General features: G+C 40.9%; 3 protein-coding genes across 8 annotated transcripts; 1 reads left to right on the top strand and 2 right to left on the bottom strand.

The window, feature by feature from the left end:
• Window positions 1-12,703: 12,703 nt before the first annotated feature.
• aasdhppt (aminoadipate-semialdehyde dehydrogenase-phosphopantetheinyl transferase) lies at window positions 12,704-21,058 on the bottom strand. Its single transcript, XM_029446635.1, has 7 exons — window positions 20,915-21,058; window positions 19,654-19,767; window positions 19,254-19,383; window positions 18,258-18,379; window positions 17,327-17,488; window positions 14,147-14,206; window positions 12,704-13,366 (listed from the first exon to the last, which is right to left on the bottom strand). Exons 1-7 carry the CDS (start codon window positions 21,056-21,058, stop codon window positions 13,199-13,201), a joined length of 900 nt encoding a protein of 299 aa, XP_029302495.1. The 3' UTR covers window positions 12,704-13,198.
• Window positions 21,059-22,434: 1,376 nt separating this feature from the next.
• Window positions 22,435-27,420, top strand: msantd4 (Myb/SANT-like DNA-binding domain containing 4 with coiled-coils). The gene is made up of 5 exons (XM_029446464.1): window positions 22,435-22,450; window positions 22,711-23,084; window positions 23,698-23,793; window positions 23,880-24,179; window positions 25,614-27,420. The coding sequence occupies exons 1-5, from the start codon at window positions 22,435-22,437 to the stop codon at window positions 26,370-26,372; spliced, it is 1,545 nt and encodes a 514-aa protein (XP_029302324.1). The 3' UTR covers window positions 26,373-27,420.
• Window positions 27,421-32,747: 5,327 nt separating this feature from the next.
• gria4a (glutamate receptor, ionotropic, AMPA 4a) lies at window positions 32,748-126,546 on the bottom strand. 6 transcript variants are annotated; one of them, XM_029445765.1, is made up of 18 exons: window positions 126,181-126,546; window positions 122,782-122,940; window positions 87,371-87,610; window positions 83,788-83,840; window positions 83,406-83,537; window positions 80,718-80,771; window positions 79,870-80,028; window positions 74,935-75,102; window positions 73,913-74,017; window positions 73,021-73,131; window positions 65,759-65,965; window positions 62,991-63,206; window positions 62,156-62,316; window positions 51,542-51,740; window positions 47,172-47,419; window positions 43,919-44,033; window positions 39,900-40,037; window positions 32,748-36,092 (listed from the first exon to the last, which is right to left on the bottom strand). In XM_029445765.1, the coding sequence occupies exons 1-18, from the start codon at window positions 126,272-126,274 to the stop codon at window positions 35,928-35,930; spliced, it is 2,724 nt and encodes a 907-aa protein (XP_029301625.1). In that variant the 5' UTR covers window positions 126,275-126,546; the 3' UTR covers window positions 32,748-35,927. The 6 variants fall into 6 exon arrangements, with proteins under 6 accessions (XP_029301625.1, XP_029301626.1, XP_029301627.1 ...); XM_029445766.1 differs by lacking the exon at window positions 43,919-44,033 and adding an exon at window positions 41,818-41,932; XM_029445767.1 differs by lacking the exon at window positions 43,919-44,033 and adding an exon at window positions 41,818-41,932 and having other exon boundaries at window positions 47,178-47,419.
• Between the last annotated feature and the right edge of the window lie 16,488 nt (window positions 126,547-143,034).

The following is a 143,034-nucleotide window of genomic DNA, read 5'->3' as shown; positions in this document are numbered from 1 at the left end:
TTGAAATCTTTGCATGTTTTGTATTTTATTACTAAATATTTAATGAATTAAAGTTTTCTTTTAACCATCACAAACATTTTTGTATTTCATTTTATTTAATTTTTACGTGAAAAAAACATTTGTGTATCAGTACCCCAATAATGCGCAACATGGGTCAAAAACTATGGGAACTTTTGACTTTTTCAGAAATATATTATATATATAATATAAGGAACATGTTTTTTAGCCGGTCACTCTTTCACCTTTCTACAAGACTGACTTATCACTCCTGTCGTGACACATGAAAGTGTTATTGTACTTTTCCCCTCAGAATACATCATGTGCACATACATCACTCTATAGATGTGGTTAGAAATATGTGAGAATAGAATAATTATATGTTAATAATCCTTGAGATCTGACCTATAAATCCTCTACCCAGTAGGCCACCTTATCATGTTTTTCCTACCAGAGAGGCATCCAAGAGGGCACTCCTGCTCACAAAACACTGGACTATATGAATGTATTCATTTATAAACTCATAAATGAATACATTCATATAGTTGTGTGTTAAAAGGTTTTGAATGTCTTATGTACCAGAGTGTTAAAGATTATCACTCTTTAAAGACAAAAGAGAAAAATGCATAAACACAACGTCTGACGTCTTGGTCCTTCATCAGATTAATATGTATCTGTAGGCCATAAACATGTAGATGAAGATATATGAAGGAAGGATTGACCTTCATCTTCCTCATGGTTCTTGTTAGATAATAAACTGTCAGACACTCTGTCGAACAGGGCGTGTCCGCTCACGCCCTTTAGACTACCTTGCCAGCCTCACCGCGTGTGTGTGTGTGTGTGTGTGTGTGTGTGTGTGTGTGTGTGTGTGTGTGTGTGTGTGTGTGTGTGTGTGTGTGTGTGATTGCGAGTGTGTGTATCTTTGTGCATTTGTGTGATCCTCAATAATGAATCACTGCTTCCTTCTCACTTGTTTTCTTCTTTCTTCTGTTCTCTTCCTCCACCTTTTTCTCATCCATCACTTCTCACATTTTCTCTCTGGCTCCCTCAACTCTTACACATCACTCTCTCTCTTTCTCTTTTTTTCTAAGCCAAGTCCCTCTCTAATCAGCTTACCCGTAAATTTCTCTGTTGTTCTGCTATCTTTTTTTTTCAGCCCTTCTCCCGAATGCCAGTAAGACATTTTATTGTTTTAATGACCTCTCCTTATTTACGTCCTCAAAATCAACATTTGCACATTTGAGTTTGAATTTTGACATTATTTACAACCACATCATTTTATTTTTAATTCTACTGGGGATCCCAAAGTTTCCAAAAATACCAAATATGTTAGGCTGAACTCATGAAGCTTCAATGACTAGAACAATCTGATACAGAATATGAATATGACACTACAGTTTGGAATAAGATGACTTAAACAACACTAAAACTACACGAGGGGAAACAAAAGAATAAAACAATATGTACCAGATAAAGGACTCTCTATAAACAGTGCAAGAGACAGACAAACTGAAACCTCAGACGGCTTTATCCCAAACAAGCAGTAATCCACATGTCCTGCCTCGCTCTGATATTTTCCACCAGGGTCACTAGAGTGGAAAAGCGATGAGCAGGATTGGGGATTAGTGTTGATCCATGCAAATTAAAAGATCATAGAGGCAACCTCACAAGGCCGTGTGAGTAGGAAGCCCTATGCGTCAATCTGCATGTGTGTGTGTATTTACAGTACAAGTGTATGTGTGTGACAGTGTGTGACCATCCCTCCTGCTTCCATGTCCCTGCACATGTGCATTTTTACTCTGCTGCACGTATTTGTCTGGACATTTGGCTTCCGTTAATCCTCATACGATGACGAAAGTGATGCGTCAACTGGATTATGAATGTATATTTTGAATAGAAGTCTCTGCGGGACACCATATGTGAAATCCTGGGTAATCTCAGAGATCTGTGTATACGTATAATATCTTTGGGACATCTTTTTGTCCAGGATTATCATTGTAGAAAACACACCATTAGCACCAATGTAGCAGCAAACATAATCTCAGCTCTACGGAGCATTTTAGCATCTTTCACTTCCCATAGAAATCAAATTGTCATTTTTACACTTCTGCATTTGTACAGATTTAACAAAAGAGATAACATATTAAATAGTGAGCTGGAGTGAGTGGCTTTTGGTACATCAAGGCTAGATGTTACCATTATTATTATTATTGCTAATAATAATAATAATAATAATAATAATAATAATAATAATAATAATAATGATACATTTTATATATAGAGTGCTTTTCATAATACTCAAAGCATTTTACATTTACAAGTTAAAGTGACTTTATAGAATTCATATAGCTGTTTCACCCTGTTTCCAGTCTTTAGTCATATTTATTGACATGACATGTCGATCTTTTCATTTAACTCTGCAAGAAAGTGAGAGTTACATTTCCCAAAATGTTGAACTAGTCCTTTTATATGAAGGTCATGTTTAAAATGTAAATTTCTACTTGTCAGTTTGGATGATTGTGTGTGTGTGTGTGTGTGTGTGTGTGTGTGTGTGTGCGTGTGTGTGTGCGTGTGTGTGTGCGCGTGTGTCAGGCTTTGAAGTCAGTCGCTGTTCAAAGGAAATAGTGGGACACAGACACAGCTGATAAAACAAACTGTATGCAACTGTGTGTGTGTGTTTGTGTGTGTGTGTGTGTGTGTGTGTGTGTGTGTGTGTGTGTGTGTGTGTGTGTGTGTCTGTTGTCACGGGTGTGATTTAAGGATACGCTCTCAATACCATCCTTCTTCCTGGAACATCATGTAACTTCATTAACATGCCCTCGTTAGAAACTCATTTAGACCAATCAGATTGCTCTCTAATCTAATCATTCCGCATATATTATGAGAGACATCCATTATTACCAAACATCCAGCTAATTAGAACTGGGACGCACCACCAGCTGTGTGTTTGTGTCCTTGTTCAAGTGAGGACATTTTAGGCTGTCTGGATTATAGTATATTCATTGTTGTCCTGTTGTGTGTCTGTGTGTGTGTGTGTAAGAGTGAGTAACCCTATATATGACCATGTGTGTGGCCTCCCAATAAATAACCACCTCTTGTAAAGTGAGAGCTTTGGACGTAGAGACACTGCGGTCGCCTTGACCCGATCCTAACTCCGGTTGTGTGCTTTGATCATCGTGAGTCTGTACAGTACGTGTTCTCATTCCACTCAACTCTATGTGTGTGTGTGTGTGTGTGTGTGTGTGTGTGTGTGTGTGTGTGTGTGTGTGTGTGTGTGTATGTGTAGAAGAGTGTGTGTTTCCTGTTATTTTTTGTCTTTATTTGATAGCTGACAGGAAATTCTAACCTCCTTAATGAGAGCAGAAGAGGAAGGCAGAGGTGATTATGTGGAGCAGAAATGTGATTTGGGTATTTGGCAGATGCTTGAGGAGCAACAACAGTAAGTGAGTAAATTAATTTATGTGAAGTTTAAGAGATGAGTGCGTATGGACAAAGGAAGGAGGAAAAAAAAGAAAAGTAATGAATAGGTTAACAAAACAAAGGCGTGGAGAGAGAGATATGAAGACAGTGAAATGGAGGAACAAGAAACACACATACACTAATCTAAAAAGCTTGTCAAATCTGAACAAGACTCTCAATACACCGCCACAGTTTCACTGGTTTCTGTTGTTGGAGTGAAATAAAAACATTCTCAGACAGCTGAGAAGAGGTTTCTCAGAGATTATAACTCATCACAGAGGCAGCTGTAAATCCTACAGAGACAATAGCAAATTAATCATTTCATAATCATTTACCCATTGATCCCACTGCCATTTGCCATCTATTATCTTGACATGTTGTCAATGTAAAGTACCGAGTACCCAATGTTAGGTTAAAGGCCTGAAACATGCAAAAGCATCCTTTTTAATCCATTAAGCCATTTTTCTATCGCCAAGAAACGTATACAACAAGGTTACTGAAGTTCAGCAGGTTTGGTTTGGTGTGTGTGTGTGTGTGTGTGTGTGTGTGTGTGTGTGTGTGTGTGTGTGTGTGTGTGTTTGTGTCAAACTACGCTAAACAACCAAAAAGAAATGATATGCCGTGCCAACCCAAAGTACAGAAACTTTCACTTGTTTAGAGAACTAGTAACTTATTGAACCCGTTGAAAAGCTATTTCTGCGCCAAATGACAATTCAATGCCATGGTTGGTCACATGGGAGCGGGGCACATGTACCATCCACACAATCTAATTTACTATATTAAAGGAGTTTAATTTTCCTTTCCAACAAGAATCCAAAAACAAGGTTATTTTCGTACATAAAAAACATCCCCAAGCCTAATTACTGCTGCCAGTCTGAAGCTAACAGACTGTGAGTAAACATGGACGTACAGTCACATCTGGAACATTACCCAAAGACTTTTTCGAAGCTTAGATTTTAGACTGTCTGGCTCCCAGTTTTTGGAGCTAGAGTGTTCAAATTCAGGCAATATGGTGTCAGTGAAACTAGGTCAAAGAAGAAAACATAGCTTTAAAATCTGCTGTATGAAAACAATTAAATATATGTCGCATATTAGTATTAGACTAATTGTAGGTTACTTGTCATCAATGTATTGTTATTAACTTGTATTACCATTTAATAAAATTGTAAATAAATCATAATATAACATGTTATTGTTGAAGGAATTCTACTTCTTTCAGTAGAATATTAAATGATGAAAGTAACAGCCGGAGATGAGAGAAGTTGCATGCATCCTTTCCCTGACACTGCACTGTAAATACTGTGTACATGGATGCAATTAAAGTGTGAAGTCTGGCTGCTTTTCCTCAGGAAGCCACGTGCAAGTGTACAAAGATATTTTACTAAAGTGCCAAAATGACACATCTCTTTAGAATTCAAATCCTCTTCCAACAAGTCTAATTTATTTATTACTCAGACAACAGAGAGATGATAGTCCTGGATATTTCTCTTTTATGAATAGTTTCATTGCAGCATGCATTTACCACATAAGACACATAACTCAAGATTCATAAATCAAAATAAGGTTAAAGTGAAAACAGTGGATTTCGCTCTATATTTTCCTCCCTTCGCCCTCTTCTTCACCTCTGCTTTTTTTTTTTCAAAATTCAAAGGCGCAGGCATATACACTTTGCATAATCACATACAATACTGTATGTTGTTTTATTGGACATTTATGCTTGTGCGCCCACAAACAGCGCACAGAGTTTAGATACAGTTTAACATGTAAACATTCCCCCGGCCTGTTTGACATTTGACCGTTGTGAACTTGTTCTATTTGTCTTCCTCAGCTGCAGCAACAATCCTCACTGTGTTTGTGTGTGAGGCAACATGTGGGTGCGTGCATTTATCCGCAGAAAGAAACCGGTGGGAATTTATTGATGTTTTGATAATTTTTCAATCTTTAACCTTTCGTGGTCAAAACAAGGGGGAGGAAGGTGTGTGTGTGTGTGTGTGTGTGTGTGTGTGTGTGTGTGTGTGTGTGTGTGTTTGTGGGCTAAATATACGTTTGGAATATAATGTTATTCGAGGTTTTTAAGGCCTTTGACCTGATTAAGGAAGGTTTTTTTTGCATCTTTCTAAAATATTTATTTAAACATTTTCAAGTAAAGGTAACATATTTGGACGCTGGGATGCAGTGTGATGTGTTTTCATTTGTGAAATTTTCTTCATCCAGTAGAGGCTGAGGATAAGCAGTTTTTTTGCAAAGCTCTGCTGCACTTTTGCACAGAATTACACTTTGATCTCTGAGCCACCATATATATATCTACTGGTCGCAGGAAGATCATAACTAGGGAAATTTGATGGCAAATGCCTTGCTTAAGGGCAGCATGGTGGTAGCTGCAAAGAGATAAAAACCTTCCGTATTTTTGTCTTTAATTAACCTTAATTAAGAGTCAAACCTCAATGATGTAGAGCATTAGTCACTGTCAGAAGGTTCAGTCTGCTTTTGCTCCTGGAGGTCACAAGCTCTTATTGCTTTGTAAAGAATAAAAACATTAAAACATTTTCACGGTGGACCTGTTTGGACGAGGATAATCCATCACACTAGTGACAGTGCCTTGTAATATTGAGATTAAGCAGCCGGGGAATGATGTTTTTTTTTCTAATGTGGAGTTACAGCATAATGCTGGAGAACTGATATCGTTGTTATCTAATCATTCCATAGCATGTCATCTGCAGTGAGAATGTGTGTGTACAGTGTACACACATACACACATTCTGTATTATTAAAATGAAGCATTTTTTAAATGCAGCCTCCGCGGTATCCCTCTATACACACTGACACACACACTTTTTACATCCTCTGTTTTGGTGTGTGTGTGTTTGTGCTCAACAGTCTGTGAGGTGTGGATGTACATTTTAATGTATGTGTGTGTGTGTGTGTGTGTGTGTGTGTGTGTGATGTCAATGCCTTTTGTCTCCTACCCTCGAGGTTTTTCGGGCCGTGCATGATGGTTTACGCCCATAGGACACTCTACTGTCAAAACAAATCACTCTGCATCTGTGTGTGTGTGTAGGTGTGTGTTTGTGTTTGTGTATGTTATTAGTATGTTTTATGCATCAGCACATATTAATGCTTACAGTGTCTCAAAATGTAAACGAAAGACCTCAATCAGTTCAAGAGGCATAGTCATCATAACCACAGCCAGACTCAAACCACAAGCAATTTCCACCGTGCAATATTTTTGCTATTAAAATTGAATTCAATCCAAGTCCCTGCTATGAGAGAAGGAAGCAAGTAGTGCTGAGCCCACTGAGAAACACTACCTGACTCTGCAGCAGTGTCAGCTGTCAGATGCCATGTTTCTGTGTGCAGGTCCATATGGTTGAGTCCCAGCGGCTCTCACTGACCCCTCAGTTAAAAAAGCCGACTGTATGCTACATGCACAGTGTGAAATGGCAGACAGAATGGCAGAGTAAACAAGATTTGAACTAAGAAGCCAAAGAAAACTCATATATCTTTCACAAGACCTGAATGAATAAATAAAATGAAGTTTTAAAGAGAATATTTGTCTGTAAACACAGCATTGATCTTAACATTGAATACTCTCTTCCAACATCTCCATCACGTTTTTGTTGTAATGTGTTTGTGTGACACACAGTTACAGTAGCTTTCTTACAGAAACAACATATGCTCTGGCAGACAGGTGCCGGGGGACACAGAGGTCTAATCCACTGTTAGCGCCGTGTGTGTATGTGTGTCATTGCCTAAAGGTGAATTGATTTGGTGCAGTCATGACTATTTCCAGAGGGCTCACAGTCACTGATCAGTTCCACTGGCTTACGTACGGTCCGTGTGCGTTAATGAATCGCTTCAAAGTCCAGCTATCGATCGCTTTGATTAACTCAACTAAGGATTGGTTTCGACTACAGGTCGACTACAGGTTAAAGTGTCCTCTCTCTTCACCTCCTCTTAAGTGCTCTTTTTTTAAATTCCATTGCCTAAACATCAATTCCTCCCTTCATCTACTCTCGTCAAACCAACTATTCCTACATGACCAGGAGCTCCACATCACCAGTTTGAGAGTCTCCATCCAAGGACTGAAAATTATTTAAAAAATAATTGTCCTACTCGCGGACGACAGAACCAGTTTGGCAGCTTGAGAATGTGACCAACTCTCCTCCAAAACCTGTTCGCATGAAGCAATTATTCATGCAGATTTAACCAAGTCTCCTTAAAGATCGACTGCTTTCCACGGTTATCGTTGTTACACCACAGAAGCAGATGCTTGTTTGGAGTGATGGTCGTTCTTTCTGCATGGCTTTCAATTATTCCTTAATCTCTTTCTTTCTCGAGATCCTGACTATCTTTTTTATTTGAGTTATTTCACCTCTTATCTTCCACCCTTAATCTTTTCTGTATTTTGTTTCCTTTTGTTTCTTAGCCTCCATTTACCCTCCTGCTACTTCCCTCTTTTCCCCTTTCCTTCCCAGTTTCTCTTCAAGGAAACTGGAGTAACTCTCTTGCTGCCCCTCTCCTACCCCCTCCTCTCCATCATTCCATCATGCCCTTGTGGCTGATGCTAGAGTTTTGCCTGCAGCACTAGATTGCATTTGTGCAGATGGTTGGGAACACACACACACACACACACACACACACACACACACACACACACACACACACACACACACACACACACACACACCGGTTTGCATTATTACAGCTGGCTGGATGTAGGTGCCCCAGTTACATATGGAAAATAGGGCAGCAACGGTGGTTGTGACTAAATTGTGTAAATGTGTGTATGTGTGTTTTAAGGCCGTTTGTTCTGCACGTGTAAGAGATGGGTAAGCAAATGTCATATCCCGGGAAATAGGTGTGTGCGTGTGTGTCCGGGGATACAAAGATAAGTAAAATCTTCCTCATTGAATATTGTGTAAGCACTCACTGCTTGAATGATCTGATTTCTGGTTCGGTATTAGGTTTAGGATTAAAGTAAGAATTAGGATTATTAGGTTTAATTTGGAGTAATGCACGACATGCTGCTGTTGGGTTTAGGGTTAGGGTTAGGGTTAGGGTTAGGGTTAGGGTTAGGGTTAGGGTTAGGGGTTACTGAAGTCCTGAATATTTAAAGACTATAAACTTTATCAGAACTATAATTGTTGTATTTGCTGCGAGACAAAAACAAATTGAAATGTATCTATAATCTAATATAATCTGATGTAGGCACCTGTAGGGTTTTAGGATTCATGCAGCTGAATGGTGAGGGATACAGTAATGACATGATGTGCGCACAAATACAGGATACAGAGATTACATGGTGAGTGCATAAACACTCTGCGTCACCAATAATCAATGTGACTACATGCTACACGTACAATATATATCAAATTACTTGAATAATGGATGTCAGCCAGGAACGTGACCTTTTTTATTACATTTTGTATGGTCGTACTATACTACGGCATTATATATATATTATATTACATTTTCTTATTACATATTATGCTAGTTTTTATGACGTACATTTTTTGACATTTTCCCTCATACTATACTCTGACATTTTTTATGACGATTTTTAAATAAAAAATGTTATTATATAATATACTGATGACATTTTTTTTATGATTTCTTATGGCCTACAGTACTATGATTTATTTTTACAGTCGTAGTCTTTTTTATAGATTCCATCCTATATTTTTTATAGACATCCTGTATTATTAAATGACTTTGATACAGTGGTGCAAGGAGTAATCACAAACTAAGACCTTTTAATTATGCTATCTTACAGTCAACATTGTATAATAAATGTAAGTTAAAGTGTGTCGCTGATGTAACCGGTTTGAACTGGAAGTGATCTGGAGTGTATGGAAATCATCTTAAAAGGTATTAAATTAAAGAAATCCTGCATACCCTGAATAAGCCCATATCATAACCCACTTCAGACCTGTGTTGGACCGACATGGCTTTAATAACAATGTCATCAGAAGAAACAAAACTCATCAATAGGTCAGCGGATTAGTCTATGGAGATTATAAAGCATTCACTGAGCTGCAGGCTGACTGCAGATACAATGTGTATATCAGAGACGTTGTGACAACAATGTGAAATACTGTATGATTACCCTGAGAGTAAAGGAATGGTTGAACATAGTGCCTTAACACTATCCTGTGTGATTCCCTGTAAACCTTAATAAACACACACATACGCACACAACACTCAGCACAAGAGCTCACACAAATACTCAATTATTTAATGTTGCAGCCACAATGTTTGCATCTCTAATCAGAAACAGCCAACAAGTGTAATCATGTGCTAATGATTTATGATTTATGATTGGGTTGTAGGTATTATGTATCTGCCCTGTGTGCACGTGTGTGTTTTGATCGTGTCAAATGCGACATAACTTTGTAATTACACATTTGGGCTGCACAGAGCATGTTTCAAATGAACAAAGTGATGACTGAAGACAAACATGCACAAACGTAACAAAAACACTTCAACCTAACTCTTTCATATTTAGGTAGAACTGGTGTGGAAAAGACAGAGATGAGAGGTGATCAGAGCAGAGTGTTTCTCATGACTCACACAAAGCAGGATCTAACCGTTTTCCTGTTTTTACTACACACTCTAGGACGAACATTTGGTCTGGTTAATGAACCGGAGATGCATGACGAGGCCACGACGGGTGCTATCATGACTTTAGTGATGCCTGTCTCTTGTGTTTATCCATCTGATTCTGATTAATGACGCTCACCTTTTCCAAAATGTCATTTCATCTTAATAAACAGGGAGGATCGACTTCTTCTAAATGCTACTTATAATCACTGTGCTCTTTTCGGACTCCTTGGTTTGTTCATTTGGGGGGTGCAAAATGGGAAATTAGAACATTATAGACCGCAAAAAAATATATAAACTCTAAAGTCAAGATTGAATGATAGCTTGGACTGAAAAAGGAAAGCTTCACTCAGGGCACCGTCTACCTCCTCTTTGCTGACTCCAAGTTGCAGCTACATCAAAGTAGCATCCCACTCCAAGAGCACCAAGTGTCCGTGAGGAAAAAGAAGAAGGAAAAAAAAAAACCCTTTTGACTTTGTTTTCCAGTCGGCCAGGAAGACATAACAAAGTCTGGTCTTTGATGCCGCAGTAAATCACTTTAGGCTTCAGCTTAAAAGTTCTTCTTTAACTTTAGTAGTTCAGGAATAAATATTTCTTTAAACCTGACGACCTGGCAGATTTGACTACCTCTCTTTGGAGCCAGGCTAGCTGTTTCCCACTGTTTTCTATCTTTATGCTAAGCTAACTGTAGCCTTATATTTAAGAGGATGGATACGAGAGTGGTATCCGTCTTCTCATCTCTCAAAGACATTTCTAGTCTTTCATGTCTCTTGCATGGCATAACAGTTGTATGTATCTGAGCACATTGCTATAGTCAGGCTTTTTCCCTACATGTTTAACTCACATAATGTCAATTAAACTTTAATAGAGTCATTCAAACACAGAGCGTTTGTTATGGCTGTAATTGTCATGGTAAAAAACAAAAATCTAATTTTAAAAGTGTGCCAGTCCAAATGCGGCACAAGATATCTTACTCCGCCTCCTTCCAAAAGTAGAAACGTTGCTCTTATCCTCAACGGCAGCAACATCTCTTTCCTCAGGGTAAATTCTCTGAAGTAAAGTCTGATGCCAAAAGCGTTCTTGTCTCCCTCCCGCAAAAAGAAAAAGAGGTCTCCTCCCTGACATGCCAGTAAACCTGAAGCAACTATAAATGGCCTCTCTCTAAGGAAAGCCTGTGTGACTCCAGTCTGACCCCGCTGCCTCCTCTCTCCTTCTTCACTGCTGCAGAGAACACAAGATTTAAGATAGTGAGGAGGCAAACTAATTCACTCCAGCTGCAGGCAATGACTACACGTGTGTGTGTGTGTGTGTGTGTCTCCCATACAAACAAAAACAAAAAAACTCCATGAAGCCATCTAGACAGCAGGTTACTATATCACTTCCCATTATTACAAAAGCACAGTCAATGGCGAGAGAGAGAACGAAAGAAGGTGGAAAGAAAGAGGGATACCTGACATGAAGATGAGCATCAGGTGAACAGGCTGTCCATAACATCTCACGCCCATGTCACACATCCCTGTCAGGCTCGTGTGTGTGAAGTCAGGGCGGTGCAGACAATTTCATATTTGTCAGAAATATAATGGCCAGTAATGTGCTTTTCCTGCTCAAAAGATGTTGCATGTCTCTGTATTTGTTGTTGGTTTTAATCAGTCAAAGTCAAATTTGAAATGAGTTTGTCATTGAGATAACTCATTGCCATTTAGCAGAAGCCACTTAGTTTGTTTTTGTATTCGTTCACCTCAGGGGTGATGCAGGGAGGTGCTTAATGTCACAAACACGGTGCATACTCGACTACACATGCATATCACCTGACCTCTAGCCTGTCATTTCCTTCTGTGTGTGCAGGGGAGGAGGCTTATGATTATATGTTGCGAATAAAGAAGTGTGATGCGTTAAGCATGCAGACCGCCTGCATCTATGAGATGTCCTCAAGAGAGAGGGAGGATGAACTGAAAAGTAAAAGGGAGGGAGAACGCCATGGTCGACTAAATGTCCTTGATTAAAATAGATGCAGTGCCAGATGGAGAGACAGAGACAGAAAGAAGGAGACGACATGGAAGACATAAGAAGGAGGAAGGAGAAAATTAATGCAAGATAAAGAATAGAGTCAGATATATTTAGCTTTAGCCTCCGATATCGACTTATGTGACAATACGGCAAATTAATGCAAAATCACAATTAAAATAAAGGGATTTTTTTTGTTGCATTAATTCTTCAACTGTGCTCCACTGTAATGCTTAATGATTATTAAAAAGAAACTCTTCAAAAAAGTTTCACAAAAGCTTTCAATAACCAATTTCTTTGTTTTTAATTAGATTTGAATTTAAATCGATAAGTGGGACGGCAGAATTTAATAAAAGGCCAACACAACATGATCATGAACTGAAATACCACTGAATATTGATAAGCAATAACATTGAATTATCACCCAGCTCTGTGCACATGTACATGCCATGTGAGCCTACAAGAGCAATAGGACGCACAGAGGAGGGTGACAGCAGGACATATGGGATATGTTATGTGTCGCTCTGCATTGAACTCACAATAACTGCTGGAGAAAGAAAAGAAACGGATGCCTTGAGAGGAAAAGATCAGTCTTGAATACAGATATATAAAAAGTATACAGCAACACCCTGCACAGACATCGCCACGTCGTGAAACTCTTTATTACATCCTTGCATCTGTGATCAGGATTTGACTGAAATAAAGTTAATATGGTGCATTAATCACTGTGAATTATTACATATCTTACACTACATTATATACACAACGTGTTACCGATTATCGAGCTCAGTGCAGAATCTTGGACAACGTGCATCTTGAAATTACACAGGAAGTGAATCAAATCAATATTCAATGTCTGGATGTACTGCGCAGCATTCGTTTTCTTCTTCATCTGAAGCGAGGATGTGAAAGGTACAAGGTGTCAGATGCTGTATGGATTCTGAGGTCCTCTGAGACAAACCTGTGATCTTTGGATTTCAAAATAGACTTGACTGCAGTTGTGTTGAATGAGAAAGCAGCTTTACTGTCAGCATAAGTGTGTTACTTTTCTGGCCCTTATGAAAAGGTGTGCATGTGTGTGTGTGTGTGTGTGTGTGTGTGTGTGTATGGCAGGTGAGTGTCAGCGTGAGACGGGTGATCACTTGGATGTGTCCGTTTCTTTTTGTCTCTGTGGAGCTTCAGCCTTCATCTTGAAGCCGTCCCAGCAGGCGGGGTCTTCCTCCGTCAGAGGTGAGGCCGAGGCGATGAGGTCACTGAACGACAGCAGTGTAAATGAGGTGGTAGGAGGAAATGATGGACGAAAACGCTGAGAGGAAGAGAGAAGAAGAGAGTCTTTAATTACCGAAATAGAGTGGAGTGTCTAATAGTGCTGCAACTAATGCTTCATTTCATTTTTAAGTTATTATAGTGAATATTTTGTTATTTATCTTTATTAAGCCTTTAAAAGACTCCTACAACACATGTTTCTAGAGAAAAATGTCTCAACAAGGGTTTTATTATTATTATTATTAATAATTTATTTTATTGAATATGAGCTTGTGGTAGATCCTAATTTTGGAGAAGATTAATAATAATACATTTTATTTATCAAGCGCTTTTAAAAAAGGTACTCAAAGACGCTTTACAGGTACATATAACATTAAAAATCACATTAAGAAAAACAACATCAACATTTAAAATACATAGAAGTAATTACACATTAAGACCTACAAATGTACAAATGTTTGGCTTTCTCATTTAATAAATAGCTTAAAATGTTTTTTAAAAGTTGTAGAAGATAACCGTCTACCCATCATCAATCAGATGTTTGTGATTATAGACTATATGTGACACACGTGACTCATGTTAACCAACACTTACTTATAATACTTTGTGCATTTGGACATTCACTGTTGCGTGTGTGCAGACTTCTTTTTTAAATCAGAGAAAGCAGTGACAGTGAAATGATACTTTTCAGCCTGGTGTTAAAAGACTCTTTAAGCCCGTCTTCTGCAGGGTTTTAGAGATGAACAGAAAAGTGTGCAGTGTTACGGCTAATGAAGCATTTCAATGACCTCCCTTTATTATAATTATCATGTGTCCTTACTGCAGAGCCTGCTGGTCCGAGTGCTACGGCAACATGATGGTCAGCATCCAGCAAGCTCTCCTGCAGAAACACACACACACACACACACACACACACACACACACACACACACACACACACACACACACACACACACACACACACACACACACACAGTCAGAGCAAATACTTACAATTATAGAGAAGGTATTTTATGACAAACAATGTCTCCTTATCAGACCTTTAAACAGAAATGAACCATGCATGCGTCCGCATCTATTGAATATATGTAAACATATTTAGTATGCGTTTGCATGGTTTCTACGGTAAGCTTGCGGAGGTTCAGTCAGATGTCACGCGACGCTTCCTGAGCCATAACGGTGCCTGTGATACCAGGAAACCTCAAGCATAAATGCATTCACTGAAAAGTGAAGATATAAATCCATTCTACAGCGTGTGTATGATTAATGTGCAGCAAAATCAGATTCATATCCAATTTTCCAGCTTATGTGAATCTATGCAGATTTATTTCTCAGCGTTGACGTACTTACTTTAACATGAAATATTGTATTGATGTTGTTGCACATTGGTTTGCACTCTCTAACTTCTACAACAGATGCAGTTGCCTTTGTAGCTGGCAAAATACGCTTGGACATTAAAGGTCAAAAGCTGAGTGTGTATACGTGGGAGTAACAGGTGGTGTTGGTGTGTGTGTGTGTGTGCGTGTGTGTGTGTAGTGGGGGTTATTAACAAAAGAGAGTAAGGGAGCATAGAGAGAAGCCCAAAGGAAAAACAAAGCGAGAGGAATGTCACCAGGAACTGTATTAAAATGTGAATATTTAGTCATTGTGCTGTTTTTCTGGCTTTGTTACAGTCTGTGTTGTTCTGTCCTTCAGTTTGTGTCTGAAGGCTGAAGGAGTGATCACTAGAGGTCAGCAGGAAGTAATAAGTCATAGCTGCTCTCTGATCTAGCCAATCAGCACACAGTGAGTCAGAGGACACCAGGTCAACGGCACTGCTGCTCGCCTCATCTCTCTGTTAACACTTAGAGCTTCGACTGTGTCTATTTGTATACAAGACGAATCGGAGAAAAAAATATTCGATTCAGTTTGACCTCTTGAGTTCACTGCAATCATTCTCTGATCACAAATAATGAGGTGTGTCGCTGTTCTTGGGGACGTACCGAGGGAGGACCAGCTTCTCTTTCTTTTCAGAACTTTTTACCACAATAGGATCTATTTAAAGTCTAATATTATCTTGTCTTATTTCATCTTTAAGTACTTTATACAGTGTCATAAACGTCACTATTGTTCATTTTTTATTACCAATCATATTTAACAATGCCAGCACTCTGTAGTCAGTTCTACATTATATTCCCTCATTGTTTGGACAGCGTTAAGTTATTCCATAGATGATACGAAGAAGAATATATTATGCAGTCATGAAATAAGAAATAAGATGAAATGAAATAAGACTTGTATTTCTGAGAGATATTGGCATTAGGGTTATTTTATTATAGATTCATGTGCTGATCATTTTGTCAGTAAATGATATAAAGTACAGAAAAGCAGGAAATGCTCATATTTTAAGATTCTGGTACCAACAAATGTTCAGTAATTTTTCTTGTATGACAAATTTGATTATCAAAATACTTATAATTTTTTATTTTAACAACAAATGACTGAATTGACCAACTGTTCAAGCTCTAATTGTCAAATGCACCCTTATTTCTACATGTATTAACATGGAACTGTTGTCATGTTTGTTCACATACCTGACAAACGTCATTTAAAACTGATGTCATGTTTAATAAATATGAAATAAACCAGCTTTAAATGAGGCGGTGCAGGGGAGCTTTTTGACTTACAGCTTCTGGTTTTCTCTCCATTCCTCTTTGCTTCGCTGATTCTTGCTTTAACTCGTCTCTCTTCATCTTTTCTACATCACGTATGAGGCTGTTACTTCACTTTGCCCTACAATATACAATGTATAGTTCAAAGAGGACTCGTGCATTACCATCTACCTGCGATCGATATAAGCGAGCTGTAATTCCCCGGTGTGAAAACACAGACACTAAAACAGCATTAAGCCTCCACGACCTTCAGAGGGATGGAGAGACGAGAGGCGACGTGACATCAGGCTTTTCAAACCAACCAGTGGTAACCTTTTAGCAGTCACTTGTTAATCTCTCTGCCACTGGGCATGAAGGACAGAGGAAGAGAAAGGGGGTGGGGGGGTGAAATAAAGAGGAAAAAGACAGGGGTAGAAGTGGAGAGGACGGGGAATGAAGGTTTAGAGAGCAGAAGAGCAGCAAAGAGGAGATACAATGGGAAATAGATGGCAACAGATGATTCTTCTACTCTGACAGTGAATGAGGGTGCACTCCTCAAACTCTTGTCCTGGCGTTAGGAGGGCTGGAGGGCCACTCGAAGGACCCCTTCTCTGCAAGACCACCTGTGATTCATTTTGCAGATGCTTTCAAGGGGGGCAGCCAGCGGGGAACAGAGCATGGAGGAGCCCACAGCAGCGCTGCTTTTCAGCTAATTGACGTCCTTAAACCAGCGTCAAACTGGTTCTACACATGTCACACGAGACACACTAATAAGAACACACTCAGTGGTGTTAATCTGACTCGCTGCAGTATTCAACCTGACAATGTTTCTTTACATTTGGGAGGAAGTGCTGTTAAAAAACACTCCAAAGTGATCGTTTTAAAGAATGTCTGTCTGCACATTAGATGATACTTTACTACAGACTTGCCTCATGGCACTCCCCTCCCCCCCCCATTAAAGAAATAGTTCAACCTTTTGGGAAGAGGACTGTAAAATGTGTGTTATGTGCCGGTCTATCTCTTGGCTGGGCGCAGTCACTTCCCGGATACTTGTTGTAACCATGAGGTTGCTAGGCAACCAGCTGCGATCACACAACTGATATGTAACGTGTTAATTAGTGAGATTAGAAGCGCTGGTAGGCAGATTGTGTCTCCTTCGGACACCTGTTAAAAACCAAATAAACACATTTCCCAAAAAAAAGAGATTTGTGCTCAAAACAACATTTGTGCAATAAAAGCATCAGAAGAATCCAAATAACATAAAACTCTTTGTGCTTTATATCAAGTCATCAAGTCAGTGATCTCTCTTTTAATCTCTAATGTTTTGGGTTTTTTTTATCTGGAAATAAACCAGCCTGAGACAAACTCACTTCAAATATCCAGTCCTCTTCTTCCTCCTCATCTAGATGCATCTTGGTCTGGCGCAGTACATATTTCTGTGTGAGAGGTTCAGCGGACAGGTGAAACTCCACCCTCTGCAGGTTAAAGCCCAGACCTGTGCCGATGGCCTTGATGAAGCTCTCCTTCAAGGCCTTAGTGGAAAATGGAGAAAACTCGATTAGATGCACGAGGAAAATGATCCGCAGCACTTAAGGAAAAAGAACATTTGTATGTCTGACAAAGCTGAGAAGGACTGTGTGTGTGCTTCTTGATGTGTGAGTGTGAGTGTGTGTGTGTGTGTGTGTGTGTGTGTGATTTGGCTCAGTAGCACAATAACTTAAAACCACAACAGATGGGAATGTATACACACATGTATAACAGTGTGTATACAAAAGAGCGACTTTGTGTGTTTGTGTGAATGCGTGTGTCCCGCCAAAACCAACCCTGCTCGGCAGCCAATGAGCCACAATAACAGTATTACAAGCCTAATCACTATAGCAACCGTCGAACTCTGCCATTAGTGAACAGTGTGGTGATGATATCAGAGCTTGACGTCTTTGTGCCGCCCTCTCAATCTCACAACATCTTTACTTAGCACCATCGTTGCTGTCCATCTGTGTGTGTGTGTGTGTGTGTGTGTGTGTGTGTGTGTGTGTGTGTGTGTGTGTGTGTGTACGCATGAAAGAAATAAGAAGAACTATTGTGTATCTGTGTGGACGAAATGCAGAGATGGACAGAATGTGAGAAATAAAAAGAAATATGAGAGCATATGAATATGTGCATAATGTACACATGTGTGTGTGTCTAAAAGGACATTGTCAATGTTATTTTCTCCCTATGGTTCCCACACACACACACACACCACCACCCATGGGGCCCAGAAGCAATGCGACGACAGGGTAGGATGGTTGCCATGGTTACCCAGTGGCGGTAGAACGCGGCAAGCTGCTGGTGCTCCCAGCCGGCTGATTGGATGACGCTCCATTCGTACGCTGTAAACTGACGAGTCATGATGCGGAAAAACTCCGGCACAGAGCTGCTACCTGGAGGAAAAGAAGGAGGGAGGAGAGGAGAGCAAAAGAAGGATGAGACAAAGACAGAAGGAAAGGGAAGGAGGGAGACGATGGGAAAACAAAATGAGGTGAGTGGAAGATGGAGGGAGGCGTCAGATGCACTACAGAGATGGAAAGAACACACACACACACAACACACACACACACAGACACACAGACACACACACACACACACAAGGCAACAGTGCCCCCTTGTGGTCGTGTTGGAGAATACACTGATATCATGACCACTAGTTTTAGCTCCTCTCTGTTTTGGTTCTATTTGTTCTGAGTTTTGTTTTGTTTTTGCGTCGTGTGTGTACGATTTTGGATGCATGTCTGTTTGCATGCTTGCACAATATGTTTCTCTATTTTAAAGTGTCTTTGTGCACCTAGAAAAGCACTATATAAATTAAATGTATTATTTTTATTATGAAGAGGAAGCGATGAAAATGGCAGATTCAGTGCCGAAAAAACAGAATTAAAACAAGGCAAAACTTTTCAAAAGATTGAGAGGCTATCTGGTGTTGGCTTTCAGCGAGGTGGGGCCAACTTTGAATGTTGTGTTTAAAAACGACCAATCCTACTCCTTCAATGTAATGTCATGTAATACCATAAGCTTTCAGCTAAGTGCCATGTTTACCACTTAATTGTGTCATATATACCTTGTAACTTGTGTGGTAAATGATGAGTTACTTTTCCAATGTTTTTTCTTAAGTTGTTGTTGTTTGTCCAATTGGTTTAATGTATTTCTATTCCGCTCTTTTAAAATCAATAAACAGATGTTAAAAATGTCAATGTTTGTGCCTGTGCCAATATTTGTTGATATTGTTAAGTTGCTTCATCTGTTACGCTAAGCATTTACCTGGCATGGTGGTCTTCATGATATCCACTCCCACCTGCACCCCCTGCTCCGCAGCGAGCACAGCGTAGTCCCCCTGGTGGGACAGGTTGAAACTCCAGGCCGGGGGTTCAGCACCTGAATCTGAACTGCCCTGGAAACAGACAGCAAGATAGAAATCAAACCAGCCATCTGGGAACTACTTTAATGTCTTCTAGTCAGGAAAGGTAGGCTCTAAGCTCGAAGTCAAAATACGGAAACCTAAGTGAAGTCAGTAAGGCTGTCTCGATTTCAGATTTTTACTGCACGATTATCATGGCCAAAATAAATATCTTTAAAAAACTTTCATAAAATATAAATGCTGGGCATCCAAACTTCGTTCAAACCCACAGAACTTTACTTTATGGAAACATTTGGAATGAACCTTCAGTGGAGCTGCCAGGTAAGGTTTCCCTCTGGGAGATCGCTCCAGTCTGATCTCTGACCACAGGATCCCCATTCTCTCACACACAAACTTCCTCATCAACAACCTGCCAGCCTGATGAGGTAACAGAGAGACAGAGAGTCAGCGTATACAGAGTCAAGATTAAATACTTTATTTTCATATCAACATGATTGATTAGAATATGTCCAAGTGATCTCACTTAAAAAAGACATAAATAGTAAAGCCAATCACTTATAAAGCACACAAGATATTGAACAAAGTATAAATTAGATAGGCCAACCCATAACATAATCATAAAAGTATAAAACAAATGGTTGAAATAAAATCCACACATAAGAACAGAATAGATAAAACACTAGCACCTGCCAGGAAATTACATCAAATGACCCATTAGATAAAGTGCTTGAAGTGCAGAACCATCTGCACCCTATTGCACAATAATTTAACCTGCAGAGTGGTCAGCAGTGCTAAGTAGGTGGACAGCTTTGAGATATGTGCTGGAAGTTCTGGTTTTACTGTCTTCTTAGTTTATTGTAAGGTTGTTAGCCCTTAAAAACATTAAGGCACTTCTTTTGTAGTCTTATAGATTTCCCCAAGGGGTGGGATATCACATCCACTTATTCTTGATGCAGTATGCACCACTTTGTCCAGCTGTCTCCTGTCCTCAGCTGCATGTTGCCAAACCACACAGTTATTGTGTAGGTAAGGATTCTCTCCACTGCTGCTCTATGAAACTGGATATTCCACATTTTAAGTCTCATTCTTCTGGAATAGTAGAGGTGTTGTCCCCCCCTTTCAATGTGAAGGAGATTGTCACTCCCAGGAATTTGTAGCTGTCTACTTGTTGAATTTCGTTGTTGATGATGACCGAGGGTAGGTGATCCCCACTAAGTCTAAAGACTAAAGTCCAAATCAAATCAAATTTATTTGCATAGCCCAATATCACAAATTATACATTTGTCTCAGTGTGCTTTACAGACTGTACAGGTTACGACACCCTCTGTCCTTAGACCCTCGCATCGCACAAGGAAAAACTTCCTAAAGGAAACCCCAAAATTAAAGGGGGAAAAATGGAAGAAAGTCCACTAATAATTAATTGGTTTTGGAAAGGTAACATGATAATATTACAAATGGATATCTTGATTTTACATGTGGGAAAGGACATACATTGGATGGTTATTACGATAATAAGTCAACTCACAGAAGCTGATAGAAACTCAAAGTTTACAGTCACACTCACCATGGCTGACTTGGCATCCTTAGCAAACACAAACTGTCCGATCCTTTCTTTCTCCTCACACTGAATGCAGCGGGAAGCTAACAACCAGTCAGACCTACTCGGTGTCCACGACCCGCAGCGAAAAGCCCAGCGAACAGAGCCCATCTCCTCACCTCCGGCTGCTCATCTCTCCTCCACAACTTCAGGATTCTCACAAGTTAGCTAACAAGTTAGCATCACGCGTTAGCATCACGCGTTAGCACGTCTGACAACAACACTCTGGAAATGTAACGTTGTACCTGGTGCTTTCACAGTGGAGCACAAGCGCAGCGCACAACTGAGAGCTGCTAATACAACTACTACTCTTTGTTTACATTTTGGTTTTGACAGTGATGAACATGCCCGGAAGAGCCCGGCGAGATTTAATATCGTCATAAGTGGGCGCGGTGGAGGATTGGCCAATAGGAACGATGAAAACAGTGCGCAACTAACGATACCTTCACATGCTCTCAGGAATATTGTAAATTCGACTAAGCCGTGTTGTTGTTTCAATATATATGATAATTGTTTAATACCCGAAAGAGAAGAAATTCCCAAAAGACGGCTGACTGTAAATATGGTATATCCTAATCATCCTAGTAAAAAGAAAAATGTCTTAGCCAGGCCTCATCTTTGAAAAGCAATTAAACACCTTTCTTCGGGACCAGAAGGGCAACAGTAGCGTTGTGCTGCGTAAACAATAATAAAAACAAATGTTTTTATTGCAGGGTCCAATTTTTACTCCAAATAGTTGTATCTAACTTGCATCTATAAAGTCCTATTTCAAAATTGAATGTTAGAGTGTTTTATTTCCGAGCCACAGCTGAATGCAGCATTACAATTGTATCTCTAAGATGTTGTTTTGATTGCGGAACATCTGTGTGCGTAAGGTGAGTTCTCTTCCCAATATACAACAGATAATGTTTTTTGGAGGTCGTAGCAAGATATGCATCACACAAGACCACGTTACATGTATGTGAAATTGTGTCGTGCTCATCTGGTAAGAAACATAATGTCTCTTAGCGTATTCCTTTGAAAAACACGTTATTTTTACCTAGAAAGATTTGGGAGATACAGCAAGGTAAAACATAGGTGCACATATTTGCTTATCTGGGTATTTTGCCTATGTGTAGGCAACAGAAGAAACACACATGTCAAATATACTTACTATAAACCTCCCCATATATCCTACACACCGAATGTGTTACTATATTCGAAACATATAGGCCTATTGGATATTGTTGGCATGTTAGTCCTTAAAGACATATCTCTCCTTCATGGTTTCTCCTTTTTCTTTTTGGTTTCTGTTTCTCCTTTTCCAAAATGAGGATCGACAGAAAAAAAACACGTGATTTGCGGTTGTATGACAAATTGACTTACACTGTATATTCCAATAACATTGAATACTCTCTTGTTTACATACAGGAAGACTGCAGAGCCCTTTCAACCTGTGATGCTTCTCTACCTGTGTAAGCTCACCTGGAAGCAGTGCAGGATAGGGGATGGAAAACCCTGCAAGTCTTAATAATCCTTGCCTTTAGCTACATCAAATCTGGGCCTCATCAAGGCAAAAGCGAACTCTCCACTGGGAAAAAAGGGCTTTTGATGATTTAATAGTTCAGCCAACTGGGTGTGACCTCTGCAACTTCTTTCCACAACTTCAAGTCTCACATGCTAATACACAGGGCCATCATCGAGTGTAAGAGCTGGGATCAGTCACCCAGGTGGAAAACTTCACATGGACTGCTGGAGCCACTAAGGGTTTGCTCCTTGATGAGAACCACTGCGCGTTTGGAGGAAAGCTCCGACACGGACTAACCTTAAGAACAAACATCCCCCTTTACTCTGCCCTGTAATCAGTCTCTCTTTATATCTTTCACCCTCCTTTTTCTCACACCTTCCTCCTTCATTTTTCTATTGCTTTCTCCATACCTACACCTTCCCCTTGTCTTCTCTGTCCAGTTGTCTCTCCTCATCGCTGTTTCTCTCTCTGTGCCTCTGGGGTTTCTGTCCCCTCCTTACTGCCAAGCTGGATTTCCTGCAGGTGAAGCACCTGAAGAGGAAGAGGAAGAGCAACTACAGTGTAAAAGAAACACAGACTCTCATCAGGGAGATCCACAAAAGGACGGACGTGTTGTTCTCCAGGCAGCAGGTGTAGATTTTCTCTTCTCTTCTTCTGTTTATGTATGTATGAAATTAGTTTTTTAATGTAAGTTAACATTAGTGCATACTCACTCATAGCTGACAAAAATAAGCACTTATTTTATTACTATTACTTTTTTAAAATGTATAATAAATACAGTATATCACAGACTAACTGACATGTTCATGCAAAAAGTAAGTCACAGCTAAAAGAAACACACATTATGAGTCAGATGAGTTAACCTGGACCAATCAATCAACCGGGTCACATATAAGTGAGTGCAGAAATGCAAAAATATTTCTTTAATAATTTAAAAGCAGTATCTCAATTATCTACATTGTCCACCAGAGAGCACTGACACAGTTTATTTTTCTGCAACTGCAAGATATCCAGCTCAGTCCACATCTTAGTCACAATTGTAAAAACAAAAACATTGAAAGAATCATTGTCAAAATGTTTGTTTATCATTTGTATTTATGGAAATATCGATATTGGCCTCAAAAAAGTATCCTCTGGCTATACTTGAGAGGATAATTACATTTTCCAACAAAACATCCTTTTGGAATTGTTAGACTAAAGCATACTGAATGTTGTTTGTTTTCTTCTCTTTGTGGTTGAACAGAACACAGCCATTAATGAGCTGAAAAGACAGGCATGGGAGGAAGTGGCCCGAGGTGTTAATTCACTGGGGGAGGGAGAGCTACGCACTGCTGCTGAAGTGTGTTTATTTCTACATTCAAAACCCACTTTTATCTTTTTTTATATTCATAACCTCTTAAACACGAGTTCCTTTCTTCTGTGCAGGTGAAGCGTCGTTACCTGGACTGGCGTGCACTTGTGAAGAGAAAACAGCTTCGTGCTGAGCTCTCTCTCTCCTCCTCTTCCTCCTCGTCTGTGGCCCTGAAGACCGAGTACGATCAGTCATCCCCTGAGCATGAGGCAGCTACTCTGGGTCCTGGGTGTGACCAGCTGCTTGACCTCTCGGGCCTCTCAAAGGATTGCCACTGCGACTGGCCAGAGCTTGCAGCTCTCGGTGAACCGAGCGGGCAGGCCATGATGGCACCGATGGGTGTGAAGATGGAGGACGATGTCGGTGAATACAGAGTAAGAAACTCATCATCGACATGGTGCCACAGTAGTGCCTGTGTGCTATAGATTAGATACTCTAATTAAACCTTAGAGTTTATTAATTACATTTGCATGTAAATGAGGACAAAATGAGTATCATGCTTTTTGATACAGAGATCACATTCACACTGTTCATGTTAACACAAGGACCCTATGTATGTTAACAAGATAATGTGTTAATTAGCTCCATTAATATCCTCATCAGCAGAGGTAGTTATAGTTAACATATCACAGTGATGAGGCCTGCACATTTTGTAGCTCAAGTGGCTCTTGTAATCTGCGTTTTTGATTGGGCTTGCATAGGTTCACAGGGTAAAGATTAAATGAAATTAAATGAAATTAAAGCATGTGTTAATTAATTAGGATTTAATCAAAACCTGGCATTTAAATGTACTTTTTTGTGATTGCATTAAGATCTGTTCTCAGATAAAATCATCATCTGTTCCCACTGCAGTATTACAATCTTCCTCAATAATTCCCTTAACAATATTGCACCCTATTTCTTGAGCGTTATTAACCTGTATCCAGCCTATTACAACATGTTTCATTTTATCAGCCAGAGAATCTGCAGTAGTAATAGAGGTAATGGTTGTGTCATTGTTTTAGATTGATCTAAAATTATTGAGGAAACAAAACTCTATAAGAGCCAACCTGAGATACAGAATAGCACAGAAGAGCCACAATCGTATTCAGTAATATTAGCAACATTATTTTTTGCATCATTATTTTTCTAGATACACAAAATCGAAGCTGAAAAGATAGATATCCACATTTTTTGTTTCTAGTATGGGTCAAGCTCCAAAAATGCTGGATCCTACATTTCCAATAATGCAACTTGATTGCACCTTTCATCATCTTTCGACAGGGATATTTTCTGAGACATATTATAGAGCTGTTTTCACAGGACGAGAGTAGTGGCACCTTTCCTGACATTTGTAAAATCCAAGCGGCAACCTCCGCAACCTCCCAAAAGTGAGTCAATCCCCATAGACCCCCATGTTAGAGTGCCCGAATTTACAGCAGAAACATCCTAGTTTATAAAGTTAATTTCCCCGTTCATGACAACTGTACGGGGAGAGTTTTATATAACTCACACGTTTAAATTCAATTAAGGCTTAAACGTATGCATAATTAAGGGCGTGGTCGCTTTGAGTGACAGGTGGGTGCAGGCAGAGGTCGCTTGCTGCTTTCTGCTCTGCTGCAGGCCCGCCTCATCTCCACCGACGATCCACTGATTTGGCCATTTTTGGATCAGCGGGGAGTTAGGTGGACTCGTCACTGCCAAGATGGTGACGGCCGCATGAGCTTCACAACATATGGGTGATGTCATGGAGGCTATGTCCATGTTTTAGACGGTCTCTGGTAAAATTGGTGGAGTCCCCCATTAATGATCTCACTCTCTCCCTCTAGCTGGATGGTGATGGTGATATGGGAGATGGAGAAATAGATGAAGATGATATCAACTCCCTCCTCAGCGACATTGAGTCACGCGGTGAGGGGCATATTGGTGATGTTTACTCCCACAACGACTTGGGCATGCTCAGCTCCTCCAAGGCTCCGACCTCCACCACCAACAGAGACCTGTCACTCGCTGGTGGCCTGATGGGGATACCAGCTCACGCTCTGGGTGGACTTACGAATCATGAAAATTTGGGGGCAGGGTTTCTGGTTGCTGTTGAAAAACAGCGATTGGAGCTGGAGAAACAGCGCCTGGCTGTGGAAACTGAACGCCTGATAGTGGAGAAAGAGCGGCTGGTGGTGGAGAAGGAGAGACTCCGTCAGATGGAGGTAGAGAGGGAAAGGCTGCAGCTGGAGAGAGAGAGGTTACAGGTGGAGAGGGAGAGGCTGAGGCTTCTGCTGCTCAGCCAATCAGAGCATGTCAACTCCTCCTTTAACCAGCCGCCGCAACAAGGCCCGCCCTCGTCCTCCACGTCTTCCTTATCCTCCATTCATGATGGACAGAGGGAGAAGGAGAAAGAAAATAAATGCTGGATGCCATTGGTGGATCTGGAGACAGAAAGGCTAAAACTAGAGAAGGAGAGAGTGCAGCTGGACAAAGAGAGGCTGCAGTTTTTTAAATTTGAGGCCGGCAGACTGCAGATTGAGAGAGAACGCCTCCAAGTGGAGAAAGAGAGAATGCAGCTGCACAAAGATCATCAGGGCCACTGAGAGAAAGAGATGAATAATATATTTGATTTTCACCAGCTTCAGGGGCACTGAAAACAACCCAGAATGTGTGGATATGCATCAGCAGCGGCTCCTTTTATCAAGTTCCTCACACACACATCCTTAAGGAAGGAGTGAGACACTTATATGATCATTCCTTACTGGAATTTGGCCAGGGAGAAGACTGAGATGGAGCGCTGGCATATTTATGACCACCATGATAAAGCAGTGCCTTATGATGTCTTCATAAAATGGGTGACAGGACAGAAAATATGCCATGATGATAAAGTCTAGGATTTGTTGGACACATGGTTAACCTTGGACATATTTGATTTATATAATGTTCAGTACCTCATCCAAATAAACTAAGGCACAACATGTGCAGTATAAAACATAAAATGCTGGAACACATCCTTACAAGTGTAGAAATATTTTATAATGGCACATTTGAAGTAATGGAATTATGATGTGTTACTCTGCATTTATGCACCAAACCAGTGCCAATTTATCTACTGCATGGGTGCTGGTCTTTATAATTCAGATTCCAACATTCAAAAACAAAAGCACACAACTGTTACTTGTACAGAGACTTTTATGTTTTTTCTGTCAAGTGCTTGTGTTACAATCGTTTACATGGTAATGCTTGTGACTTTGATCATTCGTCTACTGATTTTCAACTGATATTTCACCTTTACTGTTTTAATTATTTACATCTGTGCCTTTCATACCATGACATGCCGACATGTCTGCTGTGAAATATTAACAGGTTAAGATTTTATATTTTTTGCCATTAAGATTTGTGGACTTGGAAAAGAGCCAGAACATCTGTGATGAGCAGCTACTGGAAGTTTAGTGTGCATGCTAGAAAATTATAGTGAAATATTCATTTTATGTCTATGTTTTCTTCCGTTCTGTTGTGCTATGAATATACTGTGAAGTGTTACTGACTGCTAAAAACTATATTCTGCTACTGTGTACTGAAGGTTATGTCGTCCAACACATCAAACACAATATACTATGTATTTTGGTTGTTACATCACAACTTTTTTTAACACCAATTTGTCCCTTTAAGAAACTTTATATCAGCCCAACAGCCCTATTTTATTATGTTCTTCTCTTATAAGTGTATCCCTGATATACATATATATTTCTTTTCTTTCTTTTTTTACAATTTCTTACATCTTTACTTAGTCCCTGTGGTTCTGTGTTGATACGTTTGTTGAGGAAAGAAATGTGACCTCCAGACAAAATTTGTTATGATCATAATTGAATAAAATCTGTATTACACAAATTCAAGCCCCAAAGTACTGCTTTTGACAGAAAGTCTCTGTGGTCTCTCTCATGCTTTTCTGTCCTCAGCATTGCCTTTGAAGAATAATGGCAAAAAGAGAATGAGACGATAATAAGAAAAAAAAGAAAATCTCCTTGGTATTGATGCTTCTCAGGAAGCCCATCAGGAGTTCCCTGGATCAATGAAGGCTAATAATAAGAGACAAGCGTTAAAAAGCACTTTGAGAGCATAACACTGAAGAGCTACACAAACCCTGCATCTCTAAAGAGTCAACTTTTGAGGATTCCAGTGAAACTGATGTAACCAAGTGACACGTGTGCCCTTTTTAAAAATTGTTTATCTGTGTTGTATGCATGAAAGCTTTTTACTGCAAAATGGGAGCCGCAAACTTTTAACTGAACAGAGACAATAAAGCTGGCCAGTTTGTGATGACAGTGAAACTTTTAAATCCATCAGTTAGACCTTTTTTAAACCCTAAAGTCACCTGTTCTCTTAAAGATCCTTATATATACGCACGCACGCACGCACGCACACACACATACACACACACACACACAGGAAGGGACTCAAAGCCGGCAAATCGAAACACAAAGACTAGTTTATTTTTCGGTTTAAGGGTTATTTTGTTGTCTGCCTGTGAGATGAAAGCCGTTTATAAAAGGCCCTTCTTTAGCTCTGTCTGGATTTAAAACTGGTGTGACAATCCACTGTATTGCTAGTGATGAAAAACACTGGAGGTGTACGGTGACTCGACCCACTACTTTGTGGACTGTCTGAGACGAGGTAGCTAAGGCCAGAAGTGAAGGAGAAAATACTACAATAATTCCTTTCTGATATTGTGCCAGTTTTAATATCTTTAATTTACATTTATTATGACCTACTTTACCTATAACGGTAATGCAGTCAACTTACAAAAATTACATCAGGCTGTGCAGTCCAGAGCTTTACAGCTAAATCAATAATTATTAGCAGAGCAGACTAAGCTGTAAAGAATAAACTATAATGTCCACACTCTTAGATTCCCTCAGGTCCTTTAGCCGACCATTCAAAAGGTAGCGATGATAAAAACTGAAAAGATGCCTGCCCATAACACACGTATCTCACTCTTGGTACCGCTTAAAGCTCTCTGCTTGTGGATCTAAGGGTCTAATACCTTAAACACATGTCTGACATTCAGTAGACCCTGGTTCGGAGATTTGAAATACAGTGTGTGGACCTCAGAGGTGATCTTAGGTATTTGTGAGCAGACTTGCCCTACGATTTTACCAATGCTTCTTTTTATCTGTGTGGACATGGGAAAAATACAGTTATAAAGCCAACCGCTGGTCATAAAATCATAAACTTTCTGCATCACTTTGGCAATAAGGTAAGATGCTCTGCGTGTGACACAGTTAACACGGACTACGGTGCTCCAAAAGCACGTTGTTTTGTCCCTGTTCAGATGTAATAAATCTTGGTTACATGTTCTACATCATCAATACAAGTAATTATAATATCGATGAGGCTTACATCAATAATTGGCATTATTTGTGTATCATCTGCATAGCACTGAACACTCAGTTCTCCCGGTGCATTACGCTAAAACAAATGTAGTCTAATAAAGACTTAGAGCGCTGTTGATTAAACGTGATCACAATGTTCATTTAGGAGGCTGTAAATGTGGTGCTGTTAAAAAAGAATTGCATTATGCTAAGTTATCTTATATTTAGTGTACCTTCATTGAACTGCAAGTGTCCTAATCTAATAAAAATGTTGGTCTTGTCAAGATTATGTAACCCTCTGGGGTCAAATGGCATTTTCTTGATTTTTACATTTCTTTCTTGAATTATTCTTTTAAAAGGTGATTGCATATAACATGATACTCGTGCATTTTATATCAAAATTTGCAAAAGAATCGCAGCTCTCTCTATAATGAGACACCCATTTGTCCTGGAGCACTTTGAACATTTTGCCCTAAAGTTGAAATTCTTCAAATCTCTTGTGAAACATACCTTTGCTCATATGGACAAATAGTTCTAGTGCTTGAAATGAGTTTGATTTGATTGATACATTTGTCCAGGAGCCATCTTGTTGTTTCAATGTCCTCTGCACAGGTTTACTGTCATTGGTGTGCTGTGTGAATTGTGGAGCAGACTGATACTTCCCTCGTGTCCATCCATTTCACATAGGCGACGGGGCCATCCCTGATCCATCTTATGGAAACTTTTGTGAGGGCGGTTATATCTGTCCGAGGGCAGTCCTTGACTTCCTTCTCCCTGTATGTCCCACAGGCAGTAAATCTGGGCTCATGGACAGCCCGGGAAGAGCTTGGGGCTAGATTAAAAAGTGTCCATATAAATGTGGTAGCCTTTGCCGAGGTAACCTGGTTGCACAAGGGATATCGCAACATCATAGGACAGGCCATGTCCGCAGAGGATGTCGCTTTTGCCGGTTTAAAGTAAAATGTTCACTCTGTAGCCATTCTTCAAATCAGTCAAGCCAAACAGCTTGAATCCTCAGCTTTACTATAATCTTTGAAGAGGTCAAGGGCTGTAAATGTGTCCACATGTGGAGGTGGAGCCGAGCTGTGCCCCTTTTGTCTGAGCTGGTTGAAACCTGGAGAACAGTGTCTGGGTCTTTGTGTGTGGAGCTGGCTGCTGTGTAGGTTGGGGCATGGGGTGGTGATAGCTATGGTGGAGGCCCTTGTGCCGAGGTTGATCTCGACCTGGTGGCAGGAGAAGGAGGTGGTGGCTGCTGGAGAGATGGTGCATGTGGTTCACCCAACTTTAAATGGATCCCTATTATTTTATTCCTTTAAGCTCTGAAGCTCCGTCCTCATCGTTGCTGCTTGGCCAAACCTCTGCAAGAACATCGGCAACTATACTATATCTAATGTCGACTGAATGAAAGCTGCAGTGTGTTTCTAAGGTGATGGGTAGACCCTGGTTAGTTTCACACAAAATGTAGACAGACACACAAATCCACCAACTACGCACGAGGTGTCGAGCTCTCCTTTTGCCTTCTACCAAAGTAGGTCTACATCCAGAGGAGAGTCTAATGAGTCTGACAACATTCAAACCATATTTATGTGCTGTATTATCGCAAAGATATGAATGGAAACAACAAGTTTGAGATTGGTGTGAAAGGATTCAAAACTAGGGAGCCAACCAAGCTCTTTCAAAGAATGACATTTAAATGCTACACAAGTTTAAATTGTTTTTAAAATGTTTGAATAAAGGAGTATACAGGTATGATGTCCACTTTGTACAGCTCTTCAGTGTCAGTGCCACATTTGGGCCAGAGATAAGTCTTTCATTAATTCACAAGCAAAATGTTGTTTTCATGAGACGTTCCTGAACATTTCAGGTCTAGACTGCATGTGTGAAAGGGGCTCATGTCTTTGAAACACTCAGCGGGATATTGTTGTGGCCATTGGGCATTGAACTTAAGAGACTGTCAGTAGTTTTAAAAAGCACTCTGGGGATATGCTGCTTTATGCACCCAGCTTCAAAAACGTGATATGAATTTATAATGGCATTTCTTTCCAAAGTATATCAGCCTCTTTACAATTTCTTCTTCACCCTGGAACAAATCCTTTGGGTAGCAATCAACTTGTAATCAGTTCCATTTTATTCACACTTTAATTTAAAGTGAAAATATTATAGTCACACTTTTGATTAATAAAACATTTGATTTATTATTCATTCAGTCAGAAAATTATATTTGCAATAATCCAACCGTGTATAATCACAGCTTTGTGTGTTCATTTGTTGCCATCCTATGTCTTGTCTCAATAGGTAAGTGTGTACTGTATGTAATAAACACACATCTCAGCAGTCCACCAACAGCAAAAAAGAAAAAAACATGGGGATGAGCTGCTTGTGTTTGCTGAGAGGGTTGGTGGAATTCAATATCCTATCCAATCATGAGAGACAGCTCAAAGAAAAAGTCAGAGCTGTGAAGGTGGTCACGATGGGAGGGGAGCTGAGGATGAGAAATCAGGGTTTGAGATGAATCCCCCCCCGAGAGAGGGATGCAAAACAAAAATGGAGAAATGAAGTATGACGGGGGGGGGGGGGGGGGGGATAAAGAGAACGAGCAGAGAGTGAGAACAGAGGAGAAAGGAGGAGGGGCTGAACAGGATGAGGGATAATGCAGAGCTAAGAGAGGGAAAGAGAGAGAAAGAGGAGATGAAATGAGCCAGTAAAAATGAAAAGGTGAAAAGACTGCTGTCGCTCCACAGTGACAATAAAAGAGGCAGATTGGAGGTGTGTGTGTGTGTGTGTGCATTTGCACGTGAAGGTGCAAGGTTAAAAGGGTGGTGGAACCACATTGAAATTGTTATTTTGCTTCATCTTTGAGTAAATGGGAAATACTTGTCAGCAAGAACCCAGCATGGCATGTGAATGTGTGTGTGTGTGTGTGTGTGTGTGTGTGTCTCTGTATGTGAAAGAGATGTGAAATAATGGGAAATGCTTGTCAGTGATGGCTCAGCATTAGAAGTGTTAGGTCCCCACGGATTGAAAAAAAGAGCCTAAATGACAAAATCGCAGCGGGGAATTTAACCCGGTAACATGCTGGAATACAACGGCAGAGACTGTGCAGTGTGAGGCTTCACAGACACACAGAACAGACACGCACAAAAAGCCTGGCGAAGCTTCACATTTAAGCTGTTCTTGAGGACATTTCAAAGCCACTGAGGAATTGATTTGAGCTCTAGCTAAAGGTTGAATCCTCCACCATAGCTATGATGTCATTTTCTACACCCTGATTGGCACAACTACAATGAAAATGTTCAGCTAGGCTTATGACTAACTTTCGGTCCACCACTGATGGAAACATTACAACAGCTAAATGAATGAATAAAAAAAGGTCAAACAAACATTCAGTCATTTTTGGTTATGAATTTAACTATTATTGATTATTCAAGCTTGAAATCTGCTAAACCCATCGCAACACCAGTTCTGAGTTTGAGACGTCATTTCAATATGGTGAATAAAATCACTCCTACGGTATGATTGGGCTGTAAATCAAGGGCCCACAGGCAGGTTGCAGTACACAGTACAGTAAGAGGATGAGAGGATAAATAACCACGCAGAGAGAGCAGGTTCAGCATTGATGTTTTACTAGAAAAAGAAACCAAATGGAAAGACAAGAAAGAAAGAAAGAAAGAAAGAAAGAAAGAAACAGTGTTAAAGCCAGAGTGTTGACAGCCCAGCAGTCTGCTTTTTGCTGTCTACGCATGAAATCTTATGTGCTGGAGGTGGCAAAGAAATAAACACAACAGTATCATGTACAGTCTGCCTGGTGTGGTGATTACTAGATCAGTGTTAACTGTCTCCTCACAAATGTATCCACTGTTGAAACTATTTCCACTATTCCTCTCGTGCTGGATTGCTGCAGTGCTGCTGCACTGATCCCCTGGGCTGAGAGGAGGCGATCGGAAACTCTCTACCTTATTCCTTTCTGTCAGAAAGAGGTTATTGTTTAAAATACTTGTGGTTTTAAGATATTATTTTCTATTTATTCTTGTGTCTGATGAGTTTGACTTGATTACATTTGATGCTGGACTTGATGTGTGATGAGGTACGCGTGTGAGTTCAACAAAGAAGTGGAAGTTTTCCTGTGTTTCTTTCGTGTGAAAGGTTACAACTTATGCAATGTTCAGAACAAAGAGCCAGGAGAAACCCAGATTGCCAGTTGGTGTCTCGAGTTCTCGATACCATTATTTAGCAGTGTCTCAGGGCAGAAAATAAAGTCATTGCTTAGATGCACTTTGTACAGAGAGTTCTGGAGATGAAAGCAGAAAAGGGTGGAAGGGAAAGACAAAACAAGAGAAGGAACAAGTACGATTTGAGGGGTGGATAGGTAGGGTAAAGGATAAACAGTAGAATAACAAAATAAATGATGTAATTTCACAACAAAATGTTATTTTCAGTAAGTGGGTGTGCCAAATTTGCCATACGATATATACCAGAGTTTAAACATTTTGAAGGAATGATTGCTGTTGCTAAGCATGATGGACCCAAACATGTCCCCAAAAAGTGCAAATCCTGCTCAGTTTGAACTCATGTTGGATTTCAATCCGAGGCTGACTCGCATCTGGTGAGAAGAGAAATAACAAAACGCACCGAGGCGATATGAAAGGCAACACAAATGCTACACTCTCCAAATGTCAGACAGCATTGTTTCCCTACAGTTCAGTCATCGCAGTGGCTCATCCTCTCTAGAGGCCTGCCTAAATGTGTATCAGCTCCAGTGCTGAACACTGGCATCTACATGCTGTTTCAGGGGCCTTTGCAGCCCACCAACAGAACGTTTTTGGGGGGGGGGGGGGGGAAACACTGTTAGATAATAATAAACAGTGAATAACTATTGGTGAAACAGACAGACAGGCAAAAATAAAGTGGTGCGAACCTCTGACGGTGCTGGAGTGATCACGCTGAGCTGACCCTGTGTATGCAACAATGTGTGTGCGTGCGTTTCTACGTGTGTGTCCGTGTGAGTGCCAGATGGACATTCAGTGTTGAGCAGGACACACAAAGACTGTGGCATAATAATATTCTCAAGTTATCAAAAAAACAGCCATATAACAGAATGTATGCCATGGCCTCTGACAATCTGTGATCAATGTTTTCTATAGCTCTCTATAGACGTATAGATATATATTTATTTGTATTATATATAATATGTAGATTTATAAAAAAGATTTGATCTTAATTACAAGTAGTGGCAATTTCTTTTATATTCATTATTGCAATGAATTGTTATCTAATATGATTAAAAAAGACAGGTGAGTTCTGTTTTGCTACGCAGTTATTTACAACAGTTTTCAAAAGCAAGCTTTCTGATATGGTACCTTTCCCCGGCCAGTGGAAAAGACTGAGAATCTCAAATGACAACCAAACTGCCCATTAGAGGCATTCATTTGAGAGAAATTGAAAATTATACCTATAGTTCAAGTCAAATGAAGCGCATACAGCATAGACCAGTGGTTCTCAACCTTATTACGGCACTTAAAACAAATGGTTTACTACTCCATGTCACCCCACTGTGGGGAAACATGCAAAGAATGATGAACTTTGATTTGCCTTTTCAATTGCCCGGCTATTTGGATTAATTAACAAGGAGGCAGAATTAGTTTTCCATAATTAAAAGTTGTAATCCCTAATTTTCAAACACAATATTTTTGCCCATGTCCTCCATCATTCATTGTTCTATAAGACCCCAGCATTCAGGTTGAGAAGCACTTGGTTAGGAAGCCGTTTGAGATCCGCCCATGTGTTTTATTTTTTCTTTCCATCACTGAATATACAGTTTAAACCTCACCTTTGCCACTCGGCAAAAAGTAATGATCGATTTTCTGCTGTCATGATGATGCTGTTGATGAAGGACTTCATTAACTACTACTGTTCTTTTCTTTACAAACCCCTGTGAATTCTGTGGTCGAGATCAGCCACACGTGTGTTTCGAGGTTACTTCTGTTCTGTATTGGTTGATTATCTCGCTGGTTTTTGGGGGAGCGAGAAACGATTCTATATGCGTAGTAAGAAAGCATTTTCATTCAGTCTGAACAGTCCACGGCAAAGTAGAAGGTTTGCACGGTCCGAACGTTCAAGCTTACAGTTTTCTGGTCTTCTAATGGTGATAATACCTGGCACTCTTTGCAGGCAAGTTAAGAGGACGATGACCATGATGATGATGATGATGATGAAAACAATGTTTGTAGTCTTAGTAAGGCGTTGTCGAGGGTTGCGGCTCATTGGCCAACACTGTCCAACGAAGACAGAGCAGGAACATAGTTGTTTGGTTGTCTTTTTTTTTTTTACAGTCAGCTGCGATCATCATATTTATCACTATCATCATCATGATCACTTTTGCGGTCATGTTCAAAGCTCATAGTTCATTTCACGTAAGTCTGTGCTGGCTTTCCTGTCGGTTTGTCGATATCAGGATGGTATCCTCCCAGAAAACGATAAAATTAATGCTGCAGGCAAGTGTGAAAGTCAAAGTTGTCCTTTGTTTTTTTTTCCTCCACTGTTCGCTTCACATTTGAATTTCACTTATCTCTTGTAAAATAAGTCAATGGCAGCAGGAAAGTGAGATGACGATGCGCAGTCTGTGTATTCAAGTGTGTAGAAATGTATTTGTATTTGAGTATCTGTAATTATATGCATGTTTTTGTCTGTAAGTGTGTGATTGCATGTGGCCGTGTGTGTGTGTGGGTGTGTCCTTGTTGAAGTCTGTATGTTTGTGTGTCGTTAAGGCACGGCAGGTGTTTTTGGTTTTCAGGGCAGTCCGGAGGAGACCACTGCAAGGCCGGGGTGTCGGAGGGAGGCGTGGCCAGCATGCACGGCTTTGGGGCAGTCTGGCGTCAGGACGCGGCCATTCTCCCCCACACTTCCTGTGATGGACAGACGGGCCTTGTTCCGCATGGCTTCGGAAAAAGACAGCTATATGAGGAGAGGTGGAGGGTGCAGAAGAGGGTGGAGATGGCAGAGTGGTGATTTAGTTTGAAAATATCATGACATTGGCGTAGAAAAAAATGTACAATAACAAAGTTGGGTAAAGACAGATATTTCTGTAAGAACACATGCACAAAGAACACTTATACATGCATGTGCCTGTACACGCACTGAACACACGAGTATGCTAACAGTCAGAAAGGTCTGGAGGTGCAATCACACACATAGTCAAAACAATACTGTGGAGGTTCTGCCGTTTGCAGTCCAGTCGATTTATGCTGTTGTAAGGCTCATATTGTAAGCAAACTGCAGCTGGTACCAGCAAGTTACATGGACAGTAAACTATTACTTCCTGCTAGGAAGTAAGTTACTCATTTACTGGAGAGTTACTGAATATTTCTAAAGGAATAGTTCACTAATAAACAATATAAATTGTCTATAGCACTCACCTCCCCAAGCTCTCTATGGTTTTTTTAATGTCAGCATATCAGTGCAAGCAGGCTAAACGAAAGACAGCAATGAAGGTTATAAAACATCCGAAACATTTCTGATCTGATTCATTCAGCCTGTTTGCACTGATATGTTTTAATGTTTTGGGTTGTTTGCCTATAGAGAGCCTAGGGAGGTGAGTACTATATACAACTTTAAGTGTTGTTAAACTAAATGACCTACAGAGAGACATGCCTGTGACTTTCTGTGTGAATGCACCCCAAACTACACATTCAAATCGCACTAAAACACAGTGAAAACGCTATAGTAACAGATTTTTTTTTACAAAAGGCAAAAGTAAATGCAAAAGCAGGCAACGATCAACAAACATGTACATAGTAGACGAGAGGATTTGGGTTGTAGACATCTGCATTTCATAGGTGACCATGCATTTCTGGGATCTGGGTTTCAGTAATTTGGAAAATTCAGGTTAGGATTTGAGAGGATTTGGAAGGTGAGGACTTGAAAGGACAAAAGGAAAAACATGAAGGAGTGATTTTTCATTCAAGGTTTCAGATTTATAGAGAGGGATTGACTGAATATACTGCTCAGAGTAGGGCGACACTTCACACAGACAGACTACTCTGTGATGTTTCACAGTTATATCGATGAGCTTTATTTCAACATGTAATGACTTGGATTGATATCGCATGTGCTGTGATTGGAACACTTCTTAAAATGTCTGTGATATAAGTGACATTAGAGGGTTTTCCACAGTAATCATTGGCAATAATCTCTGTAAATGATCCTAGAGAAGAAAACAAGGTTCAGTTTCATCTTTGGATTCTAAAACATAGCAATTTGATGTGCTGCTTATAAACTAATTGCCTATATACAATATTGAGTCTTATGAAAGCCATTTTTTTAATACTTGAATTAGAAAACAATCTGAAAACAGGCAATTAAAAGTACTATTTTTTCATCTGAATCCCTACTTGCTGTTTGCTGATACATTGCCTGAAACAGAGACACAAGTTTGCTCTCTTTCTCTTTTAATGAGAGAATTTAATCAGCTATCATGCTGATGTACAGCTCAATTAAAAATAAAGAGAAAACATTGAACAGACTACTTTAAGGAACATGGAAGACATTTTTCAAAGAAACTATATTTAGTGGTTCCACTCTCAAAATGTTTTATCTGTGCTAAACCTCATACTTCATTTAAAGTTTGCTTTAGACAGATACTAGCTAATATTTAGTGTATCACATCTACCCGTCTTTATCTTTGCATCCTGGGTATTGCTTAATGACTTTATAATGCCTCTAAAAGGTTTGTTAAGCAGATCATCAAAGTGAGGTCCAGGGTTTCCTCTTACTCTAGTTAAGTGCTCTTTCACATCGATAAACACGAGTCATGTTTTAACAACAGCATCACTAAGTAGCCGTTCTATATGAAGTGTTTGCTTCATCAATTATTCCTCTGCATTTACACTAAGTAACTAGGCTGTTTGGAAGTTGTCAGGGCTGGAATAAATCAGAGTGCCTGTTTGGACCATCTACGACAACAGGGGTGCACAACTCCAGTTTATGGACGACACATTAAAGGTGCAGTGTAAACAGGATAGGAGACAGTGCCGACCACTCGCCACCAGAGCTGGGAAAGATCAGTTCGGCAGGAACTACTATATATGGATTACGATTTTTGCACTTTGGTTTGCCGTTGGTAAATAAGATCCACATGTATATTTCTAGGCCTCGTCCGCCGGATTAACATTTGAAATAAAAAACTTGGTAAATGCCGATCGGTGAGTGCATAATGAGGTAATCAAAACTAAACCTCTTCTACCATTTTGATTAGCTTCTAGAAATCAAGATGAGTAAATTTAACTTTTTCCCAATAAGGGATTGACTAATAATTAGGTGCATATTAGAAAAGATTCAGGGATTCAGATTTTACAGAAGTCACGAACACAATCAACGCACAATAAAAGCAATTAAAAACTGCTGCTGGGTAAAAAAAAAAAGTAATCCTGCTATTTCATTTGTTCCCTTAATAACTCAAAAGTCCCTGATTATACATTTTACCTGAATGGATGAGATTAAATCAGTATTTCAAGGGAATGTTTGAAACTTTGCTCAAACTGTCAAAAGTGCAGTCTCACCTTAAATTGGTTGGAATTGCAAACTAGGCATTTCAAGTAAGCTCATGCCTCATGTCTTTGTGACATGGCAGTGGGGCTACAAGTCTAGTTAAAGAAATTATGGAGGACATACACTGACATAAAAACAACCTAATGGTGTTTTTTTTTATCTATCTATCACAATATGGATGAAAAAGTTTTAGTCAGACACAAATATGTGCTAATTGGTGTCCACACGTTAAGCCAATTAATATGTAGCTGGAAGCATTCATAGTTTTAATGAGGAACACCAGAGTAACAAACTCTTGCTCTCAGGGTAGAGAAGTACCTAGACTGTTGCTACAACCTTAAAATAGTTTTAACACGATGAAATTGAAACATTAGAGATTTTAACATACGAGTTTTAGGTATTAATACAATTTGTAACTTTTATAAACTTTGTTTTTAGCTTTTTTTTCTTAATTATGAGGATTTGACTTTTGCGATAGTACACTGAATATATTTGAGTTTTAACTGTCGGTTGGACAAAACAAGCAATAATTAAGTAATTGGCAGATTAATTGATTAAAAGAACAATTGTTATATGAAATTACTACAACGCTAGCCCCTGAAAATGGAGTTGTGCATCCCTGCTCCGACATTATTTTGTTAACTTTTAGTTAAAATAACAATGCAGGTGCCTAGTCAAGTCATGAGCCAAGAGCATCACCATCAATGTCAACATCACCATCATCATCATCATCATCATCATCATCATCATCATCTGCAGCCAAAGACGATGGAACCAAATCTTTAGTCACACAAAATGTAACCCCAATCTAGCCGGGGGTGAAATGCTAAAGAATGAAAGAAACAAAAACGGTAAAATATGTAAAAATCTAATAAAATATTAGGCCATTAAAGAAACAGAACAGCAAAAAAATAAGCTTTAACAAAACATAAAAAGCTACATTGGTTCCACAATGCTTGACCACATCCTCATCACCACATGAAGAACAACACGTTGCGTGGGGCTGCTGCGTCAGCCTCTACATTGACAATACAATAATCTACAGCACCACCACCATGATCAACACCACCATTACCCCATCTATATGGGAGCCTCTAAATCCTACCCCTATATCTTGACCCCCTCGGAGCCGTACACGTTGTACCCCTCCCTATAAGTGGCTAGATTCTGGGTGCTGGGGGAGGGGCTGGGGCAGTGGGGGGGGCTAAGGTCCACCTTCATGCGTTTGGCTTCGGCCCGTGACTTGTAGCAGAACTCGACCAGGGCCACCAGCATGGCCAGGCCCAGGCCGCCCACAAGGATGTAGAAGACCCCCGCCACGTTGGACAGGCTCAGAGCCTGGGACGATTTGTCCTGCAGAGAGGAAGTGGGATGGTTTGGGGACCAGGAAAAGGAGGCAGCAGAGGGGTGGATATAAAGGAGAAGGGGCCGATGGTAAAGGAAAAGAGAAGGTGAAAGAAGGTGAAAAACCAAAAGGAGTGAAGGAGCAGAGTAGGATGATAGAGGATGAAGTTTAGGAAGGTGCATAAAAAACACAACATGTGATTAAGGAGAGGAGAAAGGCAGGTGGGATAAGAGGGGGAGGGAACATTTGAGGGATGGGAGAAGAGAAGAACAACAGGAGTAAGTAGCAAGAGAGGGAAGTGAAGGAGGGGGTGAGGGAGGTGACAGTATGGGAAAAGAGGTGGGGAAAAAGCAGACGGAGACAATAGGGTACGGTGGGTTAGACAGAGAAATTGAGACTCTCAGAGAAAGACATCATTTAGTGACACATTCTGGTGTTATACAGTTGTTATGTACTATTCTACGCGACTACAATTACATTTGTTATCACTTAATTATGAATGATCGTACAATTACATTCCACTTTTACAACTACAATTAAAACTACTATCACCACAACAGCTACTACATACTACACATCTGCAAAAGTCAATACAACTACAGAACATTCTACATTTCTACAACATAGTAACATGATATCAAAGCAGCTTGAATCAACATCTAGATTAAGTCAAAAAGAGCAGACTTTAATTTGAGCGGGGATGACATTTCATTGCCGTTTTAATGGAATTTAAAGGCTCCAGTAGTCTAAACGTCTACATTGGAGGGGGGTCCTATACTCTTTATCGTGAACATCTTTCTGTTCAGGAACTTCTGCTCTTACTCTGAAACTAAACAGTAACACATATTTAACTGGGAGATATGGGGTATAAGTTAGCCGTAGCACTTTAATAGAAAATGCTGATACAAGATAAGGTAAAGTTTTATCTCACAGGTCTATACTTTTCTACTTCTGTTGTGGGAAACCTCCTAAAAATAAGGAACGTTTGGGAGTTTATTTAGCTATAGTTGAAACAGTTATGTTGAGTTTATATGCAGTTGTTGACTTCAAGAGGAAAGGACTGCTCCACTCAAACATAAGCAATCATTAATTCAGTAGTCATTTATTATTGTTCTCCATATATGTAAAATTGATTGCGTGTCTGTTGATGTCTGATGTGCACTGAAGTCTTGGTATATTTATTTATTTGCATAAACTAAATATAATATTGTACATTTAACATTGCTCTTTATTTGGCTTAAAATTAGCACCAAAACTACTATTTTATTTTTAAAATATGGACCTGTAATATGAAGCGTTACCACATGTTATTCCATGTTATGGAGATAAAACCTCATCCTCATAAAACGTTAGTCACGCTAAAGCTAAAGAAACAGTGGTAATTTCATCTGGAGTTCCAGGTTACCAAAAACGTGGGGCTGGCGTTGAGATCAAAACAAAAACGTGAAAGTGAAACTTGGCTGATGATCATCCCAATTGACATTGTAATTCTAATGCTAACTGTAATGAACATGGGGTTGCCACCGATTGCTACATAAACTGAGAATTTGAGTTAACCTGATGCATATTTGGGTAAATTTGTTTCCAGCATCAACATTGAAGTAAGAAAGATGTTGTAGGGAATCACTAAATGGACAGTTTAGTCTACTGTGGAGCACATTCAAGATATGTTTCAGGCTAATTGAGAATATTAACTATTGCTAAAACAGTAGTTTCTGTAATCTGGAGCGTATTCAGGGTGAAAGTTTCAGGCTAGCGTTCTGAAGGCCGCAGCAGCGTGAGACTGACCTTACTTCCAGAGTCCTTGGGTCCACACTCTCCCTTGTCATACCACCATTTGTTTTTCAGTTTGTCTAAGACGCCTGCTTCGCTCAGTTTCAAAACTGCAAGGTTTACCGGGGTTCTTCGCGTGTAAAAATAACATAAATAACATCATAGGACATGTTATTTTATGTTATTAGAGTATTTCACAATTGCATTGCACAGCTCAGTTACATAGAAAAGCACTTCAGTTCACATCAAGTGACCTAGCATGGATCCCACTGAGTACATGTGTGTAGGCTCGTTGAGGAGGGGCTGGGGGGAGCGAGGAGCTAAGGCGAGCTACAGACATATGAGTGGGACCCACCTTTGTCACGCCAGGTAACACACCCATGCTGCCCCAGCTGATCCTACACTGAGCCAGAGGCAAGTACTGTTAAGCCAGGACTATTGGCGTCAGGCTCGCACTGTGCTACAACTGGGAGAGAGAGTTACAGTGAGAAAGCTTTGAATGTGTAGCTGAGGATTACATAAACTCTACAGACTTTGAAGGCTAGAGGAAGCTCCCGTCTTGTTGCAGGTGTGATCTTTTCTCGCTGCACTTAGATCCGACTTCGCTTCCTTAATAAATATTTTCCCTGCGAGGAAACTGTCATCTCGTCAGTACTTTGGTCCGGACTGAAATATCTCGACAATTTGTGGGTAGATTGGAATTCTGTATTCATGGTCTGCAGAGGGCGATTACTAATACGTACTATCGACTAAATGAATTGGTAAAAAACATTATGGTTCCCGGATAATTCATCCACATTACTTTGGTGATCCCCTGATATTTCCTCTAGCACCACCATATGGATGACATTTGTTTTAAATGAAATATCTATATTCTAGTAAGACAGCTGTTCTGGAAAACATCCCCAAACCACTGATATATTGTTTTTCCTCTACATTGGTAGCAGGAAATGTGGTTCTTAGCTCTGAAAACATGCCCATCTGTTTGGTTTTTGTACCGACGTTTTAACAAATGCTACTGTTGTATGAAAACAGTAGGATAGAAGTAGGATTTAAACAAGTACAGGAATCAAATTAAACTCTGCTTAGACATAACAAGAATCCTTTCAGGCCCCAAAAGTGCGGTATAAATATTTTAATTTAACACAATAGTGAGAACTGAAATGAAAAAGGACTTGAATTGTTGAAATCTGACAAACGAACAAGAGATGTTTGAAACTTTATACGGTAATTGCATTCTGTTGCTATCAATTATTCATCGTCCTCTCTCCCTCAACTCAACCTGAGCCTAAAAGAACCCGAGAGCTACAATTACACTTGGGTCTCGTTTTTCCATTAAACATTTTAAAACCCATTTCCTCTGCCATGTACTCGACCAACACGTTCTCAGTTGAAGGAGTGATAAGGTTCAGTGTCTCTGTCTTTGTTGCAATTTTCCTCTCAGTCAAGCCTCTCGTTCTTCTCCCCAGAGCTGCCACTAGGGGGCGAATATTCCTGTCTTGACAGTAATTGCTCTCTTTATCTTTCCACCTTCACTCTCTGTCCTTTAAGAGGGGCATTACCCGATCAGTGCCAAACACATTTGGAAATGGTGATCATGAGGTGTGCTTGATTTATCTTGGCAGGCACTCACCCGCAAAGGGGACATATTTCCCTGCATGATATTGAGAATGAATTTTTTTTCCTCCTAATGATTCAACATTAACATTCAACAAGGACATTATATAATATATCCATGTTTTAAAAAATAATATTGGTTCTCTAAGGGTCAGCCAATTCGTTTTTTTTAGGGCTTTTTAGGGCTTTTTAGGGCTCCTTTTCAATTTCTGTGTCTCAACAAGCTCAAGTGTTGAACCTTTGTCACCGGGTCTGAACCTTTCATTAAAAAAAGGCACACACCACTGACAGCAGATGCAACATTGTGCCTATTTTTGTAGCTGCAGGGTGTCCCATGAGATTTCAGGGTGTCATTTTTGCCCTCACTCTGTGCTGCTTGACTCTTCGCCAGGGCAGATGCATGTGTTACACTCCTGGGTAGGGGGCCGTCGCGGGCTACCTAGCCGGTGAGCGGCCCCTGTCCCCCCAGTGGTGGGGTGGTCAGACAGAGAGGGCTAACCTTGGAATCCCCTCCCCCGCTGCCACATTCTCCTTTGTCATACCACCACTTGTTTTTCAATTTGTCCAACAGGCCCTGCTCGTTGAGCTTTAGCACGGCCAGGTTGACCGCGTTTCTTTAAGTAAAAAAGGAGGGACAGATAAGATTGGTCAGAGCAGAGGATGGAGGGACAAACAGACAAGATGGACGTGGACCACAGCCAGGAGGAAGAAGGGGAGGGAGACGAGGAGGAGAGGGAGCAAAGGGGGGGAAAATCAGAAGGGTTGAAGGGACAAAGGTGGGTTAGTGGGGAAGGATGCACCCCAGACAACGCCCTCTCTTAATTTTTCTACTTCAGTTGCTTTCTTAAAATGTTCCTCTGTTCTAAAAAAGTTTTGCTTTATCCCTCCGCTGTTGCTCTCGTGTACCGGGCTGTACTAAGATAGGATGCTTAACAGTGAGTGTCAGATTGCCGGTATAAATTGTGTTAACCAGGTCTTTGCAGCCTGCTGATGGTGCTCTTGTCCCCTCCTGATGCTCTCCTTCCTTTCTGTTACTCTCTATCTGTGTGTGTGTGTGTGTGTGTGTGTGTGTGTGTGTGTGTGTGTGTGTGTGTGTGTGTGTGTGTGTGTGTGTGTGTGTGTGTGTGTGTGTGGGCTTGAGTTTCCTACAGCACCCCTGAAGGGATTGACCTCCAAAGAAAATTCAGGGACACGGGGCTAAATATCACGCATTCATGCGGTGTGCGTACATGTGTTCAGCTCAGGTCTTTATATCAGTTCACACGCAAATACAATGCCCTTTATAAGACCGACATTGCCACCGCATGAAACATAGAAAACCAGCTGTTTTAATTTGCCCCAATTCTCAACAATTCATTATTCCTGCAAATGCATCTCAATTGCCGCTCAATATGTGGCCTCTTCCCTTACTGTGACGTCCAGAGGAGTGTCTACAAAACACGGCTGCAGGGGCTGAATGATTTTGTCAATTTGTTCCATGCATGCCCTTTATAAATTAATTCATCCCGACTCTCCTGCTTTGGTGCACCTCTGCTTTATACAGCCATCTGCAAAAGACATTCCTGTCAGTCTTTTCTCTGCTGCCACCCACTGCTGACCACTCTTTTGTTTGTGAGATGCTGTAATCAGCCAGGAGCATCTCTACAAAAAGGTCACTGCAGTCGCTGCCTGCTTGTTTGTTAGTCTGTCTGTACACCTGCCTATCTGGAGGTATCTCACATCAGAGTGTGTTGGTAGACTGCAGGTTAGAGCTGGCTCCTGACTGAAAGGTTGTCAGTTCAGGACACATTAGGAAAGTAAGAGTAAAAACATAAGCCCTCTCTAGGTTTAGCTCTGTGAGTAAAGATAATCAGGAGATTCAGAGAGAGACCGTGTTCTCTGGGGTGATCTAACCTACAAGCCGTGACTAATCTCATCAACGTAAGAGGTATGGATGAAAAACAGTTCAAACATCTTTTTCAGTCATGATAATAACAGTCACATATCAATAATCAAATCAAAAGCTATACTTTCATACATTCCTAATCATCAGGGTATTCATTATCCTCATCAAGTGAAATTAGCGCTGTTATAAGTGCACCGAGAGGAGGGGCAGGCTCACCTGACGTGCACACTTTCCTGCCACATGCGTGCACCTGGTAGATCGGGTTTCCGCTGATTGAGAGAAGCCAGAGACAACCGTGGATAGTCCCAGAAATGTGTTCTGGAGGGGGCTTAAAAAAAGGGACCTATCCACCCGCTGTCTGTCACTTTTCCCTCATAAACGGAAAAACCTTTGTGTTAATAACAAGAGATAGACTACAGTGACTGGGGCTTTGTGGGACTTGTTGGCACCACACACAGGGGAAAAGTTATAGGACAGGATGTGAGGCTGATGTGCTGTTTGTGTTTTGCCTTTCATAAGGCAAATCTGAAATGCTGACAGAGAGAGATGGAGGGAGAGAAGAGAGAGCAAGTGGCCCGGTTTTGCTGAATTTAGTCAATTATTTTCCCTCAGCAGGCACTTGTAACATCGTGAAGACAAAGTATTACAATAGTGCTGTCACAGTCACCTGAAAAATGAATTATTTGCATTGACAGAATACCTCAGTGAGACCTACTGGGACTGTTACTGTCGGCTCAAGTTAACAAGCCCGATAAACAAATGTCTGCTGAGGGAAAATAAAAACAAATGGACCAACTTTAGAACTTAAACTCAGTCACTTTCTCATTCCTTTCCTCCAGCTTATGCTCTCTTTAGTTAGGTTTACACTCAGATGTACATTTATTTAAATTAAACTACTGATTACTCCTTGGTCTGGGTTTAATTTGGTGTTTTTCCAATTACCATACATATTAAAAAAATTGAGTTTGTGTAGAATTTACTATTTCTTTTCATTTGTGATTATTTTTGGTGTGGGATCCTGTATTATGTTTAGTTTCTAGTCCCCCCATTGGCCAGGCCCCTCTACTTCCTGTTTCTCACTTTTTGTCTCCTGTTCATCTATAAATTCCCCCTCGTGGCTCTGGATGTAGCGCCATCAGTCTGAAGTTCTGCCCCTCCTTGCGGTCAAATTCATTTAATAAATCTCTCCTATAATAATCAGAACTATCATCATCATCATTATCATAATCATCATCATCATCATCATCATCATCATCACGACTACCATCTCTGGGGATGAAATGAACAAAGAGACGAGACGACAGACAAATGGACAAAGTTACCTGTAAGGTGGCCCTGTGAAGAAACTGAGTAGTTAAAAGAAGAAAGTAAGAAGGGATGTGAGCGTAAAGGGACACATGACAGTGACAGAGGACACAGAAATGGAGCTAACAGGCCCTAAATTAACACAGGTGGCAGAAAAGAGTGAAGAAAAAGCACGGACGGAGAGACGAAAAATGAAGAAAAGAGGCCAGAATGAGAAAGAAATCAAGGAATTAAGCGAACCATGATGAAACACGTACTTTTGCACATTCAACATCTATATCGCTGCTGCTGGGTGAAAACGGTTTCTTCGCTTTTGTAGTTTATAATAATAAATACATAAATTGCACTGGTGCCATAATCTTCAAAGTCAATTTAGTACAATATCCAAATACCGGTCATCTTCAATTCAATTCTTAAATTTGTGTGGGCGACTTTCACCTGACAGCAGTGACAGGCTAATCTAGATGTAGTATAAAAGGCACAGCAGGGTAGGTGGAATATTGCAGCAATATGACAGTATCAGCTTTGTTACTGTCTCCTATTGTTACACTATTCCACCCACCTTAACTGTGAGCCTTTCGGTGTAGCAATCCCATATCCTTTGGAGTCCAGGTTCCCCCCGACTTTCATGGTGTCGCAAGGCTTGCGCTGCTCCGTGTATTCGTTCATGGTGGACTCCAGGAGGAAAGCGTACTTCCCCTTGGACTTGCGGACCCTCGCCACGCCCTCTGCTGTGGTTTTGGTGAAGACCGTCGGTTCGGCAGACTTCATATACGACCACATCTTCTCGTATACGGCTATTTTTGACCTCTGTGGATGAGATGGGGAAAGAGATGTTCATTAAGAATGAATGGGCATTATTTTGTTAACATTCAAGGCCAGAAAAAAAAGTCATATTTCAATGAGGAGAAGAGTGCCAAAGGAAGACCATGTAGGCTACATCGCTCACAAATGATTTCACTTGAGGAAAAGAGATGACAGATAGAGAGAACGGTAGCCATGTCACTCCTAAATTGCCAACATCTTTGACATCATAGATAAGGAAGAACAGTGTGTATGGGTATGGTCTCACAAGCAAAGAACATAGTGTAACATTTTAGGCTATTTGTCCAATTTGACTGAAACTCAGTAGCAGTTCGTCTTCAAGTGACTCTGTGAAACAGGATATCGGCAATTTGAAAAGACCGTCACTGCAGTAGCTCAGTGAAGGTTGAACTTTCTGTTGTTGAACCATACGTTTAACCCTTTAAATAATACGCTTGGTGATAATCCATATTCATACTGTCATCAAATCACATGAAAAACCAACAATGATTTAATCCTACAAACAAGTATTGCCTGTGTAGCCAAGTAGCTTATTCCTCTGTGCCTTAGAGATCCATTGTTGTCCAAAAACCATTGAAAACACATCAGTGAGCCACACAGGGTGTCATGTTCCTTCTCTAACATGGATACTGTAGTTTATTTTGAGTCGATTCCACACATTCCTGTAGCTTTAAATAGCCACTGAAAATAGTCCCCTACAAATGAATTATTTACTCCTGATTAAATACAGATATCTAAAAACTACAGTGCCCAGTCCTTTTAAAAAATATATACAAATGTGAGCTGCTTTAAAGGATCTGCATCTTCAAAAGGGACGCATGGGCTTGGACCCGAGAGCCACAGACAGGGAGAAACTCAAAGATGTGGGAAAAAAAACAACTTAATGCATTGTTGGCTTTTCAGAGGATTTGTTGACCCCTGAGAAAAAGATATAACTACGACAGCCTTAAACATTTAGGAATGTCGTGTTATTGTTAACACATCCGTGCTCTGTGTCTACTTCTGGGTGTCCATTCACACCTCACTGATGCCCAAAGCATAAGCAGCTTCTCTAAGCACAGATTTGATTATTAAAATCAACATGCCATGCTTACTGAGACAAATACGATGAATCTGAGATGTAAATATCAGAGCTGAGGAGGTGACAACAATGCTGCTCATTGTGTTAACACAATGACACTCGACGCTGATTATTGATTAAGCACAAGAGCTTTTTCTTCTACAACAGGAACATCAGTGCAGTGCAGAGATCTATGCATATAGAGTGTGTGTGCAGTTCTGTACACCAGTCTATAGGTGTGTGTGTGTGTGTGTGTGTGAATTTGTGTGATCTCATGTGTGTGTGGACTGTGTGTACTCAAGAGTGAAAATAACAAGCAGAGGAGTCAAACTGTCATCCTCCACAAGCGTGCTGCTTCTTTCTTCTCTTTCTCTCCTGGTGATTAAGTGTGATTCTGTGGCTCTGCAAGCGACAAGCCACGGCCTCAGCTGCTGAAACCAGCGCCCGGGGGGGATGGTGTGTTCGTGTGTATAAGTGTGTTACCAGTGCGTGACGGACACCTATCCCATAATAATGTCACCCACATCTATGAGGACCAGCAGGCCCCTCTTCTCTCCATTCTACCCTTTCTCTCTCTGTCCATTCTTTCTCTTTAGTTCTCCGTCCATCTACACACCATCCCCTCCCTTTTACACCTTCGGCCCTTCTATCATCCTCATTCCTGGAGTTTAATCCCTCCATTCATTTCACTTATTTTTCTATCCAAAGTTTTCTCCATCTGGCCGCAGCAAATTGTGTATGTGCTTGTGCGTTGCTCTTGTGCACCGTGTGTATGCAATTGTATCTGCCCCGTGTGTGTTTGTGTGTCGGAGAGAGTGAGACTGAGCGAGGGAGAGACAGTGATGATGATGACTGTGCACGTATAAAGCAGCGCCTGGCCTTGGAGGGGATGGATGTGTGACAATGCGGAGTGACTCTTTCCAGATTCTTTAACAATGAGTGAGGTTGAAGGAGGAAATGGATGCTGCATGTCACCTTCAGGCATCCGCACTATGAGAAGACTTTTAAATATACAGTACATTTAACACACACACATACTGCTCTGCATGAGAAGCGCCACACACACACACTCACATGCACGCACACATATGTGGCTGAATATGCATGCTTACATACACACACAAATGTACACACACACACACACACACACACACACACACACACACACACACACACACACACACACACACATAATTAATGGTGGTCTTGTATCCCCCTCAGCTGTGGTAGAGTAAATTGCTTTTTCACCCTCCGCAGATTTCAGCCCGCTCGTTATGTTGATGATGCCAGAGCTGCTCACAGAAGCACAAACTGTCTGCTACAACACCCCCACCCCCCCTCCTCCACGTCCCCAAATACACACACTACTGCACACATCTTTACAAAGCATAACTGTAAATTGGCACACACACACACACACACACACACACACACACACAGCGCATGAGTACACAAACAATTCTGAATATTCCTACAGAGCATGAATACAAGACAGAGCAGATTAGTTTTCGTGTGGTGACTCTGGTGTTTTGCCCATGTCTGCAGAAAAGAATTCTGTCTTCATCAGCATTGTTTGCATGTGTGTGTGTGTGTGTGTGTGTCTATGAGTACTTATGTAATTGCAATCCACATGGGTGAATAGGTCAATGGGTGAAGCTTCTATAGGTATCATTTGGGCCACTCCACTCCATTTCCTGCGCACTATTTTAAAGTAACAGCTCCCTGCAGTATAATTTGTGCCAGCTCTGTCCGTCTCTACTTCACCGCTCTTTACTGTTTATTATTATGATTATGATCATTTTTATTATTGCTTTATTTGACAGTGTAGGGAAGTGATTCACTGCATCGGGTGTTGTGAACAAACATTGCCCTATTGTAGTAATGTTTGAATTTAAAAGGTATAACATCCCACGCTGGTCCTTTTTCTTTTACTACTCCTCCAATAACCTTTGTGTGAATTTAACTTTTTACAAACAAATTAGCCAGAAAAGTTAAAGCCAGGCATTTCAACTTAGCGTTGCTTCCAAAAATGTAAGCCTCTCTCAATCTAAGCTCAGGAGAAAGTCATCCATTCATTCTTGTCCTCCCACCTGGACTAGTCAGAGCGGATTTCTGCTGTTTTGGCTTTTGTCTGGCTTCAACAAATGAGGAAACACCTCCCTCACATTTGCTTCCTCCTACGGACGACCCATTCATTTTCAGAAGTGACTTAAAGATTGAGTTGCTTGTTTTTAAAGTTGGGATCTTCTAACATGATATAACCTCCTGTACTGACTCTTTCCCCTCACACCCTGTATCCTTCCCCTCTATAATGTACCACAAGTGAGCAATACGGCAATAATGGATGGTGTGGATGTGAGGAATGCTGCAAAGTATAGTCAAATGGCATTGTTCACCTCCAAGGGACTCGTAGGCGTGCACCATCACATTTATATAACAGTCATTTAGAAAGAAATAAAGACCACAAGCAAAATTAAAATTGACATCTATTTCTTTAAAGCGCCCTTCTACAATCACTCAATGTACATCCAGTGTTTCATGCCAAAACCCATTGTGTGTATCATTGAGGACGAACAAACATGTTGAATGCATTCAGTTCTTCATGAACCATTTGCAAAAAGAAATGATCAAAGATTCTGAAACCTGCAACGTTTGCTAGCTTGCAGTCTTCTTCTTCTACACTCTGTTCATAACAGCTGGCGATAAGTAGAAACATCGAGAAACCATTGGTACAAGAGTATGTTGCATCTCTATGTGCTTATATGGTTAGATGAACACAATAGGGAGTAGCTCATTAATAAATATCTAGTCAAAAACTCAGCAGGGTACCTTTAAACCTTTATGTAATCCAGATAATTGTATGTCCATTTCTATGTGAACCATCATGATATGTAAGGTATCCTTGAGATTTAGACTAAAATTTAAAATGATGTTCTGGTTGTGCACACTGGTTTTTAATAATTGAAGTATTAACAGCGAGACCAGCAGGTCATCTGAGCCTGACGCCTCTAAAAGATTTAAGTGAATGAGTGTGTGGGAGTCCATACCCTGAAGAACTCCTTAGTAGAGCCTGAGTCCAGTGTCCCGTAGGCTATCTCTGTCTGTTTAGCCAAGTCCTCTGCGCTCTCTATGGGTGAGACCATCCTCTCCACAGTGAGGAAAGCAGCCAGGTTGGCGGTGTAAGAGGAGATGATGATGAGGGTGAAGAACCACCAAACACCTCCGACAATACGGCCAGACAGAGACCTGGAGAGAAGACAGATGGTGGCGAGGTAGAGAGAAAACGAGAAGGAGGAAGGGAGTGAGGTGATTTGAGAAAAGCAGGAGAGAGGAGTTACATGAAAGAATGAGTAGAGGAGGATGAAGGACATGAAGGTGAATGTCAAATGGATGAAAAGAACATAACAGTAAAACAGAGGGGGGAAACAGAGAAGGAAACATAATTAAGGTTAGTTCCTGAGTCAGAGATATGCAACACAACACGCTGTAGTTTTACAAAGCATTTTTCGGCACCGTGTGCATGACTGAAAATGACAGCACTGCCAAAGTAATTGTCTTTCAACCCTCAAACCAATTCAGCACTAACAATAACAAAGGCTACATTAAACAGATTGTAATCTGGGCGCTCCTCCATCTCTCTCATCCTCATTCTCTCTTTTCTCTTTCTCCATGTTTACTCTCTTTATCTACCAATTGTGAGCTGAAGCATCAGAGTAAGTGGCAATTCCTTTTGTTTGCACAAACTTGTTTTCACCGAGTAAAGGGGAAGAGAGCAAGCGAAAGTGAGCACATTAGAGAAAAGGAGAGAGATAAGGGAGAAGGTAGCAAAATGTTAAATTTTCTTTTAAGCACCGCAGCCAATAAAAGACCTTGAAGTTCTAAATGTCGCACACAGCGACACAAAATATCCACGTTTCAGAAAGAGTGCGAAAGAAGTTGGAGAGGGAATTGGGCGAAATTATGTATAAAAGTATTAAAATGTAGAAGAGCATCACATTCACAGAGTATAAAAACGTTTTGTAGCATTTCAGATCTTACATAATTCATGCAAACAAAGTGCAGTTCAAGGTAACTTTCACAGTAAATATGAATTTTACATTCCTCAGTAAATCAGTGACTTTTCAAAATGTGTCTCTTTGAATTACATAACTTCCAGTCATAGAAAAGTTTGTGTGCTTATATCCAGATGCAAGTCATTTAAAATGTTCTCTAATTAAATCTTTTTATGTAAATAAACTTGCAATAATTGATTTTAGCCAAACAAGCTGTGAACAGAACACTGATACATAAGTAACCTTGTAAGTCGTCATGTTACCAACCAGTTGCTTATTAACATATCATCCAACAACAACATCAATCATTTCTAGTCAATCTACTTTCTGCTCACCTGCTCCAACATTCATTCTGTTAGCTATGTTTCGGAAGGAAATAAATGGATCCTTTAGCTGCTGAATGCTCCACATCGTTCACCAGCGAGTCGCTAACGTTTGTTCTGGGCAGTGTACTGCAGGGTTTTTTTTTTTAAGAGTGAACCAAAACAGTAAAGTTGTGAGCTGCAAAACCAAAACAATGAGCTGAAAGATGATCCAACACTAGAGCTGAGGTGAACAGCAGAATTGAGGTATAAATATTTGCTGGTTTTAGGTTTTGTTTCTACGAGTGACATATCCTCTTACATGCATCAGAACACAAGGCCCAACATTTCTCCGACAGGTAGCTGTTTGGTAACACCGCTCTGATGTGAAAGCAGAGATACATGAGTTAGTGGGCTGGGTCTTAAGGAGTGCGTGCTGGAGAGAGACAAGAGAAGTGAGAGCTGAGAGGTGCATTGAGGCCTGACTTGGCATAAATTGTCACCTTTTGGAGCAACTCTGCATTCTGCTGCACACACACACACACACACACTCACACTCACACTTACACTCACACTTACACTCACACACACACACACACACACACACACACACACACACACACACACACACACACACACACACACAGAAATATGAATTGATGGCATGTGCCCTTGAGGCATTGATCTGTTTACCTGAATTAATGAACCTGCCGCACACTGTGATGGATTCTCCTGAAAAAGAGCTGTTGGGTTTTGTTTTATACTTATTAGGAGACAGAGGGAACCTTTTTTTTTCTCCTCTCAAGCAGGTAAGACTTCATTGCAATCAAAGAGACGGATAACCGATAGTTGGAACTGATGTACACTTGCAGTAACAATAACAATGTTAGTGTCAACATTTAGAGCAATACAAATTCCACCACAACATTGTGTTTAAATGCTTTTAATTTAAATGGTTGATGCCAGAGCCGCTGGCATGTGTGATGGTTTAATTAAATGCTACAAAAGAGAACTTCTCATCATAACCTACAGGAAAGAGCCATCGATCTTCCCTTGCGGACACCTCCTATGCATGTATTGCAGAGTGCTTGGGGACTATTTGTCCTATTTAGTATTCATAAGCTAGTGTGACAAGTATTCCTACTCCCTCAAATCTATGTGCTATGATGTGGGAGGGAACTGAGGCTCCAGAAGGCCACACTAATACAGCACATATGTACACAGTAAAAAAGGTTATTGGGACGATGCCGAATGAGGCAAAGCCTATACAAACAGCCGACTGTTCAGCTGTGAAAATCTACTACAGAGTTGGTCAGATTTCGGACTGCGACACAAAGCTACTAGTAGTTTTTTTTGTGGGAAGACAAATGTGTGTTGTTTAAACAGTGTTGTCATGCCAAACTGAAGAAATGCACTCATCAAAAACACACAGCTTATCTAGCCGCTTGTAGTTATTTGCTGACAGATGAATTTCTTAGGTCTATAAATGAACCTGCAGCAGGTGAACGCATACAGTGCGTTTTTATATCTAATTTATTTAGCGTAGCGACAAGATGACATTAGACTCGCAGTTACCTGCAATGAATCACCCTCCTTCTATCTCGTACGCTTAAGTTCAGGTAAAGGTTTCACAGTAAAAACTGACACTGATTGAATAAATCGCAGTGTAAACTAAGACATTACAATTACCACATCACATCATTCGGGGTACGTGGCGGATACGGGCTTGTAATCTGAACTGTTTCTGTATCTCAGGGGTTCTGAAAGACAACTAGTCTACAGAGGAGAGACAAACAGATTGGTTGAGGACAAGATTAACAGCATGTCTCTTTTCTCAATGTGTTGTACTTGATTCATGTGTGTGTGTTAGTGTGTGTGAAGGGAGAAGGAGAAAAGGAGGAGGTATTCACCAGTGTTTGGCCTTGGAGCGAAGTTGGAGAACATGTTTACCTTCTGGAGTTCGATGGAGCATGCTCCAATCAAACGAGGCCGTGTGTGCACTTCAGTGTACGTGGGTGAGCTCCGGGAGTGACGTCCTTGGTTTCTTTATGTGACATGTCAGTGTGAGTGTGCAAGTGTGCAAGTGTGTTCGTAGCGGTGTGGATGTGTGTGTCGCCTGTGTGTGTGTGCAGTGGTGTCGTTTGTGTTGGTATGCAACAGGCGAATCATTCTCTAGCGGGTCATGTATCATCTATGATAGCCAACAGATTGCCTTCCCAATCCTCTGTGTGAAAGATTAATGGCAAGCTGTTCCTCTCCCTCTCTCTAACACACATAAACATAAACACACACACACACACACACACACACACACACACACACACACACACACACACACACACACACACACACACACACACACACACACACACACACACACACACACACACACACACACACGGATCTGAGCTATACAGTTTCTTTTCATCCATTGCATTTGCATTTTCTTACCTAACAGAAGAGACGTGTGTGCATGCACAGGTGCAAATGATCTTGCATGTGTGTTTTATTTTCCTTTTTTTGTTTTTGTAAAGCGAGATATGACAGGTAAGACTAGACAATAATAAGAGCACACGAACACACGCAGAATCACATGGCTATGCACAAACACATAAAAGGACTTAAGTAGATTGATGCTGACGCATCCAAACACACAAATACAAGCAGACATACAGACACACACAACAACAAACAGAACCAGCGCTGGATAGTTGTTGTCCATGTAATTCAAGTGTGTTTTTCACTGTGCATGTGTCTTTGAGTTGTTGTAAACATACAGTCTATGTGAATATGGATTTGAAAACAATGTGAGTTATGGCAATCTGAAGCATTTAGTTTCGTGCTTCAAGTATATCTAAAAATAGTAGTCGTATGAGCCCTAACACAGTTGTTGCATGATGTAATTGTTCCTCCTGTTCATACTGGCTTCAACAGTCAAATGAAGTTTCTGTCTTTTCATACAACATGCTCTCTGTGCTGAGCTGCAGTCGAGGGCCAATAACACAAAGAGGAAATTTAAGGCTACATTTGGAAGAAAACCACTTGATTTGACAGACTACACATATTTGAAATATATTTTCAGACAGAACAAGCACTGTAGATTTTGTCCCACATCACTTGCATTGGGAGCACGTTAGGAACGGATCTTTTTATGGCCAGTCTCAACATAAATTATTACAGCAAGTAAAAGCTGTTTCAGTGTATAACTAGGCACTATTGTTTTTTAATGACAGACTTGAAACTGTGAAAATTGTAAACCTATCTATAAGTATCTTATTTTTCTGATATAATGCTACATACATGTATTTTCTCCGGCGACAAAGTAGTTTCCTTCTTTCTTTTTCTTTACTCCCGATTCAAGAAAAAATCTGAAATCAAAATCGCAAATTTGATTATGCAAATTGTGAGCTTATTAAAAACTAATTTCCTTGTTTGTTAAGAAACGCCGACAGGGGAAATGCAACACTTTTTTGCTGTTATCCGAGTGGGGGGTGCAAACAAGACATGTTTTCTCAACTGATGGTGACAGACATGTTAACACATGTTGATCCTGACAGTGATTACTGTGTCTGATGTTTTAGGAAAGTGAAGTATGAATGTTTGATCAGCACGCAATAAAGGACAAAGACAGTCACAGATAGACATACACACAAACACCCTTTCTTCTTCTTGTGTTTGATCTTTCTCTTACTACAGGTGTGAAACAAAGCGAATGGAATACTGTAAGGCAAACAGGCACACATAAGAGAATATCTGATTAATAGATAAAAGATTAGGTGCAGCAGGCAGATAATGCAAGGCACAATAAACTCCAAAAAAATATATTTCATCAGTGATACGAGACACACAGACAGTGAGTAATACTGCTGGGACTGGGTCCTATGATCTCAGTGACCTTGAGATCATCAATTAGGCAGTAAGCTTCAGTGCTCCACTGTAGTTAGTCGAACCATCAGCTGGATCTGTTGCTATCATTAACTATTCAGAACACCCACAGCCATTTACTCAATACTTACACATGACACTCTCACACACACACACTGACACACACACAGGGACAGAAGTCCTCACCCAGCAGCAGCAGACACAGACACAGACACACACACACACACACACACACACACACACACACACACACACACACACACACACACACACAGACACACACACACACACACACACACACACACACACACACACACACACACACACACACACACACACAAACGTTTATTGACAGAGACAGATCCAATCCCTCTGAGATGTTCACTGGTGATCAGTTTACCCCTCTCTCCCTCTTCTGCACTTACTCTTGGTCTTCCTTCATGTACACCCTGTCACTATTTCTTGCCATTTATTCATTTCCACTTTTTAATAATTCCAGTCCCATCACCCAACTGTCCATCACTTTGTTGCCACCCTTCGCGAGGTGACCGGGCCAATCGCAGACATTACAAACCCAAAACAGATGACAGGTGTGTGTGTGTGTGTGTGTGTGGCGCAAATGCCACCTCAAGGTCACTCTGACGATGCGCGTGAGTGTGTGAATGCGTTCATGCCTGCTGCCAGCCATTACCTTCTGCTTGATCGGGAAGGTGAAGGAAACACAAATCCGTGTGTTTGCAAAAGCCAGAGCATGTATGTGTCTCACAGAACAAAAAGGGTTTTCCATCATGAGCATGCAGACATGCCACCAATTTCTAGCTATGAACATTTCAATTAACTAAGATGATGATTAGACCACAAAGCAGCAGGAGCAAGCACTAAGTGAGAGAGCAAACAAGAGGAGATAAATGATGTGGGAATGAAAGGAAAAAGGAAAAATGCTCGATAGATCAAAAAAGGGGAGAGAGAAAGTGGGAGCGTTGAATAGGAGTGTGTGTTTTACTGTGTCTCCCAGACTGCAGAGATGACTGCAGCAGGGAGAGAGGGACCCTCACTGAATACCAATGGGCCTACTATGGCAGCTCAATACACAATACACAACTCACAGAGTGACACGCTCAAACGTGTATAATGTCAAACAACGCGTGTGTCGTGCATGGAGAGCAGTTGACAGAGATATGATCATAACGGTTGTACGGCTACACACAATACAAGAAAGACAAGATTTTCCTTTAGAGAGAAAAACACAAATACACTTTAAATAGCCAACCAGGGGAAAGCTTGTCTACACACACACACACACACACACACACACACACACACACACACACACACACACACACACACACACACACACACACACACACACACACACACACACACACTCTGAAAGAGATAGGAAAGGCATTCAACCTTTTGTAAAAACTTAAAAATATGTCTTCCTGAGCGTCCTTCCCTTTATTCCCAGCTCCACAGTAAATGTCAACCTCAATACTCTGAGCCCCGCTGACTAGCCAGAGACGATACAAGTGGCATGATGGATAAAATGGATAACACCAGGCGTGAATGAGCATCCTATGGCCCGGGCAGACACGTGGAAGATGGTAAAACTAACCATTATGTGAAGGGAAATATTGTAGGGCAAAGAAACTAGTTGTCGGCATCATGGGATATAAACGGTACAGAGAACTTTTTCAAATATATATCTAACCTGTTAACAATATTTAAAATAGTTAATATTGCATTCAAACTCATAATCAATTCAGTAGTTCATATTGTGTCACGACACCTCAACAAACTGACTTACTTCTAACGCTTCTTACTTTTAACGCTTCACCATTTCCACCTTGTATAGTGCTTTAAAGGAGTTTACTTAATCATTGATGCATACAGCAACTCCAGCTCCACTTGCCACCTCTCTGTGTGAAATTACACCTGCCTTATTGGCCTAAATCAACACACCACACGGAAGAGTGTTATTCTCTGTAATTTAGACCCTGTGGATTTGATCTGTTAGTGAAACTCTGCCAAAGTATAATGTTCTCCAATTCTTTTATGCATTCTCCTTTATGAGTGTTGTTTGTAGAAATTGCTATGCAGCTCATAGAGAGGCAGAGAAATGGAGAGAGTGAATAAGTGAACATGTCATGCTCTATCCTTAATGTAGTAATGAAAGCAAATGTTGGATATTTCCGTTAGTAGGAAAGTTGCGTGCAGGAATATATCTTGTGATATAATATCTTTGTTGCAGCACATTTCTGATGCAAGTTGTGAATGAATGTAGCATTATGAATGTGTCTGCCTCCAAAAGGTGAACAAGAGAATGGGAGATTAAAGGAAATGTACTGAGGAGATGATATTACATGACGATATGCATGACACGTCTCCCTTTTCTAAGGACATGATGGAGTGTCTCTGCAGAGCACTGGCGTCACACCGAAGTCTCATCCATCACATGCTTTTATGGCAGAAAGCCTGGCCTGCAGGCTCATATCATTCACATGGAATCACATCTAATGAACGACTTCATTTCACTCTTTTACTATCATTTTTGCTACATGTTATTGCATAATCATGAGTTGCATCATTACTTTGGCATTTTAGTCAAGTCATGGTTATATGTGGAGGTACAGTACATGTTTGACGCAAGTCAGCCAAGCCTCAGCACTCCCTGCAGTATACACTTAAACCCACGCGTAGAGATTAGGGAGTAACTCACTATAATCAGCAGCTACAGGTGAATGCAGCTGCTGCTGATGGTGATGATGATGATGATGATGATGATGATGATGATGATGATGATGATGATGCAGTGAGGCTCACAGGGAGCGGTGTAGCAGTATCTTAGGCAGAACAAAAGAGCGAGCAGAGCGTGACAGATTAAATTGAGTGTGGAGTAGGTTGTTGAGTGTTGAGTTCGAGTGTTGTAAAGAGGGGTGTGTGTGTGTGTGTGTAGCGGCATGACTTGAATACAGCGAAGCTTCACTCCACTCCAACGTTTTGTTTACATTTACCTCAGAACCATCGAGAAACACTGACAACAAGTAGTGTTGTTGTTCAGGCAAGAGGCTTTGGTCATGTCAGTCCATCTGGATGGTCATCAATCGTGATGATTGTTCTCGTAACTAGGACACTAACTAGTAACTAGTTCACATAACATTGTAGCGCTAACTTACCCTGCATGGCCCTCGGGCCTGTGTGTGTTGATTAGATCGTCTAACAGCGTTACCTCTCCCCCAAACCTTTCCTGCGTCCGATACCTTTTGCAACTTCCGAAACTGACAATCCAGCCTATAACAGAAAATGTTTGCATCAAGCCTCTTTATACGATTCATTGAATCTTGACACTACAACAGTAGGCTATTCAATCCAAGTGTGGCCAAACACTTCTGCCTTTAGACGTGGCTGGATGACGAAACTTGTATGAATTTGTTCTTTTCTAGAATACTGCTGCAGGATGCTGCTTCTGCTACCACCATCGACAAGCGTAATTCATTTTAAACCTTTTTTCTGGCCACTTGGGGGCAGCAGAAACAAGATGAGAGAGGAACGTTGACATATCATCACTTTTTAAGTTGATATGGCAGACTTATTAGCAAACAGTTGCTTATTTACACAACCAGCGATTACGAAGCAACACTATCATTCATTTGGAGTCGTGTTTGTGGTCATCTGGTGAATGTGTGTCCTATATTCACTCTCTTTTACACTAGCTTTGTTTTTGGAATTGCTTCACTATATCACCAGTGGATTTTAAAGAGCTGTCTGCTGTGGACGAAAACGCCACTATGATAGCGGTGAGAGAGAACCAGCTGGACAGCTAAACAATGAGCTGAAACTCATTAAAAAATTGTAACACACCACTAAATACAGCTTTAGTACCTGTCGTTGCATTATGGTTTATGTCACGAGAATGACGTTGGGGTGATACTTTAGACATCATGTTGAATTTACATAATACATTATTACCGTATGAGCTGCTTTTAAGAGAAAGACATCTCAAACTTAAGTTTGAAACCTTCTAAAGAAACATGAAGAAAAAGTACACAAGTGACAGATTTGTCATTCTGAAAATATAATCATGCATTTAGTACCGCAGTAATCTTGGCCTATAGAGGAATTGGGCTGTATTGGAAGTGACAGGGTCGGGTGATTTATATGACGAACACTGGCTTCATGTTAAGTATCATATTATCGCCATGACAGCTGTAGCTTATGCACACACATCTATAACAAGTCCTGCAAGTGATGGAGAGGTCCGCAAGTGTGTGTGTAAGCAATGTCAGAGTGTGAAGAGTCTGTGTATTCATGTGCACATCCTGTGTGTTTTAGTGTGTGTGCGCATGCAGCTGGTGTAAGTGTTTTCTACTTTGTGTGTTGGGGTTGGATTGGCCTGTCAGTCACAGTATAGTGGGGAGGAGTGGGAGACGACAGGTGTCGGGGAGCGGGGGAGGAAGGAAAAGAGAGAGCATGAAAGAGATGGATGAAAGAGCAGAGAAGGACAGAATAGCAAAAGAGGAGGAGGACGAAAGTGAAGTGTGTGTAACTGATGAAGAACTTTTGTTCTTTTCCCAAAAAGTGAAATGCTAATGGGAATGCAGCAGAACTGTTTGAGAGGATTAAAAAGCAGAAGTAAAGTCTTTGAGATGAGAAGATTGTTAAAGATTACGTGTATGTCAGTGAGCCTGGACATGAATTGAAGTTAATATTGAGAAGAGCAAAACAGCACAGCAGTGACTGCTTCTTACTTAGAGGGCCACCAAAGTCAAGACACACTAGAATCTTGCACATGATCATTTTAGTTATACAGAATCAGAAATGTAATATCCGTGCATAATAAAAGCAAGTCAGAATTTTTTAACTATTCGCCCTTATGCTTCAGCACAATAGTGAGAAGTGTCCATTCACACCAGTTCTTATTATTCTTTAAGCACACACATTTTGCTCAACAGCTCACACCTTTCCCTTCTTTCAGCTCATCGTCTATCACTCTCTTCTATCTGCTTCTCTCCTTAGATTTGCTCCCAAAAGGTCTTAAGTATGACTGCCATGAATATTTCACTAAACTGCATTCTCAGGTTATCAATAATAAAATGCCATATTCTTATAAATATTCTAAAAATACAGCCGGACTCTGCCTCTTCGGTGATGCATTAACAATTCATACACATCCCAGCAAACTGCTAAATCTCCCACCAGAGCACGTCCATATGGACATGAGACTGGACTATGTGCAGGTGTTTTCTTCCCACTTCTCACCGTGTTTTTGTGCGTGTACGTACAAACATGGACACAAACACGCACACTATTCCCCGCCCACACATCTTGTATACAGATACAAATACTACCCCTCACTCTGCCATACTGAACATGTGCACAAATGCACACCGCTTGTCTCACACACACCATTTCCCTCCCTCACCGTGGTGAGATGTCGCAGCCTTGTTGCATGAAGGCTCCCAGTGAGAACCAGAGGGAGTTGAAGATGCCAAACTCATTGGGAGGTTGGTCGGTGGGGCCCAGCTCTGTTGTGCCCTCCTCTGGCTCCTCTGCATGCCACTCATACGGGCTGAAGCGACTCACCTGAGACAAAGAAGGGAAAGAAAACAAGTGTCATAGATCATTTAGAGGTCTATAAAGGAAGTGCAGGTACATTTAGGGTCTTATTCTAATACAGACTGAAGCAAATGAACAGAGGGTGAATTATGTTCTGCTAAATAACACACACAAAGCCATAGAGGCTACATTTCTTATTTGTAAGACAACAAATGTTTCCTTGAATATGTAGACACTCTGGTGTCTCTTGACTATGTGAACTTGCATGTCTCACATTAAGAATGTACATATCTTGCGTACAGAGCTTTGTGTGATGCTATTTCCGTACAGATAGGACACCTTTAAGTATGTAATGATGTCCTGCACAGAAGTAAAATACATACATAACAGATGAGGAGGTTTTTAATAATCCTTAAAACATACACATGGTCTCAGAAACTTCAGGATGCATGATAACTGAGTAATTATATCATGATATATTATATATATCTATATTATAAAAATTGACCAAACGGACTTCTTCAGTAGGAAATGTGTCCCATAAGGATGTACAAGGTCAGACAGCACCATGTGCACTAGTTGAGAAATATTTTTTGCCTGTGAGCCAAATAAGAAATCTGTTCTATCATCCCTAAAGCCTTAAACACTCTTCAAACTGTTTCAGCCCTCACTCAAGTGCTGACTTCTCAAAAATCACTCACCAAAAACAGCACAACACTGACTCCAATGTAAGCGAACACTATGCACATCCAGATCTCGTAGGCCAGCGGGTCCAGGAAAGAGAAAACACCTGGTTTAGACTTCTGGGGCTTCTTGATCATGATGGAGATTCCCAGAGACATAAAGGGCTTTGAGAAGTCGATCACCTCTTCTCTCACCAAAGTGATGGTGAGCGGGGCCACGGCAATTTCTGCTTTCTGCAAAGAGTGGGTGGGGAAAACAAGTGTGTGTTCTGTTATGTTTAGTTATGTGCAGCAACTTGATGAGTGATGGGGAAGCAGGAATTATCTGTGAACTCCTTTGTCTGCAGAAAGGGAAGGTGAGAACCAAGAGGAAGGAAGGAGAAATAATAATTGAAACACAGGGGGCAGGTAAAGAAGACGAGCGCAGTGAAAGACCAGTGGAGTTTGAGGCGGTGGCAACATACGGAAGGGAATTAAAGTAATAAAGGAGGCAAAGAAATGGAAATGGTACAGCGGGGGGAGGGAGAAGGAGAAGGGTTGAAAGAGACAGAGGAGGGAGAGAAGGAATACCAGTAGAATGACAGAGAAGTAATTCATACGTAGGCATGAAAGTGACACTGCCAGAATATAAATTAGTCTGCAAGGCCTCACACACACACACACACACACACATGCAAAGTGTGTAGAAGAGTCAAACACATCATTCATTCAGCACACTGAGTATCTGTTTCTGAGTAGCTGCTTGTGTCTAAACGTCTGCAGACTTACTGAAAAAGAGGCTACAATAGCTAGCATATTAAATGACAAGTGTTCTCAAGGAGTGTGAGGATGTTGCAGCTAAAGAAAGACGGAAAGACGGAGAGAGAACACAACCCATTACAGACAGGGAAGTGAAATGAATTAGACACAGAAAGCAGGAGACAAAAGTGCACAACATGAAAGAAAGGAGATGAAAGTCACAAAGATAAACATATAAACAGAGAGTAAAGGACATACACATTTAGAGTAGAGGACAAAGTGCTGAAATCTCTCAAATGCATTTTCTCTATGTGGCTGAAGAGTCGTCAGAAATGACTGCAAGTGTCTGTAACAAATCCAAACTGATTAGTCATTGCAGCGGTTATGCTGTGTCACCTTCCACTATACGGTTTCTGGAGGCTGATTAATTCTGTCGCTGTTCTGCAAGAAACGTCTCCACTTCCACTGTTCCGACAAGTGACGACTGACACTGTCTCACGCATGTTGATAAAGTTTGCATCAAGTCGGCAATGTGAAATCTCAGACCGTGCATGGGCGTCAACTGCATAATTAGCCAACTTGCAAAAATTCTGAAGGAATGAATAAATCCTCCGAGACGCAGCTTCTGACATGGTAACTAAGGAGACGCAGAGCACAAGACAAGTTTATGCACTGTGTGAGAGTTATTTTGAGCATTTCTCAGCTGTTGCGTGATGGCCTGCGGTGGGGTCACGATAGCGGGAGCGCATATAATGCAATGTAAGAGCCCTGCTGTATATATTACATTACAGAGAAGTGTTGATTCAACACAATTCTTCTGAGGCCATCATTTGTAATGTTGTTGTGCTGGATTACATTACAGTATATTGGATTATTTCCTATTCTGCCTGTGTATTTAGCACATTGTCATTGTGAAGTATTTAACATTATGGGTTATTGTGTATATTATGTATGTTATTGTGCGGCCAAAATGAGTTTTCTCAGGCGGGTGGCTGGCGTCTCCCTTAGAGATAGGGTGAGAAGCTCAGCCATCCGTGAGAGACTCGGAGTAGAGCCGCTGCTCCTTTGCGTTGAAAGGAGCCAGTTGAGATGGTTCATCTAGTAAGGATGCCACCTGGCCGCCTCCCTAGGGAGGTGTTCCAGGCACGTCCAGCTGGGAGGAGACCCCGGGGAAGACCCAGGACTCGGTGGAGAGATTATATCTCCTCACTGGGAACGCCTCAGGATCCCCCAGTCGGAGCTGGAGGATGTGGCCCGGAGAAGGAAAGATTGGGGTTCCTTACTGGAGCTGCTGCCCCCGCGATCCGACCCCAGATAAGAGGTAGATGATGGATGATGGTTATTGTGTATAGATTATTGAAAATTGCAGCCACTGATAACGCTATGAATTGTGGTTCACTTACAACCGCTCTCTTTCCCGTCTCAAGGTACTATTCACAAAAGATTGTGCTAATGATATCACAGCGCAGACAGGCCCATAGCCTATTGCAGGTGAGCGCAATTTGCCCTCTTTTAAAACATTTTTTTTTTTTACGTCTGATTGCAATTTTCCATGTGGTCACTAAAATAATGCTTATTTTAGCAATGACGCTCATTTGGGAAGCCAGGGGTCAATTGTGTGCCAGGATGCACCTAATTTAAATATGTTTATGAGGGACTCTATTTGCTTGGCAGCGCAGTCAGGGGTGCGCTTCTTTGCAAATGACACTTTTTGTCTTTTTTGTGCAGGTTCAGCGGCACAAAAAATGCAGCGCAATCCTGTCGTGCATTCACCCCACAGTCTATTACTACGCTTTGATTGATGAATACATTACTTGATTAATCAATAAGTCAAATGACTATTCTAACAATCAAATAAACATGTAATTGAAGTGATGTTTTCACTGTTTGTAGTGTAGTTTAACACAGACTCTTTGGGTGATGTGATCTATAAATAAACTAAAGTGGAATTGAATGAAATTGAATAAACAAACAATCTTCTTGGGATCTGAGAGCTTTCTCCACTGTACATAGTCAATGAAATCCAAATATTTCCCATCCAAACTTACCCCATACACAAGCTCTCCCACCATGCCGTTCCATATCTTCGTCTCTGGATCTCTGGCTCCATACTTCCCATCCGGTACGATGGAGATCTTGTATTTGATTCCAATGTGTTTGGCGATCTCCGAGGCCAAGTCCACACAGTATCCTTCAAACTGGTCGTTGCCTTCATAGAGTTCCCAGTTCTTCTTCAGCATCACATAGGGACCCTCCTACAAAAGCAGCATAAGGGGAGAAAGACACAACTGTTTGGAGGAACATGACAGCAGTGATTATTAAAAGCAGGACAATAAAACTCATCAAGAGGAGCCAGCAGTTGGGTTGTAAACGATGTACCGAGGGAAAACAAATACTGCACAAAGAGAAATGATACCAATGAAAGTTATTCCTGTGTGGTAGATACATTTTCAAAATAAACTTATATTACTTTATCATACTCAAAGGATCACAGCTCTATAAAATACACCGATGCAATGCTGCAAAATTAAACTGGACAGCAGAATGAACTATTAAAGATCTAACAGATAAAACCATATTGTGAAGAAAACACAGCAGCCACCCAGAACTTTATAGAAACAGTTAATAAACATTGAGCTGTCTGAGATAGACACATATCTTGTGTTTCTGACTGCTAGTGCCTTGTTTAAAGCCTTCGTCTGACTTTACATGCCTCCGCTGGGACCTGCACCTGACTCAGTGCAACATTAATGCTGAGAGGAAAGAAATGTACAAGAGACAAGAATAATACAGGGAAAGAGGGAGGGGGGGGGGGGGGGGGGGAACTGCTGCTTTGGTAATGTCTCGTAAGAGGTGGAATGATTTCTGTGCATGCAGTAAACAAAGATGAAAGCAAAGAGGAAGTTTAATGTTGTCTAGTGAGATGGTGGGTGTATTAGGGATGACACACACACACATGGTCACAGCATGCTTCCCACATTACCACACCTACGTAGGGTATTCACAGAGAAAAGACACACACACACACAGACTTTTGAGTGACAGCGCATCCATCAGGAGCAGTGAGTTATGGTATTATGCCTGAGGCTGCTCACCCTGTAATCCAACTGAAACTAAGCCTATTAAAATGCTATCAAAGCCTTTTTAATCAAAGACTAATCTCATCTAATTAATCATACCAGATTTATATTATCTCCAACACTCCCAAGCTATGAAACGGTTTGTGAAGTTCATAAAACAAAAAATAAAAGATAACATATTTTTGGATTGAATTCTTCATTCATGGAATTGATTCACATTGCAAACAAGTACATCAAAGAGGATTCTAGACATGTTATACAAAAGGGCAATACAATCACTCTGACACAGATTTGGAGGTAACGATCTTCAATCCGGGAAATTGAAATCACATTGAAAGCAAGTTTAGATCACAAGAAGTCAAGCAGGGGGATTAAAACAATGTTACAAGGTAAACTGAACTATATTAACAACACCTACAAAGGGAAGATTGATTTATAAACTAATGCTCCTTCTCTTCAGCAAACAAAAAGCTTGAAATAACAATTAAAATGAACAATTTACTAGTGCACTTGTGTATGTCTGAAAGGTAAAATGATGGGTTATAGGAAGGTTATTCAATGGTGTGTACATGTATCCAGATGTAGAAATAAAGTTTAGCATACCACTTAACTAATATGTAGAACATTACATGCTAAACATCAAAATGTTACCATTTCATTTTGAGCATGTTAGGATGCTGTAGGCTCTTCCCGTTTCTAAATCCAGTGACTGAGTTCATCATCAATTTCTACCTAGCAACTTCCTGTTAAATGTTTTGTAAGTCTGAAAATGTACCGGTAAGTTTTTAGCCACAATTTCAGCACTTAAAAAAAAAATGATGTGCATGTCCATTTCTTTGCACATAAACAAATGGCAACAAATATGAAATAATTATTATAATCTGAAATTTACATATATACAAGGTTGAGAAACAAACACCCAGAGCAATGCATTATCACATTTCAGTCATCGGTTTAAGATTTGTTAAAACAAAAAATACATTTCTCCCAAAACCAAGCACACAAATGAGACACGTTACACTTTCATCACCAACATCATCATCAAATACAAACATTTTCCCCGTTGTGTTCAATGTCAGAACAAACATTTCCCCTAAAAAAGGTCGTTATCAGGGACATTAGCAGGTCCCACGGGCGCTCATTCCATTGACTCAACATGAATCATAATGTTAATGAACGGCAAAACACTTCCAAGTAAAATCCCTCTTATAGATCAACACAGCCACGAGGACTGCTCTGCACTTGAAGCAGGGATAAGATGTTTTAAATAACAAAATCAGTTGGATTCAAAGTTGTAGCCTAAATACTGTTTACTTCTAACTTACAGTTTTCACAATCATCTTGCTGTGCATGTTTCACTTCAAATAATATATATATGTATATCTATTTACAGTAGATCTATAACGTGTACATAGCGTCCCACATCAGGATACTGTGTCATTGACCCTCCGTTTCTTCACTGATCATATCAAATCATTGAATCTCAAGTTTACTTAATTAGTGTTAACAAGAAGTATGCCTCCTCCATTCAAAGTCAAGTGTTTGAAATCAGAGCGGGCTACTTTGATGAATTAATTTTGTATCATGTAAGCAACTACTCTAAAACACACACACACACACACACACACACACACACACACACACACACACATACCAGTGGGAGCTCTGCCAACAGTGGCACTGCTTCACTTTAAAGCCCCCTTAAGGTTTGTTATCAGTTTGCCCCAGACGCATTTGTCTTGGTGTGAAGGTAATGCCAATGATATGTGTGAGTGTGTGTGTGTGTGTGTGTGTGTGTGTGTGTGTGTGTGTGTGTGTGTGTGTGTACTGGATACTAGTACATGTATTTACTGCATCGTGTTTGGGTTTTGAATGTGGCATCATGAATCAGGGTATGGTAATAAACGGCAGGTGAAAAGGGAGCAGAAAAGAGGAGGACATAAGAGCAAAGATCAGGAGGTGGGTGGAAAGGTAAAGAAAGGGATGGCATGGTAGAGAGAAATGGGAGGAAATGTGGACAGAGAGAGGGGTGTGAGGCGTGGTTGCTGCATGAAGAAGAAAGATGAAGGAGCAGATCAGAATAAAAACAGAGACAGCTACAGGTAGAAGAGAAGATAGATAGGAACACAAAAAAAAGGGAAAGTTGAAGGAAAAAATAAAGAGGAATAGAAAATATACCGACGTGAGAAAAGTAGAATAAAAGAGGAGGAAGGCAAGAGAGGGGAGAGGCTGCACAGACAGACATGCGGAGGGTAAACGGGTGGAGGGAGAACAGCTTTGTAGAAGCAAATGGTTGTGGCTGATAAGACATGAAACACTTCACACTGGAGCCAAAAAGGCAGACATGACTTGCTATGTAAGCCAGTTAGCTAGAGAGTGAAAAAGACAGGCACCCGACTGGACAGCCACCTAACTGTCCAGTAATTAATTCAGGCTGCCAACCAGATGCTCAATCAGTTCAGCTTTTAAAAAGCCAGACTTTCACGTAAGGAGTTAGCCAACCACCAAGACATGTAATAAGCCTGCGAGCCATCCATTCAGATGGCCAAAGAATCAAGCCAAGTAGTCACAGCCTGCCTCAGTCAGTCAATTGGTCAATGAGTTCATTCATTTATTCATTACTGCAATTATGGTACATAATCATCTTTCTAGTCTCATATTTGGCCAGTGAGTCAGTATGATTATCTTGCAGCCATTCGGCCATAAAGCGAGCGAGGCAGTTCAGCAGTCAGTCAATCAGTCAGTCATGCAGTAAACAAGTGACCAGATGAAAGTCAGTCAGCACCCAGTCTGTTAGTCACAATGACAGTTGGTCTGTAACCTGCAGTTAAAAAGTGTTTCTAAGGAAGTCAGCCAGCCACGAAGACAAAGAAGGCAGCTGCTGAGTAAGTCAGTCGACCAGGTAACCAGCCAGAAAACAAGAATTGTTGTCCGTCTAGCCAACAAGCCAACCACCACCCACTCAGTCCATCAGCCAGTCAGCCAGCATCCACAACACTTTGTGTTAGAAACCATTTTGGTTGAAGTTGTTACACATTTTCAACAAAGCAAACTTTATCAGAAGCTTGCATATTTTGTCTTCTGTTCATGTAATTTGACCTACTTTATAAGATCACATAAATAATGTACCTCCCTAATGTTGATTTCCCATCTTCAGCTCTATGAATGAGTGTCCTGCATCCTGATGAACGGCCGTGTGGGACAGGAAAGCTCTTTATGTTACACCTTTTCTCTTAATCCATCCATCATAAAACGATTTTCTTTTAAAGGCAAATTTCATTGACTATAGGTCAGAAAATATTTTTATAATAATATCATATTAAAGCCAATTAAACTACAAATCACTATATGAGTATTTTGTATGCTGCAATTAAGTGAGACCAAAACAAAAGCATAAACAAGAGCTTGTCATGTCCTTGTCGACGACTGCAGTACGTGTACACTAGTAAAGGCAAATGCCGACAGGCTGAACAATCAGTCTCCATCATTGCACTTTGCAGCAGTTACATTATAGGCAAGCTAAAACATTCATAATGGTGCCATTACAATGTGAAGGATGGGGATCTCTTGTGCCACAGACAAGCGCCCCTAGTGTTGAATACCTTTCCATTCAGGCGTAGAGCTCTCGCTGGAACTGAAAAACAGTGGAGGAAAGTTGATGGAGTAAGCATGACTGAGGAGATGTACAGAGTGACGGAGCAGAAAGATGATGGAGGGAGAGCGGTATCAAAAGAAAACTGCAGGACTGACACAAAGATCTGTCCACGTATCACTCTCCTTCCAAAAACCGACAAGAAATATAGATGTATGGAAAAGAACAAACATTTTTGGTGAGGTGTTTTTTTGCTACAGGTTCTCTGCAGTGTAGCAGAGAAGGTGGTGGTGATTGTGGCGTCTTCGAAAGGAGTGAAAAGAATCTGAATTAGCGGGGCTGTCTGATGGTCTGGAGATTTTTATGTGGCCAAATGTCAAATGTTGACAGCAGCCAGAGAATCCCTCGCAGAGCACTTGTCCAACTGTGGCTTTTGTCGTGAATGGAAGACAGGAGCACAGCGAGCAAGGCATCTCGGTGCCTCACAGGCTCGACACATGGTGGCCGTGAATCTCCTTCTCGTATGTTCAGTCTCTCTTTGACATTCCTTTTGTCTTAATGCATTTCATACAGAATATACATAAAGAAAGAAGCATTACAACAAAGCAAACATAGAGCACACTGAGTCTTTATACAGAGCTTTAGAGACACTCAGTCTGTCTGTCTGTCTGTCCTCCCCGAGAGTTTGCGAGTCTGTCGCTCTGTCCGGCATCAGTGTCGCAGCAGAGGCTTCCTCATCATCAGAGGCTGCAAAGAGGAGGAGGTGGCTGAGCTAACGTTAGCCAAGGCCTGCTGAGGTCACCATCCACAGAGAAATGTGCAGGTGGGGGAGGCATGGAGGTAAAAACGTGGGAAGACAGACGTATGCACTAATGCCAAACTCTGTTTTGCACACTCATCTGTTTTTCAACCACACAAAATGAATGTAATTAGAGACAGAAAGCCACAGGAACAACACAAGAGTGTGACATATTCCTACAGTAATGGTGTATTAACATATTCGAAATAGGATTTTTGTCACAGACGTTTGTCACAGAAGTTGCCCTTTAATTTATTTGATTGTGTTGATGTGTTTATATTTGCTTGTCTTGGGCATGGCTGTAGGCTATACACTACACACTGCACTGAGGTTTAACACATTGCCAGTTGAAGTGTGCATGCCTGGAGGCGAGACTGTCACTGGGGACATTTAGTCCGGCTGAATTCACTTTCCTGCAGCATGTGCAATTGTTTTCCTCTGTGCAGACCTGACTGGTTCCTACCACTTGTGGCCACCGGAGGCGCTGTAGACTTTCACTGTATTATCAAATTGTCCATTTCTAGGTATTAGTATGAGCACTTCAGTACAAATATACAGATATTTTGGTCATACTTAGGAGTTTGCTGAATAAAGCAACGTAGCTTGAAACAAAATGCTGAATTGCTGAAGCTCAAGCATCTGTGGCTTGTTTTATCTCAGGGCTGAAATTAGTCTTTTGAGTTGCTTTCACTTGCATCATTTTGCATGCCCAATTGAATTAGACTGATTGCATTTACAGGAAGGGGATGGCCACCATAAAAAGGCTGCAGATGGGTGAAGTGAAATCAAATGTAAGCAGAGGATGTGCACAAATCCACCGATTAGCCCTCCTTTATCTGTGTTTGTAGAAGAAATAGAAGTAATTACACTGGGCTGCAGACGGGTGTCTATGTGGAAGCCATTAGTGGAGACTGGACTGAGGTCACTTCTCAATAGTGATCTGAGGTCAGTTTTAGATTTGCCTACTAATGAGACATTAGTGTAATCTTCCAGCTGGACAAGTGCCACTCCCTCCTGGCTGTGCTCTGAGAGCTCTCTTCAACTGGTACAGCTCATCCTGCTCCAACCTGAATTTTCTATGTCATTAACAAAACTCTGCCCCGTCACATCCTCACGTTGTACCTCATCCCCTGACTTCCTGGCACTGAATGAATCCTATAAGGCCACTAAGGGAAGTGAAATCCAGCCTCCGGCCCTAATGTTCAACCCTGAACTCTATCTATGACTTGTACGGTGACTTCCTAACCCTTTTCTGTTTGTGACCCCTTAAAACAAAGCAATGCTTACTTGTAACCCCTGAATGCTGGGTGCATACGTCTACTGATTATGACCATGACTGAATGCTTTTCCTTCTTTCACTTGGATAATGAGTGGAACATTTGAAAAGATGGGAAAGTCTTCCTTTTCTATGCTGTTAATCATTTTTGTGACCCCTTGTAGTGGTCCCAAACCCCAGATTGGGTTATCACTAAACACATTATCAATAATGCATCTTTTCATCACTTCCTTTCTCGTTGCATGCACCTGATCTTGCTGAGAAAATGCCAGACAAGAATGTTCTTTTCCTTTTAGCACATGTAACACAGGGGATTAATCAGCGATTGGGCACCAGATATTTGTATTTGCACTAATTTGCGTGTCCATAAACATCATGCGTCTACATGAGGCTGGTGTGAGCTGGTGTGAGCTGGGACATCAGGTGAGGGGGAAAGGTTTTGGTGAAATGAAGTTGTGGAATTGAAAAGACTGATGCATGTTGAAGGACAGCTTCACCCAAAAACAATCTCAATCAACAACCCAAATGAATGCAGAAATCAAAACAGTCTGAGGGTACATTACCATGATGGTTGTCACGACTACTGTTCGGTTCTCCATCGACGTGCTGTCATTGGACAGAGCATTTTCATTCTGGACCAACACAAGTTTGTCTATGTCGTTCCAGTAGCCAATCTGAGGGATAAAAGAAAAACAAGTCATCAAATCAATCAGTCTTTACAGTGCAATTCATGCTAAAGTGAAATGTAACATTTGTAAAGTAAAATCAAGATGGACAAAAACAAAAATGAATAGATACATAAAAAGAGACGAAGAGAAAGGAATAAAAAGTAAAACAATGAATGAGCTCACTGCAACAGATTTCCCATTGGAACTGTAGAAGATACCGAGAGATGTTGAATGTGAGCCAAGAACTTTCAATAAACACACATCGCTGTCAAAGGAACACTTGAGAAACTGGAACATAGCATTAATTCTTTATTACAGGCACTATGTGTATGCTTTCTCAGTAAAGAGACATGATGAGTAACCTGAACCTTCTCCTCCTACTTTACGAAGAAGGATCATTCTCAAACTTTCCTTATTTATGTCACACTTAAAATAAGTTATTAAAAGTCAAACAGTGATGGTCCAAGTGCAGTTATATGAACCTATTTATATATATATATATATTAATTATGAACTATGGAGATAATAATGTTTTTAACAATTCACCACCGTGATGGATAAAACACGATAAATGCAGCACACATTGAAAACTCCACAAATGATCCTTTAACAATAACAGTCATTTCAGTGGTGATTAAAGAGAACTTTCCTGCTGACGAGTCACATTTGCTAAATTGATTAAAAACTGGTGTTCACATGCAGCTGTGGAATATGTCTGATGTTGTTCAACCCACACATTCAGAGTGTTATTTTTCTTTGTTTCTAAACCATGAGGAGACATTTTTACCTTGCGTGGTCCGTTGCTCTTCAGTTCAAACACGTCCATGGTGAAGTTGACCCTCCGACCATAGTGATCAAACTGAATGTTCCCAGTCAGGCCCTGGATGCGCACCTGCGTTTATAATAACAATCACAGTAAGTACTGGAGAAAAACAAAACAAAACACTAGTTATAATCCTTAAGATTTCAGTCCAGGTTGATTTGGCAAAACCTATAGTTACTGTTTGTAACAGAAAGTGTGGCTTAAAACTCTTTGAGCAACTGATGCGACTGTTTGTAGTGCCGCCAAACAAACAATGTTTATGCAAATATAAAAACGTATTTTTCACATGAAGGAGCATCAGAGGAAATACTCTTTAGTGAACAATAGGCAGTGCGGCAGTTACTATTTACATTACTTATTACTTCACATTATTACACACATGTATCGTTTCCTGTAAATCCCTCATGCTTAGGTAGGCAATCTGAATCCTGTGCGGGAAAGGCAAACACTGAAAACTGCTATATATGTAAAGAGATAATTACTGAATGTAAATACGTTGAATGGCTAGTGCAGAAAACTATTATATGAACATTTTAAGGATTCTAACTTTAATTAAATGTAGTACCATGGATTTCTCTCCAAAAATAATATGAATAGTTCATATAATAACAAAATATATTTTATTTCAACACTTGGTTTTGGTTAGGGCAAGGGTTGGACTGCGTACCAGAGAAGTGAATGGAGTTTAATGTCTCCATAAGTACAGCAATACAAGTATGTTTGTTAAGTGTGTGTGGGTACTCCATCAAAATCCCAACAAGAATTTAAAACACATAAAAGTCGTAATGGATTTCTGGAACACTTTCCCCTTTTTCATGCCAGCTGTTTTTCTGTCTGCTTATGAGCATGTGTTTGTGTGTGTGTGTGTATGTGTGTGTGTGTGTGTGTGTGTGTGTGTGTGTGTGTGTGTGTGTGTGTGTGTGTGAACATCTGTCTAAGCGGTCCGCAACCTGTGTACTAAACTCAAACATCAAAGTTGTGCCAACCTGTTTGAGAGCGCGCTCCATATCTATTCCTTGGTTCCATGGAGCAGCTGGATTAGCCAGGCAGTCACCAGCGTTGCCACGGCGACTGATATCAATTTTCTGACGCCGAAGGGTGCGGAAGGCCTCGGCCATCACAAGGACACCATCATATGTCAGAGATGAGGTATACTGAAGGATGAAGGAAAAAACAGAGAGGAGGATGAGACAGAAAGAAAAGAAAAACACAGTGTGACAGAAGTTAATCCTGTCATACATCCTGTCATACAATTCATTCTCAGGTAATGCAAACACCTGAAACCACTTTTTCTTCCTGATGTGTTTGCTGCTGTTTCGTGCGCAGAGCCATTTTAAAAAAGCATCCACATTTTCTTTTCAGTGAGATAGTTTGGCTTCTCAAACTTACGCAAAAGTATAATACGCCAATGTTGCAGGGCTGTACCGTACAGTATGGGATTTATTCCTAAAATGAGAACTATTTTAATCTCTGTATTACATCAGAACTCACCTCACCAGTATGCAAACATGCTGACCTGTGCTACAATCTATCTCAGCGCTCTAACTTCTATTTGACTTCCAACAGTTTACACCAGGGGTGTCAAACATACGGCCTGCGGGCCAGAACCGGCCCATCAGAGGGTCCAATCCGGCCCGCAGGATGACTCTGGCAAAGTGTAAAAATTACAGAGAAGACATTAACTGCAACGTTTCAAGCTTTTTCAAATGTGTCCACTAAATGTTTTGTAAGCTGTAATGCGTGTATGATGTGTAAATGATAAACTGAGGCATAATATTGTTGTAATTGCACTTATTTTTCAGGTTTTGTAAAAAGATAATTCATTTTTTTGCACCAAAACAAAAATTGTGGTTATTTATAGGTTATTATGCTCTGATTTTACTGGTCCGGCCGTGTGTGGCCCCTGAACTAAAATGAGTTTGACACCCCTGGTTTACACTGATGAACATTAATCAACATCACTGTAAATGTGCCGCTTCTCGACAGGCTTATAGTTTTCAACAGGACATTAGAAGAGGTTTAAAATTATATTGTAAATCCGTTAATTAAATCCACTTTGTTAGGGAACTCCCTTTGATGGTGACATTTAGATTCCCAAGATGTATAAATGTGGATTCATTACAATCTTAAACAAGATGTGGCACTCGAGAAGTGAGTTGGAGAAAATTACAAAATTCAATGTTTTAAGGGACCGTTGCAATGTTTACAGCGAGTAAGAAAAAAAGAAAAAGGGTAAGGAGATGATGAGGTCTGTTCTCAAAAGTAATGGTAATCTTGACAGATAGTTTGACAAATCCATTATAGGTAAGACACAGCACAGCAGGCGAAGAGCACCACATACTCAGCAGCAACACACCCACCCAGCCCACACACAGACGCACAGCGCCACGCAGACAGACAGAGGCAGTCAAACACACAGCGGGCTGCCTTAACATCACAGCAGAGAAGAGTGGTGAGATACAAATGGGCTGGAAGAGGGAAGTCGGCTGAGACTCTGCCGATGCTCTTCACGCCTCTGCAGGTCTCTCACTGACATTCCTTCATTTGAATCCCATAAGGTGTGTTTTGGAAGGCTGCACAACCATGTCATCCTCTTTTCATCTCTCCCCTTTGAAACTGAAGAAGCCTTTAGGCGTGCGACTGACATATGACGACTAAAGAATCCGAATCAAGGAGAAAACAACAACAGAACTGAGCCAACCGGCATACTGTCATTGGGAAGACAGAAACACCTTCGGGACACATAGAAATCAGTGTTGGCTTTTAAACACTCTTAATTCTAGATAATATTTATAGTATCAGTTGCAATCTCAAAGTTCACCTAATATTGTCTAAGTACACCCTTATATTGTATTTTAAATCATACAGAAGGGGCCTTAATCGTATTATGGACTAACTTCATGGACTCATAATGATATATTTGATAGTCATCCACATCGTTAGGTCGTATTGGAATATTGATTATGCAAAACCGACAATAGTTATGTAATCAATCAGCATGAGGAACTAAAGTAAGTATGGTACATTAGAGGACGATGCCAGTGTCAAGCTAAGCACGTGTCTGATTTGTGTTCAAAAGTTTAACGGGGACATTTTCTTTTATTATCGATGCTTCATGCATGTGTGCAGCTAAACAGAACACTTTATATGTGCAGCTATTTATACATGCAGTGCAAAGACTATGTACACGACGTGTCTGCTTTTTTAATTATCTCACCATAGAGATATATCTCTGCACCTCAGAGAACATAATATAGCAGAGGATAGGTTAATGACGGTAAAAAACAAACAAAACACAAAGCTATTCCATTATTTACTGTTGTCAAATGAGATAAGAAAAAAAAATGAAAAATGAAGACAGGAGCTTTGAACCCATTTGGACATGCATATTTCATTCAGAAGATGAGCTGGTGTCTGGCAAACATTAAATACATGGGCAAATATTGATAAAGCAGAAAGCCCCTTATCTGTTAAATACGTTAACACAGAATGTTGTAGACCTATTCATATTCTGATAAAACATTTGATGGAAAACGGCCCCCAAAAAAGGCTGTAACTTGGAGAAGATATGTGTGATGAACATAAGCATTATGGCAGAAATGTTATGACGTTAATATATTTCTTTGCCAGGTCACTGATCACTTTCATTACACTTGAACAAAATCTCCAGGCACACCAGAGCTCATTTCAAGGCACAGCAGCTGAGAATCACTGGGTTAAGAAATTTTGATTGATGGCCAATAGCACAGACCGAGCTCAAAATGCAGTCTCCAGTGTGGAAGGGACATGTCCCTGTAGTGCCTTTCACACCGCACATGGCCTGAGGCTACGAGTTGGCCCAAGGCTAACTAAGCTCAGTTTTTACACAGCACTAATTAGCCTAGAGCAATGTGGAAGCATGTGTTGTCACTAGAGATATCTGGATTTGTGTTATTTTGTTAAATCATTAAAATTGTGTTTTTTCCTTGAGTCAAAACATCATTTTTGTAAAGAAACCTTAAAGTGCACTTAATCAAATACGTTCACAAAGTTCTGAAAGTTGAGAACGCCTGCAGTTGTGTTCACCTTTAATCTGTATATCTAAGCATGTTCACGGTGTCTATGTGTCATAAACATGCATAATATGTTGACCTCCATAACGGGTGGATCGATGCAGCCGACATCCACTAATGAAAAGTCATTAGGTCAATCTGAGAACGCTGATTAGCCTATTAACACTGATCCTTGGGTGAAAAATGACATTCCAATAATGAAAGAATATGACTATCAATATAAAGTTGCAGCGTCAAAAGACTCATAAAGAACTACATTGCGTGCGTGTGTGCGTGTGTGTGTGTGTGTGTGTGTTTCCTCCTGCGAGTGACTACATGTGAGCCAAAGAGAAAAGGACAGGTAGCTGCTGTATGATGTCTTTTTAATAGGTAGGTGGACATATTTCCAGTTAATATATGTATGAATTTAAAAGCAATTGCCCCGCAGGTCAGTAGCTGGTCAAAAGAGGTGTGCTGAATGAGGAGAGGGGGACAGAGACAGAGATGGAAAGGAAAGGGGGAGTGGATGAGACTAAATAGAGAAATACTAATGTGACAGAGAAAAGGACACTGGTAGTGAGAGAAAATAGACACTGATGGATGGTTAATGGAGCGGGGGGGGGGGGGGGGGCATTCAGACACGGAGCTGGAGACACGGGGAAGTTATAGGGCAGTGATGTTGTCTGGTTTTCAATGTAGTGGGTCCCCCGGGACCTGCAGGTGGTCATGTGTCCCAGGGAAATTGAGAGGGTCCGACAATAAAATGTGAGTTTTTCGACACATTTTCACGTTTGCTGTTGTATTTTAATTATTAGAGTTGTATTCATGAATATTCAAAATGTATCTGAAAATGAAACCATAAAAAAAAGAAATTGTAAAACATTAAACAGAAATAAATAATAAGAAAAATTAGTTAGAAGTTATTTGAAACTTTTAACACAAACATGACACTTAACTAAGAAAGTAGCAAAAAGCTGTCCTCTTAAAGTCGTGGGATAAAATGACAGAAATATGTTGCTTCTCGTGTGCCTCTGCCTCCCCCCCCCCACTTTACGCCCCTGTCCCGCATATCGAATGAGAGCAAACAACTTGTAAAATGCCGCATAAGCTTTGATGCTCGCAGTACTACGGTGTGAAAATGAACAAGCCTGGGTTTAATTGCAATCCACATGTTTACATATTGCGTCGTTGGTATAAGAGCAGCGCAATGTGAGGCCGGAGCGGTTGTTTGGATAAGCTCCAGATAGAGAGTGATGGCGGGTGGATGCGCTCAGAGCAGCTCAGCTGCTGGCGGAGGAGCGAGGAAATTAGCAGGAAAGTGTGGATATGCATGCATCACGTTAATCATAGAGGAATTTATGTATTCAATCATAGTAGGATCAGCCAATTCACCTTTCCAACATCCTGAGGTCACACTCTAAATTTGCTAAGAAGCTGTACGAAATGCACCATGTCACACTTTGAATGGTTCAAATGCGGCGCAGCACATGCGTTACCTGTGTGAAGAAGCAGTACATTTGGCTTCTGTTGTGATTTCAGGTATAAAGAACAATTTACATACTAATGCAACCATCCCTAAATCTGTGTGTGCGTGTGTGTGTGTGTATGTGTGTGTGTGTGTGCGTGTGTGTGTGTGCGTGTGTGTGTGTGTGCATTGCAGAGATGTGTGTATTTGTGCACAATGTTCTGGTGTATATGTGAGCGTTAGCTTCATTTCTGCATTTTTGTTTCCTGAATAAAGCACCCGAGGTTGAATTAAGGCTACTGAACAGAACGACATGTCCATAATAAAACCCGCCATTGCACCTATTCCCAAATCAAATCTTTTTAAAGTAGCGGCAGCTCTTTCCACTCCTAATATTTAAGGATGGAACAGCATATTTATATCACCTTAGGTGGGCTTTCAGATCCAGGGTACTCTCTCTGATCCAGTTTGTTCCAGCGCTGCATCAGTTTAATAACGATAGGCCTGCTGAAGTCCACCAGCTGGAAACCAGTCACGTTGGCCCCGCCATGCATGAACCTCTCCAGAGATATGTCCTTAAATCCCTGTGAGACAGACAGAGAGAGAGAGAGAGAGAGAGAGAGAGAGAGAGAGAGAGAGAGAGAGAGAGAGAGAGATGGAAAGAAAAGGTGAAATGGGGATGATGCAAGCACAGAAAGAGTGGGGAAGTGGACTACAAAATCCTCCGATATTGTGTGGACCTTTGCTGACGAATTATACTTCACACACTCTAACAGTTTATCTGATTATTTATACCCCTACTTAATATGGAGTGGCTTCCACAGCTGAGAGAGTGACTTCATGCAGAGCGACACTTCGTAGGGAAGTGGTCGTGGAGAGAGATCCATTGGGGAACGAGCCAGAGACAGAAGTAGAGAGAGTTATGCTGGGTTGATGGATGCTAATTGCTAAAAGCCTATCTATCTTGACCTGAGCTCGCTGGACCCTTTTTCACCGTCCCAGAGAGAACTGCTGTGGAACAGATTTTAGAGATTAAGGTTGAAGCAATACTTCAACTACTAAAACGAGCTGCGGCAGCTTCCTGCAGCTCTGACTTTGTTGAGGAGAAACAAATGTATTCGGTCTGAAGTAAAAGGGAAACTATGAAACTGGCAAACATGGTTTGTTTTTTCTGCTTACCGAAGTAGGGGTAAGTAGAACACAAGAAACAAGACATTACCCCAATACTCTACCAAACATGTCAGAGCAAAGCAATGCCATCAAAAGTTCTTACCAGGTTTGCTACGATGTAATGGTAGCCTTTTACATGTTTCCCCACGCTGACAGCCTGGAAAAGAAAAACAGAGAGAGAGAGAGAGAGAGAGAGAGAGAGAGAGAGAGAGAGAGAGAGAGAGAGAGAGAGAGACAGAGAGAGAGAGAGAGAGAGAGAGAGAGAGAGAGAGAGAGAGAGACAGAGACAGAGAGAGAGAGAGAGAGAGAGAGAGAGAGAGAGAGAGATAATACATCATTTCTTTGATATTTAGTTTTGCAAACATGTAGGATTCACAATTAACGTATGAGCCATTGAGTTAACTTGCAAGAGGACTTAAAGTTAGTTTTAATTTAGTTTAAGGAAGCAGGGCAGGGGAGTCAAACTACAAGCAAAGGAGACTCCCTCCCGTCTGTGGCTGTGGTTATATTCTTGTACTGATTAAAAGCAGAGGGATTGATGAGCCTGTGAGGACCGTGGTTACAATGCTGGCGCACACTCGTAGCCTCATGGAACATTTAAAGACATTCAGCAATGTGTTGTCTGGGTAAACGCTCCGTTAATCTGTCTGGTCCCGCTATAAAGTTGGCATTATAAGAAAAACAGAAAAATTAGATTGTTTATATGCAGCAATATAGAGTGTGTTCAACTCTAATCTGCAATATAAATGTATAAAATAAATGTCCCTGTCTGGTCGAACTTCATATAAAAACCCTGCATCTTGCAAGAATGATAGTTTAACATTAAAAACAGACAAAACATTCCCATTTAAAAATACACACAAAATGATTAACAATTTGTTTTGCAGATATATTTCCATACGTAATAAAAACACATTTTAAAGGTTTCCCAAACAACACCATTATTAAATTCAGGCAACTAAAACAACACAACCTCATCTACAATGTTCTTTTCCACTTCATGTACTGCCAATAGATGTGCTAGATGAAAGTGATGTGATAATGCATGGCTGACGGTATGGCACAGTAGTGAAGTCAAAAAGTGTATTTCTGCTCAACATCTAATTCTGTGAGATCATTTACAAAGGAGGAAGAAGCATCTCCATATTAACAGGGTGCCTAAACATAATTAATAAATTGCTCACATCTTTATCTCTCTGTATCTCACCCACACATATCAGCAGCTATGTACTGACACATACAGATGCACACTCTCGCACACACACACACACACACACACACACACACACACACACACACACACACACACACACACACACACACATCGCAGCTGGCAGGGGCAGTCAAACAGAGCAGTCTCTGTCTCAGAGCAGGGGCACTTGCCAATGCCAGCACTGCAGAGCACTCTGTGTCGGGAGTGTGTGTCTGTGTCTGTATGCCTATCTCAGTATATACTTGTGTGCGTGTGTGTGTGAGTGTGTGTGCATTTCTCCGTCTCTGTTCACTCTACAACAGAAGCCAATTAAGAAACTGTCTTGTCTGTCGATCAGTCTGGGATGTTGCTTCTGGTGTACGTTTGAGTGTGTGTAGCTGTGTGAGGTGTTGATGTGTATGTTTATTTGCCTCTAGCTCATATAATGCATTGGTGTGTAGTGTATTTTTACGGATACGCATGCATGTGTGTGTGGGCACGAGTGTTTAGCTGTGTGTGTGTCACTGAGTTTGTCAGATGTGCAGACATGGTGGCAGAACCAAAGGGATGTTACACTGAAATATGAGTGAAAGGGTGCACACACACACACACACACACACACACACACACACACACACACACATACACACATACACACAACCTGTCAGAGCACCCCCATCAAGCAAGACAAAAAATCTAAAGAACTTAGACAAGCGTAAGGAGTCTGAGTGTGTGGCTTCATATACTGTATGTATGCAGTTATATTTTACTGTGTGTTTGGGCTCAAAATCTATATCTGATCGGACAGTATGGCGCGCTTACTGCAATCATACACTGATGTAGCGGTTGGGGAAGTCACATTTTTCACTCCACATTATGAACTCCAGGGAAAAACAAAAATCTTGTTTTCTCTCCAGATGTCAGAAAGCATAAGGAGTGTTGTTGAAACTAGCTGAGTGAAGCAGACAGCCGGCAGACAGACACCACCAGCAATACAGCGGGGGAAAAAAAACAATACGGGGTACTCTAATTGGCAAATGTAATACTTACTTTGAATTGTTAAAAAGGTTCTGGTTTTAATTACTTTTCAAGAAGCTTACTCTATTGTCTGTGGTTTAATGTGTAAAGAATGCCATTGTGGTGTGTTTGTACCTCATTATTAAGCGTTAAGTGCTGTTCAGTCATGTAATATCTGCCCTGCGTGTAAGAATCTCAGTAACAGTAACAGTGCCATATAAAACTATAGTGTGGCCTCCATATGAAGAAGTACCTCATGATCTAAAATGCTGCGGGGTCCTTCAGGTTCCAGATCAGTGTCAAATATCATCCTGTGCCTGCAGTAAGCTAATAGTATCTTGTGATCTACTGTATCTAGGGTCTATAGTGCTCAGAAATGCACCGTGTGATGTACAGCAATAAACAGCCACACATGACCACAAGCCATGTTTAATTTAAATGTAACAGTTCATTTCCATCATACCAATTAGACTGTTTATGATCAGTGAGTGTAAATGTTAAGGAAGTAAGATGGGTTGATGACTAACTCTGAATACTGCTCTTATAATACTGCGTCATTGGTTAGCATTATATTGATATTACCTGTTCTAGGATGCTCTGTAGTCTCTCAGGCTCCAGGTCAATAACATACTTTCTCTCCTGACGTCGGTCCAGGTCCTCTAAGAGTCGGCGGTACGCTGCCTCATTGAAGCTCTCCACACAGATAGCACTCACCTGGGTTAACATACATACAGGGAGTGTATGTAAGAAAAACAGCATGTAGGAATAAGGTCACGCATACTAACCACAAGCAAGTTCACAGTTGTGTTTGAAGAATTAACTACAAAAGCAATGATGTAATTATGTGCGAGTGTGGTTGTGTAAATTACACATGAGAGTGTTCTTGCGTGTGTGTTTTTCTGGCCTGTTTCCAGGAATGTGTGTGTGTGTGTGTGTGTGTGTGTGTGTGTGTGTGTGTCCTGACCTGCCATCCGTTCTGCCCCGCTCTCTCCATAATTGCCTGCAGGATTGCATAACCTAGACAACAGAGAGTAAAAAAAAGGAAGGAGAAATGGAGAAAGAGAGAATTAACGATGTGATAGGGAAGAAGCCGTTCTTGGGATGTGGAGTAATTGTATTTTGTGAGACTTTTGCAGGTAAAACTTAAATCCACACCAACTTTAAAAAATAAAGCACGGCAGTATTTGCAAAATCTTTTCCGGCAAATTCATCAGCCCATGTCATTTACTAAAGCCTGATACCCTGATGTTTTTGTCTTCAAACGCACCTCAAGCAACTGTCCTCTCTTGTATGTCACTTTATCTACGAGCCCACAGAGCTTATCAGGACAAAGAGTTATGTGCCGAAACAATAGAGAGTGTTGATAGTGACATTTCATTGACATTAAACTTCTCATTGCCTCTTGTTCAGTAGTGAACTTTGATTGAAATGCACTTCATCTGATAACACGCTGCCACTTCAATCAACTCATCAATTTTATAGCCGGAACAAAATACAGAAAGGACATTTCTTTTCCCACACAGTGATGGAGGTTTTAATAGGGTGAATGTGCCTGTCGGCGTAATATAGGTGAGTTTCACATTTAATATGATCCCATGAGCAGCCGGTGGCAACACGAGCGATAATGAATGAAAGTATATTACATCGAACAGCTGTCGAGATGGGTCATAACAAGTGGAATAACTAAAAAATAATGAGAGACAACTCAATATCACGATAATAATCCTTTACAATATTGGCACATAGTTGCTGCATTTATTAAATCATAATAATGGTAGTAATATCTATCAAACCTCGAAATATGTTGTTATCTCGGGAAATAAAATATAAAATCTCACAATTCACTCAAATTTACATTTGTACACACAAGGAATTACAGACCCACACAGCAGACGTGACACACAATGACACACGCAAACACACACACACACAAACTGCAACGCAACAGTGCCAATTGTTACCCTGTTTTCTTTTTCTTTTTGTGGAGGCAGCTATTTTCCGCTTGAGTTGAAACAAAAAAATCTCCGCTGAAGCCTCAGTAATCACAGTGTGTATGTGTGGGAATGTGTGTGTGTGTGTGTGTGTGTGTGTGTGTGTGTGTGTTTCTGTGCGGAGTGTGTATTCGTCTGTGGTGTGAGATTGTTCTTTCACCTTTCCAGCCTCAAAAGTGATATTGTTAAAAAGTGTGTCCATGTCCTAAAATGAATGTATGTGTGTTTTCAGGTTACAGTGGTCTGTGAGTTGTTTATGTACTTTCTTTTGTGAATTTATATCAATCTTAAACGCTTGCACAGATGTACATACATTAATATACTGTATGTGAATGTATGCGTGTGTGTAAACATCTGTCTTTGTATGCTCGTGTGCAGGTTTCTGGACATATCTCAGTGTGTGTGTATGTGTGTGTGTGTGTGTGTGTGTCAGCAGGCTGTCTGTGGAGCAGAGCGGAGCAGGGAGCATAAAACAGATAACAGCGTTACTGCCCATTTTCCAGCACATTACCGGCAGCAGGGCCTGATGGGAGCCTATAATGAAGGGCCCTGCCTTGGCCAAGTCAAGGGTGAGCACAGCCCAAACTCTACGCATCCATCCTCCGCTCCACTTCTCCCTCCTTTCTCTCCTTCATCATCCCCCATTCCTGTAATGTGCTAATGTATCTCCCCAGAGGGTTGTGATCCTGTCTGTCCTCTTACTCCTCCTTCCCGTCCTTTCTGTAATCTCCCCCCTGCCTTCCTCCACCGCCTCCCATCTACCTCCACTTTGTCCTCCTCCTGTCTCTTACCTCGTCACCTTGTTCATCTCCTCCATTTTCTCGCACCTGTCTTTCCTACTCTCTCTCTCTTTTGGCTGTTCCACCAGCTCGCCTCACCTAACCTCTCCCTCTTGCTCCCCCTCGTCCCTCCTCTTTCTCCCTCTGCTCCCCCTGGGTACCAACCCAGACAACCAGGACCAGAGGGAGGCTGGCAGAGGCACAGACAGGGCACACATAACTACACACACACACACACACACACACACACACACACACACACACACACACACACACACACACACACACACACACACACACACACACACACACACACACACACACACACCCAAACACAGACACACACCTATGCAGCTCACTGATTCCCTAACACGCCACAATACCATGGTCTGGGGACTCTGCGTCATGTTTGACCTGTGTTTCTCTCCCTGTGGCGGGGACTTAGTCTGTGTGTGTGTGTGTGTGTGTGTGTGTGTGTGTGTGTGTGTGTGAGAGACAGTGTGAGAGAGAGAGAGAGAGAGAGAGAGAGAGAGAGAGAGAGAGAGAGAGAGAGAAAGAGAGAGATAACGTGCCAAGCATTCCCATGACAGTGGTTAGAGGCCGAGGGCGTCAGCTGTGCCTGTCCACTAACTTACGTGCACTGCATGATAGGATAGTTAAATTGAAGGCAGGTGAACACGGCAAGAGTCGAGGCCAACCCTAGTTTCTGGCTGAAAAGTGCCAAATTACATTCTTGTTTGTTCCTTTGTTCTCTTTCAACAAGAAAACAAGGCTACATTTGGGAGTTAAATTCAGGCCAAATCATCGCAGGCAAAGACCTTTAAAAAGATTCTTACGATATTATAATATAGTTGGCAGTGTGCCATTTCAAACTGAACTCAAATGAATGGATAATTATTCATGCAAAAAAAAAAAGTATTTGGAACTAGACTCATTTGGAAATCTGTTTTAATCTTCCATAACTGAGTGTTTATTTTAGGCCCAGCGATAGAAGACAGCAGATCCACCCAGTTAGCTCTTGTTATCAGACTTTACTAATCTCCAGCGTTGCCATAAGGACACAATGTCACTTAGACAGTTCTGGTACGTAGAGAATGCAGACCATAATACTGATATACAGCCCCTTTTTCATTCCCCTGCAAATCCCTCTCTGAACTGTCTTACAGGCAACAAGGAAGGACAACGGAGTAGATAAAAGATGAGAGATTGCAAGAAGAAAATGCTACTGAAGTGCAGCACTTCCATGGTAACTGAGTTTTACTAATTAAAACGCTCTTTAACTCACTACAATCATGCACTTTCCTCCTTCAATCCCTGAACCCTGTGACTAATGATGACTAATGTATTTTCTCTTTTGTACTTTTCACTGGAGACTTCACTATGAGTTTAAGAACAACACTGGTCGTGGGTACTTATGTTTACCGCTGAGTTGAATTGCTCTTGTATACTTTCTTTTTGAACTTATTGTCTTACTTTTCTTTATAAACTTATCTTACTTATCTCTCGCTTTGTGTTGCTGCAATAACATCTGATCTTGTTTTATTATAATCTTAGATTATAAAAGGAACAATCAACTTCAAGCTCCATCAATAGCGCTCAATGCATCGTGGATTTCTATGGATGTTTAAACGGGTTCATTTGGAAATCCATTTCAAAACCCCTGTATGTGTTTGGTAAAAGATATATTTATGGCAATGAAATTGTGAGACATTTCTTATTATTCTGGAACACCAACTCTTCATATAACTTGTTAGCGTATTCTACATTGTGCATTTACCTCTGTCTGTGTCGTAGAGGAAGACAAATCGACTCCAGTCGTAGTGGTCCAGCAGAGACAGCAAAGCACCTCTGATGGACGGCCGGAGCTGCAGGGTGAACTGGGCCTCTCCTTCGGTGGGGAAGCTGGGCGTCACTAGGCTGATGTGCAGGGCCCCGCAGAACGACGTCAGCGTGTTCACCGAGCGCTTGTCGTAAAGGCCGAAGATCGCAAAGACCCCCCTCGAATACTGAGAACAGACTGATGTGAGGAGGGAAGAGAAGAGGAGGGAGGGGTGTTTTGGGGAGGGATCCAGATAGGAGGAAGGAAAAAAAAAGTGGCGAGACATTAAGTAACACAAACACAGAGTATACTTAGTGCCACTGTTTTTGAGAGCTTTGCAAATGAATGAAAAGAAGAGGATGGAACAGAGAAATACACATGTTCCTTAATTAAATTCACACTGTGGAAATGTGGCGCAACATGTCAACTGTTTTAATGAGTGACAGCTTCGGATTATGTCAGCCATACCTTCTCACTCCTAATTAGACCCACAGACAGCACTGTGGTGTGCCAAGGGTTTACCAAAAGAAAGGGTAATGATATCGAGATAAATCTTGAAATTGCACAAAAGCTTTATTTAATCCATAACAACACGAGTCCCTCTCTGCGTCGTCATATACATATACCAAAACATATGTAAATATAAAGTACAAGCACACACATTTGCACATTCATGGGTGGGAATCAGAATAACCTACAAGCCCCTGGCAAGCAATATAATTTTTTTTTGACTGCCACAAAATCATTCCCACTAGCCAAAACTGGCATGGCTTCTTAAGGCCCTGTCACACATATCCGTATGACAGAAACGTATGCCGGCGCATACGGAAATTTGACAGAGTCCAAATACGTCCAACTTTTCATCAGATCGGAAAAGTGAACATATACAGATACACATGTCTAACCTATTGATAGAGCATCACTTACTTATACAAAACGTATCAGACGAATACCCAACGAATGCATAAGATCTACAAAAATATGACGTTTACAAAATATCGGCAACACGCTGGTGTACGTTGATATAAGGTAAGGTACAAGTAGTATTCGTTAAGAGCTCACTGTGTTACGCTGGGGTACGTTGTTGAACCCTGATGTTTTGAGCATGTTCAAAATTACCGGACGTACCCGACGTGTGCTTCATAAGATATGCAGACGTGACACATAAGTTACGTGACGTTAGACATACATGAATACAGAATACGAACGTGAATATTTACCTACGTAAATACAGTACGTGAATACCTACGTGACTACGTTAGAGGAACGTTAGATATCGGCTACGTCGGCTGACGGTGAATCCTACAGTCAATGTATTGATAACGAGTGGATAACCTATTCCTACCCTATGTTAAGATGATGCCTGACGACGGAGTAACTTATTAAACGTGTTTCTACAGTACAGCTAGCGTTCAGCATGTTAGCCGTTCTCCAGCATCAGCATGACGTGAACCAGATGTCACTTTTCCAGCTCCGTTGGCCAGACGCTCTGATACGTTTTTAACGATCAATGTTTGACACACGTATAATAATTTGTTATGTATTCGTTATGTATACGTCAGCTACAACACCACTATAAAGTAAAAGAAAAGTTGGACACATTTTGAGCTCATTTTCATGTTTCATGCATTTCTGCCATACGGAACTGTGTGACAGGGCCTTATGTCTGGCGTGTTCGGCGTAACGTCTGCGTCCTTCAAACGATCACAACTTACCCTTAATTTAATCAACCTATTGCCAATATTTCGTATGCGCCGGCATACGTTTCTGTCATACGGATATGTGTGACAGGGCCTTTATACAGTTGTTAAGGAAATTACAGTCAAATAATCCTTAGAGTTTAACATCCTTAAATTCCATCCACACACACACACACACACACACACACACACACACACACACACACACACACACACACACACAAAACCCTTGACCGAGCCGCGAGCTCACTTCAAATGTGAAGTAATTTCTCCTCCACTATCTCATTTCCACAAAAATCTCTCCTCTGCTACGATTTGTCGCTCATCAGTGCGACCCGACCGAAACTGTGTTTGAACACAAAAAAAAAAAAGAAGCTTTTGGGTGTGTGAGTCGGAAAGTCGTGCAACCGAAATGTGCACACAAACATGTGCTTCGCTTTCTAAGGACTCAGCAAATGAAGTGACTCCTCCACTCATTTCTCTTTTTACGCTCTCTAATGGTTCTCTTTCTTTCATCCTCTTATTTCATCCCCTCCTTTCTCTCTTCAGCCCCATTCATCCTTTCAGCTAGATTCTTTCAGGCAAGCATGTTTTGAGCCTGAGCTCTATCCTGCGTCATAATTCACTCTCCACCCTGTAATACGTCACACTGGAGTAAACAGCAAGCCAGGGGGACTGCAGACTTTGCTTTTGGCAACTACCGGTCATCACTCTGTAACCTTTTCTCCCTCTTTTGATCTCCTTCTGCATCACTTCATCTCATACCTTTCACCCTCTCTTCTGTTTTCAAGACATTGCATCCATCCTCTCTCTTTCAGCCTCCAAAATCCACTTTCCCTTCATCTCTCCCCCTCTCTTCCTCTGTGACTGCCTCCTCTTTTCTGTTCCTCCCTCGCTCCCTCCTCCTGGGACTCAGAGTAATTCCATTATCAGCTATAAGCCTCGGTGGGGGTATATACTGAGGGAGATGCAGCTTTGACGCTTTGGCTTGTGGCAATTAAACAAAGCCGAGGCCCCTGCACCCAGGAGGCGATAAGGCAGGGGTTTAGCCTCAGATTATGACAGGAGCTAAATGTCTTCAATTCAGAGAACTAGCATACTACGTACGTAGCATGCGTCATTCAGCAGGAGCTGAGTCATTGCGTCCTTAAAGTCAACAAACTTAGTGCCTTCCAAGATGATTTTCATGGCATTTCCAGGTTTTATTTGGTACTTCAATGCACATAGCAACATGACCGGAGAGACGGTTATAGAGAGGAGACTGTGTGTGATACACTATGATATATTGTACAGTGCAGTACCTGGAATGCACAAAGGTGTTTACACTAAATTATACAAGTTGACATCATAATAAAGTGCTAAGAAGACAGAAAATTAACAGCGAAATAACAAGGCATGAAGCGAACAGCAAGCAGAGAGAGTTTGGTAAGATGTGCGCATTGATTCAGATTGAAACATGCGGGGAAAATTATACCCGGCGCTTATTGGTAATGGCAGCTCTCGGCTGAGAGAAATGGTGTCCTTAACTGTCTCTAAGGACAAAGAAGAATCAACATACAGTTGAATTTCTTTGATAGCAGTGTCATGGCAAATGCCATTTCCTTGCTTTCAAGTTAATTTGCGTTTTTTGGGACCAGCTGTTTTTGGGCTCAGAGCAAACATGGAACAAAAGCAGCAGAACAAAAAACAAAAGCATTGCACATGAAGTGATGTAGAGTGGAGCACTTCTCCCAAGTCAACTGATGACTTTCTTTTCAAACTTGACTGAAACTGCTGTCCTAGATGCAGTTTGTGACATCACTGTCACTGTTCACCCACCTCCCGGGTCTCCATCAAAACTTAAGGACAAAATGAGAGTCTTAATCCCAAACCATTCTATTTTTTAACAACACAGAGACATCTGCAACCATACACACAGAGGCCCAGAGCACATAACAAACATCTATGTATGTCTCATTCTTCCCTGTTTTTCTCTCCCGTCGTTCACCTTCTCAATTCCCTTATTTTCCATCTGTGCCTCCTGATTCTGTCTTTGCCTCTTTGACTCCCACATCTTTTCTTTCCCCCATGTTTCCCTTTCTGATGTACGTCTCCACGGGCTTGTTTCTCTGCAAACCCCCCCCCCCCCACACACACAACTACCACCCCGCCGCAAGGCTGGAATGTGCCAGACAGTGGCGTCATTGTAATAAAGTGTGTGCTAAGCTTGCTTCATAAAGCTTTAATGAGAGGAGGGGAATAGCGGCAGGGTGCATCATCACCACAGTAAAAGCAGCGGACACAATCAGTCTCCTGGGACTTCCTCTACCTCTACCTCTCCTTGCCTCCCCCTCGCTTGTTCTCGCAGCATCTCCATGTTCGATTTTTTTTTCTGTCTACGCTCTCCTGTCTTTTTTCGGGCACTTAATTGTTCACTCTGTCTGTCAAACCGCGCTCGTTCTCCGCACAGACGTCTCCACAAATCTCTTTAAAAAACGACTCTCCTTTATCTGCATTACTCTATACAGTATATCAAGCCTCGGCATCCTCCTCTGCAGCGTTCCCTGCCTCTCTCTGATTCATTTCATTTGTGTCTCTGTGCGTTCAGCAAGACCTCTCAATCATGTGCACACTCGGCACATCACTTTATTACTTGTTTTTTTCAAATTCAATTTGTTCCATTTGCATAACAGGGAAGAAAATATGTTGCTCAAGCATTACAATACTTCCCATACAAATATCTTAGCTGTCTTCGCTTCTCTGGTATTGTTTCCCCATGTGTCTCCCATATATCTCCCCTCCCTCTTCACCTCTCTCAGCATAATGCTGCTGTCTGTAGCCCGGCTGCTTGTTTGTATTTCACATGACAGCAAGAACAGATGCTCACATGTAAACCTGCTAGTGATTTGACTGTCACTGCACGACAGCACAACAAGTAACACACACTCGCTGACATACATTGTCACTTTGTACACAGAAAAGCATATGTCCCCCGTCCTCCAACGCCACAACTTTTAAGACGTTCAGTCCTGATGTTGCAGGTGTCTCTCACCTATTAGTCTCAACAATAACCCTCTCGCTGTTTAGACATTCTCCAGACAGCCACATAAACGCCACACACACACACTCAGTGAGTTCTCATTACCTGCAGGTAAAAAGCCAAGATAAAAGAAGCAGCCGAGTAAGAGAAGAATACAAACTAGTTTAAAAGCATAACATATTTTTCCTGGCATTGCCCTGGGCTACCTACAGTGCAGCACAGTGATACCTGGAGGAAGGAAGGTAAATGTCAATAATAAGCTTTTATGAGCTATATAATTAGAGAGAAATCTACCGCCCAGTGGCTTACACTGACATTTCTCATTTAAGGCATTTACAGTAGCAACCTCGAGGGAAGTAGGCTCATTCATTCATTTTTAACGTGTTTCAGCATTGCACAGGATTTCACAGTTCTTTTTACAGAGAAAAGCAAAGAGTGGAGCTTCCTGCAGCAAGCAGTGTCGCTTCTACAAGTTCTAATCCAGACCGACACACGACTAATTCACAATGTAGAATAAATGAACACTCATGGTCAGTTTACAGATTAGCAAAAGGGTAAGTATGAGGTGCAATAAATAAGAGAAAGAAAAGAAAAAGAAGATTTTTTATTATATATATCTATGAAAATAAGGGTGGGGTGATACAGTTTTTAAAGTTTGTATTGTATGTATTGTGTAGGTGAGCAATGTATACACAATAACAACCAGCCGAGACACCAAATTGGGCCACGGGTGTACGTTACACAGTACTATTAAAATGAAACCACAGACGTGTTGCACATTGTTTATGGTCCCACGTGTGGGTAGGGTTAGCCTAGAGAAGCACTTTGGTTAAGGTAAGTGAAAGGTCGTGGTCTTGGTGAAAGGTTAAACAAACTGTTGCTTGTACCTTTTCAGACTTTTTCTGTATTAAACCGCAAGCTGGATAAATGCAAGATTCAATTGGACTGAAAACAAATGAAATATGTTGTTAATAAAGATTTTTACTGATAAGTTAAGTGTAAATATTTCGCCACTTGTCAGATATGCCGATTAACAACATTTTCTTATTACGCTGACAACAGATGAAATCCAGGCAGCATCACGTTTCTTTCAAAAGGTTGATGCGACTCAGTGGTAGGGCCGATACAAACTGAACTTCTACGAGACAGGGTTGCAAGGTCACCGAGATAGAGGCTCACAGCCAGCTCTTACACACTTTACCTCTAATACTTCTTCGGTATTGGTATCGTTCCATAAAGGTGGGGGGACCATTTCTTTAATTGAGCCACGGTCTCTATCAAACGCCTGTGCACGCCCCCGGCTTTCTGGGTATCATTCGTTTTGTTAACCCTCTGAGAACCACGGGATCGCGGGCGGCCCCAGGCCGACGTTACTGTCTTAAAGAGGCTACAGCGGGCTCAGTTTTAAAAGTAAAGTGAAGATACTGATATAAACCTAGAAAAAAAAAAACAAGGGGTCCCTTGAGATATTTTTGCCTATTCTATAAAAGGGTGTATTTGAATATTTCTGCATGCTGGGGTCCCTAAACAGTCTTGTGAATCCAATGAGCACAGTTGTATTAATGTGTGATGATGCTCGTCCTCAAAGTAGCCATTGCAGTGAGAACTCACTGTATAAAATGCATTGTTGTGACCTCTAGGATAATCACAGCCTGGTGGAACTTTACACCCACGAACTACATGTCCAGGTTATGCAGAGGATGTATGGCTTTCCTAGCTCGCCATCCAATCGTCAAAAATATAAATTCTTGCAGAAATTTGAAAATGTCAAAAGCTTTTGATACTAAAACACATCTCGCATTTAACACAAGAATTGCTGCAACAACTTATGAGACATAATTGAGCACGGGAGTAGTCATCATATAGTACAATCATTATGTTCTAAGCCCTTATACACCCTAAACCTTCAACATTTGAATAAGCAAAACAGAAGGTTTATTACAGATTTGGTTTAGACTAGAAAAACTTGACAGGAAGTGCTGAGCTGCATCTTCAGGTTCCCAGCTCTCAGATGATGTACACCACTTCTATGTGGCATATACTGTTGACCTACTGTCTCCCCCAAAACAAGAAAAACATGGCTCTATGTGGGTCTGTAAGGGTTAAACATTCAGTGAAGAAGAATGGGCAAATCTCTCTGCCTCAGTGATTTCAATTACAGAGCTCTCACTAGGTGGATGTTCGGTGCTTGCTGGGTAACACTGCCTATTTCTCTCTAGTGTTTGATGGCTGCTCTCAGCTCTCCAAAGCGCCATTGTCAAGACAGACAAAAGATCAAGTCTGTACAACAGAAATACTAGTAACTTACAACACAGAAACATACCATAACATTATTTTAAATGTTAATTATATATATTTTTTTAATTCCACTACACCACCACTGCATTCAAGATAGCATGTTATTTCCAAAACTTTTAATTATTCATATAGTAACTTATTATGTTGTATTTACACCTCTTGGCCTCGTACCCAATATTAGTATTCATTTATTATATCATATAATAACAATCTGTTGTAGGTACGGTGAGGCATTACGTACTAATGTATGACAGGGACTGCGTGTCCCGTCCAGACTGTCTCCAGATAACAGGGAAGAGATGTGTCACTGTTTCAGGCAACCGAGCATCCTCCGGTTGGTGTTTATGGTGAAAGAACAATGTCAAACAAATAGTCGCCCAAATAGATGATAAAAAAAAGCAAAGGGCCGATGCTAGTCTTTCGTACAGTACAATGGCAGCTGGAGTAGTGATATGTTGTCAAGATATTGTTGTCGTAAAAAAAAGAAGAAGCAGGGACTGTTTTTTTGATAAAGTGCTCCCCAGCAAAAACCGCTATATGGACACATGCCCTAAAGGTTCCTTCTGTATAGGGATTGAAACACTACTTTTGTACTGACAATGACACCACAGCTCTGTTAAAGAGTAGCATAAAGACAAGACAGAAGACAAAGACTTGAGATCAATGTCTGGCAGAGAACACAGTCCCTGTATGGATTTCATATTTGTTCCTCTGTACTACAACATACTGTAGTTTATGGCACATTAAAGCACCCTCACTGCCACCTTAGAGGTTACGAAAGGACGCTTGTCAAATGTGATGCTTTTATAATATTTGACAGGTTGCTTTAAAAATAAGTCCTACAAATGACTTCATCACAATATCATAACAATATGAGCAACTTTTGCTTCTTAATACTGCTTTTCATTAGGCTTGAAACAATTGAACACATGCTCCTCATCCCCAGATAAACATGGACGGAATATTTTATCCCAGACAACAACTCATCCATCTTAAACAGCAATGTTATGATGACAAGCTAAAAGCCTGAGGGTCGATATTCTTCGAGAGAGCATGCTCGCTATTTTATAACACAAAAATGAAAAGGGAAGGTTTTTAATGACCGACTGTTTTCAGCCAAGGACACCAAACCAAGAGTTATGAATGACCTTTGGAGAAACAATTAGTTGTGTAGTTTCCTTTCCAGAGACATATGCTCATTTATACCACCTTATAACTTATAATTAATAGTTCCAATTGTCTTCTGTCTGGTTTAATAGAATACATTAATAATATAAAAGATGCCAACGAGCAATGTTCAGTTGTTGAGAAGTTAGTACTAACGCCGGGCCTCAAGTGTGCTCATCAACAGCATTATTAAGACAAGATAAAAGATAAAGCTTGACAATCAATAGTCTGGCAGGGGAGTTCAGCCACCTTATGGATTTCATATCTGATCCTCATCACCAGAACATAGTTTACAAGATAACTGAGCCGCAATAGCTTCATAAACAGGGCAGGGATTATTGAGAGTGATGGTGTATTGTGCGCTGTGCTGTGCTGTGCTGTGTGTGTGTGTGTGTGTTGCTTGTGAATGATGCCATTCATCTCTCTGTCTGCCTCTCGTCCCTCTTTCACAAAACTGCCTCAAGCAGAGAGGAAAACGGGACTTCAGTTGCACTCATTGAGGGAAGGAAAGGAGAAACCGAGAGAAAGAAAAAGAGCAAGAGAGGAAGAGAGCAGTTCCAAAAACCCACAAGGGGCTCAGACAGTGATGAGGGAGAGAGTATGTCTGCCAAGTAGACACTGCAGAGAGGACATAGAGGTGGGGAAAGAAGCAGAAGGAATTAGACGCTGAAGGTATATGCTGTATGTACACAAAGAGGCAGAAAGAGAAAGTTAGGAAATGCCGCTCTGCAGGGCAGCGAAGGAAAAGAAAGGAATGGAAATTGCCCTTAGATGACCTCACAGCTCTGTGTGTGTGTGTGTGTGTGTGTGTGTGTGTGTGTGTGTGTGTGTGTGTGTGCGCCTGTGTGTTCTTCTTTTTTCGGGCACCCGTGTCTGAATACAGGATTGAATATGGGGTCAGAGGTCAGGGACAGCAGGAGAAAAGGCTCCTGGGTAGAACTGTCACTGCATGGTCACTTCTTTATTCTCTTTAATTACATCTTTTCACTTCTCTCCACCTGTTCCCCCCCCCCCCCCCCCCCCCCCCGCCGCTCCCCCTTTCCCCCTTCTCCTCCAGGCCCTGTCCCTCAGGCAGGATGAATAAAGCCTTAAAGAATAAAAGCACTGATTCGGGAAAATGAGGGCAGGTACCCAAGAGAGGGGGCAGTTATCTCTATGGCCTTTGGTGTTGTCCCAGTTTGTGAATATGCTAATAGGTGGCTTCCTCCCATGTGCAGTCAAATTATAAGAAGAAAAAAAACTCTTTAAAAAGAAAGGAAATCTTCACCAATCAACCACACAACTTTGTGAAGATTCAGACCTCACTAGAGGATAATTAAAAAAGATCTAATTTTTACATTTGGTAGTGATGGTTTGAAGAGAGACTTTGTATCACAGTCCCAAAGTAAAATAAAGGAGGACGGTGTTGGGAACGTAACTAGATTCCACATTCTGTTGCTCACAAGGGAAAACGTTTAGGATACAAAAGGGATGATGCTGGCATCGATCCTCCCTCAAGTTTCAAATTGGCTTACACATTAATTTTGTTTTTCTTCGGCGCAGTACTCTTTGACGTCTCATTTACTCTTTTCCCTAATTGATTTTTCTCTATTGATTGATTTACTGCAATAATACCAGAGTCTTCTGAGATGTGTGTATTTGGTGCCACTACAATAACAGCTTTTCTTTTAAAAGGTACATTTTTATATTGTTCTAAACAGTGTCCTCTGACTGTTCAGTAACCGTGTGCAGAGTGCCCTGGGCTTCGCCTCAGACAACATACAGGCTGCCTCACCTTATTAGCAGTTTGTTGGACGAAGCCTGGTAAGAAGACCTGAGAATATTACTGAGGGCAACAAATATACATATATAAAGTATGTTCTTGTCTTCTTCAATCTGTATTTTTATTTTATATTATATTATACGGTACATATGCTCATGAAAAGATGCTATAAATCAGTTTTACTTTACTTTATTGTTTATGGGTTTACCTTTTATATGTTCCCATGTGATGGAGGCAACCTGTTAAATGCATGCTGGAAAAGACTCCAGCCGTCTCGTAACAGAACAAGTGATAATAAAAAGACAGATGTGCAATTTACCAATCATTTTAATGCATAACTTCTGTCAAAGAAAATACGATTTAAGTAGAAGTGTAAGAAAAACAGAAAAGCTCTCTGCTTTATAAAGCCGTTGTGATGCAGCAGAAGCCCTGCCCATTAGGGGAATCATGGGCCTACATAATGACTGGCAATTCTCTTAATTAGTCAACAGAGAAATTGGACAGTAACAAGAAAATGGGGAGCGAGGCCATTACATGCAAACGCGATTGAACACTGATGGTTCGTTCGTTGGTAGTAACTGGTGCTATCTCAGTCCAATGAGCCATGGATATGATCAATCATCAATCATTTTCCCTTTTTCTGCAAAGTCATGAGGAAATGAACATATTTTGGTGACATCTCATTAGTGTCTCAAGTTCATATCTCTTAGCTCAGCACATTACTTGGAACGTCAGGCTCGTCTGGCAAAGATAATCTCACACACACACACAGTGACAGAGTTGGGCTCGGTCGTTGCTCTCCTGCCAAAACGACCAAGAGGCATAACCCACAAAACTGCTGAAGTACAGCAGAGAAGTATGACGCCTCCACCAAGTATCTACTGTTAGGAACATACATCTGTCATAAGATTATCGGAAAATAATCATATACTGTAATCGACCACAAGCAGAGCATCCTGAGACTGATGCTGTACCATAGCACCTAAGAACTCACTGCTGACACCATTTGCTTTATTGGCCAGATTAGCTAACAGCAGGATTATCCGTTGCCTTTTAAGCACACTTAAATCAGAACGGATAAGAAAGGATGCTTGAATTTAGTACCGGTGGTTAAGCTGATGATGGCTGCCATACACATTTTAATGGCATCATTGTAGAAATATGCAGTTTGGTCCGTGACATCCGTAAAATCAATGTGTCACCATGGCAAAGTATCATTTTTGTGCTAAATACGACATTCAGGGATTGCCTGCACACGGCTCTCACCTCGAAATGGTAGCGGCTGTGCTAAACAATGCTAAAAGTGCTAACAGTGCAAACAACCACTGGAGGGTGGGCGTTACGCTTCTGCGACAATGCTGCAGGGAGGGATGGCGTTTATATGTTTAAACTGCTGTATGAGCGCGGTGCAGAGTGTTGGCGATTAGCCAGCCAGTGGGACATGAAGTGAGGGATTTGTAGGAACTAACATCCACACTCGCCTGGCTACTAAAACAAAGAACAGAGAAGCTCTGATTACAACACACACAGAGGGAGTGTGATGTCTTTCTCTACTCAGGACGCCATTACTCCACTATATCTTTACATAGCACAGTTGTTTGCGACAATATTTATTTTGTGAACGCCGTATATTGAACCTTTTAACATTCAATCAGCAATTGGAATAAGCACGCCAGACTTCTCAAGGCTTTAAGGAATAAAACAATGCTCGTTATCATGGCAACACTTATCCCTAGGATCTGTGTTCATTGAGTCGTGCTATAAATTTTGTGAAACTGAACCTGGAAAAAAGAAGCTCACGGCAAAACTGAGGCTCAGAGCATATCTGCTCACAGCATGATAAACCAGTGTGCACACACACACACACACACACACACACACACACACACACACACACACACACACACACACACACACACACACACACACACACACACACAACTGTACATACAATACTGAGAATGTGGAAACTTTGCCTCACCAATGAGGTCTGCGAGCACAGAGATAAAAGATAGAGGGAGGCAGGGAGAAGATAAAAGAAGGAAACTACATGTCACCTGTCATAGTGCTGCGCTGTGTACCCCCAGGACACAGCCCTTTAAACAGGGCTAATCTGTGTGTGCATATGTGCGTGTGTGAGAGAGAGAGAGAGAGAGAGAGAGAGAGAGAGAGAGAGAGAGAGAGAGAAAGAGAAAGAGCGAAAGATGTGACAGAGAGCCTTTTTACTCCAGTCATCTTTAAGCACTACTAACAGTAGCCAAAGCCCTGTGGGCCTGTCCAGTACGAATACAGTCATTCATCACACACACACACACACACACACACACACACACACACACACACACACACACACACACACACACACACACACACACACACTCTCATGCACACACACACACACACACACTCTCACATACACTGTCACACACACACACACACACACACACACACACACACACACACACACACACACACACACACACACACACACACACACACACACACACGACTGATATCAAAACCATTCATCATAGCAGACAGGTAGAGAAGTGGAAGAAAGTGAGGAGGGGAGGAGAAACTTGCTCACTATGCGATACTGTATAAGTACGGCGCTTTCATCTCCCTCTGAAGGAGCGATCACACAGACAAACCTGCAGAAACCAATGATTTCCTACGTTATGGCACACTTGGCATGCACTCCTCTCTTGTGATCTGCTTTTATATTTCCCGTGCAGTTTTGTAGCCATGCATAAACCTTCAAATAATCTCAGATTGTCAAGTTTACACACAAAGGCCCGACACACAGGTTCATGGAGCTATTTTCCCAACACGGTTTAACTATAGACATTTTTGAAGTGGATAATTCTCTGTGATCCGTAACAGTGCTGAAACATGAGGAGTGTACTATACTGCAATCCTACAGAGAGATAACTGACTATAAAACAAGTTAATTAACTCCAAACAGTCTCTTTAATCTTCATGTTTCTTCAAACTGATGAGTATATAGTATAAAGTGAATGAAAGCTCTCCAAATTAAATGTCAAAAATATATCGTTTGCCACCGACCTTCACAACGACACGTGGCATGCTCAACGTTTAGTTAGGTTAAGGTTAGTTTGGTTTAAAGGTTAGGGGTAAAATTGCTACTTTGACATGGACCTTCTCCCTTTGTGGCTCTGTTATAATGTCACTTGACTTCCTCCTTTGATCCCGAAGGACACAAGTCATAAATCCCTCCGGCACTCGAGGTATTTGTCACCTGAATGTAAACGTAAAGGCATTTTCTGAAACGACTGATACTGTTGTTGTTTTACTTGGGAGGACAGTCTCGAAACTTAAGCTGCAAATTGGGCCACATTTCTAGAAAGATTTCAACTTTGAATGCATCAGAGTGGATTTGGGATTAGTGTCCAAAAGCCAAAAGGTAGTGCAGCATCTGGTGTGTTTTCCACAGTGAGACAATAGCTCAGTTTTACACTCCCTAACACGCAGCGAGTCAAAGAACTCTGAGACAATAAATGTTACTAGACTACATTTCCAGTACTGGCTGGGAAACTGTAGTGGGATCACAAAGTTTTCTATTTTATCCTTGAAAAGTTTGTCTTGCATATATACTGTAGAACAAAGCACTGCTCACTAACGGATGCATAATGATGCAGAAGGATTGAGAAGATGTCAGGAATACATTTGTGTAACCGGCTCAATAGTGCAACTACTGTCGTCTGGTGTTTCTTTAAAAATGCAAAATGTCTCCCTGTCCTTATCACTGTCATTGTCTCTTCTGCTTTGACTGTAAAGTCCATGGGTATACAATGGCCAGAAGTGAGAGAGGGAGAGAGAGAGAGAGAGATAGAGAGAGAGAGAGAGAGAGAGAGAGAGAGAGAGAGAGAGAGAGAGAGAGAGAGAGAGAGAGAGAGACAGAGAGAGGTGTTGAGTGTGAATTGTTTGTGAATCTCCTGGGACATGTGCATGTTTGTGTGTGTTGTCAGTACTTTTCCATCCTTATTATGGCAAGGAATGCCAGAATATTACTTATTACTTACACACACACACACACACACACACACACACACACACACACACACACACACACACACACACACACACACACACACACACACACACACACACACAACACACACACACACACACACACACAGGTGTTTGTTTGTTTATGCCCTTCCAGCTGAGCAGGTCCACAGTGATTGAGTGTGCTCACCAGATAAACAGAGCATTAATTTAACAGAGGAAATGACATCCCACCAGCCATTTCTCCTGCTGTCTCAGTCCTCACCTTGCCATTCCTCATTCTTCCTTCACTCCATCCATCTCATTCTCCTGCTTGTCTCCTCTGTCTTCTTCTCCATCTCTCCATATCTCATTACCTCGCATCTCTACTTCTCTTTACTCTGTCATTAAATTGAATTTGACTCGTTTTGATATGATTTGGTCAATTCAATTCAAAGCCTCTCAATGTCATCTGGCTCTTCTTATCACATTGTCCATTGATAGCATGATTGTTAGGTTGATCCCCAGCTCTTTATGTCAAAATGTCCTTAAGCAAGGCACTGAACCCTAACTTGCTTCTAATATCCAGGCACCGCAAGTAGGAATGAGAGGAAATCTGCAAATGACTTTGTCAAAACGTACTATACAGCCTAAGGGCAGTACAACGTGTTGTAACATGGCCTCTAGATTACTCAAAGCAAAAGGTCTGAAAGTAAAAACAATAGCAGGATTTGTTTAAAGAGTCTCTGATGTCATCTCAATCACATGTTAAAGGTGCGTTCCGGCAGTGTTTTGGTAAGAAAGCATAGCTTTACACTAACATTACGCTGTGTACAAAATGCATGTAAGGCTTCCACTGATGAGGAGCTTACATCCTGCTTTACAGTAGATAAAGTAAAGGAGGTATTACGTGAGTCAAGGCAAGATAAATTATACTCTTAAGTGCTTTTTATTCTAAAAGGAGACAAGGGAGAAAATACCATATAAGTATAAGTAAATAAAAGTATCAGTTATGATGTGTATCACCTCATTTATCTGATTAAGTTTTGAATATTTAAACTTTTCATCAATGTCTGTGTTGAGAATAACATTTTTAGCTATTTTATAATATTATTGTAATGCAAGCAAAGCAACTCAATATCAGTAAAACATTATAAATGATACTTATGTGCTTTTGCTCTGTTCTGTTGTCTGCATGTACACAGTCAAGCTGTGAGTTGGGAAGCCTCTTCCGCTGGCCTCTTTATCTCCTCGCTTGCAATGAAAAATATATTTGCTTCTTAAAGTGCTAAGAGCTGAGCATATTTTTACTTAATGTGCTGGTGTGATTAAAGTTAAAAAACAATTTCATCATAAGAGCCTTGTGCTTCCAGCAGTCTCATATCATCGCATAGCAACAGTAAGAACCATGACGAGCACTCCCCCCAAGCATCTGCTGAGTGCTGCTGGCTTAAAAATAAAATAAAAGAGGTGGACACAAACCCCTAAGTGCCTCATATCTCTCTGTGAATAAGCAAAGGCAGTTATTTAATTAGGAGTACCAAATCCTATTTGTTTGTATGTATTCCAACGATATGCTTCCTGCTGCTACAGATACTGAATCTCTGGAGCGCCGTTCCACAGCTGACCCTGCAGTCTCTGACCTGCTGATGTTGATGGAGGTGTTGGTAGAATTACAAGCTTGTTTTTGGATCTATTCTGTATTAACAGGCTCCCGTGTGGTTTCCTTACACACATTTACAAGACAACAATACAGGGCCCTTTACAGTTACTTAACTTAATAGCATCATGTTTCTTACTTGTTTAACTTTATTAATTGAATTATAAACCGTATCTAATGTCGTTTGGATATTAGCTGTAGAGAGCTTCACACCAGCTGAGGGGGTTATACTTTTAGTAGTGCAAGCATTTTACGATTTTATTCCCCACCTTTTCTACAGTAAAACAAAGCAAGTACAGTAACATACAGTGCAATCAGGGACATAGGCGAACACTTATAAGGACTTTTTGGTGTCATGTAAAAAGCCTTACATATGTAATGAGCACATGTACACTGGCAGTAACTGTGAGGACAGCCACTGTCTAATTCTGTGTAATGTACCAGCGGGTTAAAGAGTATTCAAAGACACACGTGACCATGAAGTGTAAAAACCAAACTGGGACCAAAACTGCATCCTTTCAAAAGCAACCAGCAGACTCTGGCTACTGCTTGTGTGTCTGCTGAGCTCCCAGCCTGGGTAAACACAGATTGTCTTAGACAGAAGGTTTGGGAATCCAAAACCAACACATTAATCATTAAAGAAAACTTGTGAACAAACTTGTCTGGTGATGACATGTTTCCTCCAATGCTAATGTAGTTGTCGAGGGCTAAAATGAGCCGTAGACAAGGGGGGAACAATTTGGGCGTGGTGGTGTAAAAATAGGTTGACTAGCACCACATATGACGCTATTTGGCAAGTGCAAGCAGCAATAGTAACACGTATGAATATGATTTTGTATATGGCAAATAGCCTGCCTGTAGGAGATTTTTGAATAAAAAAGTTTTAATACTGTCGTATGCATGGGGATGCGTGTAGGGAAACTGTATTTACCGCAGCAATAGAGGCATAGGCATAAGTTACTTTTATTTGTGTTCCTGCATTGCTATTAGTTTTATTGTGTGCTACATTGTGCTCCACAATTGAATGTGAATAGACTGTGAGTGATATGTGTATGATGTTTTTATGTCATATTATGTGTTGTCATGTATGCTTCTTGATATTGTTTTGATATTATTTTATGCTCGTTGTGCAAAAGCAAATTCCCCTAAGGGGAAATAAAGGTTTCATTCATTCATATTCATGATCGGTGGCGTTCTCCACAACGGTGTTTACAAAGATTGGCCTGTCACAGTGCTGATATTTGACACCTCAAACTTAAAGCCTTCAATTTACTTTAAAGGGAAATAGCAGATCATTGCTGGTAATTGTGTTCAGGCTTTGACATTTGATCTTACTCCTGTCTCTTTAACAAACATTGTGATTAACTTGATTTTTTCATTCATATACACCTACACAAAACACACTGATTTATTAATAGTTAGACGATGGATGGATGGATGATGTAATCAGATAAGTCGCCGAATCAAAGCTGGCAGATGTGTCTGTTGCTGCGTTTATCTCCTATAATTGTTTTACTGATATCGCAAGGCTCAGCAACGTGTGATGAAGGTAAGGAGATGAGTGTGTAGGTAGGAAAAGTAGACCTTCCTCTCCCCTTCCTTTGAGTTTCTACAGTTCTGTCCTCAGTGTAACTACACTTTCAGTCCCCCTGGAAGTCTCCACACACACACACACACACACACACACACACACACACACACACACACACACACACACACACATTACAGGGTAGCAAAAAGTCTACCTCTGCTGATGAAGGCTAAACAGACACACACATGCACCCACACACTTCGCCATCGCCGTGTGCTCATAAATTTCCCTGGAGACAGTCCACTATAACCTTAGATGAACTAACCAACACTTCTCAGCATCAATGATATATATTGTGCAAACACACACACACACACACACACACACACACACACACACACACACACACACACACACACACACACACACACACACACACACACACACACACACACACACACACACACGCACACGCACGAGAATCACAATTAAACTAACAGGAATTCTCTTGAGACTTAACCACACAACAGATAAACCTCACCGGGCCAAACCATACCCAAAAGACAAACACAGCTTTTTGCTTTCCTGCAGAAACCATTTCCACATAATCATTTAAACTGAACTTCTAAAACATAAAAGTGAACCTAATTTATTTTGCACATGTCCCCCCCCCTCTCTTTAGTGAAGGGATAATGAATTATCTCCAGAAGCCTTACGTCCCTAAAGGTTGCTGCATGATCTTCAACCCCCATTCCTTTACAAAATATCTCAATTTACATTTTAGCCTTTTGCTGAGGCTCTCATCCGGAGAATTTGTTTTCAGATTTTTACGAGTGAGCAGGGAGAGTTTCAAGGTTGTTATCACTGAATAATCTGCCAAAATGCATGGGCAACTTGAGTGAATTAACCGTGCAAAACATATTTAAATGTCAAAGTAAACCCAGGTGGTGGCAGATTTTAATAGAGAGAGACAGGGCTGTGACCAGAGGATGTCGAGATCTAACTTCCCTCAACAAAAGTGTTTGTTGGAGCACTCAGTGCTCCAGTGGCCACTGAATAAGGACAAAGGTTGTGCAAATAAGTTTCTAATGTATGAATAGGTGGGGACACGCCATTGAAAATAAGGGCAGCGAACAGCTAGTTATTACTAGCTAATACTCTATGCGCTCGAGCTGTTAACAAAGTGGATATGAACAAAAACAGATGGAAACATGGAAGAAAATAACCCCACAGTGATGAATGCAGCACCAAAGAAGCAGCTGATCCAGTGTTCATGAACTTAAAACGAGATGAGAGAGTAAAAACGTTTTAAGAGCTGCACCTCTACAGTTTTGCCAGAGAGAGAGAGATAAACCATACTGTACGTTGAAGCCCTGAAGATTCTTACCATTTTTAAATGACCATAGTCATGTCAGACAGAATGCACATGTACAAACTAGGGCTGCGATGTGTATAAATACACTGCAGATATTTTGCAGGTTTTGTTTTCTCTTTGGATTTATTTTTTCTTCATACTGCATTTTTCAGTGATTTCTTTTTCTTTTCTTGGGGAGTGAAATCCAATGCTGAGGATTTTCCCAATGAATGAATAAAGTGAAAAAGAAAAGTGTATCAAAGACACACAGCAACCAGAATGTCCTAGTTAGAAAGCTATCTGAAACAGATTACTCCTTAACAGAGAAATTGTGCGAAAAAATCCAAGCAAAGACATAAATAGGTAGAGTTTAGTCCCGTGAGTTCAGTAAAATAATCCAATAACAAGTAATTGGCTTTGGAATTTGGGCCAAACCACTGACAAGGACAAGTGGAGGAATACTGTACGTCAGCACAATGCGTCTCACTATTGACCAAGAGCTTAGTCATTATTATTATTATTCTACAGCTAGGGGTTACTCCTTATCTATACCAGTGTTTCCCCTACCGTTGTTTCAGAGGGGGCGCCGGGCTCTGTTGAGGGGGGGCGCGTGGCTCCGTTGGGGGGGGCGTGCGCCCCTGAAATTCAAGGTGTTTATTTTTTTTTTCAGAGTTTTTTACATTTTTTATATATATTCACAACTCACTTTTCACAATGAACGGGTGCTCTTTTATTAAATAAACTAAACGCTTATGTTTTTCTAATTTATGTGCACGTTTCAGTCTTTACTTTGCGCATTCACATACTGTCCTCCGCTGTGTTTTGCGAAGGGCGGGGCTTCGCTCCCGACACACATACATACTTGCGCACACACCTACAGTCAGAGACAGAGCGGAGGAAAGAAGAGGAGGGTCAGCACCCAGCAGTAAACCTAGGGGATACACTGTATTCATAACAAATCATACTCAAACCAGCGCTAACAACTCTCTTTCTCCATTTTGGTATACAACACTCATATCTTTTTGCATCTTAATTAGAGGGCTGAGATTAATGAGCTAATTTCTACCAGAGACACAGTGTATTATACATTCATTGAGTGGCATAGGTTAGCCACATGCATCCTTGTAGCAGTACCCATGCTATTTACATACACCACTGGGCTTGTATCATCACACATGTGCAGATAAACATTCAGATTCTTATCTATGCATCAAGCTTTCAGGGGCTCTGCTTGATAATGACTAATTCTCTCTATATCTTTAGGCTAAGCTGTTTGCATGCAGATAACCGCAAACAAACAGGGCAGATAATTACACACACACACAAAATGAAATACGAAGGAGAATGTGCCGAGACATGTGCAGGATATGAACAACTGCTTAGATGGACGGTTGGATGAGCACAAATGCCGGAGAACACACACACAGAGTCAGTTTGCCGCCTATAATCGGCCCGAGAGAAAATATCCCTCCATGTTCCAATTAGTAACGAAAGACATGTTTCCCAAGCTTAATGTGTAGTTAGTGTCATATGTGTCTATTCCCCATCTCTATCTCCCATTTCGCATTTTCTCTCGGTTGGCAGCATTGCATATAGCATCCAGAGCAGGAAAACACTCAGAAAGTCCAGGGAGCTCAAAATGCAGAAATCCTCTCATAAAAAATAGATTTGATCTATAAAAAGAAGCTACAATCTATACCCTCCAGTCTTTTAGAGTTGTTTCTACAACACTGGAAGTCATCTAGAGCATAGTACTTCAGTATCTCTGATGAGGGTTAAGTAGATTGTTGATTACCCCTTTTTGCTTCCCTTCAGTTGTTTCAGCGGGGAAAAGCGCAGGTCATGTACTCGGGACGTTTTGTCATCGTCTCTGGCATGGTTGCACAGAATGCTTAGAATATTATTAGACAATTATAACACATTACCAAATGTAGTCCTGTACAATCCTGTGGCCATAAACAACAGTAACACAGCCTCTCTCTCTCTCTGCAGATCTAATCTTCCTCTCTCCTTCTCCCCAGACAACTGCTCTGACGATATTACCTTCCCATATGGAGAATATTACTCTAGTATGCCATCTGTACTATCATCCATCCCCTCGAGCGTGTGACCATGTGTGTGTGTGTGTGTGTGTGTGTGTGTGTGTGTGTGTGTGTGTGTGTGTGTGTGTGTGTGTGTGTGTGGGAGTGCAAGAGAGATAAAGGACATGTGTGTGTGTGTCTGTAGTGTGAATGAGTGAGATGTGGAGAAGGCTAAGTGCATTGGTCCCAATACTTCAGTCTGTATAACTCTGCCATGATAAGACAATGTAATAATCCCCACCTGGAGCTGATTGTCATAGTTGATGCTCTTTGTCGGTGGGGATGTTTTAATGCCTCCGTCACTGTCTTCACAAACACAATTATCATTGTTCATGCATACACTACAAAACATTATTTTCTAGAACATCAAGCAGACAACAATATACATCACACGGCAGGTAGAGCATTTATCTCCTTGTTTTTTTTCACCATGGAGATAAATGTGATTAGATACAAATGGCAACATATGCACAAATGCAGAGCTGTTCATGCACAGCTCTGAACTGCATCTCCCTCTCTCACCCTTCCATCCTGTATGAAACACATTCCTGACACGTGTCTTTATTTTCTAGTCTCACTTACTGCCTTACAAACATCACAACCTGTCGGAGGTGATATTCCTTTTTGTCTCTCAGTGGAGAAAACAGAGATCGAGAAAGAAGGAAAGAAAGAATCGCTGACACAGCGGTCCTTTGCGCTTAATGCTAATGCCGGCATGCTAACGTGCTCGCAATAATAATGCTAACATGCTGATGTTTAGGCAGCATTATCTTCACCATATTCACTATTTTAGTTTTATGTTAGCATGCTAACATTTGCTTATTAGCACTAAACACAAAATACAGCTGAGGGGGGACATGAATATCTGCAACCCATCTCAGAGTTAACATTTCAAAACCAGACCAAAACTCACACTCTGGTGCTAGAGGACAAATCTGGGGGGGGGGGGGGGGAATCACTGAAGTCACTAGGATACATTGTCGGTTGACGTTGAGAGATTTGACTGGATAAATGAACACTTTGAACTCTCTGCTGGTGCTACAGTAGATGAAATGTCAGGGCATCGGTCTGGACGAGCGGTGGACTGACTGATATTGGCAGACAGACAGTGAGAGAGAAAGACAGAAAGAAAGACAGCGGAGCTTAATTCAACAGAAAAGTAATGGGCTCTATCTCGGCACATAAAACCCCCTCCCACACACGGTTTAACATTTACCTATGGGAAATCTACGTATATGTGTAATTACTAACTGTGCGTTGACAACTATTTCAATCAAGGCTCTCCGAGTGGTGTGTTAACATCCAGCTGCTCATTTGACAGACAATAATAGCTGCTAATGAACAGCATTTAGATACCGGAATTAAAATGCAGTGTGTACCGCAGACGGATGGGTGGAAGAACGCATACAAGGGAAAGACAGAATTCTAGAAATGCAAAACATATTTTAGGATATGTGTTTACAGAGACAGTCTAGACGCTGCTAAATAATTCTGGAGCGGACAGTGAGCAGTGCCCTCTACCTTGAGAAAATTAGAGAGGAAGAAAAACAAACAACAGCAGTGGGGTCCTCCAGGCAGTTGGTGATCCCATTTAGCAAGCACCCTCTGGTGACTCCTCCAACTAAAAGGGCCCCAGATGGGAAGGCTCTGACCTTGTTTTGAACTTTCCCCCCCCCCCCGCCCCCCGCACTGCCAAGAGGTATTGTTGATGCTCAGCTAGTTTAAATTTCCTAACTCATTGCTTCTCTAAATGCAGTCATCAAAGAAGAACGATTGAACATGTGTCTCTGCGATTATCACACAGGTTTTTACACACACGGTTTTACAAGTATGTTTATATAATATAAGGGTGGTTCTTTATTTAGTGGTAACACTCGACGTACATGAATATCATCCATGTAAGTGAACATACAATAGACTTTGTGCTCTCTTGTGGTTTCTCTCTAAATAATATTGAATTGCTGGATTTTAATATCCATATATTTCTCTCGCTTCCTGCACTTAGGTCGTCTATCTGTATCCGATCTCGGTCTTTTAATTCCAAGTCAGCTGGCAGTTTCTGGAAGCAGGTTCTGCCTGTGATACCCTTAATCAGAAGGCCTTTCCCTGGCTAAATGACCATATAAGTCATTTAAAGAGGCAATGTCGGAGAAAGACTTAAGGTCTCTCTTGATATCCTAAAAAGCTTGATGCTGGCCTATCAGCTCGCAGTTAAAGAATGTAGTTGCTAGTAGCTGCCACAAGCCTTTTATTTCAGTTCATCAACTCAGTGGTTAACCTTTCTGCTCGCCAGCATATGGAAGCATTCACCTGATACCAGAGATCTTCTGATCTGCACGGATCCTTCCGCCAGTATGTCTCACTTCAAACAAATGTCAATGCTGGAATTAGAGGAGTAGACAACGTCCCCACTACAACACCCACTACGAGGTATTTCAACTGTTGGCCCACACAAATTCTCTCCATTATCAACAGCTCATTGTCTACCGGCTCTGTCCCACCCAGTTTTAAAAATGCAAAAGTGCGACCTCTCATGAATAAAACATACACTCAACCCTCGACTACTTTAAAACGTACCTTTTTTCTCTGGCATTGTAGAGAAGTCTGTTCCCTCTCAATTAATCCCACACAGGAATAAGAGTAATATTTTTGAGCAATACCAATCAGGATTTCATGCCCAGCACAGTACAGATACATATTTTACTAAGGTTACCAATGATTGACTGTTGATTCTTGGGCTTGTTCAATTTCATTCTGCTCCATCTGAGTTTTGTGTTTGATACAATATATCCTTATAAATCACCTTGAAACTGTGTTGGTATTAGAGACACTGCACTTGCCTGGTTTCACTCCTACCTCTCTGACAGATGTTGTTTTTATCTTGCCTGTGAATACGATGTTATCTTGTTCAGTAGAGCACTTTGTAATTATGTTTTCAAAAGTGGTAAACAAATAAATGTACATATAATTATTTGAATTAGTCTCCAATCAGGTTTTATTGTCTGGATGCTGTTCTGACTGGCTTTACAATAAGTAATTAGATTGTCAGTAAAATAATGAAGAGCTGTAGCGTCGTTAAGTGTTAACGCTGCCAATGTCACAGACAGAAACATTTCTAATGATATTGGAGCTGATTTTAGCGAGGGTCAACGGAGGAAATATGGTGATCATCAAATACAGATTGTCCTCTTGCCTCAAATATATCTAATCAAATCTTTCATAGATCAGCAGAAGAAAAAAATGTTTTAGTTCATGCCCAGTTTACGATTGCTTTTTGGATAATGATGCGCGTAGTTAAAATGATTGCACCCAAATCATACGCAGAGTGACCATAATCAGTGATGGGAGAAGTATTCAGAGGTAATAGTAGCAATATTAAAAGTCTAAAACTGAAGAGCAATGAGACACGTTCTAAAGGAACTGGTCTTCCATCACTGTTCACTGTGTTTTGCTTTGACATGTGTCTGAATGATTAGAGAAAGACAACTTAGGTACCTCCTAGTGAGGCAGCAAGTGGTTCCATGCAGAGCTCACTGCTGCCTCAGAAGTCGGAGAGTCGGGAGGCTGAATGAAAACAAACACACTAATCTAGAAAAGCAGACAATCACTAATATCCTCCCAGCACAGATACACACTAAGTTTGTATTGTGACGATGCAGGGATTTCTTCATGTTTCTATACTTGTGGAGATAAGAAGGCAGACACACAGAGTGCTCAGGGGTAAAAATAGAAGCAGGGGAGGATCCATCCATCACTGTGACTGTCTGAAGGGTCAAATCAATTGTGTGTGTGTGTTCACGTGCGCGTGTTATTTCATGCACTCAACTACCATAGCAAGAAGAGCCAGAATGTGAGTGGGCAAACCGTGATGTGACTTTTGAAACATGGACACACACACACACACAGTCATGCATGGGAACACACACACACACACACACACACACACACACACACACACACACACACACACACACACACACACACACACACAGTCATGCATGGGAACACACACAGGTAAACCAGTAAGCTTTAGGAGATAAATACCAATGCCGTCATAAAGAAAGTAAACACACAAACAAGAACATGTCCAAACATACACAGCAGCTCTGTCTCGCATAAAGGTTAGATGACTTGCTACTACTGCATTGCAGCTTGAGTGTGTGCGTGTGTGTGTGTGTGTGTGTGTGTGTGTGTGTGTGTGTGTGTATGTGCAGGTGTGTGTCTATGCCCATATGTGCCTGCCCTGCCAGCCTCTCTATGTGAATCTGCCCCCTTGATAATCGCCACAGAGTGCATAATTAATTATTTTCCTCTATTTCCATGAGAGCCTTTCTCTCTCTTCATGCTGCTGCTGATCTGATCGCTTAAATAGCTTTTTTTTGCTTCTTACTTTGTCTCTTCCGATTTGTAAGTGTGATGAATTACCTGCTGGTTACCTAGGAATCTATTACCCTAGATGAATACCAATGGAACATTAGGGATGAATGGGTTCAAGGCTGACACTAGCTTTGAGGTTTGGGAAAAGCTCAATGTTCTAAGTGAGCTAAGACACGTTTTAACCGATGTCGACCAACATCGCATGCATGCACAAATACAGATGCTAGGTTCCTCCAATTAAAGGCACAGTGGGGATAGTTTAATAATACAACCATGAACAAACTAAACCTTTGTTGGGTTTTTTTGCATGTGTTTTTTGTGTGCATATATGAGTGTAAGTGTTTTGTATTAGTGCACAAAGGTGTGTGTGTGTGTGTGTGTGTGTGTGTGTGTGTGTGTGTGTGTGTGTGTGAGTGTGAGTGTGTGTGTGTAAAGGTCATGCCTCTCATCTCTAAGTGAGCCTCGGTGAGAAGGACGGAGTGGCAGCACTCATCAATATTAACTAACGCCCTTCCTTTCATCCACATCATAAATCCATGGAAACCAACGCACACATGAGGGTTTGGAGACGTGTGTGTGTGTGTGTGTGTGTGTGTGTGTGTGTGTGTGTGTGTGAAACAGACTTAGATTGCATGGTGAGCCTTATGATTAAGAAGCAATGTTAAATTAAACTGTATCGCAGTAACACAAAAACAGCGCAATTTACTATACATAATTGATTGAAGTCATTCCTATTTACTGAGCACAAGTTCAGAGGTAGGTAAATCAAACATAGGGACAGAAATGTACTGTAAGTGACAGATGTGATGGTGTAGGTGTAGGCACAGTGTGTGCTTTAGCAGCTGATGTGTCAGTTTGAGTTTAAATAAACCCACTACACACACATCACAGCTTTTGTCCAGCACCAAAAGCCACTTAACAGCTAATGAGTAATGAGACAGAGCAATGACATACAGAGGTGGGTGTGCGAGAAAGACACAGAGAGCGATACAAGAAAGAAGGAAATAATGTAAGTGAGCTGAAAACAATGGATAAATGGTGAGCATGACTCAAGGAAATTGAAGGAGAGAAATAAAGGAGGAGAAACGGAAAATTAAAAGAGCCAAGCACCATGTTTGTTTGTGATTATGCACAAGTGCATGCTTGTGCTTATAAGTGTTAAAAAAAAAAAGAAAAGTAAGAGGAATGAAAGAGAAGAGAGGACTGCAAATGGAAATCCTTTGATCAGAACATGAAAACAACAGCAGCTAAGCCGAGAGAGTGAAGAACAAGAAAAGGACGTCACAGACAATTACTGGGAACATGTCTCCATTCAGTTTACATACCCCTGTGTTTTGCTAAGGCGATGGGTAACACTTAAAATCCGCTGTCATCTTTTCTCATGCTTTTCATCTTACAAAAGCCAGAGAGTGAAAAACAAACAGAGAAAACAGACATTTTTTTTCTGTATCAGCTTTCATGCCCAGTGGGAAAATAGAGGTCTTAATGAAACACATTAGACAGAGAGGCAGCCGAGGCTCTTACGGTGTATGCGTGTGTGTGTGTGTGTGTGTGTGTGTGTGTGTGCAAGTGTGTAGGTGTGGGTCAGCGTGTGGGTTAAAGAGACACAGTCTGCCTTTTATTCCAGTAAAGTCAGATTAACTCGAGGGAACGTGGTAATTCATTGAGACACACTGCATGGTCCTAACAATATTATTTACTGTTCATTACAACCGAGGTTTGAACACACGAGCGAGAGAATACGCCGCTGACGTAGAATTCATATCCACATGGAGAACAGAAAACCCTCCATCCTTCTGATTGACGCGTTACTTTAATATCACTTGGCTGAAGCAGACAAAACACTGCAGCATGCTGTGGGAGGATTTTATAAAAACCAGCTTCGGGCTTGCTACTCTGTAAAACCTGCAACAAGACTGTCTCACTCTGTCTCATCTTGCCTTAAGGAAGTGCAGAATTTCATTAATATCAGTGCAGATTTAGTGTCAGTAGGATTCCTTAGATGATGTTTCATTGGGTTTTTTTTTTCACCCTAATAACTAAAACCTTTTGTGCATGTCAGATCCACACTTAATGAATATCAGCGCAAAATAAAGTAAAAAAAACATATTTGAGATGTTATTGGTCTTTAAAAAGTCATAACATTAAAATGTAAGTACCATAGCTGCCTGTTCCTAGTCAAAGTTCTATTTCACAGCCCTTTCCTTTCTAAAAATGTTAAACAGTAAAGAGATACACCAGCTGCTATTCCGTTTTATTTCTCACACAGTAGCTGCTCGAGGAGCCTTCGCCGCATTAAACTGAACCCGTCGTTACGATATTAAGGATTACAACTTTAAGAAGACAATATATTGTGATAAAATCACGTAAGGATGGGAAACATTGCACTCAGCTCGAACCTGGTCTTAGAAATTGGGAAAAGGGACCGCGTGTGTATTGCACAACAGACAAATAAAGTACAAAAAAATACTTAAAATACAGTTTTGTCATAAGTGTTGAGCCTAATGCTGCCAGTGCACCATAGCCTTCAGCACTATCTGTGGAAAGAAAGAACATTTACTGCCCTTAAAAAAAACTCCCTCGCTATTGCAAGTGCCCGTGAGATGTCAGTTTTTACTTTAGCAGTAGACTTTCTAATGAAAGAAGTGAAACACACTGAGAAACAGTCTGTTTTATTGTACCACTAAATGAAATCAGATTACCTGGAGCAAATGTGTGGATTCATTGCGACATGCTGCATGGTCTAATAATGTTGCTTGCTGTTTGGTCATTACTGCTGATGCTGGACTAAAAAGATGCAACAGAGCGATTCTTCAGGGAGCACTTACAGCACTCCACATGAGCCACCATGCACGGAGGCACACGCCCACACACACTCACACACACACACACACGCGCACACAAAACACTGTTCAGCATTTGATCATCACTGGATCAGAAAATGAAAAGGTTTGCAAGCTCCATGACCCCGGTGCTGCTGTAATATACTGAACATATCAATGATTACCTTTATGAATACATGAACATTTAGCAAGTAGAGTTCATTTACATGGTTAAGAGATATAGTACGTGCATATGCAGAGTCTTATTCTCTTACAGTCATTTGTAATACAGCTGTAGGGAACGAAACACATCAGTTTTTCCCTTTACTCCAAAAACATGTCCTTTCTTTTATTCTGAAATCATACTAAAAGCAATGGCTGTAATGCTTTTAGTATGATAACTAAAACCCTACTGTTATTTATAAATAAAGTGTATGTATTACTAACCCTAACCCTGAAGGGAGGTAAAACAAGGTGGAAAATGTTTGCTGTGTATTTACTGTACAATTTGAATGCAATTTGCAAACTGAAAACCAATAAATATATGGTTTAAAAAATGGCTGTCAGATTTAGATTTTTAGTTTATGAGTTATTTATGAAGCCGTTTAGCCTGAGAAACAAGTTTTTTTAATTGGAAAAATTAGAAGTAGTTGACAATCACTAAGACCAAACCACAATTAGTCCTAAAAATGCATTCAGACAGATAATGTTGCATTATTTGTGCAGATATGGAGGGAAGTATCTGTTATTTCCCTCCATAACTTCTCATTGTTGCTTTCCCTATCTTAGCACGTCCTACCAAACTCATAACTATGGACGTAAAGTGCATTTGAAATGAACTCCTTCGTGAATCTGGTGGTTTTCAAGCAGTTAATGCAAATATATGCACATACTGTATGTGATAACACCCGTCAGTATGCAAATAAAAATAACAGCTGAGCTGCAATGCATCTCTGGACGTATTGTTGCTCCGTACTACTGTTTCGTTATCATTGTTCCAGGAACAAAAAACGACTTCAACTAAATGGGAACATATAACGCATGTACATGACTAACTGGTGACTAACACAGTAATGCTCCACTAAAGGCACCTGTAAATGGGAGAAGTTTAAATTAATTCCATTATTCCCATGCTATTAGCACCTAACCAGATAGTGTGTCTTGATGCCAGGAAAAGCCTTTACGGTGTCGCCTGAGTCAGCCGGCGCTTTAAGTATGCCAGCAACATGAATGCATGAAGGCTCGAGGCTAAATAAATCTCACTGCCCTGCCAGGGTTTCAGATGTCATTTCACTCTATTTTCCCCAGTGTGGCCATTAGGAAGACATATAACCATGCAAAACATCTCCAATAAAGATGATGGTACAGTGCTATTATTGAGCGTCTCAAATCATTTGCAAGACGACTGAGCCGTTTAAGGAAAGAAGTGAGCAAGGAAAAGGTACAGATGAAAGATGTATGTGAGGAAGTTGGAAATATACGGACAAGGTGGCAAATCAATGTGTACGTTTGTCACTCTGCAGGAGTCTAAAAAGTAGGAAATATCTTTGATTATTAGTGGAGGGGTTTATGGGAGTCCCTCTGCACATATACCTATGGCATAGGTTTTTATTTATGGTGTAATTTATAGCATCAGATTCACTCGTTTATAACTCCAACACTAAATGCATGTGTTGTACAGTATGTGATCAGGACATATTGGGTTTATTCCTCACATTAACTTTGTGATAAAAAGTAGATTATCCATATACTTATAGAACTGAAGTTACATCCAGGTACGTTGTTACAATATTGTGTTTTGTCTAATTATTAAAAAGCAGACTACTGACCTAATAACTGTCGTGCTTATGTTCATGTGTTTGTTTTGAGCAGCGGTTGCAGCGAGCAGAAGGTCAGCAGTGGAGATTTTTGTGATATAAGAAGACAACAACCGGGTCTTTTATCAACTTTCTCAATGTCGTCTTTTAACGGCGTCACAAACTTCCAGGACAAAACACAAGAAGCGCAGGCTGACCAATCACAGTCCGTTCAATCCCCACGAGTTATCTCCCGTTAGCTGCCGCCGCCCTGACGCGTAGTAACATCTTCATGCTGTGTGTAGTGTTATTTTTAGTTGATAGCTACACTGCGACTGTTAATGTAGCTTTAGCTTAACTGTTTTACAGATATTACTGGGGCCAACAAACCTTTATCAACAACGGAAAATAACCTCCATATCTTAAAATACAGTGATATCAGGTTAAAGTCTTGTGCTTCGCCTGTTAATGGTGAAACTAACCTTGTTTTTACACTTGAACAAGATATGCTGGCAATAAAAAAAGAACACCTCACGAACACCACATCCCAAACGCTCTGCAGAATAATGCCAGCACACACACACACACACACACACACACACACACACACACACACGCACACGCACGCGCACACACACAATAACACTATCAACAATGTTTGAAATGCACCATGTTCTAATCCTGAAGTGTGTGACGATCACAGATTTATTTTAATAGTGGTGAGTGCCAACAGCCAACATGCGTGCCAAGGTTACACGGAGGTGAAGTGTAAATATTACATAAACATATTATATTAATGCAAATACAGTAATTGATATGAGTGTAGGTCTAACTAGCGTTCATAATTCAAAAGCCTTATCGCCTACACATATCGGAATTAATGAATTTAGTGCGTAACTACAGAAGGACAACACAGGACCGACACCTCAAGGAGATTCTGACTCCCTCTGTTTAAATCAGTCAGGCTAAAAGATAATCAGGTGAAGCCTGCATGTAAATGCAATCTGTGGCCGTCAATAAAACATAAACAGTATGGATTTATGAATGATTCACTATAAGTGCAATCTATATTAACTCTAGATGACATATGCATCGACACCACACGACACGTCATCAGCACAATGCTGCTGGACAGTAGGTACAGAAGAGAATAGAATCAGTTTGTCTTACGTTTTGGACATGAAACTGATTAAAACAGAAGTATCATCCCACATATCGAGAATCATATTCACAGCTGTGGCAGCACCACAAGCCAGGCGTAACCACCTCTTTGTTACAAGTCTTTTCCTCTCCATTTCTTTCTCCTCCGTCCCTAATTCACCTTATCACTTTCTGTCTATCTTCATCACGCTCTGTCTCAGCGGCCTTTTTTCACAACACACACACACATCACATGTGGCCATGCACACACACACACACACACATCACATGTGGCCATGCACACACACACACACACACACACACACACACACACACACACACACACACACACACACACACACACACACACACACACACTGCAGCTTTTGCCAGCCAGTGAATAGGGACACATTGGAGCGCCCAGCAGCATAATGTGCTTCTCTGGCTGTAACACACACACACACACACACACACACACACGTACACAGAGATGCAAAAGGAGAAAGTCAGTCATGAATACACACCTCCACAGATGTAAGCATCTATACACTACAAACGAGACAGTCCCGCAGGTATACATGTGCATGCAGGAAACAACAAAGAAGGATTGACAGAGGATATATGAATGTGTGACCCTGGGACAAGAAACTGGGTTGTATTCCTCTGTGAATATGGAAAACGATGGGGACCAGGGATTTTTATGGTCCGTTCACGCTTCCTGAATAATAGAATATAGAGGAACTAGCCAAGGTCAGAGGCAGAATTCCCCATTCTAATTCGGAGCATTGCTCACCACCCGGAGCAAGAGTCAGGGATTAATTTAGAGATCCATTCACCACGCCTGTGGAGAGGGGAGAGACACAAAACATGATGAAGGATAGAGGAGTGGAGGAAGTGGGAGAGAATCTGAGGAGATGTGGGAGACAAGGGGGGAGAGAAGAAACAGAGAGGAGAATGAGAGAGATGGAACATGTGTGATGGCAAGTGGGATTGAAGGGAGACAGAAAGAGGGATGGGAGAGAGGGAGAGAGAGAGAGAGAGAGAGAGAGAGAGAGAGAGAGAGAGAGAGAGAGAGAGAGAGAGAGGAGAGAGAGAGAGAGAGAGAGAGAGAGCGAGAGGAGGTTATGCTTGTTATGTGTAGCCTGCGGAGAGACAGCAGACGGTTCACATATAAGAGCTTCATTTTCCAAACACTCCTCCTCTTATGCCCCAATGCCTGCAAGAGTGTGTGTGTATTGAAATTGAATATAATTGTGTTGTACAATAACACAATAACAAAACCTATATTTTTGACACAAATTGATGAGCTCCAACCAGCCGAGTATCATGCTGCATCATGGTTCCACAGCACTCACCTTCAGTGGCTCTCCAAAGGAAGTTTAACCTGAATAGGTGGCACTCAGGAAGAGTGTTTATGTTTATTTACCTCATTTATAACTAAATACTTGACAAGTCCCCAGGAAGTTGTTCCTACTCTACTTTGTCTGACTGGTCTTTGTTTGTGTCCACTCCAGGACGCTGCCTGATCTTCTAAGTGATGTACAACCTTCAGAGAGGTTAGTCACCAGAAAGCATGGTGTGGTCGGATGTCCCTACAATGCCTCAAAAACAACAATGTGTGTGTGTGTGTGTGTGTGTGTGTGTGTGTGTGTGTGTGTGTCTGTCTGTCTGAGATAAAAGGTAAACAATAGGTAGGAGAGGAAATGAAATGGGCAAACAAGTAAGAGAGGTAAACATACAGCATGAGAGATGATAGCTGAGCAGAAACTCTCTGTAAAACAGAGGACATTTTAAAGTGAAACATAGAAGACATATATCCCCTCACAGGATAAGGCTGACGTTATCTACGGTATGCTTTACTTATTCTCAACAAGTCCCATGAAAACACACAAACTGTCGAGACAATAATAACATGAATCGCTGGCCTTATCCGATACATTACAGTTTCCCTTAGATTGGAAAACATCCTATGTCCACACTTCTTACAGCTGCACCGTTGTGTCCAACATATATTAATATCTTTTTAAAACTCTACATCATTTTACACACATTTGCCCAAACTTTAGCCAGACCCCATTTCATATGTATGGAATTCTTTAAGGACATCTGAAAATGATTTGAAGTTTTCTGGGTTTATTTTTAGCTGCACATGGTGAACTCACTGGGGTTTAAGTGGATATAGTAGAATTAGTGAGAGTACAAAGAGAAAGCAAGTTTCCGGGGCTCGCTGCAACATATCTCAGTCAGCCAGGCTTCGCTGCTCACATGCATATTGTATAACACCTGCAGGAGTGTTTTGTACATTCAGAGCTGATTGTGTGCCACATATTTTCCCTTCAGCACACCCCTTTACTCATCGCTAATGACTTTATACTCCTCCCCTTGTACTATAAGAAAGACACTTAAGTATTTAATGTGCACCTTCCTACTCGCACAAATAGACGCCGCTTGTGATGATATTGATGGTGGAAGGTATTAGATGGACTATTCGTTTTCCAATCACTGTAGGTCGTATTAACTGTGTGGCTACAATACAACGGGGCAGGAGACAAACACACTTGAAATGTTGCACTAAACAGTTTTGATTTATGATTCTATGTACTAAAATATTACCTTACAGGGATATAAAATGTGAAAATGTATTTTTTATCATTTTCAGTATCATGGAAGCAGCTTGTCAGCTCTCATTTACAAGCTGGAGATGTTTAAATATTCTTGTTTAAACACAATGATATTACATCACAACAGTACGATATTGCTGTATTATACGCTATTGATTTTGTTCACCCTGCCTAGTTAACAGCCCCCGTGGTTGATTTATTAAAGTTTAATGAGATAAGGAGGTGAAACATTACAGTACAATCACTTGAAAAGTTCCCTAAAATAAGATGGATGGACCATAGGACTGTGTAAATGAGGGGATAAGATATAATACCCTTGAGGGGAATTCAGCTTGTAAGGAGAGTGCAAAAGAAAAAGCTGAGCTCTGTCTGAACACCTTCAGCGAGGGAAATACATTTTCATATCATCAAGCTTTTCTCTTTAAATCAACATAACCACCACTGCTCTAACTTTTAATTTTGTGTCAGTGTGAAAGTGCAAATAACTAAACTAATATTCAAAAACAAAATGAAATTGTTCAAAGTAACAGTAGAACCTTTGTACCCTCTCATGCGTCGACATAAACAAGATCTTACCAGAAGGCAGATGAGCAAGCGAATTACACAAAGGGTATTATAGAGACTTTAGAGATTTGTTCTCATCTCAAAAGGGCAAACAAGTCCCAAGCACACACACACACACACACACACACACACACACACACACACACACACACACACACACACACACACACACACACCTACAGACACTAAAGGCATTCAGATCAGTGTGGCATAAACCAGTGTCACTCAGCAGACACGTCAGAAAGCAAATAACCAAACTCATGCAAATACGAGCAGAGAGCCACAGCAAAGCTCCGCCGCTGTAAGCAAGAAGCGAGAGGAAGCAAATCCAATCTCACAGCCCTGGCAGACAATAACAATGATCATGTCAATAATGTTTTTTTGTGATGACAAAATATGATCAGATCATTTCCAGTGAATTGAAATGCTTGGGAACGCTTGAAGGAATTAAGTTAAACTTCTTCCACCACGGGGGGACGGGGACGGGGACGGGGGGATAAATACATTCTGCGATGCAGAGAAGAGCAAGAAAGCGACAAAGACAACATGTGGGACAAAACTGGTGAGCGTCTAGTTTTAGCATTTAGTTAATCTTATTGTTTCATTATGTTTTATTTATCTGCCGCGGAAGAGACGAATGTCCATTGTTAAATATGCCAAAGAAATGCTCATACAAAGGTGTTTCATGTCTGACTTTGGCAATTAGGCTTTCTGCGGTAGTCGGTGTTTGGGAGAAAATTGACTACATTACTTGCCCACCGACCCACAAGGGTAGCAGCAGCAGCAGAGTGGCAGGATTTCACTCATAGAGTGACGTTAATGAGGCAGTCTGGATGAAGATGTTGGCAGGATCTTGGAATCGTGGCATCCCTACCCACTATATGCTTAACAGGGCCAGAAACATATGCCTTTGATATGTTTTTAATACACTGTCAACTATTTCATACGTGTTTTCTCATGATGTGACTTACTAATAGGCTTGTTTTTTTTTTAATTAAGTATTTCTATTTTTAATATTCAAGACACACGTGTAGTACAGACACCTGTAGAATGCTGAGCACCCACATTAATGCAGACTCTTACAGAAATCACTAACTCTCTCGCGCATGATTTCAGGTCGAGGGATTAGATCTGGACGCCCGAAAGAACAGAAAGGGAATGTGAAAGATAAGCTGTCATCTTTCAAAAGATCACAGAGGACACAAGTACCAACTATTACCCCGGGTTCTGAACACAAAGGAGCCATTTGTACAACTGTCTGCAACTGTTTCCCAGACTAATTTTACAGCTGTACTAAGCTGTAACAGTGATGGGTAATATTTCTTTGTTTCGCACACGGGATGAGTAGTGCTAAATTGGAATAGATGTGAACACCGAAAGGAAGTCAGAGAGAGATGGAGAGAAAGAGTCGGCTACTTGTTTAAGCCTCATCTTCAGTCACACACACACACACACAGTTAAATACTTACATGCATTGGTGACGGCGAAGCTGTTGGCGGTCTCTATGTTGTCGACATGTGGGACCAGGTTAAAGGGAGCTTCCGTAGCATTGGGGCTGGTGTTGTGAAGGAAGATAGCTAGTCGAAACCCTGTATACTCCTGATCAGTATTCCTAATGAACAACCCACCTAGAGAGAGAGACACACACAGAGACGAGGCAAAGAGTAGGAGATGATGGCGTGAAAAAAGGAAGTGAGTCATTGTAGGGCGGAGAAGGGTCAGATGAGAGTGTGGTGAGAGAGGAAGGGAGACAGCAAGGAGGAGAGTAATGTGGGAAAAGATAGGGAGGGAGGGCAGAGAAAACAGAGGAGGGGGAGAGAGAAAGAGAGAGAGAAGAAAGCCAAGATCTTCATTAGCTTTGTTACAAAAGGTAATTTGTCTTTTAGCACATCCTCACTAACACACACATATAAACATGAATACAAACACACTGACGGATACCCACACGTGCATTTCATTGATAAATCAAAGAAAAGAGACAAATAGGCCGACAGGAAGGCAGTCAAAGAGATAATGAGTTTGGCGAGGACATCAAGGAAAACAGAGGAGGAAGGCCAAATCAGAAAGTGTCAGCTAAATAAAGGAGGAACATGGGCCATGCAAAAAGAAAGGGAGTGGGAGGCGAGTGCTAAGTGTTAGTTGGCCTTTAAAAGTGAGAGTATCCCTCTATATGGCCCTTCTGACAAAATAAGAATCAGAGGGGGAAGAAGAGATGATAAGAAACAGGTGAAGCAGAGAAACAGACAGCGCTGAGAGGGAGAGGACATAAGGGGGGAGAGAGAGAGAGAGAGAGAGAGAGAGAGAGAGAGAGAGAGAGAGAGAGAGAGAGAGAATGTAGTATCTATGGTAAAGATAAGTCACTTCCCCTGCTTGAAATCGAGAAAAACTTCTAATTTAGGAGTCATGTGATCCTTTCTAACATCTTCCATTACATGAGGCTGATTAATGATACTGATACTGTAAACGCCAATAACAGCTGAAGAGGGATCAAACATACTCTACTAATACGTGCCATTGGTAAAAATGGAGGGGGGGAAAACTGACGACTGGCAAAGTCAACATGTAACATAATCCAAAGCTATTAACCTCGACCTGCCCAGTGAAGAAAGGTGCTGTAGGTCAGGCCAGTCAGAGAATATAGAATAACCTTAACCGAGCCGGAATCAATGTATTGACCCAACACTCACAGAAAACGAAAAAAGCTAAGAGGTGCTGGAATTGAAATGTAAACTTGGTGAACAGGGGATAGACTGTGATATTATTAGTTAGTGTTCGTCTGTGTGTCTAATATCCTTATAGTCTGAACAGAACCTGCTGTTTTGTTGTATGGCTATGGATATCACTGATATGCATTTGTTTGATCCGATAGATTAGTTCTACATTGTTTCACAAGGGTAGGTTGAACTGAGCTGAAATGAACTGATGTGACTTAAGTTTAACTGAATCAGACTCAACTCAACTGAATTGGATTACACTGGCAGACTGCGAAGCCGACATCGCATCGGGTGAGAGGGAGAGGGGAGGGAGGGAGGGAGAAAAGATGACAGGAGAGGAGTCGGGAGGCAGAGCATATTGAACCAAGCAATCGTCACTACATAAAATGTCACTTATCTGTGTGTGTGTGTGTCTCATTCATGCTAAAAGTTTGTATAATATTCCCTTTCTCTCTGTCTGTGTTTCTCATGATGGCCCTTTAGTAGATCAGCAATCAAAGCAAGACACTAAACACACACATGCACACACAGAGACAACATATCTTTGCATTAACAGAATAATTCATTAGGTTTTTTCTACATTGAACTCTCTTGTGTGTGATTACACATCTGGAGGGAATTGTCCAAAGGGAAGAAAAATGTGGATTCTGTTTTTGAGTTCCAGCTTAGAGCACACACATTCATACACACACGTCAACTACATGGAGAGTACATATGTCCCAACATGACACGTTAATGCACCAGTTTCTCCAAGAAATTTCCCAAATGCTCTTGTCTGTGTGTCTATCTCTCTTACACACACAAATACACACACACACACACACACTCACTCACACACACACACACACACACACACACACACACACACACACACACACACACACATGCAAAAAGAAACTGTCTGTGCTTGCACTGAAATAACACTTGTGTGCAATGCAGAGATATGCAAATGACTCCTCAAGTGAAGTGCTGGAGAGCTGAGTGAGTTATCATGTATGTATATTTGAGTGTTTAAGGAAGACGGTCAGTGGGAGAGAAATGTGTGTGCGTGCTTCTGTGCAAACACATATGCTTTATACTGTATGTATGTACATGCATGTGTGTTGACTGTGTGTGCACATGTATGCTTTCCTGTATAAAAAGTATATACCCGCCTTCCGTACATGTATGTGAATGTATATGTGCAGCTCTGTGCACGGCATACAACCTGTGTGCAGTATTATGACCGCATGTGCATACCGCACATGTGCACATGCATGCTTGAAAACCTGTGCAAATATGTGTGTGTGCCAAGCAGAAAATATTTAGCGTATTAAGTTTATTGGCAGCTGTAGGGAGACGGAGTCAAGGAGCTGAATCTCATTATAGGACCTCCCAGCTGCCCCCCACAAGGAGTGATGCAGTGCATTCATTATCACACACATGCCTGTACGAATGTGTGTGTGTGTGTGTGTGTGTGTGTGTGTGTGTGTAAGAGAGAGACACCATGCATGTGTGGTCCGTTTGCACTGAGCAAACTAATGATGATCCAGATTCAGTTAACTTTATATCTGATCTATAAGTCAGGTTGAAAGACAGGTTTCCTCCACACTGACAAGAGGGTAACTGGAAATGGGCAGAGAGAGAGAGAGTGGGAGAGAGAGAGCGGGAGAGAGGGAGAGAGAGAGAGAGAGAGAGAGAGAGAGAGAGAGAGAGAGAGAGAGAGAGAGAGAGAGAGAGAGAGAGAGAATACTGCAGTGTCTAAACAGTGAAGAAGACTAGAAGAGAACAAAGCTCGCTGAAACATTCATGAGCCTAGAACAGCCTTTCAAATACACGTAAATATGATAAAAGGGTAGATGGAGTGAAAGTGTGCATTTAAAAACCACATGAGTCACAGCAGAGAAGACACAACAATCTCCCCTTAACCCCAACACATCTTGAATAAAAGACTAAAAATAAGAGATGCACCAGAAAGAAATGTTTCTATACTTGTATGATCTCTTCTTCCTTCATTCCTGGGTAAATGTATCTTTTTACATTGATTTTGTGATTTGGAGGGTCCCGGTGCACCCCCCCTATCCTTGGTGACTGCTGTCCGCTAAATTCCACTAATATTCAGTGTAGTGTGTCAGCTGAGTGCCCGTGCGTAAATTCAGTAATCCTCCAACTCACCTATCTGCACTGAGCTGGGGAAAGCCCCCGTCACCAGCCCCCAAAGGGCGGAATACACCCCGAGAAAGTGCCAAGACAAAATAATAATCCTCATTTTTCTTTCCTTCAATTCCTTTAGAAACTGTTGAGAGACATCGAGAAATAGAGAGGGAGATATAGAGAGGGGGGGAGAGGTGCGAGAGAGAGATAAAAGGGCGTCAGAAAAAGGGGAAAAAAAGAAGAAAGATGAGAGAGAGGTTTTTCCCCCGTTTTGTCCAGCAGTATTCCTATTCCATGGTGGGCTCGTTCGTTCCTTTCCCCCGCAGTGTCCGCTCAGGAGAGAGCTGTGTGTCCGGTGCACATGTACAGACGGGGGGAGAGAGAAAGAGTCGGGCAACTCGCTAGAATGATTGGCGAGCTGGGAGAACAGCCTGCATGAAGAACCGGACATGCGCGCCCCGTCTCTCTCTCTCTCTCTCTCTCTCTCTCTCTCTCTCTCTCTCTCTCTCTCTCTCTATCTCTCTCTCACTCTCACCCACACACCCTCTCCCTCTCTCACTGATATGTTTTGTTTCTCTCTCTCTCCTCCTCTCCATCTCCCACTTTTCCCTCCCCTGTCTGCCGTCCCTAACTTGCTGTAACACCGACTCGTACAGCTGCGTATTGATAAGGCGTTATCGATGTTCATGTATAGGGAAAAAGCAGGAAAAAAAGATCCGCGTGAGTACGCGTGTGTGTTTGCGCGCACTACTCCGTGGTCGTGGCCCCACTCTGTGTAAGCTTGACAGTAAATAGACTAACAAGGCTCCTATTTCTTTTTATGTCACCACTCCCCCGGATATTTCATGGATGAACGAAAGAAAGCAAAAAAAAGAGAGAGTGTTTCACGTGAAAATGGCAGATTGGAGTGGAGATTGTTGATGTGTTGTGCTTTGACTGTTTCGATTGGTGAGGCAGACTAAAGTGAGAGTGAGAAAGCGACAGAGGGGTTCTGCCTGCGCCTAATTAATTGGATTACATAGCCAATCCATCCTGACGCATAGGTCTACTCCGCGATCAAACCAGACTTGGTGCGTCCCACCAAGGCCAGCTGACAGGGGGAAAACTTCATGCCGCCTACAGCTGCAGTGAAATCATCGTTATTCTAACGTCATGCAAACATCTGGGCACGGAAAAGGGAACAAAAAAAACATGAACCTCGTATAAAAACCAGAATCAATGAGGTGTTTTGTGTAGCTGAAAATAAGAAAATGAAAAGGTGAAAAAGAATCATAGCCTCGAGTAGATTCTGTTAGAGTGCATTATGTTATAGTCGTATCCCACAGTCGTTTTATATAGCCTGCCGGTAGCAGGTCGGTAAAACTGACAGACGGTCTGGGATCGCGTAGTTACACGGTGGAGAGCACAGTTTCATTTTTCCAGATGGCAAAACGAAAGGGATGCTTCACGGCTTGTCCCAGTGAAAGATGCGGTCTGTCCATATCTGAGGGGTTTTCCCGGTCGGCTGCTGAGCATACCAGTAAATCAAATAGCCTGGAAAAATGCAAGTTCTTACATTTTACAGTACACGTTCCTGCTAATTTACTTTAAATGAGACTTGGACCGTGCCAGCTTTAGATAACCCACGGGGATGGCCCCCAACTTTCATTTAAAGTTGTTTTGTTTTCTAACTAATTGAAGGTAAAAAGCCAACTAAACTGCCTCTATGCTTGTACAATTTATATGATAATCTGCCCCACATGCATTAGAGATCTACTGCAGTGGATCACAGCGCAGCACCAAGCCGTTTTCATGCTGCTGGAGTCCAGTTACCCCATCCGACTGACGGGCTCTGTCCATGGTGCTGAAATCCAACTGCGCTGTCCTGTATGCAGGCAGCAGGGTGACGGGGGAAACTGGCTCTTCACTGCTCTCACACCATGTGTCACAGAGAGCACATAGTCTGCGGGCAATGCTGAAAAACAAACACCACACCAGGAGATGACACTGATGGGTTGCTTCCCTTCCAAGGTGTGCTAATTAGTAAAAAAAAAAAAAAATCCCCTCGTGCTGCAGACAGCGATTCTTTAACCTGGCCTCCATGGAACATATCAGACACTTTTTGTATAGCATGTGGTTTGTTTTCTACAATTTTATTTTTGAAACTCAAATGTAGCCAACTAAACAACTTTGAAAGGTATTGTGTTAGATTCCTAATAATAATAATTATGTTCCAATAATGCTGAACCATAGATGCAGTGAGTCACACTGAGCTTTAACTGCTCTATGGGTGTAACTCAAAGAGGGAAAGACCTATGACCAACTCAGAAATACAGAATAAATGGCATTGACATTATGCTGCAATTACACCTGGGGAGAGCAGGGCTTACTCGCCATTTAATGTCTCTAGAAAATTGTAGGCTACCTTTATGATTCCTTTTTCTAACTGGGCTGAAAATAGAAAGAATAGGCCACATAAGCATTGATGCACAATGATGGTTTCAGTCTTGTAACAAGCTGCTCCAGGTAGAAAAATTAGCATTTACTGCATTTTTTATTTATTTACCGTTATTACAAAACTTTGGCAATGCTCGAATATAAAGTCTGCAGCCGTAATAGATTCAGAGTACTTTGTGCTGGCTTTGTACGACTGCAAGCTTACCAGAGTGTGCACGATGCAATGCAGGCAAACTCATCTAAAGTCCCAAACTTGTCTTGATAGACCAGGGTTAAGCCATCTGTGCAATAATTTGTTTGATTGTTTGTTTGATGGTAATGGAGATTCACGGCAGTTTATTTTTAGCTCGCAAGCTATCGCTGCAGATGTAAAATTCTGAACAAAATGTCTCATGAAGGCACTTCATTGACTCAGTTCTCTTATTTATTTATGAATACTCACTGGATGTGATAATTACTTCTACTGATGTCTCTTAGCAGTGTGTCTTCATACTTGTACAGTCCAACTTGGGACTGTTAGTGTGCTGCATACAGTACATGCAAATGGTGCCGAAGATAATGGCACAGTCACACATTTAACTATACGAGCAAAATATAAGTGTACTTTTGTTTCCAGTTCTCTTACTAACACACACACACACACACACACACACACACACACACACACACACACACACACACACACACACACACACACACACACACACACATGCAGACACTTACACATAGCACCTTTGTGAAGTCTCCCATGTGGGCATTGTGTCCTTTTACAGCAGACTTGCTCTGGGTGTTTAAAGGCATCTTTAAAGCAATATGACTTGCTGAACTCCACATGACACCATTAATGGTAGACCTCTGACACCGGCGGTTCTTGGAAAACATTAACTATGAGCGTTCTTCTTTTCCCCTTCATCAGTAATCCATATGAGTAAGCATAAAAAGAAAATATCTAGAATAAGATGCTTTTTACATTATTATAAAGCGGTCTGAACTGTGAGGAATTGTACACGTATGTACACTAATATATAGGTAGCAGATTCATTCATAAGAGAAAATGAGTACAGCACTCACTAGTATAAATCAAAGGAAGAAGGTTATGATTGTAAACACTGTCCCTGGTCATGTGTGGTGTTCTTCCACAAGGTTATCATGGCGCTCCAATCCGAATACATAAAGCTATGTAAGCCATAAACTGATTACACAATTACACAGACTGCCGTATACCCAGATCATGTGATGCATAGCTGACCAACGGGTGCAGAGTATCAAAGATCACTTTAAAAAAACAAGCTTTATTAAACCATAAGGATATAATATGCTATACAGGAAGTGAATTATGTTTTGAATCCTTACATAACCTTGAGAAGATGTTTGGCTTGTGACGAATTCAATTAAAGATTTAATCAGGCAAGAAACAACCAAATAATCTTTGTTTCACACGCCAACAAACACACTACCTCTGCCAGCACTGTGGATGCACATGGGGAACATAATTATTGCATTTCTTATGCCTCCTGTTAAAACCCGCCATCTTTAGTATAGTAGCGCAGCTGACATTTTTTATGAAAATGAAACAATATTAATATTAATTTGTATTATAAACTGGTTTTATTCAACCCAACAGACATTTCAGTAAAAACAAGTATTTTGTAGGATTCAGTGAGGGCGTATATTCAACGTACTCCACAGTGCGGCCGGAAACAGATAACACTACTGCTAATGCATGACCTCCATCATCTGGTGACACTGTGTACGACCCCCACCCTTCTCCGCCAATCTGTCGTTTGTCTACTTGCTTTTCTCGTACCTGGTGGCAGGGGATCATTATTCCCAACTGGGCCCAGTGTTCCCAGTCTCTCAAGCAATGGCTATTACTAAACGTTGCTCTCTCTCCTTCCCTGCAGGCACTCGTTTGGTTATATGCAGCTTTAGTTCCTCTTTATTTTTTTTCCTTCACTTTGTTTGCATGCACGCCACAACACTCACTCACTATCTCCACTGTGATGCACACCCGACACTGTACACCACACATTCCACTGACCTCCACTCTCCATGTTCTTATTGTGTATTGAATTAATCTGTTTGTTTAATGAATGATTTTGTTTAACCTAAAAAAACAATAAAAGTGTGTCACCCACTTTGTTATGGCCTCACAAACCAGGTTGTGACAGTTTTACTGAACACTTGGAATGAATGCTTACAACACAATGATTTCACAGAAGGAAAATATTGCTCTTCCTTCAGTGCGTCTAATCAATATTACACTTTACAATACATCTAAATCAATGAATCCATAGACCCATTGCCTCCCAGGCATAGTGTCTGCCTGCTGAATTGAACAAAGTCAATTACTTAGGTCACAGTGAATATACCACCTTCATCATAAAGACTCCTCAACAGAGTCCTATAGGGATGTGGCACCCCATTGAGCGATGAGCGACCCCATTTTGCACAGTGTTTCCCCCATTTTGTGGTGTGTTTAATAAGATTACGATTATAGTCAATATGGCAGTACAGCAGTACATGTTTGGAGAACAAGTTTAATGCCAAGTCCTCTACTGGCCAGAGTTCAAACATAACATGGCATATATCTGGCCCCATGCCAGCATCTCTACTGCCTTTAAGACTCTGCCAAACCTGGCTGGATCATGGACGAGACAGCCACGTTTCATTACCATATCAGAAACAGTGGAAAGATTCATGGTTATTGAGCCCCAACAATCTTTTTATTCCTAATCCAGACTAATAGTATACATGTTCAGCTTCATTGGTGGCACAGCTCTAGTGATGGCAATGTTTCTCTTTCTGTTGGTCGGTTGATGATTTAATTGATATTACCATACTTATGGTTTATGACCAAATACCTATGAATTAGCGATTAGCATGCTAACGTGCTGAATTAAGATACTGAACATGTTAAACATTATACCTGTTAAACATCAACATGTTATCAATTTCACTTCTGAACATGTTAGCATGCTGACATTTGTATTCTCCTCAAAGCTTGTGTGTGTTGTGATATCTGATGTCTTTGCGGTGACTGAACTCTGCTGTTACACAATGTACCATAATCACATTCCACTCGTCTAGTTGTGTGGTCATTCGAGTGAATTGATTCTTTCATCCCTTTCTCTGTTTTCCTATTTTAGTTGGCTTTCTAGGAGACACAATGCAACACCTCATTGGCCCAAAAGTGAGCTTGGTTAGTATTTGAACAGATTAGTTTTTCTTACTTTCCTTGAATAGAGAAATTTTTATTTTAAGATTAGATTCCAAATAATTGAAGATCACACAGTTTGTGCTTCTTTCAAAACAAATGTAAATGTGCCATGGCAGAAAATGTGACCACCTAACATTAACATTCAGCTGTAAGTCAATACACAACATTACTAATACTGTCTATCTGTATCTGTCATTACCATGTAACCTAGCAACTGACCTTGTGACACCCGTAGACAACAGCCTGAGACCTAGAGTTGAGATGAAGAGTCACTGTGTTTAAAAAAAGGTTTAAAATGTAAATTAATCTATTACATGTTTTAAGTTGTGTGTGAGAAATAAAGTCAAAAAAGTCAAATGTGTGTGTCAGCCTACCTCCTCCCCCATTTTCCCTTGACCTAACTCCATCTATTTTTTGCTGTCATCATGCAGAGCGAGCAGCCATTACGGATAGACCTCCCATGGATTGTACTTTACACACTAATGGACTCCATGCTAGTAGCCACCTTTAAAATCATTCAACCTGACAGGGCAACAAATGATGGCGATGGCTGTCTGTGTATTTAACCATCTATCCATCCACCCATACGTAAAACAACCCTCATCGTGTCACGGGTGTTGTGTTGGTGCCAGCAGTCATGCCGCCAACTTGTCACAACTCCTGCTTGAAAGGTTACACGTATAACCCTCCTCCCCTCCACTTTCATCTCCACTTCGTCATCCATCCATTCTTCTCTTTCTCCATCCCATGAGTTTGATGACTCATCAATCTAAATGTCCTTCTCCTCCTCCCTATCACCTCCTCCTCCCCCACCCTCCTCCTCCTCATACAGCTCCTCGGCCTTATCTTCCACTTTAGCCAGCCATGTGCCCTATGACTCATCTCTTTAACTGTATTCCTCTAACTTTCCATCCTTCTTTTAACCCTCCTGCATTTCCTTCAGCACACCATTAGGGTAATATCTCCATCCACCAGCCTTCTCTCTATACTTCCTTCACCAATGTCTTTCAACTCCTCTTTTGCCCTGAAGCCTTTCTTTCTTCCAACTCAACCTACTGCGCAAGAACATCTCTTTTTGCCATACTCACACTCAGCCCCCCCCCACCCCCACCCCTCCCAAAGAAAGAATACATCAGATCTCTCTTGTATCTAATTGGAAACAGGTAAAAGCAACATTGGCGGATACAAATCAATTGAGGGTGTTACATTGTGAGGTTGCAGCTGGGGACTCCTCGCATTACTCTAAGTAAGGTGAGGATCAATGCAAATCAATAGCAGCAGATGAACAGTGCATTTATAACATGCAGCAGCAATTGTTCAGTCCCCGTGACTTGTGGCTGACTTCTTCATTGTAAGAATGGATGGAACATTTCAACAGTAATGAACAGAGAGTGTGTAAAGGAGTCATGAGTGTCGTTTCTCTCATTGTTATGACAATCAATGCTCCTCCTGGTTCAGAACCTATTTTTAACAATCATGGAATTGGATAAAACACTTTACTTTCAGGAAACAATCTCTTTTATAAGTGGGCGTTGATGGCACAGTCGATTAATTAAAAACATTCCAGCGCAATTAAAAGGGTAACAAAGTGTCATAACAAATCACAGCAGCTCGTTCTATAGCAGTGCAAGACTGAGGCAGCAGCCCACGCATCCTAAAAGATTGGGCAACCTTTGAAGAGCTTGGAAGATCTTTGCAGGAGACACTGGTGATTGACTGAACTAGCATGCTCATTACGGTTTACAGACTCCACTGTGCAGATAAACCGTGACTTGTAAATATATGGTATTATGTTTTGATTCAGTGACAGAGTGGCAGTGTGCTGCATCAATATGACGACCGGCAAGAATTAACGTCAGGCTAAATTACAGGCAGCTGGAACTGCGAGGTAGCCAGTCATTTTACAGATTAAGCCAGCGCTCAGCGTTGTGTTGTCAAGACACAAGCTATTGTTATTTTTAAAGACTGACATTGTCTAATGTGTGAAGAACATATACTCTAATTAACACATACACATGTAGAGTGGATTGTGCTGATAGATTGTGTTAGTTTGAACTTTGATCAACATTACTGCGCTTCATTAGGGGGGTGAATAATGACAAGTGTAAAAAAGAAAATGGAAAAAAGAAAGATGTTTTCTCTTAATTGATGTATTTTTGCACACAACAACTTGTTTCATAAGATTATATTATATTTGCACATGCATCTTAAATTATCTACTGTGGAATATATGTGTGATATACGATGTATACTTTAATTATACACGTCTAAAGAAAAACTAAATAAATCAGAAATAATGATGAAATAAAATGATTAATCTAGTAGAGGAGCGGTGCTGTTTTTTTTAATTGCTTATCATGTGCAGCTGGAGGACATTAAGGTTTAACTAGCAAAGTGTTTGTCTGTAGGGATTGTGTGTCACTTCTATAGAACTATGTAAGCGATGACCTAAACTTCTTCAGTAAAACTTTGATTCAACACCACTGAAAAAGAAACACACACACACACACACACACACACACACACACACACACACACACACACACACACACACACACACTGAAACACTGAATGTCCTTCAGACTCAGACTTCAAGAGACTCAGTTCCTAATTCTGCCAAAATCCTGAATGACAATGTAATAGATTGTCTGTCTTTGTTTACCTACTGTATAATGCTGATTTTCATCAAAATCTCAGAATCCTCTTTTGTTCAGAAGAAGAAACCTGCAGAACTTTGGCAAATAAGTTTTATTTAGTTTATAAAAAAACACCTTATGCCCCATGGGACAGAATATACACTGGCTGTACTTGAATCTGCACAAGGTTTAAGTTGTCCTCATCACCTTTCTTCATGAGTCCTTGTAGAGATGGTATGGAGCCGGCAGGCGAATTACTTAGCCGGGCTAGATGCCAAAACTATTAAATGCCATCCCTTGGTGCCTGTCAGATAATGATTACCCTCTTGTGCAATGGTCCTGGATCTTCACACACCTTGTCTAAATGCTCTGCCCAGGTTCTGGCAAGGCAGACTAAATGCAGACTGTTTGACAGATAATAGACAGCACTGTCCCCACAGGCTGGCAGATGGCTATAAACAGCCTAGCTAATATGTGTATATGAACTAACACACACGCTCACACACAAACGTGCACTGATGCCACTGCATGCTTACCTATTCATACAAAAACAGATCTAATGTGTGTGCATAAAAATGGGCAGACGTTGGCATGTGTTGTTGGGTTTGCAGGCCCATATTTTAATACTTTGTATTGTAATGTGCTTTAACTAAATGAATGCACACAACATACATATCTCTCTGAATCTCTCAGTCAGATCTCTTCGTCAAATCTGTGCCAGCTCCTCTCTCCTCTTCTCTGATCCTGCCACGGGCCAATGTAAAACATCTGGGAGTTTGAGCACACAAACTGAGAGTGCACTAGATTTTGAGTGAGCCTGTTTGTGCGTGTGTTACTGTGTGCTGGCTTCTCAGCAAGCCTGCCAGGCTAAGAGTCCAACATCTGTGAGTTCAGATGTTTTCTAATGATATGCTAATGTTGCTGGAGGGAGCCAAGCACAGAGGCTAATGTAGCGGTCACAAACCTCTGCCATCTCTCTTCCTCCCTACTAGTCCGATCTTAAGTTTCTCCCTGTCTTTATCTGGCTCTATCCCTATTTGATTCACTTAAAAACTGAAAAAAAAAGCTAAAATATCACAATTTCATACCATTTGCACATTCTACGACTGCTATTCTGTCTCGTTGCGAATAGCTCTCGCTCTTCTGTAGGCTTTAATTAGTGCCTGCGTGGCTAATTATCTATAATAATAATAATAATAATAATAATAATAATAATAATAATAATAATAATAATAATAATAATCTCAAACACAGTAATTATTATGGGAAGGTATTATCACATTAGCTTATTGTATCATACATTATATATATATTAAGTATTAATATCCTATCACCTATATTATGATCATGAGGAAATCAGAGGTTGCGTTAATTAACCGAATATTTTCTAAATCTCAAAGCCGTCCGACGTTTTGAGGGATTAGAACTCTGACTGAGGGCGATCTGTGGTGACTTTAAGTCATTCACAGCGCGTCTCCTCTCCTCCTCTCTGTGACGAGCAGCGGCTGCTGCGGAACATGCTGCAGAAACAGATTCATTTCATTTAATCGAAGTTGCGCAACATAGCGCAGTTTCTCTAGTCTAACATCAATGTTGTTAGTCTAGCCACCAGAGCCAGTCTGACTAATCAATAACAGAAATTTAGCCAACTAACTAAATTATCTTGGTATTATTTTTTGGCATGTTAGAATGCGATCACACATTATATAAAATCCACATCGCGGAACATTAACTCGGCATAAGTATGGCATATGAATGATTCAACCTAAATACTTTGAATGGGGGTTGTGATGGCCTAGTGGTCTAGTGGTACAGCTTCAAAATACAACACCAGATGGTTGTGAGTTCAATGGTTGCTCCAGGGAGACTGTCCGTGTAGTTCTCTGTAAGTCGCTCCGGATAAGAGCGTCTGCTAAATGACCTGTAATGTAATGCAATGAATGAGTAGCCTATTTGTTGCTATCATTGTGGCATTAGCTTTTTTCTACCGATATAGATATAGATAGACGGATATTTCCTCACTATGATCTTCTGATATGACAACGTGTGTATGTACCGATTAAACCTGGTATAAAACAAACAAAGAAATGGTGTATGCTGCTCGGTCAGGAGTGGTATGCCGGTGTGCTATTAAAAAAGTTCTGTTATCGATTAGTCAGACTGGCTACGGTGACTTAACGTATAACAATCCTTTATTTAAGACAGAAAATGTTACTTTATGACAAATATGCTTCAGAGGACGTTACTGGTGTGACATTCTGACAGGGGCAGACCACTTTCAAGCGGAAACGGTGTACGCCAGTGGAGCACTGGTGGCAAACCACTCTCGGCATCTGCCGCTGAACCATAACGGCAAACCATTAGCCACTTTTCGATCTCGGCGTCAGTCAGATTTGTCCCGAGAGCTGTTTAAGGATCTGTACATTAAATCCCATATTCAGAGTGGCAGCAGAGCGCCACGGGTTAGCCTTCAGAACACAATTAATAGGGCCACCAGAAGTCGTCGGTTTCAAAACAAAGACACACACACACACACACACACACACACACACACACACACACACACACTACTTCTGGAATATTGCACTGTTCATATTTGCCTGTTTAGGTGTTCGCAGTGTTTTTAGTTGCCTTCGCTGTCACTGCGGGGAATACAATCTTTCATCTGCTTCGTATGTTCATCCAAAACTTGTTCTGTATATTAATGATTTAAATTAATGAATGACAGTTTAATGGTATTAAATATGCATTATTTTTTAAAATGCCGGGTAATAATAGATTATGACCCTGTCCGTCAAAACTTTGTTGACGAACAACGAGAAAGTCTAGCAACCACTAGATGAAATTGCATTCATGCTAAGCACAATATTTTTGATTACATTTTCATTTCTTCCTCTCCCTGTTGTCTGAAATTTGGCATCTGACCTTTTCAGAAGCCATTGAAATGGATCATCATGCAGTTTTTTATTTAAAGAGCTGATTTAAAGAAGAACATCTCCCTCCTCTTTGTCACACATACACACATACACACACGTAAACAAACACACAATATATCTGACCATTTCCATGTTCCATTCACACCGCCATCCATCCACCTTCCTCAATAATAACCTGAGGCCTAACCCCAATCATGGTATACAACTGTGTGTGAGGGAGTGTGTGTGTGTGTGTGTGTGTGTGATTGTGTGCGTGTGTGCGTGTGTTTGTGTGCGTGTGTCCAGCATGCGTGTGTGTGAGATGAAATATTTCTCTGTGATGTGAATGTGCCTGCAGAGAATTGGCCTCAGAGAAATTATTGGATTGGAAGAGGAAGGTGGGGGTCTACATCAAGGCTTTTATATCAGCTGAATATGAATTGTGGCCTGTGTGATTGTGTGTGTGCACATAACAATACCTGTCCTCACCACATGGTCGTTGGTTACTTGTTAAGTATGTGAGCTTGACAGATTGAGTGGGGGGATTATACAATATCATGAGCTTGATCAACATTAAACACGATAACATTGTGACTTTCACATAAACACCTCTGATGTTGTTTACCTGAACTGTGTTGAAATCCATCTCTTGTTACTGTTCATCAGAACTATCGATCTTAAGTCAACACGCTGGTCTTTTTAAATCAGAGGTCTTCAACATGGGGTCCGAAGTTTTTGGTTGATTAGACAAATTTAAATGTCTTTAAATACACATTAATGTGGGACTATGTGTGCCATCCACAGGTGGTTTGAGGATTCACTGTCCGTTCTACATGTATGTTTAAATTATTAAATTATTTTAATAGCTCAGTGTTGAATGCAAGATGTATGTTTAGAAATGGCAGTGGTGCATGTTTAAAATAAAGACATTAATAAATGAACCTGTGTATTAATTGAATAGTTTAGTATTGAATACGCTATAACTAGGGTAGCTATATTTGTACATGGCACGAGGCCCAGTTTAATATAAAACACTATTGTATACAATATATATAGTAGGGGGTCCCTGCTCCATCTCTCCATCAGTTTGGGGGTCCTTGGCCTGAAAAACATTGAAGACCCCTGCTCTAAATGATTAAGAAATAAAGCTAAAATACCCAAATAGACAGCTTTAATGATAATAATTATGTCATCAGAAATACAGTATACAGCTCATGAAGTCTTGTCTAATATTTTACGATATTGTTGATAGATAGAGCCCTTTGAGAATTAAATCATTGCACAAATTAATATGTGTAATGGCCCCTTCAAGCGATGTTGCCAATAATTTGGGATCTAAAAAAAACATGCCTTGTAAGCAAACCGTTGCTTTAAAAAAGGGGCCAATTGGCAGCTGAATCCTGATAACTGACACAGGCAGCCCCTCCTTCTGATACTGCTGCACGCATAATAACACAGATTCGGAAAGTGTGTATGACTGCTGGGGCAAAAATATTCCCAACTTGAATATGACCAGAAGTCTAAACATTTTAAGTTATAATGTCACCGAAAAAATCCAGCGTGAGGGTATGACTGTTCTCAACTCTGAGTGTGTTGTTCCAATAGTGGTAATAGAGAAAAGTGATAACACAATGTTTATTTTAATACAATATTTGTATGTGTTTTACGAAGAAGTAGAAGTAGGTGTTACAGACATCCTATAGCATAGGTCTTCAACAGGGGGTCCAAAATTGTTTGTAGATAAAGAAAATGTTCTTAATTAATTAATTAAAATATTAAAAAAAGATATTAAATATATAAAAATGTATATATTTTTTTCTTTCGAAGGGCGGGACTCCTGACACACACACCTACAGTCAGAGACAGAGCGAAGGAAAGGAGAGGGGTGAACTAATTTGCCCCCCACCCCCCCCCGTAGCATGGACCTCTTCAAGCCTCTTCTATACAAATACAGTAGGGGGTCCCTGCTCCACGCTACACCAGTTTGGGGGTCCTTGGCCTGAAAAAGGTTGAAGACCCCTGTTCTATATTATTAAAAAAGAAGTCCACATTTTACGCTCGTGCTACATAAACCTAACACTTAAAGTACGTATTGCCTGAATGAGCACGTCTTTATTCCCATGCACATAACCTCCGGAATTTTAAAAACATTAGTAACTCCTGAAATATATCTAGACTGTTTTACTCCAATCAACCTTAACCAACTAACTTCAACAATCTCATCGTCTAAGCCATCAACCTGTCTTTTAGACCCGACTAAACTGTTTAAAGAAGTTCTACCCTTAATTAACACCTCGTTATTAAATATGATCAACCTGTCTTCTCCTTGAGAAAGCAGTCACAAAACAGTTGTGTGACTTTTTACATAATAATAGTTTATTTGAGGTTTTTCAATCTGGATTTAGAGTTCATCATAGCACAGAGACGGCACTGGTGAAAGTTACCAATGACCTTCTATTGGCATCAGACGAAGGACTTGTTTCTGTACTTGTCTTGTTAGACCTCAGTGCTGCTTTCGACACTGTTGATCATGACATTCTACTACAGAGACTGGAACATTGTGTTGGCATAAAAGGAACCGCACTAAGCTGGTTCAAGTCCTATTTATCTGAGCGATCTCAATTTGTATGTGTTAACGATAAATCCTCCATGACAGCCAAAGTCAGTCTTGGAGTTCCGCAGGGTTCTGTACTTGGATCGATTCTATTCACCTTATATATGCTTCCTTTTGGCAATATTATAAGGAACCACTCTATAAACTTTCATTGTTATGAGGATGATACCCAATTATATCTATCAATTAAACCAGACAAAACCAATCAATTGGCTAAACTTCAAGCATGCCTTAAGGACATAAAAACTTGGATGTCTAGCAACTTCTTGATGATAAACACAGACAAAACTGAAGTTATTATACTTGGCCCTAAACGCATTTTATAATGAAATAGAAGCTCTGGGTGGCATTCATTTGGCCTCCAGCACCACCGTAAAGAATCTTGGCGTCATCTTTTATCAGGATCTGTCTTTTAACTCCCACATAAAACAAATTTCAAGGACTGCCTTCTTTCATCTACGTAACATTGCAAAAATAAGACACATCCTGTCTCAAAATGATGCAAAAAAACTAGTCCATGCATTTGTTACTTCAAGGCTGGATTACTGCAACTCATTGTTATCATGTTGTCCCAAAAAGTCGCTTAAGACTCTTCAGTTGATCCAAAATGCAGCGGTACGTGTATTGACAAGAACAAGGAAACGGGATCATATTACTCCTGTATTAGCTGCTCTGCACTGGCTCCCGGTAAAATACAGAATAGAATTCAAAATCCTTCTCCTGACTTACAAAGCTATTAATGGTCAGGCTCCAGCATATCTTAAAGATCTCATAGTACCTTATAAACCAACTAGAGCATTGCGCTCCCAGACTGCAGGGTTACTTGTGGTTCCTAGAGTCTCTAAGAGTACAATGGGAGCCAGAGCCTTCAGCTATCAAGCTCCTCTCCAGTGGAACCAGCTCCCAGTTTGTGTTCGGAGGCAGACACCCTCTCCACATTTAAGAGTAGGCTAAAGACTTTCTTTTTTGATAAAGCTTATAGTTAGGGCTGGCTCAAGTTTGCCCTGGATCAGCCCCTAGTTATGCTGCTATAGGCTTAGACTGCTGGGGGACACCTCCCTGCTCTCTTCCTTCTCTTCCTCTCTCCTCCCTCCCTCTCTTCTTCTCCCTCTCTATCTGTATACATTTATGTAAATGTATGTTACTAACTCATCATCCGGGGTATCATCCCCAGAGTGTCTGTCTCTCATGTGGCAGGTTGCCACTGATAAAGTTTACGTCAGGATCATGAATCGTGGCTGCGCCTGCTGACCTGGTCCTGCTGGACACTGGGAAGCCTTTTTGACATTTTCCTGGATTCATCCAAACTTTCTCTTTTTCAACACATCATTCTCTGTCAAATGTTGTATTTGTACTATGTTGTTTATCCTGCACACACGACATTTATTGCACGTCTGTCCTTCCTGGGAGAGGGATCCCTCCTCAGTTGCTCTCTCTGAGGTTTCTTCCATTTTTCCCCCTTTAATTATGGGGTTTCTTTTAGGAAGTTTTTCCGTGTGCGATGCGAGGGTCTAAGGACAGAGGGTGTCGTAACCTGTACAGTCTGTAAAGCACACTGAGACAAATGTGTAATTTGTGATATTAGGCTATACAAATCAATTTGATTTGATTTGATAACCACAAAGAAAGTGCTATCATTTAAATAACACATTTAAAAATAACAACAAATCAAGAAACACACAGAAGGAGGAAAGAACAGCAAAAGAGGTTATATACCCCGTTAGCAATTTAAGTTGACAATTCTGGCTCCTGGCATTAAGCAGATTAAGCAATGTCCCAGACACACAGCTCATATTTTCCTAAAGTATCTTGGCTTTTTTCTTAAAGATTATACAGAGGTATATTACATTGCATCCAATTATACATAATGCAAAAGCATAGCTATTTCTCGGGACAAGGTTTCTTCTGTCCTTCCAGCAAATGTAAAAATGTAAGCATTGCTATTCACATACTTGTTTAATTATGGCATTACCAAAAAATGAGCTAGGTGTGCATAACACTAGAAAAAAAATACAAAAAAGTGTTTCCTCTTCTGCATGATTTATGTAGGTTATAATATCGTGTTACTGTAATTAGGTTTGAAGACAAATGTGTATGTGTAAAGTTTTGCCCACTATAAAATTCCAGTATTCTTTAACAATTATTTTGCCTCAGTCCAACTTTCACTTCCGTTGGATAACAATAGAGTTTCAAATCAAATTATCTGGCAAAGAGCTAAATATGCATATAATGAAAAATATATATGCATTTAATACAACATTTTTTCTTCGGGGCAGGTGTTCCGTCCTTTCAGGTTCAATTGGTTTCTCTACTTCACGCAAAACTTTGCCTACTCCCAAACAGACAACTACAAACTACAAACCCTAAACAGAAACAGAAACAGAAACACACACACACACACACACACACACACACACACACACACACACACACACACACACACACACACACACACACACACACAGTGGTAATGTTGCGTTAGGGATCTCATGAGTGTTTGGTAGAAAGCAGGTGCTCATGAATATTCAAAAGAAGGGAAGTGGTCCAAATGCCTGCTTTTCAACCTGATAAACATTATCCGTGTGCATGTATGTGTGTGGGAGAGTGGGCAGAGGTATTTAGGGTGCACAGGGTTGTGAAAATCTGAAGAATTATAACAGCAATTTAGAACCAAAATATCATCTTCTCTGCGAACGTCTAGTCTCTCATCAGTATGCAGAGTTGGGTTCACCATCGCAAATGCAATAAACAGAAATCTTACAGTCTTCTGCAAGAATTCAGGAAATTGTGAGAGTTTTTCTCTTTGTGCCAGCAACATTGCAGTCAAACACATGTCTCTAGGTTATTTCTCTCTGTTATGCCTCCAAGGAAAAAACTAATTTCCATGATGGTTAATGATGCCCTGTTCTGCTTTTTGCAAATTTGATTTCATCTACATATTGTGATTGTGAAATTCCTGCTACTGCTTAAAACGTATTCAGTAAAGATACAAAAAATACAAATCTGACCTCCCCTGTTACACATACAATATTATTTATTTAAAGATGTTAAATC

The sequence above is a fragment of the Cottoperca gobio genome, chromosome 13 (genome assembly GCF_900634415.1).
Source record: "Cottoperca gobio chromosome 13, fCotGob3.1, whole genome shotgun sequence".
NCBI classification, from domain to species: Eukaryota; Metazoa; Chordata; class Actinopteri; order Perciformes; family Bovichtidae; genus Cottoperca; species Cottoperca gobio.
This window is presented reverse-complemented; position numbering and strand designations above follow the sequence as displayed.

What these genes read in the sequence shown, in the direction of transcription:
- aasdhppt (XM_029446635.1), bottom strand. Translation starts at nt 21,058, where the DNA reads ATGGGCTCTGTTCGCTGGGCTTTTCGCTGCGGGTCGTGGACACCGAGT. An exon ending in CATGAAGACCACCATGCCAG is followed by an intron (nt 18,380 to 19,253) that starts GTAAATGCTTAG and finishes CTTTTCCTCCAG; the next exon opens with GTAGCAGCTCTGTGCCGGAG. An exon ending in TCGGACCAGCAGGCTCTGCA is followed by an intron (nt 13,367 to 14,146) that starts GTAAGGACACAT and finishes TCTTCCTCTCAG; the next exon opens with CGTTTTCGTCCATCATTTCC.
- msantd4 (XM_029446464.1), top strand. An exon ending in TGTTGTTCTCCAGGCAGCAG is followed by an intron (nt 23,085 to 23,697) that starts GTGTAGATTTTC and finishes GTGGTTGAACAG; the next exon opens with AACACAGCCATTAATGAGCT. An exon ending in ACGATGTCGGTGAATACAGA is followed by an intron (nt 24,180 to 25,613) that starts GTAAGAAACTCA and finishes CTCTCCCTCTAG; the next exon opens with CTGGATGGTGATGGTGATAT.
- gria4a (XM_029445765.1), bottom strand. Translation starts at nt 126,274, where the DNA reads ATGAGGATTATTATTTTGTCTTGGCACTTTCTCGGGGTGTATTCCGCC. An exon ending in CTTCGCCGTCACCAATGCAT is followed by an intron (nt 87,611 to 122,781) that starts GTAAGTATTTAA and finishes TCCTCACATCAG; the next exon opens with TCTGTTCTCAGTATTCGAGG. An exon ending in GCGGGGGAGGGGATTCCAAG is followed by an intron (nt 40,038 to 43,918) that starts GTTAGCCCTCTC and finishes TCCTCTCTGCAG; the next exon opens with GACAAATCGTCCCAGGCTCT.